We start from the raw sequence: 144,179 nt of genomic DNA, 5'->3' as shown, positions 1-144,179 counted from the left end.
GGCTCCTCATCTGAAGTGGATATGAATCTGGTTGCCACCCAGGCCAAGCAGTGGAAAATCTGCCCAGTTTGCAATGTGTTCTTCCCATCCAGGGTCTACCAGGCTCACATGGAAAGGGCTCACAGACAAAGTGAGTTCAACTCCATTGAGAAACTTGAACAAGTAAATCTGGCCATGTGTACAATGTTTCTGAAGTGGACAAGAGAGAGGCCCATGCATTGCCTCTCCTGCAAATGTCTAGTCTCAGAGGAGGAGCTAATATACCACTTACTCACACATGGCTTGGGGTGCCTGTTTTGCCTATGTACCTTCCACAGCATTCAGGGTCTCTTGGAGCACAGCAAAATTAAAAACCTGGGGAGGAAAAAAGCTGTTTTTGGATTATCTTAACAAGGGCTTCCACTTGAGCCTAGATGCTGATGTCAACCTGTTGTTCCCCCATCTTGATTTCATCATCATTCTGCCAAGAGAGGAGATTGGAGAACAGTAAGTCTGTCTGGCTATCCTCTCAGGCACATATTCCACATCGCTGGTGCCTTGTATGTTAAGATGTGGTCTCACGTTAATGTTGTAACTCAGCTCAGAAAAAGAGAGTTGACCTGCCCCCTATGTATGACAATATTTACGGTAGCCCATGCGTACATGTTACACTTGAAGGACAGACAATATATTATGCCCACGGACTGTACAGTACTCAATTCTCACACATTTAGGTGTGTCCGCTGTGGTGGGATCTACCCTGGAATCTTGACTGTGGAGGCTATCACTCTATATTTGTTGCATTGTGCACATGCACACAAAGACAGCTCAGACCTGCCATTTCAGTCCAGTTTTGTTGAGAAGAGTGAACTGCAGTTTGCCAGTGAGGAAAAGGTTACTGATTCTACCTGTCCCTTCAAAAGAAAATGGCCAGATGGCCATCAGGGTGCAGAAGACCAGAAGAGGAATGGGAAAGGTCCCTTGTGTGTACTGGGTAATGAAGCATCAGATCCAGAAGAAGGGACTAGTGCTGTGAATTTGAAGAGACAAAGGAATGAAAGCACAACTAAAGAACTTGAGGCCAGTAATGATTTACTCCAGGTCCTAGCATTAGATCCTACTGAATGCAAAAACTATTCCTTTGAGGAAAAAAAAAAAAAAAAAAGCAGTTTCTTAGAGATTATTTCCAAAAGAAACCATATCCTAGCAGAAAAGAAGGTGAATTGCTGTCTTTATTTTTGAAGATGGAAAAAGTTATTGTGGCTTTGTTTTTTGGAACAAGAATATATTTGCTTGAAAGCAAGAGAAGATCACAGACCCTCAATACTTCTAGATTTTGATATGTCTGAACTTAAAAATGTTACACACAGACTGACCTTTGAGTATGAACCACAAAAGTCCTAGGCAGTAGTTTGTGCTGATTTTGGTGCCACCTTTGCTCTCTTGTGTTGGTTTCTGCAGCTTGTCTGGATTTTTCAAGGGGTTAGGAATACTTAGGTTAAGAAGTAAATGCTACTCCACTTCACTGATTGATTTAGTTGTGTCTTTTAACAGTTACTTCTAAGCTTTCTGTTTTTTGTTTACTTTTTTTTCCCCAATCATGAGAATGAAGTTTGATATTTCATATATCCCTTATTCTTAGTATTGTCCATGTTAAATGATAAGCAGAGAAGTCTATAAATACCTGTCTTTTCACTTTAGAAAATTTCTGCTTCTTTGTAAATTGTTAGGTGAAAGTAAGATCATCTTTTGTAGTGTTAGAGGCAGCAGCCAAGACAGAGCAGTGCTGAGAGATGGGAGCACTGTCATGTGTTTTGCTTTCTAAGAAGACATTTTTGAAATTAACTTCTGTTAGTATTTTATTACCATATTATGAATTTGATTTAAGTTTTCAGGGTTGTTCTGAAAGCTGTGTCTGAAAACACAACTCTCATGCCTATGGCCTATACAGTACTAAATGTTATTTTTTTATTGTTATTAAAAGATTCCCATCTCAGGAACTGGTATATAACTCATAATATGTTCTTTTATAAGTGAGATATTTGTAAGGACTGGAATGCATTTCTTTGTGAACTTCATAGGACATGCAAGGTGCTGGACCAAGTATGACTTACTTACACATGGCTTGTGCCTGTTTTTCAGAGGAATAGGCAGAGTAACAGCCATGGGGTCCCACATATAAATGGGCTTCCCATTACATGCAGAACTTTAATCTCCATTAAAAGGTAAGATAATTTTTTGAATAGACATTGAGAAGACACAGAACTCTATATTTCTTGAACTACAGATAAGTAGGTTGGAGGAAAGCACCATGGTCACATCTATGGCATTTCTGCCCTTGTGTGTGGACAATATTGAAATGAAGTACAAGTTCCCATCTTAATGGTGGAATGGGTTAGATAGGGAAATCTCTCTTGTAGTTTGAGTATCTTCCTATATGTGTTAGAGTTGAGAAAGTGGGATTAGTTCTAGCCCAGGTATCCATTTGAGGGTTGCTAAGGAACCTGTTTATTACTGGTTTGTGGATGTCAAGCCCTGTGTTTTCCACAGGCTATAAACACCAGCAGATTGCACAGTAATGCAGATCTGACAGCTTAGTTCAGAATAACTTTTTTCCTGCAGAACAAAGTACATCCGATCATAAGGCTGTGCTCATGAAGAAGTAATACACAGAGGAAAGTATACTACTGGTTTTTATTCTGAATAAGTTGGTTATTGTATCTTTTCCTTGTTGGCTGGGGTCTGACCTCCATCTTACACATTTGTCTAATTAGAATGGAATTGGTGCATAGGAAAATGGAGGAAGGAGAATGGAATCACTGCCTCAGGATATTAAGTTTCTAGAACAAGAATAGAATCTTTTGAATAAACAAAAGTTTGACTTGAGATAGGGGAGGGATTATAACATTTGCAAATCTTGTAAGATGATGAAGACAACAAAAATTTTCCTAAGTACCAGTTTTATCGTATTTGATAGAAAACATTAATGTTTTATATATCTCTCTTTTCTTTTAAAATACTCTTCAAACACATTATGTTTGGTTTTTCTTTTTCCATCTTGGAATAAGAATTAGCAATTGGGAATTTTAATGGTTGACTCAACTATCCTGTGTTAGGCTCCTAGTACAAAGAATTAACTGTTACATTTACTTCATTACAATGGTTCAAAATGAGCCACTTCTTCCTGAGGTCCTGAGGGAATTTCTTTTACCAGGAGATTGAATTACCTTCATTGGAATTATTACCTTTTGATGTGTAAAGGAGCAACTTGTTTCCTTCAGGTAAAGCACCTAAAATATGGTGCTCTAGGAAGCAGTACACTGTTGCCAGATTGATTATTCATTTTTTTTCTTTTTTTTTTTTTTTCAGAGAAAGGGCTTTTCTGTATAGCCTTGGCTAGTTCTGGAACACACTTCCTAGACCAGGCTGGCCTTCCACTCATAGATCCAATTCTGACTCCAGAGTGCTGGGATTACAAGCCTGTGCCATGATAGCTCAGCTGCTATATGGATTTTTTTTTTAAGCTGTAACATTAGCATGTAGTTTCTGTAACATGCATTCAGGCACTTTTGAATCTGTTTTGACTCTTGGTAAACTTTGGTCATTTCTGAGAACTTGTCTGGCTTTTTTGTTGTTACTGTTGTTATCTTTCTTCAGAGTGTCTGCTGTGAATTAAAATTGGTTTTACCACTGCCAAAAAATAAAAATAAAGTTTTTTTTGGAACACAGTCTCAGAAATTTATTTTACATGGTGTCTGAGGTCTATTTTGTATTACAAAGGCAGAGTCGAATAGTGATAGAGATCAGTGGACCTGCAAAATTAATATTTGCTTTCTGGTTTCTGTACAGATTTTTTCCCAGCACCAAGATTAGAGGAAGGCAGAAAGATTTCTGAGCTTTTGGAATCTTTCTCCCCTGGATCACTTTCTCACCCTTACTAGCCTCATACTTATATTATTCTCCTATCTTTTAAATATTTTACTTACTGAAATTCAGCCTGTACTCAGATGTTCCATATAATCTCTCCCAATATCTCTTACCTCACAACAGCTCCATTTCTTCCTGATACATCTGCAAGTGACCTTGTAGATGCTGTGAAGAATGTGGCTAAACGAGACCCTTATCCCTTTCACTCCAGGCTGGATATACTTCTTTACAATAGTGCTCTATTTTCTCTTGATCCCTTCTCTTGATGATCTGTAGTCCCCTGCTGCTACTTCTAGTTCATTTTGTTGCAACAACCCTGGCAATGGGACTAGTCATGGTCATCCTAAATGAACTCTTTGCCCACTTTCTCTAACTGACCCAGTATATATATATATATATATATATATATATATATATATATATATATCTCAACCTTCCCAGAAAAACCACATGGATGTATGCTATTACCAAATGATCATGTAACCCTCTATTTTCCAAGTCCCTTCAAGAATGCAGACAGCAGTCATGGGTGGTGGCACATACCTTATTCCAAGTACTCAGGAGACATGGCCATCCTAGTTTACAAAGTGAGATCCAGGACATCCCATGTCTGTTACACAGAAAAACACATTCTTGTGAGGGCTTAGAGGAGGGAAGAATACAGACAGCAATTGCATGATTGAATGCAGCCCATCAATTCAAGACTCTCCCATTGCCCTATGAACTTTTAATTAGACCCAGAATTTCTCCCATTACAAAGACTCTCGTCAGCTAAATAAAGAAAGCTACAGTGTCCTTACCCTACATTTTTATATCCTCTCAGAGTTAGGAAAGATGTTTTCCTGCTAAACGATTACACTTCCCTCTTTCATTGTGGCCAGACCAAGCAGCTGCAGAAGCAAGGGACTATGATGTGCTATTAGTTTCCATCCACATAAAGGTCCTCATTTGCTCCTATGTACCATTTGGGCATCCATAGAAGTGGCTGATAAGGTGGCCCTGTGCCATGAATAAACCTTGTCCTAACAGTGGTAGCTATTTTATCTCAACTCAACAAGCTAAAGTCATGTGAGGAGGTGCCTCCTCTCAATGAAGGAAATGCCTCCATAAGATCAGGTTGTAGTACTGCCTTGGGGGCGTTTTCTAATTTAGTGATGGTTGGGGCAGGGCTCAGTCCATGTGTGTTTGTGCCATCCCTGGCCTGGTAACTCTTGGTTCTATAAGGTAGCAGACTGAGCAAGCCATATGAAGCAAGACAGAAAGCAGCAACCCTCCATGGCCTCTGCATCAGCTCCTGTGTTTGTTCAGGTTCTCACTCTGTTTCAGAGTTCCTGTTATGACTTCCTTTGATAAGATGAACAGGGATAGGGAAGCTTATGCCAATCAAGCCATTTCCTCCCCATGTGGCTCTTTGATTATGGTGTTTCTTCATAGTAATAGAAATTGTAGTTATGATACAACCTAAAAGCCTGACCTACAAGTTCCTTAAGAGTAAAACATAGGTGAAACTGGGTGGGTTGGGAAACTTCAGGTTCCATAGGCACCACAGATAGGAGAGCTGTGAGGAGATGGTTTGCTAGAACTTGAAGGCTTAATATTCATGTCACAACAAAATACACATTTATGTAGGCCTGTAGTTTGAAAAAGCTCCCTCTACTTTTCAAGTTTTTAACTCCTGATGGCTACAAAGCAAGCCAAGTACTGTGGGCTGGACTTCACCTCCACTCACCCTTTGAACAAGTGCCTTTATGCAGCACACAGCCCACATACCACTACATAATGATCCTAACCATGGAGGCATGATCCCTGTTGATAGAAGAGTTCATGAGGGAGCAGTACAGTCCAGGGGCTAAGAAAAGAACAATCATGAACTTAGTCCACTGACTTATTTTTCAGTGTTCCCTCATGTGTGACAAAAGGATGATATAGCACTCACTCACATTTTAGCATTATAAGAAACACAAGGAATAACAGGTGAGGGTGTGATATGTAGTATCTAATGGATGTTCAGAAGTTCCAATTATCATACCTAGGGCAAGGAGTTTGTTCTGAAGCCTCCAGGACAGAGTCACTAAAGGATAGCAGGAAACAGGCATCATGTATAACATGGATAGTGGCCAATGCCAAGTACATTATAAACGGAATTTCCCATGGGATTTCAAAGCAAGAAGGGAATCAAGCCAGCATTTATTGAAGCCATTTACTGGCAAGCCTTGAAGTAGAGGGTGTTATTTAATCTTCACAATGAAAGATAAATGAAGCTTGGAGGGATTAGATGACTTCCACGAGAGATTATTCAGCTGGTGAAGAACTTAGACTCTATCATTTTACCAAATTTGTAGACATGGACTGTGTGGAAAGGACATTGAAGTGTTGGGACTCACTATTCCATGGTGATAACCTCAGAGTAAGAGGTTGGTTGAGGTGCCTTCTTACTAAGGAAGCCCTGTCTATTCAAAAGATGTAAGAAGGGAGAAGATTTGATTGTGTGTATTTTGTGTTCACTGAGCCTGGAGTTCAGTATTTCATCTAGACTGGCTGGCTAAAGATCATTTTGTTTCTTCTCCCCTGTGCTGGGGTTACAGATCCAGGAAACTAACCAACTTTTTATGTGGACACCAACAGTCTGAATTCAATCTGAATTTGGTTTGACAAGCAATTTACCTACTGAGCCATCTCCACAGTCCAATTTTATGGGCTTTTAATCATATTTTATAGGCATTTTAGTACTCTTGAAAGCAAGACTAGAGAGAAAACTGTGGTAAACAGTGTCACTAGGCAGCATATGGAGTCATAATTTCCCATAAAAGCTAAATCTCTTGCTTAACACTGTTGTGTGAAAAGTGTCTGGATAATGCAGGAGTTTTGGAAGGACTTTCAAGATCATGGAGATCTCCAAACATACACTCTTTTGAACAGAAATTGTACAGTTATGGTTTTGAAAAATTGAGGATGTAAATGCCAAATGAAAACAAATTATTGGAAATACAAGGAAATAATTCTCTCTCTAGACTTACACCTCCTGAATGTTTCTTCTGTGCTGGAAATTACTTCTAAAATGTAGATCCTAACATACTAACTGGAACTCATGAGTTAGCTGACAACCCGTTTTCCATGTTTTTCTTCTTTTTCACGCCTAGGAATCCTTTTGAATTGGGAATTAGGTTGAAAAGTGAAAATCTTTGGATGTTTTCCTAGTTTTCTTTCCATTAGATTCTTCTATTCCTATTCTTTCATAGGATACCTTATCACAGGGAGGGGAGTGAATAATGATAACCAATGTCTTTCTCCCTTATTCTTGATTTTAGACTTGTGCCTCTTAAGATGTTTCCATCTACAAGAGACAGAATATGCAGCAGGCAACATGAAACAGAGGCCCTGCTGCCACAAAGGTGGGGTGAATTAGAGATCAGTGTCTGATTGAATGGAGAGAGCATCATGAGATTCTAGCAAAGATAGTAAACACAGTGAGCCTCATTTGATATTAAGGCTAAGCATTTTGTATTTGACCAACACGCACTCTTAAGGAAGACATCACAAAGGGGTAGCAACTCTGTCAGTTGGGAGAGGCATCTTTACCTTGTTGATTATGTGTATCACTCCATTTGTTGCTGCATTGTCACATTCCACAATGGATGCCCCCCAGTTGTGATATTTTGCAAGTGCAAACTCAATGGGAAAGTAAGTGAGCTTGATTTTGTATTACCTCTGGATTTTCTGCCTTTTGAACATCAGTATCCATGTAGTTTGGGGCCATTAAATACTTTAAATTGTGACCCATTAGACATCACAAATCGATAGACAATCATATTCTACATGAGTGGTATTCTCTGACTGTAAGTCTTTTCCACACTTGCAGAGCAATTTTCTTTCAAAACATGATTTCTCTGGCAAGAGATCACATCCAAACACCACCTAGGCTGGGATACAAACAGCATCTTTATTCCAGGATACAGAGGCAAGCAGATCTGTGTTGAAGGCCAAGCAGCTAATAAAGAAAATCTTAGGTGCAGGTGTGGTGATACATTCATTGTTTAATCCCAAACAATGAAAGGAACGGTAGTTTGTAGAAAAAAGCACCCACTTTTGAAAATGATGTCTAATTGAGTGACAGAAACATTGATGATTAGAGAAAGATTCGACAGAAGAGGATATGCCCAACTCTCATGAGAAGAGAGGAAAGGGAAGTTCCTTAGAGAAGAGAGAGAGAGAGAGAGAAATAGAAGAGAGAGGAGAGAGAGAGATGACAGGAGACAGTTTCCCTGCGACAGTGATAGTTAGGTTTCAGAGAGAGAACAATCTAGACTGAAGTGAAGAAGGAATGAGCCAGATAATGAGAAGATTAAGTAGATTGGTGTAGTTAGTTTGAGGTCAAGCAGAGCAATTCAGGGGCCGAGAGAGAAGGCAGATTGAATCAGTCAGCTGGGAGAGGAGTTTGAGCCAGAACAGTTGAGTTGAACCACCCAGCCCAGAGATCAGAAAGAACAAGAAATGGGGAGCTTATTAATCAGTAAGTCTCAGAGGTTGACAGCCTTTCATGTCTAGGTTAGCAGAAGGAAACAATGACCCTTCTCGTCAACAACTGAAACAATTGAATAAATTTTCTGTTTACACAGTCTCTTTGTGTTTATTAAAAAGAAATGTAGAGGGAATTCACACAAAGCACTATTCCGAGGAGATTCCTTTAGATCAGTAACATGGAAATCAATAAGGCAAGGAGGCAGTCTGGAACATCTCAGTCTTTCACTACCCTCCCAGTGAATCAATTCTTGCCAATACCTATCTTGGCCTGCCAGAGGCCTTCAGCACTATGAGAATATCAACTCTTTTTAGAGCCCTTTCATTTGTGGTACATTTTACAGAGATCTTGCAAACTAATAGAGCCGGTGACTTTCTACTGTTCAGGAGAAACAGAGCTCCATTTTTCTTTTTTTGGTTTCCTTTTTTCCCTTACTGGGACCTCGGTTTGCAATTTTTTTTTGTGATCTTACAGAGGAAGGACATTTGCTTAAAGGTGCACGAGTTCCATGTACAAAGGCATGACATGTATCAGATGTCATCTGTCACATCTTCTTTTGTTAAAATGGGATATTTTTATTGTATTAGACACAGGAATGAACTTGAGAAACACTTGTGTTTGATGGTTATCTTCTGTAGGCCAGGATGTTGATGGAATTTTTTGGGATTTGTACAACTCATAGCATGCCAGGGTAGATGTTAATGTTTCAAAGAAAATTGAAGGTTTGAAATGCCAATGAATTTACTAAGCACATTATATGAGTACACAAATTCATGTTGTAAATTAAGAAAATTAATAAGGATAATTGCCTCTTGTGTGCAGTGTGGTGTTTCAGTGTAATTTTATACAGTATTCAGTGGTCTAATTAGGAAACTTAGTCTCTCTGTCAAGCTCATCCTTTATTTCTTCCTGGGATGACAATGTTCAAATCCTCTGTTCCAGCTATTTGTTTGATTTACCTAGGAGCTCTAGAGATTACATGTGGGACTCCACACAAGTGCTCTCAGAGATCCACTTGCCTGGTTTTCTCTGGGGATGAGGTTAAAATTTTTTTTCACAGTGCCAAATTGTACTCCAAATTTGTATTTAAACAATTCAGAAAATAACATGAGTGTCCCTGGAATTTCTAAAGATTTGTAAGATATCCATGAAAGAATATGTAGGCTATCACATGTCCCTGCTGTGTAGGCTCAGCTCACTAGTTTCTTTTCCCAGTACTCATAGGGTGAAGGGGAAGCTGGGATGCTCTGAGATTTTGCTGCCTAAGGAGTCATTGTGACAGTAGTTGCTTGCTAGAACCCTTGCATATTTGTACCTTGTCAACTCATGGAAAGACTTTAACACCCAGCCCCTCATAGGCATCAAGCCAGACTTAACCTTGGAAGTGGCATGGAAGTCCTTGACAGACTATAGGAAACTGGAAAGAGACAACCAGGTTCTCTGGAGCTCTACACTTCTGTGGACATTGCCCTTGCTCTGTCACCAAGATACCTGTGTCTGCAGAGTTGGCCTTCACCATAGGCTTGTAGTTTAGCTAACTTACGTGACATCCTTTTACTGGTGATGGAACCACTGGGAGGTTTGTGTCACTACACACCAGAATGAAGTGTGTGGAATTGAATATGTTGACCCTTTCCAGGTCATGTAAGGAGGAGCTTGCTGGTCTGCATTTTGGATTACTGCTTCAGAGAGCCAATCCTTTTCTTTTTCCTTATTTCTTATTATTTTTCATATAATATATATTTTAAAGATTCCTTTATTTTATACATAGGAGTGATTTGCTTTCAGGCCCACCAGAGAGGGAGTTAGATAGCACTACAGACAGCTGGGAGCCACCATGTGGTTGATGGTAATTGAACTCTGGAAGAGCAGCCCGTTGTCTTAACTACTGATCCTTCTCTACAGCCACATACAATATATTTTGTTCATGTTTTCCTGTTCCCTTAACTACACCCAGATCCTCCCCCCTTTCTTCCCCACATAACATTATGTTCTTTCTCTCTTAAATACACAGACACCCACAAATGAAAATCAAAACAAACAAAAAGGATGTAAGACAAAAAACAATAAAGAGAAGAAAAAAAAAAAAAACACAAAACCTGAAATACAACCATGGGATTCATTTTGTGCTGACCATAAACTCCCAGTCATGAGTCCAGCCCTGGAGTATGGTTAATATACACAGTGACACTCCATTGGATAAAAGTGATTTTCCCTTTTGTAATAGCAAGTGTCAATGAGCTCTGGATTTGCCATGGAACAATCCCCAAGGCACATCCACAAGGAAATAGCAAGAAGTACCTTAAATCTCAGGAATATATATTCCAATGGCAAATACCTGTGCTTTTTGATGGTCTTAGGAGAGTCCCATGAAAGGGTCATTCTACCTCAAAGGGGTTGAGACCCACAGGTTGAGAACTGCTCCTTTACAGGTAGGCATGTGCAACCTATTGCCACTACAAATCCATGTTGTTGTCTACAAAGTTGACACTTGGAAACCATAGAACAAAGAACAATTACAAAGAAAAATGCAAGAGCAGGCTTGATACTGTTTTAAATAAAACAATTTTGGACCATAGTAATCTTGGTGTGTACAGACCTATGGGCTACAGTTAAGATGTGCTTGTCCCATTGAAGTGAGGTCTAGCTTACTAGATACCTAGGCCTTAAGGAGGGTCCTAAAGAAAACAACCCCCAGTCAGGGCCCATGTAGAAGAAGCCCCACACTGGGGCTTCTGGCTAACATGCCTGGACTTATACTGTGGTTTTGCCACAGCCTACAAAAAACATCTTTGAATAGAAATGAGTAAGCATAGGGTGAATTTTCATCAGGGATGGGTAGAGGCTTTGACAGTTGGTTTGTTTACATGGGAAGACAGGAACATGGGACTTTGAGATGCTGGAGGTTTTGGGTTCAAAAACTACTGTTGGAAGAGTCCAAGCTCCAGGGTGTGGTCAGGTACAATTGAGTGCCAATGAGAAGTAAACTATGGGACCTCTAGGCACAGAGCAGGGGTGTGTGTGTTGGGTCTTCTGGTGGTGGCGTCACAGCATCCTGGGGGTAAGCACTGGAGTGGCTTTTGTTTGCCAGGCTTAGGGTCCTAGGCAATTTCTAGAGTTAAAGTTATGTAGGAGAAGAGGCACAAGAATTGGACTGTGTTAAAAAGAAAAAAAAAAAAGGTGAGGAAAGAAATAATCACAGTGTCAGGTCTCAAACCCTGGACAAACTGCTAAGTGTTGTACTTGTTAATACATCAAAGCTGAGGCTGGCTAGCCAAGTGCTCCTAGCATCTCTCCATTTAAGGATGTTGCAGGGTCCTCCTGGCTTGCATATCCTGCCCCTACCCTGAAACCTTCAGCCCAGGGACTAGCCTGCTATTCTGCCAGCTGCTCATCCCTATATAATCCAGTTATTTTGGCTAGGCTGGTTGTTCTGGCCCTTTAAGCTCTTGGTCAGTCTCCTGGCCCAGGCAGTTTCTCTTGGTTTATGACTGTCTCCTTTCTTGCTCTCCATTCTCTTCCCCCCTCAAATGACCCTGTTCAGCTTGGCCATGTTCACTGTGGACTCTCCCAGATGTCTCATCCTCTGGCTCTATTTAACCTTTTATCTACTATAAAACTTCTTCTCTACTATACTTAGAAGCAGTCTTGTCCTTCTTGTTCTACTATACTTAGAAGCAGTCTTGTACTTCTTCTTGTTTCTTTTTTCTTTCCTCTCAGTCATCTGGTGTTGAAACCCAGAATTTCTGTAGGCTTACATGTGACAAAGGAGTAAGGTGAAGATCCTCCCTCTTGAGATTAGAGAACTATTCTGTGAGAGAAAGTGATGGAGAAGTAGTGGCAGTTGGGCATGACCCATACTACACAGATAAAATACTCTATGTTGGTGATTAATTGTTGGGCCTGGCACAAGGACAGGCACCAACTCGGAAGCAAGTAAGTGTTCATAGCCTCTGGTTACTGACTTGTGGAATGGGGATCATAATAGCACTAAATCCAGACAACTGTGGTGAGTTTTGAATGTGATGCTACTTCATAAAGGACCTAGAAAGAACCTGCTATACAGAAGTCATTTGCATGTGCATATGAGCACACATGTACACATGCATGTGAACACACCTCAATCAGGATGAGCACATACACACACACACACACACACACACACACATACACAAACACACACACAAACACCTCATTCAACATGAGTAAATCCAGGATGTTCTGGGTACCCCATAGGAGTCCATGGAACGCGAAGGGAACTCTGACAGCTATCCCATAGAGCCCAGCATAGGGAGATCAGTGGCTCACTTGGGATGTCTGAGGCAACTTGGGAAACAAAAGACTTTCAGGACTGCTCTGTGTGTAAAAATTGCCCAATAAATTCTGCTGCACCTTGGGAAAGGAGGAACCCACCAAACATGTAAGGACCTGCAAATGCCAGCTGTGTTCATATAAAATATGACAAATGGGCTAGTGTTCCAAAGGGGTGGAGTGGGCTTACAATGTTCTGAGAATGATTTTTTTAAGAAATGGGACACTGTGGGCCTTGAGGGAGGGAAAGAGAGCTGGGGAAGGCATTCAAACTGAGGAAAAATATCACAAGAGAAAAACAGAGGTGAAGAAGCATTTCTAGTTGTGAAAAGATGTTTAGGATGGATTCTGGAATCTAACATACCCCAGTTGGGGCTGATAATACACTATTCACATGTGGGAAGAAGTCAGTAAGAAAATCCATTGTATGAATTTTCACGGTAACAGTGTCACCTGCTATCTAAGCTTTATAAGACAAGTGTGTATATTTTATATAAGAGTGTACAATATTTTATAACCATGTGAAACCCAAGCACACCCTGTGCATAGAAGAATACAAGATTATAGGCTAGAGGTAATATATTCTCTTTATTTGCACAACACCTCTCTATCCCCACTCTTAACACTTCTAAGATTTGATCCAAACATGGCTTGTCTCTATATTCACAGAATTTAAAGTCAGTATTCATTTGACTTGCCAACAATTTTCCAATCCAACAGTGGCTGATTGAAGGAAATCTTAGATGGGGCTTATTTGATTTCTTAAATATGTCACAGAGACCCTGTCTTCTGTATCCCTTCAGGTCATTCAAAATTTGTTTGCAGGAGAAAATATAGACTCTGGCTGTACATATTGAACATTTTTTTTTTTTTGTTAAATATTTTAGTTTCTCTCTTTCTTTTTTTTTCCACATGAAATGTTTTATTAGGAAAAGGGGTTATCACAGGGACCGTCTCTGGGCAAGGTGCGAGAGACAGAGACAGAGAGAAGGAGGGGCGAGTCCTCTCACAAGGTGACCCAGAGCATGCACAGGTGGCCCGCAGTTGGCCTCACAGATGTCCCATTTGTCAGGTCCTTTGGGGGCTAGCCCTAGAGATGCCTGCTATGGATCCCAGCACTACCAGCTTGACACATCTATGCCGCCACTTTAAACTGATAATGACAAGAGGAAAGTGGAAGTACTCTTGGCGGAAGCAGAGTGGCCCTTTAAAAGTGAGCCTGGAGGTCTCTTCTCGGGTTCTCTGCAGGAGGATCTAAAATTAATTCTAGAAATACATGGTCCTGTGTTGGTAACAGGCAATCCCTGACATGACAAGTAAGAGCAAGCTGTGCAGTGAGTCAACTTCCCTGAGTACAGCCTTGCAAAGGGTACTGTGAGCTGGGTGTTTTAGCTGGATCATGTGACTGCTTGTGGCCATTAAGGATTATTCTAAACTGAGAGTATGTGGGGACCTCCTTGTTTGGGAGTTGTTTTACTTTAAATTTTTTTTTTCAATGCAGTTTATTCAGAAATCTTGAACAATCCTCGGACCCTGGGGAAAGCCAGCCCACAGCTTAAATAGCCTCTGGGTAGCCAACACAGACGTGCCACGTGGGCAATGCAGATAGGTCCACATACATGGAAGCAAGCCAGATCCTCAGCCTTAGCCAAATGTGGAGTTGTTCGTGACAGAGAGCACTCACCATCGGGAAGGTGGAAGGCGGAAACCAGCTCCATCTTTAAGGCATAGCATTCCGCAGCTCTCTACAGTTCCCCCTTTTTGTTTTAGATGCACCAGGCAAGAGTAGAGGTCTGATCTCTGATATTAGAAATAAATTGGGACTTTATACTGATGCTCATTTAGGTGTCATCCGCCCAAAGAGCATCAGACCCGTCTGATATCTCTGAGAAAAAGATACCTTTTTCTCAGAGGCGGGACCTGGGGCATCAACCCGCATGCAACCAGACATGCTCTTCTCTGGGTCCAAAGCGGCTGACCCTGAGTGCAGTGCTTAGCCTCGCATCCTGAGCGTATCATTTTAGCTTTTTATGGTATCCAACCATGCTTGGGGAGAATGTCCTGCTTCAATGACTGTAAAGGCCTGAATGATCAAGGCTACATCACACTGTTATGAGACTCTAATCTTGCATATATACCACAGGCAAACCAAGGAGACCAATACCAGAAGGCCTGCTAACGCTCCCATGCCCGCCCATTCCTTCAGATGATTCATGGCTGCAGCAATCCATGATGATAATCCTGTGGCTAGTCCTGCGTCCACTCTGGTAGAATTTACCATGACAATGACCACTCTCAGCTGCTCCATCATAGTATCAAATTCTCCAGTCCAATTACCTAAAATATAGCTCTACAATTGTTTAGACAGATTTGCAGCACAGGAAAAATTCTCATGTTATATGCTAGTGACTCAAAGTCCAGCATATTTTCATTGACAGCCAAGTTGAGCAATTTGCCATAGGGTATCAATTTGCTCCTGCACGAGGTCAATCCTCTGATTGAACACCATCAAGCTTCCTTTTAGTTGAGCATTAATTCCTTTATGTACAACTAAAGCATGAGCTACATTGGCTAAATGATTGTTCAGGGTCTGAGCAGTCTGCCCAGTATGACTCATGGCTAATGCACGGGTGGTAGCTCCAACAGCCGCCAATGAGATGGTAGTAACAATGGTGGCTGTAGTTCCAAGATCCCTTTTCTGTCTGAAGAGAGTCATAGCGTGAGGGGCATCATCTCTCTTTCTTTCTTTTTTTTTTCACAGTAGCTGTAACATGGGAAGATTTGTGACATTCTTGGGTCTTTCTATTGAATAGGCAGCGCTGAATTGAACAGGTTTTGATGAAAAAAATTAAATGGCATATGACTGATGAATGGAAATGTAGATGACTCTTGATAGCTGGGTCACTGTTTAAAGATTGGTATTAGAGTGAAGGAGGACCCTATTTCAGTTCCTAATATGAATATTGGAAATCCTGGGAGTCATAACACTTTTGGATTTTATACCTCTGGCTTCTGTGTACTCATTTACGCACAAAAACTCGTGCAGGCATGCACACACACATGCACACCCAAGCACCACTAAAATAAAAATAAAAGGTTATATGCCTAGGAGTGGTATAGCTGGATCTTGAGGAAGGGCTAGTCCTAATGGCCTGAGAAAGCACCAGATTGATTTCCCAAGTAGTTGTACAAGTTTACATTCCCACCAGCAATGGAGGAGGGTTCCTCTTTCTCCATGTCTTCTCCAGCACGTGTTGTCACATGAGATTTTCATTTTTTAGCCATTCTGATGGGGGTAAGGTAAAATCTCAGGTTTTTTTTAATTTGCATCTTCCTCATTAGTAAGGATGTTGAAGATTTCTCTAAGTGTTTCTGTGCCATTTGGTATTCCTTTATTGAGAATTATTTTCTTAGCTCAGAACCCCACTTTTAAATTGGATGACTTGTTTTGTTGGTGATTAACTTCTTAAACTCTTCATATATTCTGGATATAAGCCCTCCCTCTGTCAGATACAGGTTTGGTGAAGATCCTTTCTCTACCTGTGGGCTCTGAGGGCCCATGCATGGAGAGGACCTAAACCCCCTGATCACATGTAGCCCATAGACTCAGTCTCCAAGTGTGTTTACTAGTATGCAATACAGGGACTCTCTATGATGTGAATTCATGGGCAGGCCCTCTGATCACTGACCCTGAGGGGGGTAGGGGTGAGTGTAGCCTTGCCAGGGCACAAAGGAAGACAATGCATCCACTCCTAATGAGAACTGCTAGGCTAGGATCAGATAGAAGAGGAGGATCTCCCCTAACAGTACACTAGGAGAGGGGCATGAGGAGAGAAGAGGAAGAGAGAGAGAGAGATTGGGAGGAGATGATGGAGGGGCCCACAGCTGGGATACAAAGTTAAAAAATGTAATAAATAATTAATAAAAAACAATTAAAAGCAGACAAAAAATAAAAATCTTTTTTGTTTGTCTTTTGAAAGAGATTGTCTCTGGACTCACTTTGGAGACCAGGTTGTCCTGGAACACACAGAGATCCTCATGCCATGTCCTTTATAAGTGCTGGCATTACAGGTGTGCACCATTGCATCTGGCTCTAAAAAGAAATCTTAAAAAAAAATGTTGACTACTGCTGTTGACACTTACTACAGTTGTGGCTTTCTTCTCCCTGACATACTTCTTGATGGCCTCATTGTTTGGAGCAAACACTGGGTAAGCACCTGCATCCTTGTTTGCATTTTCCAGATTGTATTCCTGCAAAGACAGGCTAGACAATGAGGGGAACCTCGTTCCTAGACAGCTTGAAAAATGGTTTTGCAGAGATCATATTACTTACAATGATGTCGCCTTGGAAGATGGAATAGGCAAGCATCTGGTCCAGTCACATGAGTAGATTTCGTAAGGAGCCACTTAGACCTCTTTGTGGATCAGCACCTGGGAAAAGAAGACCCAGATTTCTAGTTAGCAAATTTTGGTACCATATGTGGTTCACTGATGACTATGGAAGTCCTGCTGGCTTCTTTGGCCTGTTAAAAGAATTGACTGAAAACATTATATTTACCAAGGAAGTTATTCCAGGATGCAAACTGACTAGGTTGGAAGAAACTTTGAAATGTTAGTTCAATCTTAATTATTTCTCCTAATTTAGTTTTCCATTTAGAGAAAATTTCATCCAATACAAAAGACTTTATGGATCTAGCTACGAAATCCCTTCTAAATTCCATTAACATTTGTTACTTCTTTGCTTATCCTGAGAACCTTAAGTCTACTATATTCAAGTGACCAGAATTTGGCTGCAAATGCTTTGCTTGATAAAACTACAAAGACCAGCAATTTTACATAAATACTTAGATTTCTCTCTCTCTTTCTCTATGTTTGTGAGAGAGTGTTCAGAGCCTTGTGCAGATGGGGCAAGTAGCTACTGGTGAGACATTTCCCTGACTAGTTGACCACCCGCCCACCTTAATTCTTCCCATTTTTGAAATAGAATCCTGCCATGAAGTCCAGGCTGTTCTCAAGCTTTCTGTGATCCTCCTGTTGTAGCTTCCTGAGGGTGGGAACTACAGGCATGCCTGGATACAAAGCTGTTTACTGAAGCGAAAGCCAATTAGTGAGCCAAAGCCATTTAGTGGAGCCAATGCCAATTAGTGGAAAAGTTACCAAAAACCACACTAGAACCCTAGGTCATGGATGATAGATTTAGGTGAGAACATCAGTCTTGGATCATCCTTGAGACATCTTAAAGAAAATTCTTGAGATATCTTGCAGGAGATATCTCAAACCATAAAAGAGTTTTGCAATCTTCTGCAGCAGTAAATTAGTAAGAGTTAAGTCAGAATGACAAATTATGGGAGTAAGCATGACTTATTTTTACAGGGTCTCAAGGAGTACCTCAAGATGGGAGGAGTAAGGTGAAGGAGTCTGGTAATTGGAATTCTGCCTCCTGGCCTTGGCAGATGCTGGTCTTATCAATAGTTCCATTTCTCAGAGATTGTCCTTGGCAGTCAGTCTCTGCAGGTGGACTTCTCTGAGCATGAGAAATAGATAGCAAGCTCCCTGCACCCTTGGGAACCAGACAGCAAACTTTGTATAACCTTGAGTTAATACTGCATGTGGCATTAATTAACCTTGAGTTAATTCTGCCTTGCCATGTGGCACAAATTGGACTGTGGAGATGGTTTGAAACAGTAACATCTACCCTGGCATGCTACAAGTTGTACAAGTCCCAAAATAAATCCATTAAGATCCTGGCCTACAGAAGATAACCATCAAACACAAGTGTTTCTCAAGTTCATTCCTGTGTCTAATACAATAAAATATCCCATTTTAACAAGATGTTACAGATGACATGTGATACCACAGCCTTTGTACATGGAACTCATGTGCAGGTTTATGCAAATGTCCCTCCTCTGTAAGATCACAAAGAAATTGCAAACAGAGGTCCCAGTAAGGGAAAAAGGAAACCAAAAAAAGAAAAATGGAGCTCAGTTTCTCTTGAACTGTAGATAGTCACTATCTCTATTAGTTTGCAGAGATCTCTGTAAAAGATAGCACAAAAGAGGGGGCTCTAACAAGAGTTGATATCCTCATAGTGCTGAAGGCCTCTGGAAGGCCAAGATAGGTATTGGCAAAAAATGATTCTCTAGGAGGGTAATGAAGGACTGAGATGTTCCAGGCTGTATCCTTGGCTTATTGATTTGCATATTACTGATCTATAGGAATCTCTCCTGAATAATGCTTTGTGTGAATTCCCTCTACATTTTTTTAATACTCAAAGATACTTTGTAAACAGAAACTTAATTCAATTGTTTCAATAGTTAACAAGAAGTCTCACTGCCTCCTTCTGCTAACCTAGACATGGAAGGCTGTCACCCTCTGAGACTTACTGCTTAATAAGCTTCCCCTTTCTTGTACTTTCTGAGATCTGCGCTGGGTGGTTCAACTCAACTGTTCTGGCTCAAACTCCTCTCCCAGCTGACTGATTCAATCTGGCTTCTCTCTCAGTCCCTGAATTGCTCTGCTTGACCTCAGACTAACTCCAGCATTCTGCTTAATCTTCTCATTCTCTGGCTCAATTGTTATTCACCTCAGTCTACCTTGTTCTCTCTCTGAAACCTAACTATCACTGTCCCAGTAAAACTGTCTCCTGTCATCTCTCTCTCCTCTCTCTTCTATTTCTCTCTCTCCTCTCTCTTCTATTTCTCTCTCTCTCTCTCTCTCTTTTCTCTAAGGAAATTCCCTTTGCTCTCTTCTCATGAGAGTTGGGCAGATCCTCTTCTGTCAAATCTTTCTCTAATCATCAAAGTTTCTGTCACTCAATTAGACATCATTTTCAAAAGTGGTTACATTCTTGTACAAACCACCATTCCTTTCATTGTTTGGGATTAAACAATGAATGTATCACCACACATAGACCTAAGCTTTTCTTTATTTGCTACTTGGCCTTGAACACAAATCTGCTTGCCTCTGTCTCCTGGATTAAAGATGCTGTTTGTATTCCAGCCTAGGTGGTGTTTGGATGTGATCTCTTGCCAGAGAAGCCATGTTTTGAATGAAAATTCCTCTGCCAGAGTGGAATAGACTGACAGTCAGAGAATACCCCTTATGTAGAATATGATTGTATATCGGCTTGTGATGTACAATGGGTCACAATTTAAAGTATTTAATGGCCCAAAACTACATGGATACTGATGCTCAAAAGGCAGAAAACCCAGAGGTAATATAAAATCAAGTGCAATCACTTTCCCATTGAGTTTGCACTTGCAAAATATCACAATTGGGGGCATCCATTTTGGATTGTGACAGTGCAGCAAAAAATGAAGTGATACACATGATCAACAAGGTAAAGATGCCCCCTCCTACCTGGAAGAGTTGCTTCCCCTCTGTGATGTCTTCCTTTAGAGTGCATTTTGGTCAAATACATAATGCTTAGCCTTAATATCAAATGAGGCTCACTGTGCTTCACTATCTTTGCTAGAATCTCAAGATGCTCTCTCCATTCAATCAGACACTGCTCTCTAATTCAGCACACCTCTCTGGCAGAAGCGCCTGTATTTCATGTTGTCTCCTGCATATTCTATCTCTTGTACATGGAAACATCTTAAGAGGCACAAGTCTAAAATCAAGAATAAGGGAGAAAGACATTGGTTATCATTATTCACTCTCCTCCTTGTGCTAAGTTATCCTATGAAAGAATAGGAATAGAAGAATCTAATGCAAAGAAAACTAGGAAAACATCCTAAAGATTTTCTTTTCGCCTAAGTCTCAATTCAAAAGTACTCATAGGCATGAAAAAGAAGAAAAGCGTGGAAAATGGGTTGTCAACTAACTCATGAGTTCCAGGTACTATGTTCAGATCTTCCTTTTTAGAAGAAATTTCCAGCACACAGGAAACATTCAGGAGGTTAAGTCTAGAGAGAGAATTGTTTCCTTATATTTTCAATAAATTGTTCTCATTTGGCATTTACATCCTCAATTTTTAAAAACCATAACTGAACAATTTCAATTCAAAATTGTGGATGTTTGGTGGTCTCCATGACATTGACAGTCCTTCCAATCCTCCTGCATTATCCAGACACTTTTCTCACAGCAGTGTTAAGCAAGAGATTTAGCTTTTATGGGAAATTATGATTCCATATGCTGCCAAGTGACACTGCTGACCACAGTTTTACCTCTAGTCTTGCTATCCAGAGTACTAAAATGCCTATAAAATATGATTGAAAGAACATAAAATTGGACTGTGGAGATGGCTCAGTAGGTAAATTGCTTGTCAAACTGAATTCAGACTGAATTCAGAGTTGAATTCAGACTGTTGGTGTTCACATAAAAAGCTGGTTACAGTTTCCTGGATCTGTAACCCCAGCACAGGGGAAAAGAAACAAAATGATCTTTAGCCAGCCAGTCTAGATGAAATACTGAACTCCAGGCTCAGTGAACACAAAATATACACACTCACCTCTTCTCCCTTCTTACATACTTTGAATAGACAGGGCTTCCTTAGTAAGATGGCACCTAAACCCACCTCTTACTCTGAGCTTATCACCATGGAATAGTGGGTCCCAACATGTCAGAGTCCTTCCCACACAGTCCATATCTACAAAGTATGTTAAAATGATAGAGTCTGAGTTCTTCACTAGCTGAATAATCTTGTGGAAATCATCTCATCCCTCCATGCTTCATTTATCTTTCTTGGTGAAGATTAAATAACACCCTCTACTTCAAGGCTTGCTAGTAAAGGGCTTCAATAAATGCTGGCTTGATTCCCTTCTTGCTTTGAAATCCCATGGGAAATTCTGTTTAGAATGTACTTGGCATGACCACTATCCATCTCCTCACTGCTCTCCTATCTGTGATGCCTATTGAATCTGAAGTTTCCCACCCAGCCCCCCTTCACCTATGTTTTACTGTTAAGCAAACTGTAGGTCTAGTTTTTAGGTTGTATCATAACTATGCTTTCTTTTGCTGTGATGAAACACCATAATCAAAGAACCACTTGGGGAGGAAAGGGCTTATTTGGCATAAGCTTCCAAATCCCTGTTCATCTAAATAAGGAAATGCCCTAAAGGCAGGAAAACATGTTTCCTAACTCTGATAGGATATAAAAATGGAGGGTAGGGACACTGTAGCTCTTTTGTAGCTGAAGAGAGTCTTTGTCATGGGTGAAATTCTGAGACCAATGAAAAGGTCATATGGCAAAGGGAGAGTCTTGAATTGATGGGCTGCATCTAATCATGCAATTGCTGTCTGTCTCCCTTCCTCCTCCAAACCTCCCCATGAAAGTTTTTTTTTTTTTTTTTTTTTTTTTTTTTTTTTTTGTGGAACAGCCCTTGGCTGTCCTGAAACTCACTTTGTAAATTAGGCTGGCCATGTCTCCTGAGTAATGGGAATAAGGTATGTGCCACAACCCCTGACTGCAGTCTGCATTTTTGAAGAGACTTGGAAAGTAGAGAGTTAAGAGATCATTTGGTAACAACATAAAGCCATGTGGTTTTTCTGAGAAGGTTGAGATATAGGGAGAAAAAAAAATAGGTCAATGAGAGAAAGTGGGCATGGGGTTTATTTAGGATGACCATGACTAGTTCCATTGCCAGGGTTGTTGCAACAAAATGAACTAGAAGTAGCAGCAGGAAACTACAGAGCATCAAGAAAAGGGAAAAGGAGAAAATAGAGGACTATTGTAAAAAATTATATCCAGCCTGGGGTGAAAGGGATAAAGGTCTCCCTTAGCCACTCTCTTCACAGCAGAAGTATCAGGAACAAATGGAGCTGTTGTGAGGTAAGAGTTATTGGGAGAGATTATATGGAAAATCTAAGTAAAGGGTGAAGTTCAGTAAGTAAAATATTTAAAAGATAGGAGAATAATATAAGTATGAGGTTAGTAAGGGTAAGAAAGTGATCCAGGGGAGAAAGTTTCCAAAAATTGAGAAATGTTTCTGCCTTCCTCTAATCTAGGTGCTGGGAAAAAAATCTGTACAGAAACCAGAAAGGGAATATTAAATTTCCAGGTCAGCTGATCTCTATCATTATTCCATTCTACCTTTGTAATATAAAATTGACCTCAGACACCATGTAAAATAAGTTTCTGAGACTGTGTTCCAAAACAAAGTTTATTTTTATTTTTTGGCAGTGGTAAAACCAATTTTAATTCACAGCAGACACTCTGAAGAGAGATAACCATAGTAACAACAAAAAAGCCAGACAAGGTCTCAGAATTGACAAGAGTTTACCAAGAGTCAAAACAGATACCAAACTGCCTTGATGCATGTTACAGAAACTACACGCTAATATTACAGTTTTAAAAAAAAATCCATATAGCAGCTGAGCTAAGGTGGCACAGGCTTGAAATGCCAGGACTCTGGAGTCAGAAGTGGATCTCTGAGTGGGAGGCCAGCCTGGTCTACAAAATGTGTTCCAGAATGAGCCATGGCTATACAAAGAAGCCCTGTCTCTGAAAAAACAAAAACAAAAACAAAACAAAGAAAAATCCATCGAGCAACACAGTATTGCTTTAAGGAGCCCCCTCTGTGGATGCTTTACCTGAAGGAAACAAGTTCCTCCTTTACACATCAAAGGGCAATACTCCCAATGGTGGTAAATTAATCTGCTGGTCAAAGGAATACCCTTAGGAAGAAGGGGCTCATTTTGAACCATGCTAATGAAATAAATGTAACAATTAATTCTTTGTACTAGGAGCCTAACACAGGATAGTTGAGTCAACCATTAATAGCCACAATTGCTAATTATTATTCCAACATAGAAAAAGAAAGACCAAACATAATGTTTTTGAAGAGTATTTTAAATGAAACTAGAGAAATATAGAACACGAGTCTTTTCTATCAAATATGATAAAACTGGTACTTAGGAATTATATTGTTGTGTTCGTCATCTTATAAGATTTGCAAATGTTATAATCTCTCCCTTATCTAAAGTCAAACTTTCGTTTATTCAAATGGTCCTATTCCTTTTCTAGAAACTTAATATTAATAAACTTAATAAAAGTGATTCCTTTCTCCTTCCTCCATTTTCCTGTGCATCAATTCCATTCAAATTTGCCAAATGTGTAAGATGGAGGTCAGAACCCAGCCAACAGGGAAAAGACACAATCACCACCTTATTCAGAATAAAAACCAGTAGTATACCTTCCTCTGTGTATTCCTTCTTCATGAGCATAGTCTCATGATCAGATGTTGTTTGTTCTGCTGGAAAAAAAAGTTATTCCAGACCTACATTGTTTAATCTGCATTACTGTGCAATCTGCTGTTGCTTATAGCCTGTGGAAAACACAGGGCTTGGAATTCACAGACCAGTAATAAACAGGTTCCTTAGCAACCCTCAAATGGATACCTGGGCCAGAGGTAATCCCAACTTCTCGACTCTGACACATACAGTAAGATACTCAAACTAGGAGATAGATTTCCCTGTCTAACCCATTCAACCATTAAGATTGAAACTTGTACTCCATTTCAATAGGGTCCACACACAAGGGCAGAAATGCCATAGATGTGACCATGGTGCTTTCCTCCAACCTGCTTGTTGGTAGTTCAAGAAAGATAGAGTTCTGTGTCTTCTCAATTTCTATTCTAAAAATTGTCTTATCTTTTCCTGGAGATTAAAGATCTGCATGTAATGAGAAGCCCATTTATATGTGGGACCCCAAGGATGTTACTCTGCTTATTCCTCTCCAAAACAGGCACAAGCTATGTGTAAGTAACTCATACTAGAGTCCAGTGCCTTACATGTCCTATGAAGTTCACAAAGGAATGCATTCCAGTCCTTACAAATACTTCACTTATAAAAGAACTTATTATGAGTTATATACTAGTTCCTGAGATGGGAATCTTTTAATAACAATAAAAAAAAAAAACATTTAGTACTGTATAGGCCACAAGCATGAGAGTTGTGTTTTCAAACACAGCTTTCAAAACAACCCTGAAAACATAAATCAAATACATAATATGGTAATCAAATACTAACAGACTCCAGAAGATGCTATTAATTTCACCTAACTATTTAAAAAAAGCAGAAATTTCCTAAAGTGAAAAGACAAATATTTATAGACTTCTCTTCTTATCATTTAACATGGACAATACTAAGAATAAGGGATATATGAAATACCAAAATTCATTCGCATAATAGGGAAAAAAAACAAAAACAAAAACAAACAAACAAAAAAGCTTAGAAGTAACTGCTAAAAGACACAACTAAATCAATCAGTGCATCTGGGGTAGCATTTACTTCTTAACCTAAGTATTCCTAAGCCCTTGCAAAATCCACATAAGCTGCAGAAACCAACAAAAGAGAGCAAAGGTGGCACCAAAATCAGCACAAACTACTTCCTAGGACTTTTGTGGTTCATTCTCAAAGTTGAGTCTGTGTTGAACATTTTTAAGTTCGGAAATATCAAAACCTAGAAGTATTGAGGGTCTGTGGTCTTCTATTGCCTTCAAGCAAATATATCTTCTTGTTCCAAAAAACAAAGCCACAATAACTTTTTCCATCTTCAAGAATAAAGATAACAATTCAACTTCTTTTCTGCTAGGATATGGTTTCTGTTGGAAATAATCTCTAAGAAAATGGTTTTTTTCCTCAGAGGAGTAGTCTTTGCATTCGGTAGGATCTAATGCTAGGACCTGGAGTAAATCATTACTGGCCTCAAGTTCCTTAGATGCTCTTTCATTCCTTTGTCTCTTCAAAGTCACAGCACTAGTCCCTTCTTCTGGGTCTGATGCTTCATTACCCAGTACACACAAGGACCCTTTCCCATCCCTTTTCTGGTCTTCTGGACCCTGATGGCCATCTGGCCATTTTCTTTTGAAGGGACAGGTAGAATCATTAACCTTTTCCTCACTGGAAAACTGCAGTTCACTGTTCTCCACAAAACTGGATGAACTTGCAGGTCTGAGCTGTCTTTGGGAGCATGTGCACAATGTAACAAATGAAGAGAGATAGCCTCCACAGTCAAGATTCCATGGTAGATCCCACCACAGTGGAAACACCTAAAGGTGGGCGAACTGAGGACTGTACAGGCCTTGGGAATAATATGATGTGCATCCTTCAAGTGTAACATGTAGGCATTGGCTAACATAAATGTTGTCATACAGAGGGGGCAGGTCAGCTCTCCTTTTCTGAGCTGAGTTACTACCTTCACATGAAACCACATCTTAACATACAAGGGCACCAGAGATGTGGAATATGTGCCTGAGAGGATAGCCAGATAGTCAGGTGGACCTCCTTTTCTCCAATCTCCTCTCTTGGCAGAGTAATGATGAAACCAAGGTGAGGGAATAACAGGTTGCCATCAGCATCTAGGCTCAACTGGAAGCCCCTGTTAAGATAATCCAACAACAGCTTCTTCCTCCCCAGGTGTTTAATTTTGCTGTGCTCCAAGAGACCCTGAATGCTGTGGAAAGTACATGGGCAAAACAGGCACCCCAAGCCATGTGTGAGTAAGTGGTATATTATTTCCTCCTCTGAGACTAGGCATGTGCAGGAGAGGCAAGGCATGGGCCTCTCTCTTGTCCACTTCAGAAACGGTGCACACATGGCCAGCTTTACTGGTTCAACTTTCTCACTGGAGTTGAAATCACTTTGTTTGTGAGCCCCTTCCATGTGAGCCTGGTAGACACTGGATGGGAAGTACACATTGCAAACTGGGCAGATTTTCCACTGCATGGCCTGGGTGGCAACCAGATTCATATCCACCTCCAGTGAGGAGACTTGAACAAATATGTTCTGGTCTGCATTGCTTACCAGCCCCGGGGAGGAAGACAAGCTGGCTGGAGCACTGGAAATCGGCATACCCACACTGGGGGGTAGGAATTGGGTGGACACCTAGGATGAAACAGTCATGATGGTAGAGCCTTGAGGAATAGGCAGAGTAACAGGCATGGGGTCCAGCATGTAAAGGGGCTTCCCATTGACCTGTGAGCCTGTTGGAAGCAGCTTCCTGGAAACAGAGCCTGACTGGAGGAACAGGGTGTTCTGTGAAGTGTCAGCTCTTACTAACTGGCTCTCCAGCAGGATAATAGAGCCAACAGACTGACTGAGCTGAAGCATACCGGGCCCAACAGATGGACCTGAGTTAATAGACTGACCAAGAAGAGGAATAGCAGTGCTCACACCATGGTTCACAAGGACATCTGAGACCACCACAGTTTGGGAGGGTAGCAACCCAGATGATACCACTTGACTCGTAGGGAAAACCCTATGAGACATTGTCTGACAAGAGGTAAGAACCTGTGAGGAGACTTTCTGACCTATATGGGGAACTGTGGCCTGGACTGCTTGACCAGTGGGGAGAACTCCAGAAGCTGCACTCTGCAGGAATCACAGAAGCAGAGTTCATCTGACCCTCAGGAAGGCCTGCCAATGAGACCAGCTCACCCACAGAAATTGTTCCTTTTGGCATGGTCTGGAGAACCCCAGGGTTGTTTAAATAGCCAGAAGTCAGAGTACCAGGCCTGACCAGTCCATTTGTGGGCTCCACTGGCCTACTTGTAAGCCCCAATGATCTGACTGCAGGCCCCGCTGGTCGACTTGTAGACCCCATGGGCTGTGTGGGTGGTAAAATCTTAGGCTGGATGGCTTGAATCACTGAGTGATTGCTCATTCCAACAGACTTATTCACAGGCCCAAGTGGCTGGCTCACAGATAGTGCAGGAGGATCTAACAGGCTTATTAGGTGTAGCCTTGCCTGAGAAAAAGTCATTTGATGGAGATGAAAGCCTCAGTGTGTGGTTGGTCTGCCCTACAGGCAGAGGGCTAAAAGCCACATGTGACTGGGCTACACATTTCTGACCTTGTCCAGATTTTCCACAGGCACTAGAATCATTCTTAAAATGTTCTGCCCTGCAATAAGAGAACATTTCCTTAAGACACAACTCTTGGGCATGAGAACCCAGCCTTTCTGCCTCCTTCAACCTCAGCTGGCCATGTCTTTAGCCCTCCATTCCACTCCCCTCCCCCACCTCAGTCACACAATGCCACCCCTGTTTCATTCCTTCCCGGGCTTTTAGTCACATACAGGCCTTGCATCACAGTCTTCCCCTGTGGCTTCACTTCACACCAGAGCCTCCAGCCACAGTCCTTCCCAGGCCTCAGGTCATAACTGGGTCTAGAGACACAGTCCTCCCCTGTCCTCCATCACACACAGGCCTGCCATCACAGGCTTCCACAGTTGTTCCCTATCCTCCCTAGAGCCACCATAGCCCTTTGCAGTCCTCCCCTGGTGCCCTGCCCCTGATCCCACACAGACCTCCTCGTTCCTTCCTGTCCTTCAGTCACACATTGGACGCCACAGTTCTCCACAGTCCTCCCCCTGCCTCAGGTTGCACACAGCCCTGCTCAGGCCTCCCCAAGCCTCCAGTCACAAACAGTGCTCCACAGTCCTCCCCCCTCCTCCATCACACACAGGCCTGCAGTCACAGACCTCCACAGTCCTCCCCAGGCCCTGCTGTCACACACAGCCACTATTGTCCTCTGGTCACACAGTGGCCTGCCATCTCAGCCTTCCCCTGTGGCCTCCAGTCACAGTAGGTCCTCGTCCTTCCCCACCTTCTCCAGTCTCACACCACCCTTCCAGTGCCCGAAACCTCAAGAAATCCCTTACACTGGGAGGCCCTCAGGCCTCTCCTCAGCCTGCTACTTGGCAGGGCTCACCACGCACACCACTTCCTTCAGTGGCTCTAGAAGACAGACCATGAAGATGCCTTCCAAACAGCATATATAGGAAGTGAATTTTCTTCATTTGCATATTCGCACCAGGCTGCCAATGGGATTATTAGTGCTTGAGCGTCCTCCCCGGCCTCACCTTTTCCTGTCCTGCCCACCCTTCTTCCAGGCACTGATGTCATGCTGCCTGTCAGTATTACCTGTCTCCTGTCATATCTCTTCAAGGGTGAAATACAGACCTCATCCACATTCGTGGCTCCACATCCTGAGCCATACTAAGCACCCACTAAATGTCAGTTCAAGACTGAAGGAAGAAGGAAACAAAAGGCTACAACGTTGAGGATTTCTGTTTGACATGGTTCTAGAAGGAGAAGATTGCACCAGTTACTTTGCCCAAGGATTTTCCTTGCTAGTGTAGGAAATGATAGTGTCCCTGAGGACCCAATAGGGCCTGGTTGAGATGGGGGAGGAGCAGCAACATATAACTACTGCTGCTACCCCTTACATAAGAATGTCCTTTATGACAAAGGAGACTCAAAGAGCTCAGACTGAGTGTAGTAATACATGCCTGTGTCCGGACCCACGGGAATTCACTGGGTTTCTAAAATGGGGTCCAGGTATGTTTCCAGGAAAGAATGGGTAGGACAAAGAGAAACAAGGAGGGAGCCTAAGTCTGTTTGTCTGATCAAAACCTCCTTTATTTGAAATTTTTACACAACTATATAAGAGAGGACTGTAAAAGGGGGAAGGCAAATTACTGCTACAGAAGATAGCAAAGGTGTTTTATGGTTTGAGGAACCTCCTGCAAGTTACTTCAAGAATGTTTCCTTAAGATATCTCAAGGATGTTCCAAGACTGATGAGTAGATGTTCTCACATAAATCTATCACCCATGACCTAGGGTCCTAGTGCAGCTGTTGGTAATTTTCCACTAATGGGCATTGGCTCCACTAAATGGCTTTGGCCCAATAATTGACTTTAGCTTTAGTAAATAGCTTTGGATCCCAGCATCTCCTCCCTTTTAAACAATTTAAGAGTCTAGCTTTGACCTCATAAGGTCTTTTGCAGATTGTTGTCCCTGACCAGTGGGGACTCTGTACCCCTTACAGGTACCCAAGATACATAAGGCAAGCATTTATCTGGGTATTATAATGTTCTCATGAGAGCCAAGTACAGGCAGTCAAGACCCTTGAGACTGACACTCAGCAGTTGCCCTGGGCAGCTCATTTAAGCCTCTGTCGGCCAAACCAAGTCTGTGATAAGGAACTTGTAAGGGTTTAGATGCCAGGGAATCAATTTGCTGTTTACACAGCTATGTAAGTCTTTTAATGTCCCATGGGCCAATAGATATGAAGAGAAGGAAACCCCCAATGGGTCCCACAATTGAATGAAGGAGATTGGTGATTAGGGAGACATTGAAAACCAATTATGAAACCAACATTCCTCTTGTTCTCTCTATCTCTTTCTCTCTTCTAAGCATTCCCTAACCTTAGCCATGCTGTGCCTTACAATCCCAGTATAAAGCAGCACTCTTCCCTTCTGGGCAGCACAGCATCCCCCTTGCTGGAAGACAAGCAAGTCTAGTCCTCTTCTATTTGTAGGACAACTTCTATTTGTAGGACAGTGAGAGGAGGGATTTCTCCAATTGGTAATGCCAATCTCCATTCTCTCAACATCCTTCTTAATTTTCAGGTGAAGGTGAGAGTAATGCTTATTGGAGAGAATGAAAGAGGTCATACCTGTCCCAGCTCCAGCAGCTCAGAGTCGAAGGAGCACAGTTAGTGTAACAGCAATTATGGCCTCTATTTTTGTTCTGAGCAATACATGGTCATTAATGGGTTCCTCAAACTGGCAAAAATTTCCCAAGACTAATAAGTTATGTGGGGAATTAATGGGTTAATGCCACAGAATGTCCTAGTATTACTTTTGAGGTGAGGGGTGTTTATATACATGGAGTAAGGCCATCACTGCAATTCCATCAGCTATTGTTGCCTGGGAGGATATAATTGGGAAAGTGGCTTGACTGTGTAATGTTTCCATTACAATGATGTCTGTATCTGAGGAATACAAATTCCTATGCATAACTGAAGGCCAGAAACAGAAGGCAGTGTCAATCTAGACTCAGCTTATTGTGACCATCTGCATTTAGAATGGTCAGAGGAGTAGATTTCCTCAGTGACAGCAATGTCTTCATAAAAGGGAGGGGCTGCTTCATAAAAGCCAACAGGAATCAGTAAGCTTATGAATGTATGAATCAGGGCTAAAAAGTTATGATTAACAAGGTCTAAAATAATACAGCACCTATCAATCCCATCTTCAAATAAGGAGGAGATAGGCTTATCAGCAAAGGAAGGAGTCAGGGAGGCAGGGACAGTTTCTTTAGGCTGGATCTGTGTGGGAAAATCATAGTTCCTGGGTTCTATCTATGTGGGTTGGGAGAGGACAGGATTGGGTCCAATAGCTACAGGTAGAATACCTGATTCTTTCCTTAGGGTGAGGTAAATGATAACTCCTGGACCATTCTTGGCACAGCAGTAGTATAGGTGTAGGACCCAAGTGAGGCCCAAAAGCCAGAGAAGTGATTTTTTTTTTTCCTTTAGAAGTGAAAGATAGATCTAAGATGGGGACCTGGACCTGTTGCCAGCTCCAGCACCATCTTAGCCTGTCACAGGAATTTGTCAAATAATAATGTGATTTTCAGGAGGTAATATCAATCTTAGATGTATTAGTTATCACAATGTAATCATCACTATTAAGGTGTCCCCAGCTTCCTGTGGCAATTACAGCTTAGGATTCATATCCCCAGGAGGTACAGTAAAAGGCTCCAGCACCTCCACTTCCCGTAATCCTCTTATAATATGGGCAGGCATAAATCCCATTTGTATGAACCCATTGCTAACAGGTGAAGAGGGACTCAGGGGCAAGAAAGGACATGTCAGGATACTACTCAGTATCCAAAGTAACTTGTGATTTTGCATAATATACCTCACCAGTTCTTCCAGAAACTTTCTAAGTATAATTATAGGGTTGGTGGACATTGTTCTTTTGCTCCATAATCACCTTCTGGCCTTGCATTATCACTCCCAGGAATATTATCCAAAGTGGTTTCATCTGTACAAAAAAAAACAAGAAAAAAACAAATAGGATATCAGGAGGGCTCGCCTTCCTGGATGTATGGAGTCAATGGTTGTTCTCAGGCTAGTTTATTTTTTCTGCTGTTTAGAGGAGGGCCTTCTATTTGTTTTATTAGCCCTTCTGGCAGCCATCTGGATGCTCCTTCCTTGGTGTCAAACAGGCACACAGATCCTTAACCCCAGATGTGTCTGTACCATTCAGTTTATATGTGAGGGGGCCTTTCCACATGACTGTGACATAATTTTTGTTTCAGGACTCCAAAGGTGATAAGCAGCAGACTTGCCATAGTCATGCAAGCTTATGAAATTAAGAACAAACAGTTCATGATAAAGAATATTTCTTGGGGATGTGTTTAATTTGTAATTGATGGCAAAATTACTGAAAGGTTTTTCCAGAGTAAGCAGGACCATTATCCGTTTTTAAAACCTTAGTTTTGCCCATTACTGAGAGGCATGTTAAAACATGAGCTATAACATTTTTTGAGGCTTCTCCTGTATGTAAACTAGCATAAATGAATCCACTAAAGATAGCTATTGTTACATGAAGATATTTAAGATTGCCAAATTCAGGTAAGTGACTAACATCCATCTGCCACATGTCATTTGGAAAGAGGCCTCTGGGGTTAACTCCCAAATGGGGGTGGGCAAAAGAGTGACACTGGGGGACATTGTTTGACAATTTGGCATGCCTGCTCCATGGTGATTTTAAAAAGCAGTCGAAAAGTATGGGTATTTAAATAATGCAGGGTACAATTTTTTTTATCTGGCCTGCTCAACAGGGTATACTGAAATGGGGAATGCCAAACGTGTGGCAGCATAGGCACATGAATTTCCCAAAGACAGAAGACCTGGAAGGTCTTAATGCTCGAGGAGTTGACCAAGATAAAAGGGTTGACTTCTAGAGTTCATTAACTCCTGGAACTTGACAAAAAGATGAACAACATTTGTAGAAGGTCTAATATAGGGAACCCTTTCAAGAAGTGGAACAGAGTGGCCAATATAGGCAGGCACTGTCAGTATATAGATGAAAAGGGAAATTTACTAAAATATGAAATTTTTTTTGATTTGCATTGTATTTTTCTTTTCTTTTCTTTTCTTTTTTTATCAGTTACATTTTATTAACTCTGTATCCCAGCCCTGTCCCTTTCCCTAAATTCCCTCCCAGTCCCTCCCTACCTCCCTCCCTCCCTCATCTCCAAATTGTCCCTTTCCAAGTCCACTGATGGGGGGACCTCCTCCCTATTCATCTGATCCTGTTTTATCAGGTATCTTCAGGACTGGCTGCAAAGCCCTCCTCTGTGGTTTAACAGGACTGCTCCTCCTTTGTGGGGTGGGGAGGCCAAAGAGCCAGTCATTGAGTTCCTGTTAGAAATAGTCCTTGTTCCTTTCACTTTGGGAAACCAATTGGTTACTGAGCTACCACAGGCTACATCTGAGTGGAGGTTGTAGGTTATATCCATACATGGTCCTTGGTTGAATGTCAGTCTCAGAAAATACCCTGTGCCCAGATATATTTGGTCTATGTGGAGCTTCTATCCTTTCCCCATCAGACTAAATCCCCTTCTTTCTTATAATTCCCTGTACTCTGCCAAAGGTTTGGTCATGAGTCTTTGCTTTGAAAACACTGCTACTTAGAGTCTTTCAGATGCACTCAGTAGACTCCTGTCATTCGTTCAATGCACATCCCATCTGTCTTTCTAAATGAGGATTGATCATCTTACCCCATGTCCACTCAATTGATTAACTTTTTTAGGTGTATAAATTTCATTATATTTACCATATCTTATAGGTCTATATAAGTGAGTATATCCCATGTTTGTCTTTCTCCTTCTGTGATATTTCACTCAGAATGATCTTTTCTAGATCCCACCATTTGCCTGCAAATTTCATGATTTCCTCCTTTTTTTGATTGTTGAGTAGTATTCCACTGTGTAAAAATACCACAATTTCTGTACCCATTCCTCCGTTGATGGACATCTGAGTTGTTTCCAGGTTCTGGCTATTACAAATAAAGCTGCTATGAACATGGTTGAGCAAGTATCCCTTTTGTGTACTTGAACAAACTTTGGGTATATACCTAGCACTGGTATAGCTGGGTCTTGAGGAAGCACTATTCCTAATTGTCTGAGAAAGTGCCAGATTGCTTTGCAGAGTGGTTGTACCAGTTTACATTCCCACCAGCATTGGAGGAGCGTTCCCCTTTCTCTACAACCTCTCCAGCATGTGTTGGCGCTTGAGTTTTTCATCTTGGCCATTCTGATGGGTATAAGGTGATATCTCAGGGTTGTTTTGATTTGTATTTCCCTGATTGCTAATGACGATGAGCATTTCTTTAAGTGTTTCTCTGCCATTTGATATTCCTCTGTCAAGAATTCTCTGTTTAGCTATGTCCCCCATTTTTTAATTGGATTATTTGGTTTGCTGCTTTTCAGCTTCCTTTGTTCTTTGTATATACTAGATATTAGTCCTCTGTCAGATAAAGGGTTAGTGAAGCTTCTTTCTCAATCTGTAGGCAGTCGTTTTGTTTTGATGACTGTATCCTTTGCTTTACAGAAACTTTTCAGTTTCATGAAGTCCCATTTATTGATTGTTGCTCTTAGAGCCTGTGCTGTTGGGGTTCTGTTCAGGAAGTTGTCTCCTGTGCCAATGAGTTCTAGGCTGTTATCCACTTTTTTTTTTTTTCCAATTGATTTAGGGTATCTGGTTTTATGTTGAGGTCCTTGATCCACTTTGACTTTAGTTTTGTGCAGGGTGATAAATATGGATCTATTTTCATTTTTCTACATGTAGACATCCAGTTGGTCCAGCACCATTTGTTGAAGATGCTGTCTTTTTTCCATTGAATGGATTTGGCTTCTTTGTCAAATATCCAGTATTCATAGGTGTGTGGGTTTATTTCTGGGTCTTCTATGCAGTTCCATTGATCCTCCTTTCTGTTTCTATGCCAATACCATGCAGTTTTTATTACTGTTGCCCTGTAGTACAGCTTGAGATCAGGAATGGAGATACCTCCAGATGATCTGTTGTCCTACAGAATCGTTTTGGAGAGTCTGGGTTTTGTGTTTCTCCATATGAAGCTGAGAATCTTTTTTTCAATGTCTGTAAAGAATTGAGTTGGTATTTTGATGGGAATTGCATTGAATCTGTAGATTGCTTTTGGCAGTTTTCACAATGTTAATCCTACCAATCCATGAGCATGGGAGATCTTTCCATCTTCTGAGATCTTCTTTGATTTCTTTCTTTAGAGACTTGAAGTTTTTCTCAAACAGGTCTTTCACTTGCTTGGTAAGAGTCACACCAATGTACTTTATGTTATTAGTGGCTGCTGTGAAGGGTGTTGTTTCCCTAATTTCTTTTTCAGCCTTTTATAGGAGGGATTCTGATTTTTTTGAGTTGATTTTGTATTCTGCCACTTTGCTGAAGGTGTTTATCAGCTGAAGGAGTTCTCTGAATTTTTGGGGTCGCTCATGTATACTATCATATCATCTGCAAATAGTGACACTTTGACCTCTTCCTTTACGATTTGTATCCCCTTGCTTTCCTTTAGTTTTCTTATTGCTCTGGCTAGGACTTCAAGTACTATTTTGAAGAGATATGGGGACAATGGGCAGCCTTCTCTTGTCCCTTATTTCAGTGGGATTGATTTAATTTTCACTCCATTGAGTTTGATGTTAGCTATAGGCTTGCTATATATTGCCTTTACTATCTTTAGATATATGCCTTGTATCCCTGATCTCTCCAAGACTTTAAACATGAATGGGTGTTTCACTTTATGAAATGCTTTTTCGGCATCTAAGGAGATGATCATGTGGTTTTCCTCCTTCAGTTTGTTTATGTAGTGGATTACTTTCATGGATTTCTGTATGTTGAACCACCCTTGCATGCCTGGGATGAAGCCTAGTTGGTCATGGTCGATGATATCTTTGATATGTTCTTGGATTCGGTTTGCAAGTATTTTATTGAGTATTTTTGCATCAATGTTCATAAGAGAGATAGGGCTGAAGTTCTTTTTTTTGTTGGGTCTTTGTGTGGTTTAGGTATCAAGGTGACTGTGGCTTCATAGAATGAGTTTGGGTAGTGTTCCTTCTGTTTCTATTTTGTGGAATATTTTGCTTGAGGAGAATTGGAGTTAGCACTTCTTTGAAGGTCTTGTAGAATTCTGTCCAGGGCTTTTTTTGAAGGGGAGACTGTTAATGACTGCTTCGATTTCCTTGGGAGATATAGGGCTATTCAGTCTTTCTATCTTATCTTGACTTAATTTTGGTAGATGGAATCTTTCAAGAAAATTATCCATTTCATTTAGATTTTCAAATTTTCTGGCATATAGTCTTTTGTAGTATGATCTAATAATTGTTTGGATTTCCTCAGTGTCTGTGGTTATGTCCCCATTTTCATTTCTGATTTTGCTGTTCTGAATAGTTTATCTCTGCTTTTTAGTTAGTTTGGCTAAGGGTTTGTCTCTCTTGTTGATTTTCTCAAAGAACCAGCTTTTTGTTTCATTGATTCTTGGGATAGTTTTATTTGTTTCTAATTGATTGTTTTCAGCCCTTAGTTGGATTATTTCCAGCCATCTGCTCCTCTTGGTTGTATCTACTTCTTTTTTTTCTAGGTTTTTCAGTTGGGCCATTAAGTTGTTTGTATGTGATGTTATGAATTTCTTCTTGCAGGCACTTAGTGCTATAAATTTTCCTCTGAGCACTGCTTTCAATGTGTCCCATAAATTTGGTTATGTTGTGACTTCCTTTTCATTGAATTCAAGGAAGTCTTTAATTTCTTTCTTTATTTCTTCCTTAACCCAGCTGTCATTGAGTAGTAAGTTGTTCAGTGTCCATGTGTGTGTCGGCTTTTTGTTGTTTCTGTTGTTGTTGATGTCTAGCTTTAGTCCATGATGGTCAGATAGTATAAAAGGGATTGTTTCAATCCTTTTGTATCTGTTGAGGCTTTCTTTGTGACCCACTTTATGGTCTATTTTGGAAAAGGTTCCATGTGGTGCTGAAAAGAAGGTGTACTCTTTTGAGTTTGGGTGAAATGATCTGTAGACGTCTATTAGGTCCATTTGATTTAGGGATTCTGTGAGTGCTTTTATTTCCCTATTTGGTGTCTGTCTAGTGGATCTGTCCCTTGGTGAGAGTGGAGTGTTGAAGTCTCCCACTCTTAAGGTATTAGGATCAATGTATGATTTAAGCTTTAATAATGTTTCATTTACAAATGTCAGTGCTCTTGTATTTGGGGCATAGATATTCAAGATTGTGATGTCCTCTTGGTGGATGTTTCCTTTGATGAGAACATAGTGGCCCTCCTTATGTTTTTTGATTAACTTCGGTTGAAAGCCTGTTTTATTAGATATTATGATGGCTACTCCAGCTTGTTTTCTGGAACCATTTGCTTGCAAAACTTTTTTCCAGCCCTTTACTCTGAGGTAGTGTTTATCTTTGTTGCATAGGTGTATTTCTTGGATGCAACCAAATGTTGGATCCTGTTTCCTTAACCATTCTTTTAGCCTGTGTCTTTTTATTGGTGAGTTGAGTCCATTGGTATTGATAGATGATAGTGACCAATACATGTTAGTTCCTTTTGTAATGGAGTCGGTGATCTAACCCTGTTTCATTGCTTGTTTTCTTTTCATTTTTGTTGGCATATTATCTGTATGCCCTGTTTTCTTGGGTGAATTTGTTTTCATTGGATTGGAGTTTTCCTTCTAGTATCTACTGTAGGGTTGGTTTGCTGTGTAGATATTGTGTAAATTTAGTTTTGTCATGGAATATTTTGTTTTCTCCATCTATGTTGATTGAAAGCTTTGCAGGGTATAATAGTCTGGGTTGACATTTGTGATCTTTTAGATTCTCCATTATACTTGCCCAGGCCCTTCTGGTTTTCATAGTTTCTAATGAGAAGTCCGGTGTGATTCTTATAGGTCTACCTTTATTTGTTACTTGGCCTTTTTCCCTTGCTGCTTTTAATATCTTTTCTTTGTTCTGTAGATTTAGTGTTTTGACTATGATGTGACGTGATGTGTTTCTTTTTTGGTCTAGTCTGTTTGGAGTTCTGTAGGCCTCTTGTATATTTATGGACATCTCTTTCTTTAAGTTGGGAAAATTTTCTTCTATGATTTTCTTGAAAATATTTTCTGGACCTTGGAGCCTGGAGACTTCTTTTTCATGAATTCCTATTATTCTTAGATTTTGTCATTTCATAGCATCCTTGATTTCTTAGATATTTTGTGATTGGAACTTTTCTGATTTTACTTTTTCTTTGAGAGAAGTATCCATTTGTGCAAGTCTGTGTTCAGCTCCAGAGATTCTCTCTTCCATCTCTTGTATTCTGTTGGTGATGCTTACTTTTGTGGTTCCTGATCTTTTCTCCAAGTTCTCCAGCTCAAGGGTTTTCTCATTTTGTGTTTTCTTTATTGATTCTACTTCTGTTTTCATGCCTTGCACCATTTCTTTCATGTGTTTGAATTTGGATTCCTGTCTCTCTACGATAGCCTCTATTTCTTTTTCATTTCCTTTTTATATGCCACTAATTTTTATTCTACTTGTGTATCTATTTGTTTATCTATAATTGATAATAAGGATATTGTCTATTTCTTCTTTCTTTGCCTCCAATTGACTGGCCATCTCTTGGAAAGACTTGTTTATTTCCGACTTATGAGCCTCAAATAATTGGGCAAGCATGCCTTTAAAATCATTTTCCTGTGCTTCTGCTGAATTGGAGTATCCATTGATTTTGGGGTTTGCTGGTGAAGTCATGATGTCCTGATTTATTTTGGAAGTGTTCTTTCGCCTACCCCTGACCATTGGCTTATCTGAAACCTTCCCTGTTTGTTTTTGGATTCTGCAGATCAGACTGGTGCTGTCTCTCTCTGGTTGTTGGACATTCTTCAGGAAGCTGAGAATTCTCAGCATGTGCTGAGGACTAGCTGTACCTGGGGGAGGAAAGTATGCAGGCACAAACGGGGCAAATGAAAGCCTCTGTGTGCACGTGCTTGTGGGTGTCTGTTTGTATGTGTGTGTGTGTGCATGTGTGTGTGTGTGTGTGTGTGTGTGTGTGTGTGTGTGTAACTACATCTTGAGGAACAGTGTGGCCAATATAGGCATGCACTGTCTGTATATAGATGAAAAGGGAAATTTACTAAAATCTGAAAAAATTTAACTCCTGCAAAATGCTCTATAAGTGGTGCTGATTTAAAAGGAGATTGAAGAGAATTAATTTTTTCATTAATAGTATAGGCAGGGACCCCATTATAGGAGCCATCTGTAAACACTAAATGTGCCTCTGATAATATTTGAGGGGAAGTAATTTTGGAAAAGATGGGAGTGTGGGTTTTAATAATTGAAGTAACTCATTAGTAGGATAATGGTTATCAATTATCCCAGAAAAGGAAGAACAGACAATGGGCCAAATATTGGTAGTTTGCATCAGCCATTCTCACTGACCTTTAGAATAGGGCAGTATTATTTTATCATGAACTTTGCCAAAAAATTGACAGCTTTGTCTGTGTCTCACAAGGATGAGTTCTGCAACCAAAGGAGTATTAGGGGCAAGAACCTTAGTGGGAGAGGTGGAGAGATGAGTCCACAACAGGGGATTATGTTGCCAAAACACTCAGTGTGCTTATGGGATGAGGTACACATGACAAAGAGAAGGGGTTCTTCAGCTGAAATAATTTATTTTTATTTTTTTTATTAGTTACATTTTATTAACTCTGTATCCCAGCCCTGTCCCAATCCCTCATTCCCTCCCAGTCCCTTCCTCCCTCCCTCATCTCCACCGTGCCCCTTTCCAAGACCACTGATAGGGGGACCTCCTCCCCATTCATCTGATCCTGTTTTATCAGGTATCTTCAGGACTGGCTGCAAAGCCCTCCTCTGTGGCCTAACAGGACTGCTCCTCCCTTCGGGGGTGGGGAGACCAAAGAGCCAGTCATTGAGTTCCTGTTAGAAATAGTCCCTGTTTCCCTCACTTTGGGAAACCAATTGGTTACTGAGCTACCACAGGCTACATCTGAGTGGAGGTTGTAGGTTATATCCATACATGGTCCTTGGTTGAATGTCAGTCTCAGAAAAGACCCTGTGCCCATATATATTTGGTCCTTGTGGAGCTCCTATCCTTTCCCCATCAGACTAACTCCCCTTCTTTCTTATGATTCCCTGTACTCTGCCAAAGGTTTGGTCATGAGTCTTTGCTTTGAAAACACTGCTAGTTAGAGTCTTTCAGATGCACTCAGTAGACTCCTGTCATAAGTTCAATGCACATCCCATCTGTCTTTCTAAATGAGGATTGACCATCTTACCCTATGTCTGCTCAATTGATTATCTTTTTTAGGTATATAGATTTCATTATGTTTATCATATCTTATAGGTCTATATAAGTGAGTATATCCCATGTTTGTCTTTCTCCTTCTGGGATATTTCACTCAGAATGATCTTTTCTAGATCCCACCATTTGCCTGCAAATTTCATGATTTCCTCCTTTTTGATTGCTGAGTAGTATTCCATTGTATAAAAATACCACAATTTCTGTACCCATTCCACCATTGATGGACATCTGGGTTGTTTCCAGGTTCTGGCTATTACAAATAGAGCTGCTATAAACATGGTTGAACAAGTGTCCTTTTTGTGTACTTGAACAAACTTTGGGTATATACCTAGCAGTGGTATAGCTGGGTCTGGAGGAAGCACTATTCCTATTTGTCTTAGAAAGCGCCAGATAGCTTTCCAGAGTGGTTGTACCAGTTTACATTCCCACGAGCAGTGGAGGAGGGTTCCCCTTTCTCCACAACCTCTCCAGCATGTGTTATCGCTTGAGTTTTTTATCTTGGCCATTCTGATGGGTGTAAGGTGATATCTCAGGGTCGTTTTGATTTGCATTACCCTGATGGCTAATGAGGATGAGCATTTCTTTAAGTGTTTTTCTGCCATTCGATATTCCTCTGTTGAGAATTCTCTGTTTAGCTCTGTTCCCCATTTTTTAATTGGATTACTTGGATTGCTGCTTTTCAGCTTCTTTAGTTCTTTGTATATACTGGATATTAGTCCTCTGTCAGATAAAGGGTTAGTGAAGATTCTTTCCCAATCAGTAGGCAGTCATTTTGTTTTGATGACGGTATCCTTTGCTTTACAGAAACTTTTCAGTTTCATGAAGTCCCATTTATTGATTGTTGCTCTTAGAGCCTGTGCTGTTGGTGTTCTGTTCAGGAAGTTGTCTCCTGTGCCAATGAGTTCTAGGCTGTTATTCACTTTTTTTTTTCCAATTGATTTAGGGTATCTGGTTTTATGTTGAGGTCCTTGATCCACTTTGACTTTAGTTTTGTGCAGGGTGATAAATATGGATCTATTTTCATTTTTCTGCATGTAGACATCCAGTTGGTCCAGCACCATTTGTTGAAGATGCTGTCTTTTTTCCATTGAATGGAATTGGCTTCTTTGTCGAATATCGAGTATTCATAGGTGTGTGGATTTATGTCTGGGTCTTCTATGCGGTTCCCTTGATCCTCCTTTCTGTTTCTATGCCAATACCATGCAGTTTTTATTACTGTTGCCCTGTAGTACAGCTTGAGATCAGGAATGGAGATACCTCCAGATGATCTGTTGTCCTACAGAATCGTTTTGGAGAGTCTGGGTTTTTTGTTTCTCCATATGAAGCTGAGAATCTTTTTTTCAAGGTCTGTAAAGAATTGAGTTGGTATTTTGATGGGAATTGCATTGAATCTGTAGATTGCTTTTGGCAGGATGGCCATTTTCACAATGTTAATCCTACCAATCCATGAGCACGGGAGATCTTTCCATCTTCTGATATCTTCTTCGATTTCTTTCTTCAGAGACTTGAAGTTTTTCTCAAACAGGTCTTTCACTTGCTTGGTTAGAGTCACACCAAGGTACTTTATGTTATTAGTGGCTATTGTGAAGGGTGTTGTTTCCCTAATTTCTTTCTCATCCTTTTTGTCTTTGGTATATAGGAGGGCTTCTGATTTTTTTGAGTTGATTTTGTATCCTGCCACTTTGCTGAGGGTGTTTATCAGTTGAAGGTGTTCTCTGGTTGAACTTTTGGGGTCGCTCATCTATACTATCATATCATCTGCAAATAGTGACACTTTGACCTCTTCCTTTCCGATTTGTATCCCCTTGATTTCCTTTAGTTGTCTTATTGCTCTGGGTAGGACTTCAAGTACTATGTTGAAGAGATATGGGGACAATGGACAGCCTTGTCTTGTCCCTGATTTCAGTGGGATTGATTTAAGTTTCTCTCCATTGAGTTTGATGTTGGCTATAGGCTTGCTATATATTGCCTTTACTATGTTTAGGTATGTGCCTTGTATCCCTGATCTCTCCAAGACTTTAAACATGAATGGGTGTTGGACTTTGTCAAATGCTTTTTCGGCGTCTAAGGAGATGATCATGTGGTTTTCCTCCTTCAGTTTGTTTATGTAGTGGATTACATTGATGGATTTCTGTATGTTGAACCACCCTTGCATGCCTGGTATGAAGCCTACTTGGTCATGGTGGATGATATCTTTGATGTGTTCTTGGATTCGGTTTGCAAGTATTTTATTGAGTATTTTTGCGTCAATGTTCATAAGAGAGATAGGCCTAAAGTTCTCTTTTTTTGTTGGGTCTTTGTGTGCTTTAGGTATTAAGGTGACTGTGGCTTCATAGAATGAGTTTGGTAGTGTTCCTTCTGTTTCTATTTTGTGGAATAGCTTGAGGAGAATTGGAGTTAGCACTTCTTTGAAGGTCTTGTAGAATTCTGCGCTGAAGCCATCTTGTCCAAGGCTTTTTTTGGAGGGGAGACTGTTAATGACTGCTTCGATTTCCTTGGGAGATATAGGGCCATTCAGTCTTTCTTCCTGATCTTGACTTAGTTTTGGTAGATGGAATCTTTCAAGAAAATTATGCATTTCATTTAGATTCTCAAATTTTGTGGCATATAGGCTTTTGTAGTATGACCTAATAATTGTTTTGATTTCCTCAATGTCTGTGGTTATGTCCCCATTTTCATTTCTGATTTTGCTGATCTGGATAGTTTCTCTCTGCTTTTTAGTTAGTTTGGCTAAGGGTTTGTCTATCTTGTTGATTTTCTCAAAGAACCAGCTTTTTGTTTCATTGATTCTTTGGATAGTTTTATTTCTTTCTAGTTGATTGATTTCAGCCCTTAGTTGGATTATTTCCAGCCATCTGCTCCTCTTGGGTGTATCCGCTTCTTTTTTTTCTAGGGTTTTCAGTTGGGCCATTAAGTTGTTTGTATGTGATGTTACGAATTTCTTCTTGCAGGCACTTAGTCCTATAAATTTTCCTCTGAGCACTGCTTTCAATGTGTCCCATAAATTTGGGTATGTTGTGCCTTCCTTTGCATTGAATTCTAGGAAGTCTTTAATTTCTTTCTTTATTTCATCCTTAACCCAGCTGTCATTGAGTAGTAAGTTGTTCAGTTTCCATGTGTGTGTCGGCTTTTTGTTGTTTCTGTTGTTGTTGAGGTCGAGCTTTAGTCCATGGTGGTCAGATAGTATACAAGGGATTATTTCAATCCTTTTGTATCTGTTGAGGCTTTCTTTGTGGCCCACTATATGGTCTATTTTGGAAAAGGTTCCATGCGGTGCTGAAAAGAAGGTGTACTCTTTTGAGTTTGGGTGAAATGATCTGTAGACGTCTATTAGGTCCATTTGATTTAGGGATTCTGTGAGTGCTTTTATTTCCCTATTTGGTGTCTGTCTAGTGGATCTGTCCCTTGGTGAGAGTGGAGTGTTGAGTCTCCCACTCTTAAGGTATTAGGATCAATGTATGATTTAAGCTTTAATAATGTTTCATTTACGAATGTCAGTGCTCTTGTATTTGGGGCATAGATATTCAAGATTGTGATGTCCTCTTGGTGGATTTTTCCTTTGATGAGAACATAGTGGCCCTCCTTATCTTTTTTTTATTAACTTGGGTTGAAAGTCTATTTTATTAGATATTAGGATGGCTACTCCAGCTTGTTTTCTGGAACCGTTTGCTTGAAAAACATTTTTCCAACCCTTTACTCTGAGGTAGTGTTTGTCTTTGTTGCATAGGTGTGTTTCTTGGATGCAACAGAATGTTGGATCCTGTTTCCTTAACCATTCTGTTAGCCTGTGTCTTTTTATTGGTGAGTTGAGTCCATTGATATTGATAGATAATAGTGACCAATACATGTTAGTTCCTTTTGTAATGGAGTCGATGATCTAACCCTGTTTCATTGCTTGTTTTCTTTTTATTTTTGTTGGGACATTATCTGTATGCCCTGTTTTCTTGGGTGAATTTGTTTTCATTGGATTGGAGTTTTTCTTCTAGTATCTTCTGTAGGGATGGTTTGCTGTGTAGATATTGTGTAAATTTAGTTTTGTCATGGAATATTTTGTTTTCTCCATCTATGTTGATTGAGAGCTTTGCAGGGTATAGTAGTCTGGGTTGACATTTGTGATCTCTTAGAGTCTCCATGATACTTGCCCAGGCCCTTCTGGCTTTCATAGTTTCTGATGAGAAGTCCGGTGTGATTCTGATAGGTCTACCTTCTTATGTTACTTGGCCTTTTTCCCTTGCTGCTTTTAATATCTTTTCTTTGTTCTGTAGATTTAGTGTTTTGACTATGATGTGACGTGATGTGTTTCTTTTCTGGTCTAGTCTATTTGGAGTTCTGTAGGCCTCTTGTATATTTATGGACATCTCTTTCTTTAAGTTGGGAAAATTTTCTTCTATGATTTTCTTGAAAATATTTTCTGGACCTTGGAGTATAGAGTCTTCCTTTTCGTGAATTCCTATTATTCTTAGATTTTGTCTTTTCATAGCATCCTTGATTTCTTGGATATTTTGTGATTGGAACTTTTCTGATTTTACTTTTTCTTTGAGAGAAGTATCCATTTCTGCAACTGTGTCTTCAGTGAAACTTTTTGATAAGAATGAAGCCACAGTGAGCCATCAGGTACAACTAAAAGGATATACTCCATATAACATACTTGAAAAATAGAAGGGTAAAATTTTCTAAAAGGATGAATAATTTGGGCTACACACTTTTGATAGAGAGTGGGACTATTAGCCATGCCTTGGGGCAAAACTTTCCATTGCAAGCAAGGCCTAGGCCCTTTGAAGTTTGTTACTGGCAGGCTTAAAGAAAAGCACTTTTACCCTGGGGATGCAGGGGGATGGTAAAAAAGCAGTCTTTAAGATCCATAACTGTCTTATAAAAGTCAGCACGGATGTCTACAGGGATAGGCAGTCCTGGTTTTAAAGCACCCATGATAAGCATAGTTTCATTAATTTCTCTTAGGTTTTGAACTAACCTCCATTTGTCAGACTTTTTCTTAAAAACAAAAAATAGGTTTGTTCCAAGGAGAAGTGGTAGGTTCAATGTGACCAGTGGCAACCTGTTCCTATACTAATGCCATACATGCTGATAACTTTTCTGAGGCTAAAGGCCATTGGTCAACGCAAACAGCTTCATCAGATTTCAAAGTGATATTGTGTGCATGGAGCTGAGGGATGCCAAGAATCATTAGGCTAAATTTGTCATACCTAATCCTGCATGGTTTTGTTTTGAGTTACCTGGATAAGTTGTTTTATTCCCTGTGAATGTTTTCATAAGCCTTGTCTGGGAAGAAAGGTCTGTTTTATTTTTAGCATTTGTTCGGTAAAATTTCATTTGGACTACACATAATGACATTTAACTAGGAAAGAATATCCAAACACCAGAGATTAACTTTTCAGCTATGCACACACTTTATTATCTTCCTCATCTGTCCATGTGAGGAGTTTAGAACTTTGCTGGGGATTGGACTTTCATCTCTAGACCCTGAGGTGGGTTAAGGAAGCTGAAAGGGGCCAGGAGGGAGGCCTTTTGTGTGTGTGTGTGTGTGTGTGTGTGTGTGTGTAATTATGGTGGCATCAAACCTTTTTGCATCCAATTTTAAATTGAGGAAGGGTAGATCATTCGTAATACTCTGAATCCAGTAAGCATGGAAAGAACCAAAATTATTGCTGCCTCTGGATTTGGCCTTGCATTCCTTGGCAAAAGGTCATGGTTGTTTGCCATTAAAGCAAGCTTTAGGGAGGGTACCCTGAGTTAGTCCATGGAATGCAGCTCCAACATCTATGCCAATAGAATGAGCTGAGCTGATGCCTGTACAATATTTGATCTAAACAGAAATGTCGTTGGCTTCACGGCATGGTCATAAGGCAGCTTCGCAGGGAGCGTTAGTATTTTGGAAAGCCAGAGGTTTTATGAATTCACTCTTATTTTCATGTAAGCCCAGAATCCATTCTGAAATGTCAGTAAGATGGCTGATGAAATTACTATAGGGCTCCAATGGTCCTTGCTGGATTTTAGCTAGGGCGTTTGTTAGGGCTTCCTTAGGGGAAAGCAGTTCCCAAGCCTTGAGTCCTGCAGTTTGTATTTGATAAAGAAGACCAGGAGGATACTTGACTTGTTGCTTATTGGTGTCATAGGGGTTATTAGCTCATAATTTTTGCAAGGTCCAGTGTTTGAATCTCTCCCAAGCCTCTGCGTTACACGATTTGGTTTCTTTGCAAAATTCATTAAAATCTGACTTGTAGAGGACAAAATCACCCCCTGATAATACAGCAGGAAGCAAAAATTACCCATCATTGGGTGTCAGCCACTTTTCACTCAGAGTTTCATTCATGGACAGTGTGAAGAGAACAATTGGGCCATATTGTAAAACTGCATTTTTTTTTATTTCTTTTATATATCTCAGCCCAATGTGGCAATACTGTTGTTCATATATTCCATCCCACTACACAGCTGAGGTGGCCGAAAATCTGCAGGGGCCCCTTCACTGGAGGTAAGATTCTTCTCCTCATCCTCTCCTTCAACTACAGGGCCTGAGGTGGACTGGACCTCTTTGGCAGGGGGTAGGGCAGGAGCCTGTGCTCTGATAGTAGTTACAGAAAAATTCTGCAGGGTAGTAGGAACCTTGTTCTTTGTCTTGGCAGAGAGAAAGGCAGCTTCAGTTAGGGGTTGGGTCAATTCAAGATCCAATTCCCTCAGTTCTTCTTTTTTTTATTTTTGTATTTCTTTTAATTAATTACACTTTATTCACTTTATATCCACTCATAAGCCCCTCTCTTCACCCCTCCCTATCTTACCCTCTCACCGCCTTCTTCGCATATGACCCTCCCCAAGTCAACAGAGAGGGAATTCACTCCTCTCTATCCTTCTGATCTTAGTGTATCAGAAGACCTCATCAGGAGTGACTGCATTGTCATCTTTTGAGGCCTCGTAAGACTTCTCTCCTCTCAGTGGGAAGTGTTCTAAGAGTAGGCCAATCAGATTATGTAAAAGGCAGTCCCTCTTCCCATGACTATGTAACCCACTTGGACACAAACCTGCCAGGAGCTACATCTATGCAGGAGTTCTATGGTATCTCCATGCAGGTACTTGATTGGAGTATGAGTCTCTGGGAAGACCCCTGTGTTCAAATATCTGGTTCTGTTACTCTCCCCTTGGAGTTATTGTCCTCCCACATCTTACTATTTACCACTTCGTACATAAGATTCCATGAACACTGCCAAAAGTTTGGCCATAAATCTCAGCATCAGCTCTGATAGTCTGTAGAGGAGAGCCTTTCAGAGGTCCTTTGTGACTGCTTTCTAGTTTGTTTCCTGTTTTCTTCTTCTTCTGATGTTTTTCCTCTTTGCTTTTTGGGGTGGGGAGTTAGCATTTTAGTCGGGGTTTTCTCTTGTGTAGTTTCATTAGATGTACAGATTTTAAAAGGTTCTTCCTATATTACATGTCTGAATGCATGAGTATAGATTGTGTGTGTCTTTCTGCTTCTGGAACAGCTCACTAGGGATGATTCCAGATCCCACCATTTACCTGCAAGTTTCATGATTTCCTTATTTTTCATTGCTCAGTAATACTCCATTGTGGAGTTGTAGCACACATTCTGCATCCATTCCTCATTTGAGGGGCAACTGGTCTGTTTCCAGCTTCTGGCTATTACAATGAAAGCTGTTAAAAACATAGTTGAGCAAAAGTCCTTATGTGTAATTGAGCCTCTTTTGGATATATGCCTAGGAGTAGTATGGCTGGATCTTGAGGAAGTGCTATTCCTAGTTGTCTGAGAAAAAGACAGATTCATTACCATAGTGGTTGATCAAGTTTATATTCCAATCAGCAGTGGAGGATGGTTCCCCTTTCTCCACAACCTCTCCAGCATGTGTTGTCACTTGAGTTTTTTATCCTGGCAATTCTGATAAGTGTAATGTGAAATCTCAGGGTCTTCTTGATTTGCATTTCCCTTATGGCTAATGACATTGACCATTTCTCTAAGTGTTTCTCTGACATTCTATATTCCTCTCCAGAGAATTCTCTGTTGAGCTCTGTTCCCCAGTTTTCAATTGGATTATATGGTTTGCTTCTTTTCAGCTTCTTTATTTCTTCATATATACTGTATATTAGCGCTCTGTCAGAAAAAAAGGTTTATGAAGATTCTCTTCAAATCTGTAGGCAGTCATTTTGTTTTGATGACAGTGCCCTTTGATTTACAAAAGCTTTGCAGTTTCATGACATCCACTTTATTGATTGTTGTTCTTAGAGCCTATGCTGTTTATGTTCTGTTCAGGAAGTTCAAATCTCTATATGCCGCAAAATTTGAAAATCTAAATGAAATGGATAATTTTCTTGATTGATTTCACTTACCCAAAACTGAAGCAAGACCAGGTAAATCAATTAAATAGTTTTATATCCCCCAAGGAAATAGAAGTTCTCATTGAAATTCTCCCATCCCAAAGAAGGCCAGGGCCAAATGTTATCTGCACAGAATTCTACTAGAATTTCAAAGAAGACCTAACTCCAGTTCTCTACAAGATATTCTACAAAACAGAAACAGAAGGAGCACTACCAAACTCATTCTATGAAGCCACAGTCACTTCAGAACTTAAACCTGTCAAAGACCCAACAAAGAAAGAGAATTTCAGGCCAATCTCCCTTATGAACATTGATGTGAAAATACTCAACAAAATACTTGCAAACTGAATAAAAGATCACACCAAATATATCATCCACTATGACACTCAAATATAAGTCAGTGGACTAAGTTCATGATTGTTCTTTTCTTAGCCCCTGGACTGTACTGCTCCCTCATGAACTCTTCTATCAACAGGGATCATGCCTCCATGGTTAGGATCATTATGTAGTGGTATGCGGGCTGTGTGCTGCATAAAGGCACTTGGTCAAAGGGTGAGTGGAGGTGAAGTCCACCCTCAGTACTTGGCTTGCTTTGTACCCATCAGGAGTTAAAAACTTGAAAAGTAGAGGGAGCTTTTTCAAACTACAGGCCTACATAAATGTGTATTTTGTTGTGACATGAATATTAAGCCTTCAAGTTCTAGCAGACCATCTCTTCACAGCTCTCCTATCTGTGATGCTTATGGAACCTGAAGTTTCCCAACCCACCCAGCTTCACCTATGTTTTACTGTTAAGGAACTTGTAGGTCAGGCTTTTAGGTTGTATCATAACTACAATTTCTATTACTATGATGAAACACCATAATCAAAGAGCCACTTGGGGAGGAAAAGGCTTATTTGTCATAAGCTTCAATATCCCTGTTCATCTAATCAAAGGAAGTGATAACAGGAACTCTGAAAGAGAGTGAGAACCTGAACAAACACAGGAGCTGTTGCAGAGGCCATGGAGGGTTACTGCTTTCTGTCTTGCTTCATGTGGCTTGCTCAGTCTGCTACCTTATAGAACCAAGAGCCACCAGCCCAGGGATGGCACAAACACACATGGACTGAGCCCTGCCCCATCCATTACTAAATTAGAAAATGCCCCAAAGGCAGTACTACAACCTGATCTTATGGAGGCATTTCCTTCATTGAGAGGAGGCACCTCCTCACATGACTTTAGCTTGTAGAGTTGAGATAAAATAGCTACCCCTGTTAGGAAAAGGTTTATTCATGGCACAGGACCACTTTATCAGCCACTTCTATGGATGCCCAAATGGTACATATGAGCAAATGAGGACCTGTATGTGGATGGAAACTAATAGCACATCATAGTCCCATGCTTCTGCAGCTGCATGGTCTGCCCACAAGGAAAGAGGGAAGTTTCTTCCTTTAGCAGAAAAACATCTTTCCTCACTCTGAGAGGATATAATAATGTAGGGTAGGGATACTGAAGCTGTTTTTTTAGCTGACGAGAGTCTTTGTAATGGGAGAAATTCTGGGTCCAATTAAAAGTTCATAGGGCAATGGAAGAGTCTTGAATTGATGGGCTGCATTCATTCATGCAATTGCTGTCTGTCTGCTTCCCTCCTCTAAGCCCTCACAAGAATGTGTTTTTCTGTGTAACAGCCATGGGATGTCCTGGAACTCACTTTGTAAACTAGGCTGACCATGTCTCCTGAGTATGGGAATAAGGTATGTGCCACCACTGATGACTGCTGTCTGCATTCTTGAAGGGACTTGGAAAATAGAGAGTTACAAGATCATTTGGTAATAGCATAAATCCATGTGGTTTTTCTGGGAAGGTTGATATATATATAAACTGCGTCAATTAGAGAAAGTGGGCAAAGAGTTCATTTAGGATGACCATGACTAGTCCCATTGCCAGGGTTGTTGCAACAAAATGAACTAGAAGTAGCAGCAGTGGACTACAGATCATCAAGAGAAGGGATCAAGAGAAAATAGAGCACTATTGTAAAGAAGTATATCCAGCCTGGAGTGAAAGGGATAAGGGTCTCCTTTAGCCACATTCTTCACAGCATCTACAAGGTCACTTGCAGATGTATCAGGAACAAATGGAGCTGTTGTGAGGTAAGAGATATTGGGAGAGATTATATGGAACATCTGAGTACAGGCTGAATTTCAGTAAGTAAAATATTTAAAAGATAGAAGAATAATATTAGTATGAGTCTAGTAAGGATGAGAAAGTGATCCAGGGGAGAAAGTTTCCAAAAGCTCAGAAATGTTTCTGCCTTCCTCTAATCTAGGTGCTGGGAAAAAATCTGTACAGAAACCAGAAAGCAAATATTAAATTTCCAGGTCCACCGATCTCTATCACTATTCGACTCTGCCTTTGTAATACAAAATTGACCTCCGACACCATGTAAAATAAATTTCTAAGACTGTGTTCCAAAAACACTTTATTTTTATTTTTTGGCAGTGGTGAAACCAATTTTAATTCACAGCAGACACTCTGAAGAAAGATAAAAAACAGTAACAACAAAAAAGCCAGACAAGGTCTCAGAACAGACCAGAGTTTACCAAGAGTCAGAACAGATTCAAAACTGCCTAAATGCATATTACAGAAACTACATGCTAATGTTACAGTTTAAAAAAAAAATCCATATAGCAGCTGAGCTTTGGTGGCACAGGCTTGTAATGCCAGGACTCTCGAGTCTGAAGTGGATCTCTGAGTGGAAGGCCAGCCTGGTCTACAAAGTGTGTTCCAGAACTAGCCAAGGCTATACTGAAAAGCCCAGTCTCTGAAAAAAAAAAGAATGAAAGAAAGAAAAGAAAAATCTATCTAGCAACACTGTACTGCTTCCTAGAGCACCATATTTTAGGTGCTTTACATGAAGGAAACAAGTTGCTCCTTTACACATCAAAAGGTCATCATTCCAATGGAGGTAATTCAATCTCCTGGTAAAAGAAATTCCCTCAGGAAGAAGTGGCTCATTCTGAACCATTGTAATGAAATAAATGTAACAGTTAATTCTTTGTACTAGGAGCCTAACACAGGATAGTTGAGTCAACCATTAAAATTCCCAACTGCTAATTCTTATTCCAAGATGGAAAAAGAAAAACCAAACATAATTTGTTTGAAGAGTATTTTAAAAGAAAAGAGAGATATATAAAACATTAATGTTTTCTATCATCTACGATAAAACAGGTACTTAGGAATATTATTGTTGTCTTCATCATTTTACAATATTTGCAAATGTTATAATCCCTCCCTTATCTCAAGTCAAACTTTTGTTTATTCAAAAGATGTTATTCCTGTTCTAGAAACTTAATATCCTGAGGCAATAATTCTTTTCTCCTTCCTCCATTTTCCTATGCACCAATTCAATTCAAATTCGCCAAATGTGTAAGACAGAGGTCAGATCCCAGCCAACAGGGAAAAGACACAATCACCCACTTACTCAGAACAAAAACCAGTAGTATACTTTCCTCTGTGTATTACTTCTTCATGACAACAGCTTTATGATCAGATGTAGTTTGTTCTGCAGGAAAAAAATTATTCTGAACTAAGCTGTCAGATCTGCATTACTGTGCAATCTGCTGTTGCTTATAGCCTGTGGAAAACACAGGGCTTGACATCCACAAACCAGTAATAAACAGGTTCCTTAGCAACCCTCAAATGGATACCTGAGCAAGAAGTAATACCACTTTCTCAACTCTAACACATATAGGAAGATACTCAAAGTAGGAGAGAGATTTCCCTATCTAACCCATTCCACCATTAAGATAGAAACTTGTACTCCATTTCAATATTGTCCACACACAAGGGCAGAAATGCCATAGATGTGACCATGGTGCTTTCCTCCAACCTGCTTATCTGTAGTTCAAGAAAGATAGAGTTCTGTGTCTTCTCAATATCTTTTAAAAAATTATCTTATCTTTTACTGGAGATTAAAGGTCTGCATGTAATGGGAAGCCCATTTATATGGGGGACCCCATGGCTGTTACTCTGCCTATTCCTCTGCAAAACAGGCACAAGCCATGTGTAAGTAAGTCATACTAGGTCCAGCACCTTGGATGTCCTATGAAGTTCACAAAGGAATGCATTCCAGTCCTTACAAATACCTCAGTTATAAAAGAACTTATTATGAGTTATATACCAGTTCCTGAGATGGGAATCTTTTAATAACAATAAAAAAATAACATTTAGTACTGTATAGGCCATAGGCATGAGAGTTGTGTTTTCAGACACAGCTTTCAAAACAACCTTGAAAACATAAATCAAATTCATAATATGGTAAGCAAATACTAACAGAAGTTAATTTCAAAAATGTCTTCTTAGAAAGCAAAACACATGACAGTGCTCCCATCTCTCAGCACTGCTCTGTCTTGGCTGCTGCCTCTAACACTACAAAAGATGATCTTACTTTCACCTAACCATTTACAAAGAAGCAGAAATTTCCTAAAGTGAAAAGACAGGTATTTATAGACTTCTCTTCTTATCATTTAACATGGACAATACTAAGAATAAGGGATATATGAAATACCAAACTTCATTCTCATGATTGGGGGGGAAAAAAGAAAACAAAAAACAGAAAGCTTAGAAGTAACTGCTAAAAGACACCACTAGATCAATCAGTGCACTGGAGTAGCATTTACTTCTTAACCTAAATATTCCTAACCCCTTGAAAAATCCAGACAAGCTGCAGAAACCAACACAAGAGAGTAAAGGTGGCACCAAAATCAACACAAACTACTGCCTAGGACTTTTGTGGTTCATACTCAAAGGTCAGTCTGTGTTTAACATTTTTAAGTTCAGACATATCAAAACCTAAAAGTATTGAGGGTCTGTGATCTTCTCTTGCCTTCAAGCAAATATATCTTCTTGTTCCAAAAAACAAAGCCGCAATAACTTTTTCCATCTTCAAAAATAAAGACAGCAATTCACCTTCTTTTTTGCTAGGATATGGTTTCTTTTGAAAATAATCTCTAAGAAACTGCTTTTTTTTTTTTTTCCTCAAAGGAGTAGTTTTTGCATTCATTAGGATCTAATGCTGGGATCTGGAGTGAATCATTACTGGCCACAAGTTCCTTAGTTGTGCTTTCATTCCTTTGTCTCTTCAAAGTCAAAGCACTTGTCCCTTCTTCTGGATCTGATGCTTCATAACCCAGTACACAAAAGGGCCCTTTCCCATCCCTCTTCAAGTCTTCTGCACCCTGATGGCACTCTGGCCATTTTCTTTTGAAGGGACAGGTAGAATCAGTAACCTTTTCCTCACTGGCAAGCTACAGTTCACTCTTCTCTACAAAACTGGACTGAAATGGCAGGTCTGAGCTGTCTTTGGGTGCATGTGCACAATGCAACAAATATAGAGTGATAGCCTCCACAGTCAAGATTCCAGGGTAGATCCCACCACAGTGGACACACCTAAATGTGGGAGAATTGAGTACTGTACAGTCCGTGGGCATAATATATTGTCTGTCCTTCAAGTGTAACATGTAGGCATTGGCTACCATAAATATTGTCAAACAGAGGGGGCAGGTCAGCTCTTCTTTTCTGAGCTGAGTTACAACATTAACCTGAGACCACATCTTAACATACAAGGGCACCAGTGATGTGGAATATGTGCCTGAGAGGATAGCCAGGTGGACCTCCTGTTCTCCAATCTCCTCTCTTGGCAGAATGATGATGAAACCAAGTTGGGGGAACAACAGGTTGCCATCAGCATCTAGGCTCAACTGGAAGCCCCTGTTAAGATAATCCAACAACAGCTTTTTCCTCCCCAGGTGTTTAATTTTGCTGTGCTCCAAGAGACCCTGAATGCTATGGTAAGTACATAGGCAAAACAGACTCCCCAAGCCATGTGTGAGTAAGTGGTACATTAGCTCCTCCTCTGAGACTAGGCATTTGCAGGAGAGGCAATGCATGGCTCTCTCTCTTGTCCACTTCACAAATGGTGCACACATGGCCAGCTTTACTGGTTCAAGTTTCTCACTGGAGTTGAACTCACTTTGTCTGTGAGTCCCTTCCTTGTGAGCCTGGTAGACACTGGATGGGAAGAACACATTGCAAACTGGGCAGATTTTCCACTGCTTGGCCTGGGTGGCAACCAGTTTCATATCCAGTTCAGGTGAGGAGTCCTGAACAAATATGTTCTCGTCTGCATTGCTTACCAGCCCAGGGGAGGAAGACAAGCTGGCTGGAGCACTGGAAATCGGCATACCCACACTGGGGGGTAGGAATTGGGTTGACAACTGGGATGAAACAGTCAAGACAATAGCTCCATGAGGAATAGGCAGAGTGACAGGCATGGGGTCCAGAATGTAAAGGGGCTTCCCCTTGACCTGTGAGCCTGTTCGAAGCAGCTTCCTGGAAACAGAGCCTGACTGGAGGAACAGGGTGTTCTGTGAAGTGTCAGCTCTTACTAACTGGCTGTCCGGCAGGATAATGGTGCCAAAAGACTGACTGAGCTGAAGCATACAGGGCCCAACAGATGGACCTGAGTTAATAGGCTGACCAAGCAGAGGAATACCAGTGCTCACACCCTGGTTCACAAGGACATCTGAGACAACCACAGTTTGGGGGGGGGGTAGTAACCCATCTGATACCACTTGACCTGTAAGTAAAACCCTATCAGACATTGTCTGACAAGAGGTAAGAACCTGTGAGGAGACAGTCTGACCTATATGGGGAACTGTGGACTGGACTGCTTGATCAGTGGGGAGAACCCCAGAAGCTGTACTCTGTGCAGGAATCACAGAAGCAGAGGTCATCCAACCCTCAGGAAGGCCTGCCAATGAGATCAGCTCACCCACAGAAATTGTTCCTAGTGGCATGGTCTGGAGAACCCCTGGGTTGTTTGAATAGCCAGAATCCGAGTACCAGGCCTGAGCAGTCCACTTGTGGGCTCCACTGGCCTACTTATAAGATACACTGATCTGACTTCAAGTCCCACTGGTCCACTTGTAGACCCCATAGGCTGTGTGGGTGGTAAAATCCCAGGATGAATGGCTTGACTCACTAAGTGATTGCTCACTCCAACAGACTTATTCACAGGCCCAAGTGGCTGGCTCACAGGTAGTACAGGAGGGTGTACACGCTTCTTAGATGAAGCCTTGCCTGAGAAAGCGTCAGTTGAGGGAGATGAAGGCCTCAGTGTGAGGTTCACCTGGCCCACAGGTAGAGGGTTAAAAGCCACATGGAACTGGGCCACATACTTCTGACCTTGTCCATATTTTCCACAGGCACTTGAATCATTCTTAAAATGTTCTGCCCTGCAATAACAGAGCATTTGCATAATACACACCTCTCAGGCATGAGAACCCAGCCCTTACCTGCCTCCTTCAACCTCAGCTGGCCTTGTCTTCAGCCCTCCATTCCACTCCCCACCCCCAGCTCAGCCACACCCTGCCACCCCTGCTGCAGTCCTTCCCGTGATTTTAGTCACACACAAGCGTTGCATCACTGTCTTCCCCTGTGGCTTCACTTCACATCAGAGCCTCCAGCCACAGTCCTTCCCAGTCCTAGGGTCACACCTGGGCCTAGAGACACAGTCCTCCCCTGTCCTCCATCACACACAGGCCTGCCATCACAGCCCTCCACAGTTGTTCCCTGTCCTCCTGTCACCCTAGAGCCACCATAGCCCTCTACAGTCCTCCCCCAGCCCCCGACAGCACACAGACCTCCTCATTCCTCCCAGGTCCTTCAGTCACACATTGGATGCCACAGTCCTCCATAGTCCTCCTTTGGCCTCATTTTGCACATAGCCCTGCACAGGCCTCCCCCAGCTTCCATTCACACACAGCCCTCCACAGCCCTCCATAGTTGTCCCGTGGCTTCACATCACACACAACCCTCCACAGTCCTCTCCTGTCATCTGGTCACACATTGGCCTGACATCTCAGCCTTCCCCTGTGGCCTCTAGTCACATTAGGTCCTCTTCCTTCCCCACCTCCTCCAGGCTCACACCAGCCTTCTAGTGCCCGAGACCCCAAGAAATCACTTACACTGGGAGGCCCTCAGGCCTCTGCTCTGCCTGTTACATGGCACAGCTCACCACCCTCAAGCCTTCCTGCAGGGGCTCTAGAAGACAGAGCGTGAAGACTCCTTCCAAACAGCATATATAAGAAGTGATGTTTCCTCATTTGCATATTCGCATCAAGCATGAAGAGTGCTTGAGGGTCACCCCTGGCCTCGCCTTTTCCTGTTTCTCCCACTCTTCCTCCAGGCACTGATCTCATGCTGCCTGTCAGTGTTGTCCTGTCTCCTGTCATATCTCTTCAAGGGTGAGATACAGACCTCATCCACATTCGTGGCTCCACATCCTGAGCTATACTAGGCACCCACTAAATGTCAATTCAAGACTGAAGGAAGAAGGAAACAAAAGGCTACAGCTTAAATGGTTTTTGTTTGATAAGATTCTAGAAGGAGAAGATTGCATTAGTTACTTTGCTTAAGGATGTTTCATGCTAGGGTAGGAAATGGTATTGTCCCTGAGGACCCAATAGGGCCTGGTTGAGATGGGGGAGGAGCAGCAACATATAACTGCTGCTGCTACACCTTACAGAAGAATGACCTTTATGACAAAGGAGACTCAAAGAGCCCAGACTGAGTGTGGTAATACATGCCTGTGTCCAGACCCGCGGGAATTCACTGGGTTTCTAAAATGGGGTTGGGGTATGTGTGTCGGGAAAGAATGGATAGGACACAGAGACACAAGGAGGGAGCCTAAGTTTGTTTTCTGATCAAAGCCTCGTTTATTTGAAATTTTTACACAACTACATAAGGAAGGTGGGAATAATGGAAGGATAATTACTGCTGCAAAAGATAGCAAAAGTGTTTTATGGTTTGAGGAACCTCCTGCAAGTTACCTCAAGAAGGTTTCCGTAAGGTATCTCAAGGATGTTCCAAGACTGATGAGCAGATGTTCTCACTATCACCAATGACCTAGGGTCCTAGTGCAGCTGTTGGTAACTTTCCAATAAATGGGCATTGGCTCCACTAAATGGCTTTGCTCAATAATTGGCTTTGGCTTCAGTAAATAGCTTTGGATGCCAGCATCTCCTCCCTTCTTAAAAAATTTAAGAGTCTAGTAGGTAGGCTTTGACCTCATAAGGTCTTTTGCAAATGGTTACCCCTGACCATTGGGGACTCTGTGGTGGAGGGATCCAGGAGAACACCTATCGGTAAAATAAGAATGGCCAGGAGAAGAAAAGGAGACCAGGCAGTAATGATTCTTTTCAAGGTCTCAAACTTATTGAAACAGTTTAGGCTTTTTGTAGGTTTGGAGGATTGGGGATAGCAGGGGTGGAGAGACCACCACAACTGGTGGGAAAATACCAGATGCTTCAGAGGGGAGGGGAAGTAGATCAGATAAGCCTGTTGGCAGTTGCAATAAGCCTGTAGCAGGAACACATTGTGACTCTTCTCAGGACCTTGTCCTGGGGGTCGTAATTCTGTGGGAAAGTCCCTTGTGCACTTTCCCAGAGAAGACTCTCTTTGGGGCCTTCATATGTCCCCCAACAGAGGAGGGCATTAAACAGAGGGGGAAGTATTGACCTGATCCTCCAAAGGCATTTTATAGCCTTTTTGGTTATCTTTTTGGGGAGGAGAAGTAGACCCCATCAACACCTGAGGGCATCCACAGCAGATTGTGTTTAGGGGTAATCAGACACCAACCTCAATGCAATCAGGTTTGATTCTCTGGGGACTCAGAAACTGGCAATTAGGCCCTCCCCCTGCGCTACACCATCTTGTACCACTGACAGATTCCCAAGCTACATCAGGCAAGCATTTATCTATGTTTTATGATTTTCTCATGAGAGCCAAATGCAGGCAGTCAAGAACCTTGAGATAGACTCTCAGCAGTTGCCCTAGGGCTCATCTAAGACTCTATCAGCCAAACCAAGTCTGTGATAAGAATAGGGTTTAAATGCCAGAGAATTAATTTGCTGTTTTATAAAACTAGTTAAGTCTTTTAATGTCCCATGGGCCAATAGATATGAGAAGAAGGAAACCCCCAATGGGTCCCACAATTGAAGGAAGGAGATTGGTGATCCAGGGAGACATTGAAAACCAATTATGAAACCAACTTTCCTCTTGTTCTCTCTATCTCTTTCTCTCTTCTAAGCCTTCCCTAACCTTAGCCATGCTGTGCCTTACAATCCCAGTATAAAGCAGCACTCTTCCCTTCAGGGCAGCAAAGCTTCTCCCTTGCTGGAAGACAAGCAAGTCTAGTCCTCTTCAATTTGTAGGACAACTTCAGACTATGAGAGGAGAGATTTCTCCAATTGGTAATGCCAATCTCCAATCTCTCATCATCCTTCTCACTTTTCAGGTGAAGGTGAGAGTAATGCTTATTGGAGAGAATGAAAGAGGTCATACCTGTCCCAGCACCAGCAGTTCCTCTCAGATTCCAAGGAACACAGTTAGTGTAACAGCAATTATGGCCTCTATTTTTGTTCTGAGCAATGCATGGTCATTAATGGGTTCCCCAAAATTGGCAAAATCTTCCCAAGAATAATTAATAAGTTATGTGGGGAACTAAGGGACAATGCCACAGAATGTCCTAGTATTGCTTTTGAGGTGAGGGGTGTGTATATACAGGAAGTAAGGCCATCACTGCAATTCCATCAGCTATAGTCTCCTGGGAGTATATAATTGGGATGGTGGCTTTACTGTGTAATGGTTCCATTACAAAGATGTCAGTATTTTTGAGGAATACTATTGCCTATGCATAACCCAAGGCCAGAAACAGAAGGCAGTGTCAATCTAGCCTCAGCTTGTTGTGACCATCTGCATTTAGAATGGTCAGAGGAGTAGATTTCCTCAGTGACAGCAATGACTTTATAAAAGGGAGGGGCAGCATCATAACAAAACCTAGAGGACTAGGTAAGCTTAGGAATGTATGAATGAGGGCTAAAAAGTTATGATTAACAATGTCTAAAATAATATAGCATGTATCCATCCCATCTTCAAATAAGGAGGGGATAGGCTTACCAGCAAAGGAAGGAGTCGGGGAGGCAGGGACAGTTTCTTTAGGCTGGGTCTGTGTGGGAAAATCATTTTTCCTGGGTTCTATCTATGTGGGTGGGGAGAGGACAGGATTGGGTCCAATAGCTACAGGTGGAATACCTGATTCTTTTCTTAGGGTGAGGTAAATGATAACTCCTGGAGCATTCTTGGCACACCAGTACTATAGGTGTAGGCCCCAAGTCAGGCCCCTATGCCAGAGAAGTGATTTTTGTTTTCCTTTAGAAGTGAAAGATAGTTCTAAGATGGGGACCTGGAACTGCTTCCCGCTCCAGCACCATCTTAGCCTGTCAAAGGTATTTTCCAAATAATAATGTGATTTCCAGGAGTTAATATCAATCTTAGATATATTAGTTATCACAATGTAATCGTCCCTATTACAGTGTCCCCACCTTCCTGTGGCAATTACAACTGAGGGTTCACATCCCCAGGAGGCACAGTAAAAGGCTCCAGCACCTCCACATCCTTTAATCCTTTTATAAATTCTGGGCAGGTATAAAGCCCATTTGCCTGTTCCCATTGCTAACAGGTGAAGAGTGACTCAGAGGCAAGAAAAGACATGTCAGGGTACCACTCAATATCCAAAGTGACTTGTGATTGTGCATAATATACCTCACCATTTTCTCCAGAAACTTTCCATGTATATTTATAGGGTTGTTGGACATTGTTCTTCTGCTCCATAATCACCTTCTGGCCTTGCATTATCACTCCCAGGAATATTATTCAAAGTAGTTTCATCTGTACAAAAAAAAGAAAAAGAAAAGAAGTAGGATTGCAGAATTGCAGAGGGCTGGCTACCCTGGATGTCTGGAGTCCATCTCAGGCTAGTTTTATTTTTTTCTGGTGTTTAGATGAGTGCCGTCTATTTGTAATATTAGCCTTTCTGGCAGCCATCTGGCTGCTCCCTCCTTGGTGTCAATCAGGCAAACTGATCCTCAACACCAGATGTGTCTGGACCATTCCATTTGGATGTGAAGGGATCTTTCCACATGACTGTGGCATAATTTTTGTTTCAGGACTCCAAACGTGATAAGCAGGTTACTTGCCATAGGCATGCAAGCTTATGAAATTAAGAACAAACAGTGCATGATAAAGAATATTTCTTGGGGATGTGTTTAATTTGGAATTGATGGCAAAATTACTGAAAGGTTTTTCCAGAGTAAGCAGGACCATTATGTGTTCTTAAAACCTTAGTTTTGCCCATAAATGAGATGCATTTTAAAACATGAGCTATAACATTTTTTGAGGCTTCTCCTGTATGTAAACTGGCAAAAATGAATCCACTGAAGATATCTACTGTTTCACTAAGATATTTAACATTGCCAAATTCAGATAAGTGAGTAGCATCCATCTGCCACATGTCATTTGGGAAGAAGCTTCTGGGATTAACTCCCAAATAGGGAGTGGGCAAGAGAGTGACACTGGGGACACATTGACAATTTGGCATGCCTGCTCTCAGGTGATTTTAAAAAGCAGTCAAAACTTATGGGAATTTAAATGATGCAGGGCACATTTTTTGTTTCTGGCCTTCTCAACAGGGTTTACTGAAATAGGGAATGCCAAACATGTGGAAGCATAGACACATGAATTTCCCAAAGAGAGAAGAACTGGAAGGTCAGAGTGCTCTAGGAGATGACCAAGATAAAAGGGTTGACTTCTAGAGTTCATTAACTCCTGGAAATTGAAAAGAAGAGGAGCAACATTTGTAGATGGTCTAATATAGGGAACCCTTTCAAGAAGTGGAACAGAGTGGCCAATATAGGCAGGCACTGTCTGTATATAGATGAAAAGGGAAATTTACTAAAATCAGAACAATTTTAACTACTACAAAATGCTCTATAAGTGGTGCTGATTTAAAAGGAGATTGGATAGAATTAGTTTTTTCATTAATAATATAGGCAGGTACCCCATTATAGCAGCCATCTGTAAACACTAAATGTGCCTCTGATATTGGTTGAGGGGAAGTAATTTTGGATAAGATGAGAGTGTTGGTTTTTTATAATTGAAGTAACTCATTAGCAGGATAATGGTTTTCAATTATCCCAGAAAAGGAAGAACAGACAATGGGCCAAATATAGGTAGTTTGCATCAGCCATTCTCACTGACCTTTAGAATAGGGCAGTATTATTTTATTACAAACTTTCCTAAAAAATTGACAGCTTTGTCTGTTTCCCACAAAGATGATTTCTGCAACCAAATGAGTATTAGGGGCAAGAACTTTAGTGGGAGATGTGGAGAGATGAGTCCACAACAGGGGATTATGTTTTCCAAAACACCCCAGTGTTCTTATGGGATGAGGTACAAAGGAAAAAGAGAAGGAGTTCCTTAGAAGTAATAAAATGTACCTCCCAGATTTTGGATAGTTGTTTCCAAAACCTGAAGGGCCTCTGTACCTGCTGGTGTTAATGAGCAAAGGGAAGAAGGTATAGAGTCTCCCTTGAGAATATAAAAAAAAAAAGTTTAAGCTCCCTGTAGTGAGTTTAAGAAAAGGTCTTATCTGATTGATATTTCCTAGGAGATTGAGAAAATCATTGAAAGTCTTAAATGTGGGTTGATGCCCCAGGTCCCACCTCTGAGAAAAAGGTATGGGAAGGGTCTGATGCTCTTTGGGTGGATGACACCTAAATGAACATCACTACAAAGTCTCAATTTATTTCTAATATCAGAGATCAGACTTCTACTCTTGCCTGATTCATCTAAAACAAAAAGGGGGAACTGTAGAGAGCTGTGTAATGCCTCGCCTTAAAGATGGAGCTGGTTTCCCCCTTCAACCTTCCTGATGGTGAGTGCTCTCTGTCACAAACAACTCCACATTTGACTAAGGTTGAGGACCTGGCTTGCTTCCATGTATGTGGACCTATCTGCATTGCCCACATGGCATGCTGGGGTTGGCTACCCAGAAGCTATTTAAAGTGGGCTGGCTTTACCCAGGGTGAGATGATTGTTCAAAGTTCCTGAATAAACGGCATTGGAAAAAAAAAAAAAAAAGAAAGTCTTAAATGGCTAGTTTTTAACTGGATATTTTGTGTAGTACTTTTTGACAATGGAGCTCAACTCCTAAATAAAAATATGGGTCTTTTATTTGAATTTTATCTAGTGCAAGTTGTAAACCATAATCTATTAATTTTTTTGAAAGTTTTGACAAGAATGAAGCAACAGTGAGCCATCAGGTACAACTAAAAGCATATAATCCACATAACATACTTTAAAAATAGAAGGGCAAATATTTCTAAAAGGATGAATAATTTGGGCTACACACTTTTGACACAGAATGGGACTTTTACCCATGCCTTGGGGCAAAACTTTCCATTGGAAGCAAGGCATAGGCCCTTTGAAGTTTGTAGTAGGCAGGCTTAAAGAAAAGCACTTTTACCCTGGGGATGCAGGGGGATGGTAAAAAAGCAGTCTTTAAGATCCATACCTGTCTTATAAAAGTCAGCAGGGATGTCTACAGGGATAGGCAGTCCTGGTTGTAAAGCACTCATGGTAAGCATATTTTCATTAACTTATCTAAGGTCTTGCACTAACCTCCATTTGCCAGATTTTTTCTTAACAACAAAAATAGGTTTGTTCCAAGGAGGAGGAGTAGGTTCAATGTGATCAGTGGCAACCTGTTCCTGTACTAATGCCATACTTGCTGCTAACATTTCTGAAGCTAAATGCCATTGGTCAACCCAAACAGCTTCAACACATTTCCAAGAGATATTGTCTGCATGAAGCTGAGGGATGCCAAGAACCATAAGCTAAATTTGTCATGCCTAATCCTGCATGGTCTTGTTTTCAATTACCTGGACAGGTTATTTTATTTCCTGAGAATTTTTTCATAAGCCTTATCTGTGAAGGAAAGTCTGTTTTATTTTTAGCATTTGGTGGGTAAAAATTGCATTTGGACTACACATAATGACATTTAACTAGGAAAGAATATCCAAACACCAGAGATTAACTGTTAGGCCATGCATACATGGCCTAACACTCCTCATCTGTCCATGTGAGGAGTTTAGAACTTTGCTGGGGATTGGACTTTCAACTCATGAACCTGAGGTGGGTTAAGGAAGCTGAAAGGGGCCAGGAGGGAGGCCATTTGTGTGTTTGTGTGTGTGTGTGTGTGTGTGTGTGTGTGTAATGATGGTGGCATCAGAGCTTTTGCATCCAATTTTAAATTGAGAAAGGGTAAATCCTGAGTAATAGCCTGAATCCAGTAAGCATGGATGGAAACAAATTATCGCTGCCTCTGGATTTGGCCTTGCATTCATTGGCAAAAGGTCCTGGTTCTTTTCCCTTAAAGCAAGCTTTAGGGAGGGTGCCCTGAGTTAGTCTGTGGAATGCAGCTCCAACAGCTATGCCAATAGAATGAGCTGAGCTGATGCCTGCACAGTACTTGATCTAAACAGAAATGTCTTTGGCTTCAGGGCATGGCCATAAGGCAGCTTGGCAGGGAGGGTTAGTATTTTGGAAAGAAGAGGTTTTATGATTCGTTTGATTGCCTGATTCGTCTAAAACAAAAAGGGGGAACTGTAGAGAGCTCCCAACCCAACTGGTAGCCAACCCCAGCATGCCACTCTCATTTTCATGTGAGCCCAGAATCCGTTCTGAAATGTCAGTAAGATGGCTGATGAAATTATTGTAGGACTCCTCTGGTCTTTGCTGGATTTTAGGTAGGGAGTTTGTTAGGGCTTCCTTAGAGGGAACAGCTTTTTCCTTAAAGCTGTTCCCAAGCCTTGAGTCCTGCCGTTTCTATTTGATAAAGAAGACCAGGAGGATACTTGACTTGTTGCTTATTGATGTCATAGGGGTTATTAGCTCATAAATTTTGCAAGGTCCATTGTTTGAATCTCTGCCAAGCCACTGCATTACACCATTTGGTTTCCTTGCAAAATTCTTTAAAATCTGACTTCTAGAGGACAAAAATCACCCCCTGATAATACAGCAGGAATCAAAAATTACCCATCATTGGGTGTCAGCCACTTTCATTGGGAGTTTCATTTATGAACAGTGTAAAGGGAACAACTGGCCCATATTGTGAAACTGCTTTTTTTAGTTCTTTTATATATCTAAGCCCATTGCAGCAATACTGTTGTTCATATGTTCCATCCCTCTACCCAGCTGAGGTGGCAGAAATTTCATTTTCATCTGCAGGGGCCCCTTCACTGGAGGTAAGATTCTCCTCCTCATCCTCTCCCTCAACTACAGGGCCTGAGGTGGACTGGACCTCTTTGGGAGGGGTTAGGGCAGGAACCTGTGCTCTGATAGGAGTTACAGGAAAATCCTGCAGTGTATTAGCAACCTTGTTCTTGTCTTGGTAGGGAGAAAGGCAGCTTCAGTTTTGGGTTGGGTCAATTCAATGTCCAATTCCATCAGTTCTTCTTTTTTCTATTTTTATATTTCTTTTAATTATTTACACTTTATTCACTTTGTATCCCCTCATAAGCCCCTCTCTCTTCCCCTCCCTATCCTACCCTCTCACCCACTTCTTCACACATGCCCTTCCCCAAGTCCACTGGCAGGGAAGTTCCTCCTCTCTATCCTTCTGTCTTTAGTCTAACAGAGCTCATCAGGAGTGACTGCATTGTCATCTTTTGAGGCCTGGTAAGACTTCTCTCCCCTCAGGGGGAAGTGATCAAAGATCAGGGAAATCAGATTATGTAAAATCAGTCCCTCTTCCCATGACTATGTACTCCACTTGGACACAAAACTGCCAGGAGCTACATCTATGCAGGGGTTCTTGGGTATCTCCATGCAGGTACTTGATTGGAGTATTAGTCTCTGGAGACCCCTGTGTTCAAATTTCTGGTTCTGTTGCTCTCCTTGTGGAGTTATTGTCCTCTCCAGATCTTACTATATCCCATTTCTTATATAAGATTCTATAAACACTGCCCAAAGTTTGGCCATAAGTCTCAGCATCTGCTTTGATAGTCTGTAGAGAGGAGCCTTTCAGAGGCCCTCTGTGGCTGCTTTCTTGTTTATTTCCAGTTTTCTTCTACTTCTGATGTCCTTCCTCTTTGCTTTTTGGGATAGGGAGTTAGCATTTTAGTCAGGGTCCTCTCTCTTGTGTAGGTTCTTTAGATGTACAGATTTTAAAAGGTTCTTCCTATATTACATATCTGAATGCATGGGTATAGACTGTGTGTGTCTTTCTGCTTCTGGAAAAACTCACTCAGGATGATTCCAGATCCCACCATTTACCTGCAAGTTTCATGATTTCCTTATTTTTCATTGCTGAGTAATACTCTATTGTTTAGTTGTACCACACATTCTGCATCCATTCCTCAGTTGAGGTGCAACTGGCCTGTTTCCAGCTTCTGTCTATTACAATGAAAGCTGATAAATACATGGTTGAGCAAAAGTCTTTATGTGTAATTGAGCCTCTTTTGGATATATGTCTATTAGTAGTATGGCTGGATCTTGAGGAAGCACTATTTCTAGTTTTCTGAGAAAAAGACAGATTCATTACCAGAGTGGTTGATCAAGTTTACATTCCAATCAGCAGTGCAGGATGGTTCCCCTTTCTCAACAACCTCTCCAATATGTGTTGTCTATTATTTCAATTTTTCATCTTGGCCATTCTGATAAGTGTAAGGTGAAATCTCAGAGTCTTTTTAATTTGCATTTCCCTGATGGCTAATGACATTGAGCATTTCTTTAAGTGTTTCTCTGACATTCTATATTCCTCTGCAGAGAATTCTCTGTTGAGCTCTCTTCCCCAGTTTTCAATTGTATTACATGGTTTGCTTCTTTTCAGCTTCTTTATTTCTTTATATATATACTGTATATTAATGCTCTGTCAGAAAACAGGTTAGTGAAGATTCTTTTCAAATCTGGAGGCAGTCATTTTATTTTGATGACAGTGTCCTTTGATTTACAAAAGTTTTGCAGTTTCATGACATCCACTTTATTGATTGTTGTTCTTAGAGCCTATGCTGTTGGTGTTCTTTTCAGGAAGTTCAAATCTCTATATGCCACAAAATTTGAAAATCTAAATGAAATGGACAATTTTCTTGATCGATTTCACTTAACCAAAACTGAAGCAAGACCAGGTAAATCAATTAAATAATGCTATATCCCCCAGGGAAATAGAATTTCTCATTGAAAGTCTCCCATCCCAAAGAAGGCCAGGGCCAAATGTTATCAGCACAGAATTCTACCAGAATTTCAAAGAAGACCTAACACCAGATCTCTACAAAAGATTCTACAAAACAGAAACAGAAGGAGCACTACCAAACTCATTCTATGAAGCCACAGTCCCTTCAGAAAGTAAACTTCTTAAAGACCCAACAAAGAAAGAGTATTTCAGGCCAATCTCCCTTATGAACATTGATGCGAAAATACTCAACAAAATACTTGCAAACTGAATTACAAGATCACACCAAAGATATCATCCACTATGACCAAATAGGCCTCATGCCAGGAATGCAAGGGTGGTTCAATATAAGGAAATCCATCAATGTCATCCACCATAATAACAAACTGAATGAAAAAATAATAATAATACACATGATAATCTCCTTAGATATTTAAATTGTATTTGACAAAATCAAACATCCATTCATGTTTAATGTCTTGGAGAGATCAGGGATAAAAAGCACATAACTCAACATCAAACTGACCAGAGAGAGAAACTTAAAGCAATCCCACTGAAATCAGAGACAAGGTACTACTGCCCACTCTCTCTTCAACATAGTTGTAGAATTCCTTGCTAGAGCAATAACAGAGTTGAAGGAGTTCAAGGCGATGCAAATTAAAAAGGAAGAACTCAAATTATCACTCTGTGCAGATGATATGATAGTTTACATGAGTGACCCCAAAAATCCTCTCAGGGAACTCCTCCAGCTGAGAAACACCTGTACCAAAGTGGCCTGATAACAAATATATCAAAAAATTCAGTAGCCCTGTATACAAAAGATAAAATGGCTGAGAAAGAAATTAGGAAAACAACACCCTTCACAATAGCCACAAATGACATAACCAAGCCAGTCAAAGACTTGTTTGAAAAAAAATTCAAGTTTCTGAAGAAAGAATTAGAAGAAGAGATCAGAAGATGGAAAGATCTCTCATACTCATGGCTTGGCAGGATTAACATAGTAAAAATGGCCATCTTACCAAAAGCAATGTACAGGTTCAATGCAATTCCCATCAAATTACCAACAGAAGTTTTTGCAGACCTGGAAAGATAAATTCTCAATGTCCTATGGAATAACAAAAAATCCAGAAAAGCTAGAACAATCCTCTACAATAACAGCACCTCTGGAGCTATCTCCTTCCCTGATCTCAAGGTATACTATAGAGCAACAGTAATAACAACTGCATGGTACTGGCATAGAAACAAAATGGTGGCTCAAATGAACTGAACAGAAGAAGCAGAAATAAACCCCCACACAAAAACACTTATGGACACCTGATCTTTGACAAAGATGCCAAAACCATACAATGGAAAAATATAGCATCTTCTACATGTAGAAAAATGCAAATAGATCCATACTTATCAGACTGCACAAAACTAAACTTCCAGTGGATCAAAGACCTCAACATAAAACCAGACACATTAAATCAATTTGAAAAAAGAGTTTGGGAGGCCATAGAACTCATTGGTACAGGAGACAACTTCCTGCAGTTCTTTATGACATGTTAAATGCTCTCTTTTCTTTTGAAGCAGTTCCCCTGAGGGATTTGAACTCCTGACTGAGTTTAGTTTTAGTGTACTGAGCTGCATCCTCTATGTCAGAATCAAAAGGTAAGGCTGGTGCACAGAAAGGAGGAACTTTAATATATGGAGTCCATAAAAAGGGGGCAGCTGCCAGAGCCAGGAAAGACGGGAGGGGTTGCCAGTCTAGAGTAAAGTATCTGGCAATTTTTTCCTCAAGGGAAGTGGCCTTTTCAGGGAAAGTTAGGTCATTAGGACTGTCCTGTGTCTACAAGTAAAGAGTTGTAAGAGAGGGGTAAAGGAAATGGGCTGCAGGCTGAACTAGGACTGGAGCCTCTGGTTCTGGCATAGGTATGGAGATAGGGAGGGAACTTGGGAATGTTGGGGTAGTGCAGCCTTGTCCCTACTTCAAGGGATTTGGGACTGTCTCTAGAATCTTTTGAGGAACGTTTCAGTTTGAATAACTTATTCATCCAAGTCAGGTTGGGAATGTCTGACCTGAAGAATATCATTAATCAAATTCCAGTAATAAAATGTCTGGACAGGCACCTTTTGTGGACCAGAATAATCATAAAATTTTTAAGACAATTTCCAGCTTTCTGCCAGAGTCTTATAACAATAGTGCCTTCTTGTGGAAACCAGGAGCAAATATTAGTAATTGAAACAAAGAAGCAAACTAAATCCTTTTCCTTAAGCCTTACTGAAGTAGTCTGATAATTGGAATTCTGCCTCTTGTCCTTGGCAGAGGCGGGTCTTATCCATCATTCTATTTCTCAGAGACAGTTCTTGGTGATCAGTCTCTGCAGGCGGGGTTCTCTGAGCCTGAGAAGTAGATAGCAAGCTCCATTCAACCTTGAGAAACAGACTGCAAACTTTGTGCAACCTCGAGTGAGACCTCTCATGTTTTGGCTAAGTAAAATTGCCTGCCTGAGAAACTGCCTGCACACTTTTGCCTATGTTAAGTGTTAACCTGACACCCAATAAATCAGCATGTAGACTAGGTGTCCTTCTTTGGGTCACCCTGTCTCTCTTTGTGTCCCAATGTCTCTCTCTGTGTCCAGCTTTATCTCAGGTTATATCTAGCTGACACTGCTGGCAGGTGACATCCAGGCTTTTTAAATGAAGAATGTATTTCATAGTTTTTTTCTTTTTTTTTTTTTACATGATGTATTGTAATAACTGAGGTTCTGAGGTTTTTGTTTAGTTGGCTCAAAGAGCAAGGCTTTATTTTTACTTCTAAAAATTAATAAAATAAATACCAAGGCCTTTTGAACTCACCCAAAGGTTTGAGAAACTGATTTAAGTTTCTTGTTAGACTGACCAAGGCTTATTGTTTTAAAATACCTGATTAATTTTAAAATGTATTGTAAAATGTATTGTAAAATGGTGGATGACACCTAAATGAACATCGGTACAAAGTCCCAATTTATTTCTAATATCAGAGATCAGACCTCTACTCTTGCCTGATGCATCTAAAACAAAAAGGGGGAACTGTAGAGAGCTGCGGAATGCTATGCCTTAAAGATCGAGCTGGTTTCCGCCTTCCACCTTCCCGATGGTGAGTGCTCTCTGTCATGAACAATTCCACATTTGGCTAAGGCTGAGGATCTGGCTTGCTTCCATGTATGTGGACCTATCTGCATTGCCCACGTGGCACGCCTGGGTTGGCTACCCAGAGGCTATTTAAGCGGTGGGCTGGCTTTCCCCAGGGTCCGAGGATTGTTCAAGGTTCCTGAATAAACTGCATTGAAAAAAAAAATGTATTGTAAAATTCTGATGGTCCAGGACCAAACTTAGAGGTGTTGAGTAAAACTGCCTCATGTCTAAAAATATTAATATATGTCTAACAATATTAATATCATCAGCCAGACTTGAAAATATCATGTTTGTCCACAAATAAATATATACACACATAGAGGCATAGCAAAGGAACATAAAAATCCTCCATTGTCACTTTGGAGTAAACAGAATACTCAAATACCAGGGCTTGACCAGCCTCTACCGGACACAAGTACCATAAATTCCAGAAGGACTGGACTCCCTCATGGGTTCCTTCTAAACACATAGATACCAGAAGGAGTAGAGCACCCATCACCTTCTCCACAGCTTCCAAATGGAGAGCTGGCTCCAGCAGCCCTATTATCACACAAAATATGGTCTCAGTGAACCTTTGTCCTAGTGCCAAAAAAAAGTAGAGCTTTTATAAGCCCCTTCCCAGGGAATTGGAGGGTCCTTCATATTAACTTGACCAGATTGCAAACTCTCCATGTTTCTACAGACTTCAAGAGCAAACCAATACCAGAAACCAAAGTAGACAGTCAGCACACAAAAACAAAAAACAGAGACAAAGAGAAAGAACAATGGCGGTACCTGCTTTTTAAACATTTACATATTTTTAAAACCTGTTTTTGTAATATTAAAACACAGCATGCTCTTTAGGAGTGAAATCATAAAGCACATTTATAATTTTAAAAGTAAACCAACTTTAAAATTTACCAGTGCAAACAATACAATTTTATTATTGTTATTATTATTGACTATTATTATTATTATTTATTACTATAGTTTTTCTTTTAATTTTTGTAATTCTCCTAATAACTAAATTTGTTTCCTTTCCAATTGGACTTTCTTTTGAAGAACAGTAATATCTTCCTGCAGAGGTCCTTTATCTCCTGCACATTTTGCAGTGAAACCCATGTGGGTGAAGGGGCTGACAGAGGGCACAGGCTGCCAGTCTGAATTATGAGACTTGGCAGTTTCTTAGTCTGACTCCCTTTCATCCTCACTATCTAGCTCTTAAATTATTTTCTGCTCTCAAATAACACAAATCTCTTTGAGCTCCTTTATGAACATTTGAAAGAACATTAGAAGTACTATTTTTTTTTTCCTCCCTGTTTGGCTGCTCCAATTTCTTTAAGCCATTCTTTAGCTTGTGAGATCAAAATTTTTCATTATATCATTTTCATGCCTAGGATCCAACACATCTCTAATTAGATTCCACAGAGGAACATATATAACAGGTACCATATCAGGACCATTATTAGTGTAATACTCTTGAAATCGTTTCCCTACACTCTCTGTTTTTCCATATTTATATACCTTACACTGAGAAGGAGGGACATACTTCAATTACAATCTAAAGGGTATAAGGGCATTTCTCCCAATTTCAACTGTTTATTTTAACATTGATTTTAAAGTCCCATAAATAATTCCCTGCTACTGCTCTGCCCAATGATTGAGCTGCCTGCCTACCTTATCTTCCTCTGTGTGATGGGCGATATCATGAAGCACTGTTTTTATTTAGGCATCTGGAGCTCCAAAAACCAATATTTCTCACTTTTGTCCCTCTTTTTCAAGGTCCCTTTTTGGGCACCAACTGACCCATCCCACAGGCTAGATGAACAGGATCCACCTGAAAGGGGGAAATTGCGAGAGAGAGATGTGAAGAATGGAGGCAAGACAGATTCCTGATCAAGTCTCAATTTACTGAACATGCAAACAACACTTATAAAGCAAAGGTTACAAGCATTTTTTTTTTTGACAGTAGCAACACATCTGTGCCACCTTGCGAGGCATGCAGAATTAACTCAAGGTTATACAAAGTTTGCTGTTTGGATCCCAAGGGTACAGAGAGCTTGTTATCTACTTCTCAGTCTCAGAGAACCCCACCTGCAGAGACTGAGTGCCAAGGACAATCTCTGAGCAATGGATGTATTGATAAGATAATGATATATTGTATTCTGCCAAGGCCACGAGGAAGAATTCCAATTACCAGACTCCTTCACCTTACTCCTCCCATCTTGAGGGACTCCTTGAGACCCTGTAAAAATAAGTCATGCTTACTCCCATAATTCATCATTCTGACTTACCTCTTACTAATTTACTGCTGCAGAAGATTGCAAAACTTTTTTATGTTTTGAGATACCTCCTGCAAGATATCTCAAGAATATTTCCTTAAGATGTCTCAAAGATGCTCCAAGACTGACAAGCAGATGTTCTCACCTAAATCTATCACCTATGACCTATGGTCCTAGTGCTGCTTTTGGTAACTTTTCCACTAATTGGCATTGGCTCCACTAAATGGCTTTGGCTCACTAATTGGCTTTAGCTTCAGTAAATTACTTTGAATCCAGGCATGCCTGTAGGTCCCACCCTCAGAAAGCTACAACAGGAGCATCATAGAAAGCTTGAGAACAGCCTGGACTTCATGGCAGGATTCTGTTTCAAAAATGGGAAGAATTAAGGTGGGAGGGTGGTCAACTAGTCAGGGAAATGTCTCACTAATAGCTTCTTGCCCCATCTGCACATGATTCTTAACCCCCTCTCACACACACACAGAAAGAGAGAGAGAAATATAACTATTTATGTGAAATTGCCTGTTGTTGAAGTTTTATCAAGCAAAACAATTTGCAGGCAAATTCAGGTCACTGGAGTATAGTAGAATTAAGGTTCTCAGGATACGCAAAGAAGTAACAAAATTTAATGGAAGTTAGAAGGGATTTCGTAGTTGGATCCATAAAGCCTTTTGTATGTGATGAAATTTTCTCTAAATGGAAAACAAAATTAAGAGAAAGAAATAAAAATGAATGAACATTTCAAACTTCCTTCCAGCCTAGTCAGTTTGCATCCTGGAATAACTTCCTCTGCCCAACCCTGTTGAGACTTCACCCAGGCTTACTCATTTATATCAAAACTTGTTTTCTGTAGGCTGTGGCAAAACTACAGTATAAGTCCAGGCATGTTAGTCCCATGGACCAGTGTGGGGTTTCCTCCACTTGGACCCTGACTGGGGGCTGTTTGCTTTAGGACCCTCCTTAAGACCTAGGTGTCTAGTAAGCTAGACCTCACCTCAATGGGACAGGCATGTCTTAACTGTGGCCCATAGGTCTGTACACACTCAGATTACTATGGTCCAAAATTGTTTTATTTAAAACATTATCAAGCCCGCTCTTGCATTTTTCTTTGTAATTCTTCTTTGTTCTATGGTTTCCAAGTGTCAACTTTGTAGACAACAACATGGTTTTGTAGTGGCAATAGGTTGCACATGCTTACCTGTAAAGGAGCAGTTCTTAACCTGTACATCGCAACCCCTTTGATGTAGAATGACCCTTTCGTGGGATTCTCCTGAGACCATCAAAAAGCACAGGTATATACAATAGGAAAATTATGGTTATGAAGTAACAAAGAAAATATTTTTTTGTAGTGGGGAGGACACCACAACTTGAGGATCTGTATGAAAATGTCATGGCACTAGGAAGGTTGAGGACCTCTGCTCTAGAGGAGATTCAGGCCCCTGACTATGGAGGCTACCTGCAGTTTTGCTTATAGGCTCACATAGGTAAGGCGCTGGTTCACATCTGTCTGGGAAGGCAGGCTCTGTAGACAACACAGGCCTAGGGTGCAGGTGTTGGCTATCCAGAAAGAGATTGAGATAACGTTTCTATGTTTTCTTTCTGCTCTTTATTACCCTCCTTTGAATAAATGAATAAGGACTTGTCATTTCTTTCAGAAGCAGCTGTATTTTACCAGTGGATAAATGTGAGTCCCAGCCTTCGCATGCTAGCCCTGACAACATAAATTAGTTTACAGTTAAGGAGTTTGTGCAATAGAAAACTGACAATGTATCTTGAGGGTGTAGCTGGGAGGAATGTGAGGAGCTGCTCCTCCTTTTTTTCTGCTCTTTACAATCTATCCCACCACCAGAGACCCTGATTTAAAAGTCAGTGGGGCTTGGTCGGGTCACCAGTGTTAATATGGATAGCCAATCTGGAAACTGCAGGTAAAGGCCAGGTAGCTGATTTCCAAGCAATTCAAATACATTAGAATAGCACTAGCCACCACATGGATTTTAAAGAAATCACATAGCTTTCTCAGAGAGCTTAATGTGACTTACCTCATAATTCACTACAATTTGGACTTACAGTTGTGACCTGGCAATTGCATATATGTTTAGCTCTCTGCCTAAAATATTTGTAGAGCTTACTTTCCAAACCCATGGAGGATCAAATAAAAAATTTCTTCTCAAGCAGGTTTTGGTGGCATGCCTTTGATCCTAGCCATCTGTAGGGAGAAGCATGTGGTTCTCTATGAGTTCAAGCCAGCCTGTTCTATAGAGAGAGTCCAGGATAGTCAGGGCTGTCACACCCAGAAACACTGTATCAAAAGCAAAGCTAAAAGAATCCAGTCTCACCCTGCCCAATTGTCTAGATCTCTGCCCTCTTGGGCTGAATGGATTGGGATGTCTGTCCTAGCCAGACATCATAACAGATTGTCCTTCTATGTAAGTATGGGCCAAAATAGGTCTTCCTCAGGCAGCAGTCACTCAAAGAACAGCTCCCTGTATCCTGAAAAACCACTTGTTTCTACAGTGGAGGCTCAGTACAACCCTCTCCATAAAGCAAGGTAGGGAACTCCTTCCTCTCTGGGCATGCTGGCTTCCCTGTGGCTATGCTCAGTCTCACTTTTGCAATGCCATCCCAGTAGCAGGTTAGATAGGGCACATTTCCCCACAACCTGCTTTAAATGGTTTTGTGTTCAAACTTGAAAATCTTTCCAAGGAGAATATTCACCAGAAATCAGTAAGTTCTTTGTTGGGTTTTGTTGTTGTTGTTTTGTTTTGTTTTGTTTTGTTTTGAGGCAGGGATTTTCTGTGTGGCCTTGGCTGTTCTGATCTCAATTTGTAGACCACTCTGGTCCCTAATTCAAAGAGATTCACCTGTGTCTGACTCCCTGAGTGATGGGAATACAGGTACAGGCCAATATATCTGGCTTCAGTAAGTTCTATAAACCAAGATTTAGGGGATATGGGTTGTTTTTTATTTATTTTTGGTTGAATATTTTTCTATCCAATTGTTGGACATAGCAATAACTTTCCTGGGCATGAATGAGACATTGTTAAGGTTGAGACAGGCTTCATTCTCTGAAACCTTCTTACTCTAAAGACATAGTAGAAGTCACATAGTCCTTTGTACACATTTGCACACACAAACACATATGCACACACACAAGACTCTTTATCTGCCTTTTCATTCCAATTTACAAGTATGACCCAACCAGGAAAATCTTCACTGTTATAAATATCCACACATTAAAGAGGAAAAACAGATTGAGTCTCAAAAGTGAAAGTGAGTCATCAAGCCAAGTTCTCTTTGGAGTGTGGAATGAAAGCCTAGGATCTTCCCATTGTGCCTGGAGTTACATTGCATGGGATGCCATCATCTCTGATATCACATCAGTCTACACAGATAGTAGCTAACAGTACTCATGCCACTTTCTCTCCTCCTGTGACTCAGAATGTTTTCTTGCAGTCCATGCTGACTACCAACTCAAATCTCACTGTCCTACTGCCACCCCAGCAAGCCATTGAGGACATGGACCAGAAAGAAAAACCCTTCTGGTTGTCACAGAACAATAATCCAGCCCTGATAAGGTGGGTGTCATTTATCTTATCTTCAATGCTATATGACTGTAGTCTGGGTGAACATTCCTTAATCCGATGCAGAAAAGGGACAAGATCCTTCACCAGGATGGCACAAGTAACCCTTCCCTGAGTCAGGATAATTTATCTGTTAACAGCTGACTCTCAACCAGTGGTTCTCAACCTTCCAAATGTAGCACCCCTTTAATATAGTTCCTCATGTTGTGGTGACCTGAACCATAAAATTATTTTCATAGCCATGTCATAACGGTAAATTTTCCAGTGTTATGAATTGTCATGTAAGTCTGATAGGCAAGGTATCTCATATGGGACCCCCAAAGGGTTTGCAACCCACATTTGAAGAATCACTGGTAAACCAAATATTGTGCTTTCAATAAAGCTCAGTTATCTTTTCATTTTGTCTTGGGTTTCTTGGATAGTGTATGGTAGGAATTTTTCGGATTTAACATTTTCTTTGACAGATACATCGATTACTTCCATTGTATCTTCTACACCTGAGATTCTTTCTTCCATCTCTTGTAGTCTGTTGGTTATGCTTCCCTCTGTAGTTCCTGTTTTCTTCCCTAGATTCTTCCTTTCCATTATTTCTTCCATTTGTGTTTTCTTTAATTTTTCCAATTATATCTTCAGGTCTTGTGTTGTTTTGTTTACTTCCTTCACCTGTCTGATTGTGCTTTCCTGTTTTTCTTTTAGTTCCTTCAACTCTGTTTCTTTTATTTCATTCAGTGCTTTAAGCATTTCCTTTCTAAAGGCCATAAACTGTTTCCCTGCAGCTTCCTCTATTTCTTTATGGATGGCAATATTCTGTTTGAGTTTATCTTCCTCTATGTCTTTACGAATCTCATTTGTTTCCTCTGTTATCATCTTCATGACCATAGTTGTTAGGTCATCTACTTGGATTTCAGTGATGCTGGGGTGTCCAGGGCTACTTGCCCCTGGGTAACTGGGTTCTGGAGATGCCATATCGCTCTGTCTTTTGTTGCTTGAGCTTTTACGCTGGCCTCCGCCCATTTTGCTATCTTAGGTGTTTGGGGTTATTTTCTGGTGGTTCCTGGGGATCCTGTGGTGGAGAGAATCCCCTTTGCAGAAAGCTGTTTTTTCCTGAAGGATGTCTTCTCAGTTTTTTGGGTATAGTCCCTGGATGGCTGGTGTTTTTTCAGGAGATGCTCACCTCAGGGATATAGACCTGAGTGGTAACTGTGGTCTTTGTTAGTCGAGAGGGTTCTACTTTCACCCAGGGAAGTCCTTAGGGAAGCTACCCTGTTTCTGGGTTTCTTGTGGTAAATTTATTGATCAGCTGCTGTGACCCAGTTGGACATCAGGCACGCAGCAACTGTTTGTGCCTGTGTCTGGAGCACAGCTGAGTATTGGCGCTTCGGCCTCACTGATCTGCTAGACTTTTTCTAGGGAAGGATTGAGTGATTTAAGTCAGTATAGTTTCCTTCCTTCCCTGTGGATTCTCTGGAGACAAGGACTCCCAGTGTCTTTTTTTTTTTTTTTTTTTTTTTGCCCTGGTGCACACTGCTCAGTGTCCACCAGCTGGCTGGCCCCAGAAACTGCCTGTGCCTGGAGCACAGCTGAGTGATGGCGGCTCAGTTTCTGCCAGCTCTCTGGTGCACAGAATCTGCCTGTGTCTGCCTTTGTGGCCTTTGGGAGCCTGGGTGCCTCCCTAAGCTGGGGAATTTTCCAGGGACCTTTTCAGCCTGGGGATGTCAGTGAGTGCTCTGAGATCAGAGTAGCCATTTCCGTCCCTGTGTGTTTGCACTGGACAATGAAACTCATTCGCTGGTGCCCTGGTGTCCACAGTTCTTTCTGAGGCCTCAGGCAGTGAATCTGGCGTGCAGGCAGGCAGGGCTATGTGCTGGAGCCTGGGTCCCAGGCTCTGGCTCCAGGCTGGCTCCAGGGATGCCCGTGGAACCCAAGTCTTTTTCAGGGGATGTCTGGGTGACCTAAGGCTGGTCCCAATCATTTCTTGTACGCTGGGGTTATATCTCGACTGAAAATTTCAGTCTCTGATAGTGTGGAGCACACGGTTCAGTCTGGGACCGTGACCAGGGACACTGGCTTGTGGCTCTGGGCTGGGGCTGGGGCTGGGGCTGGTTGCCGGCAGCCAAGAACCTCTCAGTACCCACACACTTATGGACACTTGATCTTTGACAAAGATGCCAAAACCATACAATGGAAAAAAGATAGCATCTTCAACAAATGGTGCTGGTCCAACTGGATGTCTAAATGTAGAAAAATAAAAATAGATCCATACTTATCACCCTGCACAAAACTGAAGTCCAAGTGGATCAAAGACGAACATAAAACCAGACACATTAAATCGGCTTGAAAAAAAAAAAGTGGGAAATACCCTAGAACTCATTGGTACAGGAGAAAACTTCCTGAACAGAACACCAACAGCACACTCTCTAAGAGCAACAATCAATAAATGGGACCTCATGAAACTGAAAAGCTTCTGCAAAGCAAAGGACACAGTCATCAAAACGAAGTGACCACCTACAGATTGGGAAAGAATATTCACCAACCCTTTATCTGACAGAGGATTCATATCCAGTATATATAAAGAACTAAAGAAGCTGAAAAGCAGCAAACCAAGTAATCCACTTAAAAATGGGGAACAGAGTTAAACAGAGAATTCTCTGTAGAGGAATACCGAATGGCAGAGAAGCACTTAAAGAAATCCTCAACCTCACTAGCCATTAGTGAAATGCAAATCAAAACAACCCTGAGATTTCACCTTACAGCCATGAGAATGGCCAAGATCAAAAACTCGAGTGACAACTCATGCTGGAGAGGTTGTGGAGAAAGGGGAACCCTTCTCCACTGCTGGTGGGAATGTAAACTTGTACAACCACTCTGGAAATCAATCTGGCGCTTTCTCAGACAACTAGAAATAGTGCTTCCTCAATATCCAGCCAAACCCTTCCTGGGCATATATCCAAAAGAGGCTCAAGTACACAAAAAGGACAATTGCTCAACCATGTTTGTAGCAGCTTTATTTGTAATAGCCAGAAGCTGGAAACAACCCAGATGGCCCTCAACCGAAGAATGGATGCAGAAACTGTGGTACATCTACACAATGGAATATTACTCAGCAATGAAAAATAAGGAAATCATGAAATTTGCAGGTACATGGTGGGATCTGGAAAGGATCATCCTGAGTGAGTTGTCCCAGAAGCAAAAAGACACACATGGTATATACTCACTCATATAGACATACAACATAGGACAAACCCACTATAACCTGTGCATCTAAAGTACCTAAGCAAGAGAGAGGACCCTAACTAAAATGTCCAATCCCCATCCGGAAAGGCAAAGAGGATGGACATAAGAAGAAGAAGAAAACAGGAAACAACCTAGGAACCTACCACAGAGGGCCTCTGAAAGCCTCTGCCCTAAAGACTATCAAAGCAGATGCTGAGCCTAATGGGCGACTGTTGGGCAGAGTGAATGGAATTTTATGTAAGAACTGGGAAATAGTAAGAGCTGGAGAGGACAGGGTCTCCACCCACAATCAGAGCAACAGAACAAGAAAATTTGAACACAGGGAACTTCCTAGAGACTCAAACTCCAACCAAGGACTATTCACAGAGATAACCCAGAACCCCTGCACAGATGTAGCCCAGGGCAGTTCAGAGACAATTGGGTTACATAGTAATGTGAAGAGGGTCTGCCTCTGACATGAACTGAGTGGCCTGCTCTTTAGTCACCTCCTCCTGAGGGGGAGCAGCCTTACCAGGCCATAGTAGAGGATAATGCAGCCACTTTTGATGTGAACTGATGGACTAAGATCAGAAAGGAGAAGAGAACCTCCCCTATCAGTGGAATTGGGGAGTGGCATGCATGCAGAGGGAGGAGGGAGGGTGGAATGGGGAGGGGAGAAGGGAGGGGCTTATAGGGGGATACAGAATGAATAAAGTGTAATTGAGGAAAAATTTAAAAAAAGGGGGAAAATAATTTAAGAACATTAAATGACTTTCAAAACTGGAGCAAAACATGGAGTTAGTCAATTTACATGGAGCATGTCTCGCCCCTGGGGGCAATGGTCTCCTGAACCTATTCAGACCTTGGACACTATCACTGCTAGTTGTAGAACTGATGCAGGATGTTCCAATGAGGGGGTTAAGGCTAAGGCTTCACATAATATTTCCTATAAGCCCACACCTGTTTGTTTATATCCCCCATTTCTATTCATTATTAGCCAGATAGAGCCAAGTATCTGTGGTAATAATACTTGCTTTTTTGCCCAATGCTGCAATGCTAGTAAATTTACTAGCTGGTTACTTGCATGTCTCGCTGGGTGCCTGTGCCCGTTGATGCCCCTTACGCTATGACTCTCTTCAGACAGAAAAGGGATTTTGGAATTACAGCTGCCATTGTTACTGCCATCTCATTGGCGGCTGTTCGGAGCTACCACCATGGCATTAGCCAGGAGTCATACTGTGCAGACTGCTCAGAACCTGAATAACCTTTTAGCCAATGTAGCTCATGCCTTAGATGTACAAAAAGGAATTAATGCTCAACTAAAAGGAGGCTTGATGGTGTTCAATCAGAGGATTGACCTCGTGTAGGAGCAAATTGATACCCTAAGGCAAATCGCTCAACTTGGCTGTCAATGAAAGTATGCTGGACTTTGAGTCACTAGCATACAACATGAGAATTTTCCCTGTGCTGCAAAACTGTCTAAACAATTGTCTAGCTATATTTTAGGTAATTGGACTGGAGAATTCTATATTATGATGGAGCAGCTGAGAGTGGCCATTGTCACTGTAAATTCTACCAGAGTGGATGCAGGACTAGCCACAGGATTATCATCATGGATTGCTGCAGCCATGAATCATCTGAAGGAATGGATGGGCTTGGGAGCATTAGCAGGTCTTCTGGTGTTGTTCTCCTTGGATTGCCTGTGGTATATATGCAAGATTAGAGTCTCACAACAGCGTAATGCAGCCATGACCATTCAGGCCTTTACAGCCATTGTAGCAGGACAGTCTCCCCAAGCATGGTTGGCTACCATAAAAAGCTAAAATGTTACGCTCAGGATGCAAAGCTAAACACTGCACTCAGGGTCAGCTGCTTTGGACCCAGAGAAGAGCATGTCTGAGTGCATGCGGGTTGATGCCCCAGGTCCCGCCTCTGAGAAAAAGGTATCTGACCGGTCTGATGCTCTTTGGGTGGATGACACCTAAATGAACATCGGTACAAAGTCCCAATTTATTTCTAATATCAGAAATCAGACCTCTACTCTTGCCTGATGTGTCTAAAACAAAAAGGGGGAACTGTAGAGAGCTGCGGAATGCTGTGCCTTAAAGATGGAGCTGGTTTCTGCCTTTCACCTTCCCGATGGGGAGTGCTCTCTGTCAGGAACAACTCCGAATTTGGCTAAGGCTGAGGATCTGGCTTGCTTCCGTGTATGTGGACCTATCTGCATTGCCCACATGGCATGCTGGAGTTGGCTACCCAGAGGCTATTTAAGCTGTGGGCTGACTTTCCCCAGGGTCAGATGATTGTTCAAGGTTCCTGAATAAACTGCATTGAAAAAAAAAAAAAAAAAAGAAAAGAAAGAAAATGGAAAGATCTCCCATGCTCATGGCTTGGCAGGGTTAACATAGTAAAAATGGCCATCTTACCAAAAGCAATGTACAGATTCAATGCAATTTTCATCAAATTACCAACACAATTCTTTACAGACCTGGAAAGATAAATTCTCAATGTCCTATGGAATAACAAAAAACCCAGAATTGCTAAAACAATTCTCTACAATAACAGCTCTTCTGGAGGTATCCCCTTCCCAGATCTTAAGCTGTATTATAGATCAAATGTAATAAAACCTGCATGGTACTGGCATAGAAACAGGATGGTGGATCAAATCGACTGAACAGAAGAAGCAGAAATAAACCCCCCCACACACACTTATGGACACCTCATCTTTGACAAAGATGCCAAAATCATACAATGGAATATGATAGCATCTTCAAGAAATGGTGCTGGTCTAAAATGTTGGTCTAAATGCATGATCTATTTGCAATAAGAAAGATGCAAATAGATCCATACTTATCAGACTGCACAAAACTAAACTTCCAGTGGATCAAAGACCTCAACATAAAACCAGACACATTAAATCAATTTGAAAAAAAGAGTTTGGGAGGCCATAGTACTCATTGGTACAGGAGACATCTTCCTGCAGTTCTTTATGACATGTTAAATGCTCTCTTTTCTTTTGAAGCACTTCCCCTGAGGGATTTGAACACCTGACTGAGTTTAGCTTTAGTGTACTGAGCTGCATCCTCTATGTCAGAATCAAAAGGTAAGGCAAGGCTGGTGCACAGAAAGGAGGAACTTTAATATATGGAGTCAATAAAAAGGGGGCAGCTGCCAGAGCCAGGAAAGACAGGACGGGTTGCCAGTCTAGAGTAAGGTATCTGGCAACTTTTTCCTCAAGGGAAGTGGCCTTTTCAGGGAAAGTTAGGTCATTAGGACCATCCAGTGTCTGCAAGTAAACAGTTGTAAGAGAGGGGTAAAGGAAATGGGCTGCAGGCTGAACTAGAACTGGAGCCTGTGATTCTTGCATAGGTATAGAGATGAAGTCGAGGGAGGGAGCTTGGGAATGTTGGGGTAGTGCAGCCTTGTCCCTACCTACTTCAAGGGATTTAGGACTGCCTCTAGAATCCTTTTTGAGGAACTTTTCAGTTGAGAAACTACCTCAGCCAAGTCAGGTTGGGAATGTCTGACCTGAAGAATATCATTAATCAAATTCAGTAATAAAATATCTGGACAGGCACCTTTTGTGGATCAGAAGAATCATAAATATGTTTAAGACAATTTCCAACTTTCTGCCAGGGTATTACATCAATAGTGCCTTCTTGTGGAAACCAGGGGCAAATATTAGTAATTGAAGCAAAGAAGTTAACTAAATCCTTAACCCTTACTGAAGTAGTCTGGTAATTGAAATTCTGCCTCTTGTCCTTGGCAGGTGTGGGTCTTATCCATCATTCCATTTCTCAGAGACTGTCCTTGGCAGTCAGTCTTTGCAGGCGGGGTGCTGTGAGCCTGAAAAGTAGATAGCAAGCTCCCTGCAACCTTGGGAAACAGACTGCAAACTTTGTGCAACCTGGAGTGAGAACTCTCATGTTTTGGCTAAGTAAAATTGCCTGCCTAAGAAACTGCTTGCACAGTTTTGCCTATGTAAGTGTTAACCTGACACCCATTAAATCAGCATGTAGACTTGGTGTCCTTCCCTGTGTCACCCTGTCTCTCTCTCTGTCCAGCTGTATCTCAGGTGGTATTTTGCTGTCACTGCTAGCAGGTGATATCCAGTCTCTTTAAGTGAAGAATGTATTCAAAAAAAAATTTTTTTGTACATGATATATTTTAATAACTGCCATATTTTTTTTAATTGGCTCAAACATCATGGCTTGATTTTACTTTTCAAAATTAATGAAATGAATACCAAGGTCTTTTGACCTCACCCAAAGGTTTGAGCAACTAATATAAATTTGTTGTTAGACTGACCAAGGGGTATTTTTTTCAAATACCTGAAAAATTTAAAATGTATTATAAAATTTAACTCTGATGGTCCAGGACCAATCTCAGAGGTGTTGGGTCAAACTGCCTCATGTCTAAAAATATTAATATTGGTCTAAAAATATTAATATAATCAGCCAGATTTGAAAATATTATGTTTGTCCACAAATAAACATATACACACATAGAGACATAGCTAAGGAACATAGAAATCTGACATAGTCACCTTGGAGTAAACAGAATACTCAAATACCAGGGCTTGACCAGCCTCTACCGGACACTAGTACCACAAGTTCCAGAAGGAGTGGACCCCTTAATGGGTCCCCTCCACACACACAGATACCAGAAGAGCAGAGCACCCATGGCCTTCTCCTCTGCTTCGACATGGAGAGAAGTCTCCAGCATCCCTATTATCACACAAAATAAGGTCTCCTGGACCCTTTCTCCTGGTGCCAAAAAAAGTAGAGCTTCTATAAGCCCCTTCCCAGGGAATAGGAGCATCCTTCATATTCCCGTGAACAGACTGCAAACTCTCCAAGGTTCCCCAGATTTCGAGAGCAAACCAAAACCAGAAATGAAAGCAGAAAGCCAGCACACACACACACACACACACACACAAAAAAAAAAAAAAAAAAACGGAGACAAAGAAAAGAACAATAGTAGTACCTGCTTTTTAAACATTTACATATTTTTTTAAAACCTGTTTTTGTAATATTAAAACAAAGCATGCTCTTTAGGAGTGAAATTATAAAGCACATTTATAAGTTTAAAATTAAAACCAACTTTAAAATTTACCAGTGCAAACAATCCAATTTTATTTTGGTTATTATTATTTTGTATTACTGTTATTATTATTATTATTATTACTATTGATTTTATTTTAATTTTCCTAATTCTCTTAATAACTGAACTTGTTTCCTTTCTAATTGCACTTTCTCTTGAAGAACAGTAATGTCTTCCTGCAAAGATCATGTATCTCCTGCACATGTGGCAGGGAAAGCCATGGGGGACAGGGGGTGGGCAGAGGGCATAGGTTGCCAATCTGAATTATGAGACTTGGCAGTTTCATTCTCTGACACGCTTTCATCCTCACTATCTAGCTCTTAAATTATTTTTGGCTCTCAAATTACACAAATCTGTTTGGGCTCCTTTATGAACATTTGAAATAACTTTAGAAGTACTTTTTCTTTTTACTTACATACCTTCCACTGAGTAGAAGGGACATACTTCATTTACAAACTAAAGTGTATAAGGGCATTTCTCCCAATTCATCCTGTTTATTTTAACACTGACATTAAAGTTCCATAAATAACTCCCTGCTACTGTTTAGCCCAATGATTGAGCTGCCTGCCTAACTTGTCTTCCTCTGTGCAATGGACAGTATCATGAAGCACTGTTTTTACTTAGGCATCTGGAGCTCCAAAAACCAGTGTTTCTCACTTTTGACCCTCTTTTTCAAGGTCCCTTTTTTGGGCACCAACTGACCCATCCCACAGGCTAGTTGAACAGGATCCACCTGAAAGGGGGAAATTGGGAGACAAGATGTGAATAAAGGAGGCAAGACAGATTCCTGATCAAGTCTCAATTTATTGAATGTGCAAACAACACTTATAAAGCAAAGGGTACAAGCCATTTTTTTTTCACAGTAGCAACACATCTGTGCAACATGGTAAGGCAGAATTAACTCAAGGTTAATTAATGTCACAGGCAGAATTAACTCAAGGTTATACAAAGTTTGCTGTCTGGTTCCCAAGGGTGCAGGGAGCATGCTATCTACTTCTCATGCTCAGAGAAGTCCACCTGCAGAGACTGACTGCCAAGGACAATCTTTGAGAAATGGAACTATTAATAAGACCAGCATCTGCCAAGGCCAGGAGGCAGAATTCCAATTACCAGACTCCTTCACCTTACTCCTCCCATCTTGAGGGAGTCCTTGAGACCCTGTAAAAATAAGTCATGCTTACTCCCATAATTCATCATTCTGTCTTAACTCTTACTAATTTACTGCTGCAGAAGATTGCAAAACTTGTTTATGGTTTGAGATATCTCCTGCAAGATATCTCAAGATTGTTTCCTTAAGATGTCTCAAGGATGATCCAAGACTGATGAGAAGATGTTCTCACCTAAATCTATCATCCATGACCTATGGTCCTAGTGTGGTTTTTGGTACTTTTCCACTCATTGGCATTGGCTCCCCTAAATGGCTTTGGCTCACTAATTGGCTTTGGCTTCCGTAAATAGCTTTGAATCTAGGCATGCCTGTAGTTCCCAAGCTCAGGAAGCTAAAACAGGAGGATCACAGAAAGCTTGAGAACAGACTGGACTTCATGACAGGATTCTGTTTCAAAAATGGGAAGAATTAAAGGAGACAGGTGGTCAATGAGTCAAAGAAATGTCTCAGAAATAGCTACTTGCCCCATCTGCACAAGGCTCTGAACTCCAACACCCCCTCTTCTTTCTACTTTCCTCTCTTTCTCCTTCTCCCTCTATACCCCCTCTCTCACACACACAGAAAGAGAGAGAGAAATCTAACTATTTATGTAAAATTGCCTGTGGTTGTAGTTTTATCAAGCAAAGCATTTTGCAGGCAAATTCAGGTCACTGGAGTATAGTAGAATTAAGTTTCTTAGGATAAGCAAAGAAGTAACAAAAGTTAAAGGAATTTAGAAGGGATTTCGTAGCTGGATCCATGAAGTATTTTTTATAAGATGAAATTTTCTCTAAATGGAAAATAAAATTAAGAGTAAGAATTAAGATTGAACTAACATTTCAAAGTTCCTTCCAGCCTAGTCAGTTTGCACCCAGAAATAACATCCTTGGTAACTAAAATGTTTTCAGTCAATTCTTTTAACTGGCCAAAGAAACCAGGAGGACTTCCATAGTCATCAGTGAACAGCATATGGTACCAAAATTGGCTAACTAGAAATCTGGGGCTTCTTTTCCCAGGTGCTGATCCTCAAAGAGGTCTAAGTGGCTCCTCCCCAACCCTACTCCTGTGACTGGACCAGATGCTTGCCTATTCCTTCTTCCAAGGCAACATCCTTGTAAGAAACATGTTCATGGCAAAACCATTTTTCAAACTGTCTAGGAACGAGGGTCCCCTCATTGTCTAGCCTGTCTTTGCAGGAATACAATTAGGCAAATGCAAACAAGGCTGCAGGTGCTTACCCAGTGTTTTCTCCAAACAATGTGGCCATCAAGAAGTATGTCAGGGAGAAGAAAGCCACAAGTCTAGTAAGTGTCAACCACAGTAGTCAACATTTTGTCTTTAAGAATTCTTATTAGAGCCAGATGCAATGGTGCACACCTGTAATGCCAGCACTTATGAAGGTCATGGCATGAGGATCTCTGTGTTTTCAAGGAGAGCCTGGTCTACAAAGTTAGTCCAGGAAAACCAGAGACACTCTGTTTCAAAAGACAAACAATATAGATTTTTTGTGTTTTTTATATATATATTTTTATTAATTATTTGTTACATTTTCTTTCACTTTGTATCCCAGCTGAGGGCCCCTCTGTCATCCCCTCCGTCATCTCCTCTCAATCTCTCTCTCCTTTCCTCTACTCACCCTATGCCCCTCTCCTAGTCTACTGTTAGGGGAGATCTTCCCCTGCTTCTATCTGATCCTAGCCTAGCAGTCCTAATTAGGAGTGCATGCATTGTCTTCCTCTGTGGCCTGGCAAGGCTGCACTAGTCCCTTCTTCTGGATCTGATGCTTCATTACCCAGTACACACAAGGGACCTTTCCCATTCCTCTTCTGGTCTTCTGGACCCCGATGGCCATCTGGCCATTTTCTTTTGAAGGGACAGGTAGAATCAGTAACCTGTTCCTCACTGGAAAACTGCAGTTCACTGTTCTCCACAAAACTGGACAGAACTGGCAGGTCTGAGCTGTCTTTGGGTGCATGTGCACAATGCAACAAATGAAGAGTGATAGCCTCCACAGTCAAGCTTCCAGGGTAGATCCCACCACAGTGGACACACCTAAAGATGTGCGCACTGAGGACTGTACAGGCCATGGGAATAAAATGGTGTCCTTCCTTCAAGTGTAACATATAGGCATTGGCTAATATAAATGTTGTCAAACAGAGGGGGCAGGTCAGCTCTCCTTTTCTGAGCTGAGTTATGACATTAACATGAGACCACATCTTAACATACAAGGGCACCAGCGACGTGGAATATGTGTCTGAGAGGATAGCCAGGTGGACCTCCTGTTCTCCAATCTCCTCTCTTGGCAGAGTGATGATGAAATCAAGATGGGGGAACAACAGGTTGCTAACAGCATCTAGGCTCAACTGGAAGCCCCTGTTAAGATAATCCAACAACAGCTTCTTCCTCCTCAGGTGTTTAATTTTGCTGTGCTCCAAGAGACACTGAATGCTATGGAAAGTTCATGGGCAAAACAGGCACCCCAAGCCGTGTGTGAGTAAGTGGTACATTAGCTCCTCCTCTGAGACTAGGCATTTTCAGGAGAGGCAATGCATGGGCCTCTCTCTTGTCCACTTCAGAAACAGTATACACATGGCCAGCTTTACTGGTTCAAGTTTCTCACTGGAGTTGAACTCACTTTGTCTGTGATCCCCTTCTGTGTGAGCCTGGTAGACACTGGATGGGAAGAGTACATTGCAAACTGGGCAGATTTTCCACTGCTTGGCCTGGGTGGCAACCAGATTCATATCCACCTCAGGTGAGGAGACCTGAACAAATATGTTCTGGTCTGCATTGCTTACCAGCCCCAGGGAGGAAGACAAGCTGGCTGGAGCGCTGGAAATCGGCATACCCACACTGGGGGATAAGAATTGGGTGGACACCTGGGATGAAACAGTCATGATGGTAGAGCCCTGAGGAATAGGCAGAGTGACAGGCATGGGGTCCAGCCTGTAAAGGGGCTTCCCATTGATCTGTGAGCCTGTTGGAAGCAGCTTCCTGAAAACAGAGCCTTACTTGAGGAACAGGGTATTCTGTGAAGTGTCAGCTCTTACTAACTGGCCCTCCGGCAGGATGCTGGTGCCAACAGACTGACTGAGCTGAAGCATACCAGGGCCAACAGATGGTCCTGAGTAAACAGGCTGACCAAGCAGAGGAATACCAGTGCTCACACCCTGGTTCACAAGGACATCTGAGACAACCACAATTTGGGGAGATAGCAACCCAGATGATACCACTTGACCTGTAGGGAAAACCCTATCAGACATTGTCTGACAATAGGTAAGAACCTGTGAGGAGACTGTCTGACCTATATGGGGAACTGTGGACTGCACTGCTTGACCAGTGGGGAGAACCCCAGAAGCTGCACTCTATGCAGGAATCACAGAAGCAGAGGTCATCTGACCTCAGGAAGGCCTGCCAATGAGACCAGCTCACCCACAGAAATTGTTCCTGGTGGTGTGTTCTGGAGAACCCCTGGGTTGTTTGAATAGCCAGAAGTCAGAGTACCAGGCCTGACCACTGGCCTACTTGTAAGCCCCACTGATCTGATTGCAGGTCCTGCTGTTCGACTTGTAGACTCCATGGGCTGTGTGGGTGGTAAAATCCCAGGCTGGATGGCTTGACTCACTGAGTGATTGCTCATTCCAACAGACTTATTCACAGGCCCAAATGGCTGGCTCACAAATAGTGAGGGTCTACAAGCTTATTAGGTGAAGCCTTGCCTGAGAAAAGGTCAGTAGAGGGAGATGAAGGCCTCAGTGTGAGGTTGGTCTGACCCACAGGTAGAGGGCTAAAAGCCACATGGAACTGGGCCACATACTTCTGACCTTGTCCAGATTACCAACAGGCACTTGAAACATTCTTAAAATGTTCTGCCCTGCAATAAGAGAGCATTTGCTTAAGACACACCTCTTGGACATGAGAACCCAGCCTTACCTGCCTCCTTCAACCTCAGCTGGCCATGTCTTCAGCCCTCCAATCTACTCCCCTCCCCCAGCTCAGTCACACACTGCCACCCCTGCTGCAGTCCTTCCAGGGATTTTAGTCACACACAGGCCTTGCATCATGTTCTTACTCTGTGGCTTTACTTCATACCAGAGCCTCCAGCCACAGTCCTTCCCAGTCCTCAGGTCACACCTGGGCCTAGAGACACAGTCCTCCCCTGTCCTCCATTGCTCAGGGGCCTGCCATCACAGCCCTCCACAGTCCTTCCCTGTCCTCCAGTCACCCTAGAGCGACTGCAGCACTCTGCAGTCCTCCCCCAGCCCCCAAATCCAAACAGACCTCCTCATTCCTTCTCTGTCCTTCAGTCACACACTGGAAGCCACAGCCCTCCAGAGTCCTCCCCAGGACTGAGTTTGCACACAGCCCTGCACAGGCCTCCCCCAGCCTCTAGTCACAAACAGCCCTCCACAGTCCTCAGTCCTCCATCACACACAGGTCTGCTGTCACAGTCCACCACAGTCCTCGCTTGGCCTCAGGTCACCCACAGTTCTCCAAAGTCCTCCCCCGGCCTCCAGTCACACACAGAGGTCCATAGTCCTCCCCCGGCATCCATTCACACACATTCCTTCACAGCCCTCTACTGCCCTCCACAGTCCTTCCCCCGCCTGTGGTCACACACAGCATTCCACAGCCCTCCATAGTCCTCCCTGGCCTCACATCACACACAGCCCTCCACAGTCCTCCCTGGCCTCACATCACACACAGCCCTCCGCAGTCCTCCCCCAGCCTCCGGTCACATACAGCACTCCATAGCCCTCCACAGCCCTCCATAGTCCTCCCCCGGCATCTGGTCACATACAGAACTCCACAGCCATCTACAGCCCTCCACAGCTTTCCCCAGCCCTCCACAGCCCTCCACAGCCCTCCACAGCCCTCCACAGCCCTCCACAGCCCTCCACAGCCCTCCACAGTCCTCCCCCGGCCTCCATTAACACACAGCCCTCTACAGTCCTCTCCTGTCCTCTGGTCACACAGTGGCCTGACATCTCAGCCTTCCCCTGTGGCCTCCAGTCACAGTAGGTCCTCCTCCTTCCCTGCGTCCTCCAGTCTCACACCAAACTTCTAGTGCCCGAGACCCCAAGAAATCACTTATTCTGGGAGGTCCTCAGGCCTCTCCTCTGCCTGCTATTTGGTGTGGCTCACCACACACAAGCCTTCCGGCAGGGGCTTTAGAAGACAGCGCCTGAAGACTCCTTCCAAACAGCCTATATAGGAAGTAACGTTTCCTCATTTGCATATTCGCACCAGGCAGCCAGTGACAGCAAGCTTTCTTGAGGGTCCTCCCTGGCCTAGCCTTTTCCCATTCCGCCCACCTTTCATCCAGGCACTGATGTCATGCTGCCTGACAGTGTTGTCTGGTCTCCTGTCATATCTCTTCAAAGGTGAGATACAGACCTCATCCACATTCGTGGCTCCACATCCTGAGCCACACTAGGCACCCACTAAATGTCATTTCAAGACTGAATGAAGAAGGAAACAAAAGGCTACAGCGTTGAGGGTTTCTGTTTGACAAGGTTCTAGAAGTAGAAGATTGCCCTAGATACTTTGCCCAAGGATTTTCCGTGCTAGGGAAGGAAATGGTAGAGTCCCTGAGGACCCAATAGGGCCTGGTTGAGATGGGGGAGGAGCAGCAACATATAACTGCTGCTGCTACCCCTTACAGAAGAATGACCTTTAGGACAAAGGAGATTCAAAGAACTCAGACTGAGTATGGTAATACATGCCTGTGTGCAGACCCGCTGTAATTCACTGGGCTTCTAAAATGGGGTCCGGTTATGTGTGTGGGGAAAGAATGGGTAGGACATAGAGAAACAAGGAGGGAGCCTAAGTCTCTTTGTCCGATCAAAGCCTTGTTTATTTGAAATTTTTACATAACTATATAAGAGAAGGCAGGAAAAGGGGGAAGACTAATTTCTGCTGCAGAAGATAGCGAAGGTGTTTTATGGTTTGAGGAACCTCCTGCAAGTTACCTCAAGAATGTTTCCTTAAGATGTCTCAAGGATGTTCCAAGACTGACGAGCAGATGTTCTCACATAAATCTATCACCCATGACCTGGGGTCCTAGTGCAGCTCTTGGTAACTTTCCACTAATGGGCATTGGCTCCACTAAATGGCTTTGGCTCACTAATTGCCTTTCGCTTTAGTAAATAGCTTTGGATCCCAGCATCTCCTCCCTTTTAAACAGTTTAAGAGTCTAGTAGGTAGGCTTTGACCTCATAAGGTCTTTTGCAGGTGGTTGCCCCTGACCAGCTGGGACTCTGAGGTGGAGTGATCGAGGAGGATACCTACCCGTAAAATGAGAATGGGTGGGAGAAGAAACAGAGACCAGGCTGTAATGACTCTTGTCGAGGTCTCAACTTTATTGAAACAGTTTAGGCTTTTCATTCTTTGGAGTACAGGGGGTAGGAGGGGTGTGTTTGACAATTTGGCATGCCTGCTCCCTGGTGATTTTAAAAAGCAGACAAAACATGTGGGAATTTAAATAATGCAGGGCACATTTTTTTTATGGCCTGCTCAACAGGGTTTACTGAAATGGGGAATGCCAAACATGTGACAGCATATGCACATGAATTTCACTGGAAGGTCTGAGGGCTCTAGGAGGTGACCAAGATAAAAGGGTTGACTTCTAGAGTTCATTAACTCCTGGAACTTGAAAAAAAGAGGAGCAACATATGTAGAAGGTGTTATATAGGGAACCCTTTCATGAAGTGGAACAGAGTGGCCAATATAGGCAGGCACTGTCAGTATATAGATGAAAAGGGAAATTTACTAAAATATGAAAAGTTTTAACTACTGCAAAATGCTCTATAAGTGGTGCTGATTTAAAAGGAGATTGGATAGAATTAGTTTTTCCATTAATAATATAGGCAGGTACTCCATTATAGCAGCCATCTGTAAACTCTAAATGTGCCTCTGATAATGGTTGAGGGGAAGTTATTTTGGAGAAAATGAGAGTGTGGGTTTCAATAATTGAAGTAACTCATTAGTAGGACAATTGTTATCAATTATCCCAGAAAAGGAAGAACAGACAATGGGCCAAATATCTGTAGTTTGCATCAGCCATTCTAACTGACCTTTAGAATAGGGCAGTATTATTTTATCATGAACTTTGCCAAAAAATTGACAGCTTTGTCTGTGTCCCACAAAGATGAGTTCTGCAACCAAAGGAGTATTAGGGGCAAGAACCTTAGTGGGAGAAGTGGAGAGATGAGTCCACAACAGGGGATTATGTTGCCAAAACACCCAGTGTGCTTATGGGATGAGGTACATACAAGAAAGTGAAGGGGTTACTTAGAGGAAATAAAATGTACCTCCCAGATTTTGGATTGTTGTTTCCAAAACCTGAAGGGCCCCTGTCCCTGCTGAGGTTAAAGAACGAAGGGAAGAAAGGTTACAGTCTTTCTTGAGAATATAAAAGAGAAGTTTAAGCTCGCTGTAGTGAGTTTAAGAAAAGGTCTTATCTGATTGATATTTCCTAGGAGCTTTTGAAAATCATTAAAAGTCTTAAATGGCTAGTTTTTAACTGGATATCATGTGTAGTAATTTTTTTGACTATGGAGCTCAACTCCTAAATTAAAAAAAATGTGTCTTTTAATTGAATTTTATCTAGTGTAAGTTGTAAACCATAATCTATTAATTTTTGTGAAAGGTTTGACAAGAATGAAGCAGCAGTGTGCCATCAGGTATAACTAAAAGGATATCATCCATATAACATACTATATAAATAAAAGGCCAAAATGTTCTAAAAGGATGAATAATCTGGGATACACACTTTTGACACAGAGTGGGACTATTACCGATGCCTTGGGGCAAAACTTTCCATTGCAAGCAAGGCATAGGTCCTTTGAAGTTTGTTAGTGGCAGGCTTAAAAAACAAAGCACTTTTACCCTGTGGATGCAGGGGGATGGTAAAAAAGCAGTCTTTAAGATCCATACCTGTCTTATAAAAGTCAGAAGGGATGTCTACAGGGGTAGGCAGCCCTGGTTGTAAAGCACCGACGGTAAGCATAGTTTCATTAACTTCTCTTAGGTCTTGCACTAACCTCCATTTGACAGACTTTTTCTTAACAGCAAAATATAGGTTTGTTCCAAGGAGGAGTAGTAGGTTCAATGTGACCAGTGGCAACCTGTTCCTGTACTAATGACACATTTGCTGCTAACTATTCTGAGGCTAAAGGCTATTGGTCAACCCAAACAGCTTCATCAGATTTCCAAGTGATTTTGTCTGCATGGAGTTGAGGGATGCCAACCACCATTAGGCTAATTTTGTCTTGCCTAATCCTGCATGGTCATGTTTTCAATTACCTGGATAGTTTCTTTTATTCCCTGTGAATGTTTTCATAAGCCTTGTCTGGGAAGGAAGGTCTGTTTTATTTTTAGCATTTGGTGGGTAAAAATTTCATTTGGACTACACATAATGAGATTGAACTGGGAAAGAATATCCCAACACAAGAGATTAGCTGGTAGGCCAGACCCACACTGTATTTCTTTCCTCATCTGTCCATGTGAGGAGTTTAGAACTTTGCTGGGGATTGGACTTTCATCCCATGATCCTGATGTTGGTTAAGGAAGCTGAAAGGGGCCTGGAGGGAAACCATTTATGTGTGTGTGTGTGTGTGTGTGTGTGTGTGTGTGTGTGTGTGTGTAATTATGGTGGCATCAAAGCTTTTTCCATCCAATTTTAAATTGAGGAAGGGTAGATCCTGAGTAATAGTCTGAATCCAGTAAGCATGGAAAGAACCAAAATTATTGCTGCCTCTGGATTTTCAAAAGATTTTCTGGTTAAAATGGGTGAGGGGAAGCAGTAAAAGCTGAGCAATTCTTTGTCCCTAGTTACTAGTTAAGAGACCAGAAGTGGAATTAGCTAGAATCTTTATCTCTCCTGTATAATCATTGTCAATAACTCTGGCAGAAATATGTAGTCCCTGGAAAATTGAACTAGAGAGACCAAGAAGTAGTACAAAGGTGCCAGGAGGCAAGAGGCCAAAAATCTCCCCTATGCAAGACCTGAATTCCCAGGTGTTAGGATTGTGCTGGTTGAGACACACAAGTCCAACCCTGTTCATCCTGCCTGTTGCTATGGGTAGGGATGGATGGCCTGATTGTTTGGGAATGGGGGAAATGTTTGAGATGCCTGAACTTGAAGGGTTGATGTTTGGAGGACAAACCCTGTAGCTCCAGAGATTTGTTTCATGCTCGGGGCCAGAGACAGGCCCCTTAACAAGTTTCCCTGCTTTGGTAGGGGATTGCCTTGAGTATCCTTTTTAGAGTGACAATCTGAGGCCCAGTGTTGTGGGGACCTCAAGTAGAAGCCCAGTGTTGCTCAGTTTTATTGCCCTTGCTTCCTTGGCAAAATGTCATGGTTGTTTGCAAATAAAGCAAACTTTAGGGAGGGTGCCCTGAGTTAGGCCCTAGAATGCAGCTCAAACAGCTATGCCAATAGAATGAGCTGAGCTGATGCCTGCATAGTACTTGATAAAAACAGAAGTGTCTTTGGCTTCAGGGTATGGCCATAAGGCAGCTTGGCAGGGAGGGTTAGTATTTTGGAAAGCCAGAGGTTTTATGAATTCACTCTCATTTTCATGTGAGCCCAGAATCCATTTTGAAATGTCAGTAAGATGGCTGATGAAATTACAGTAGGTCTCCAATGGTCCTTGCTGGATTTAGCTAGGGAGTTCCTTAAGGCTTCCTTAGGGGGAAGCAGTTCCCAAGCCTTGAGTCCTGCAGTTTGTATTTGATAAAGAAGGCCAGGAAGATACTTGACGTGTTGCTTTTTGGTGTCATAGGGGCTATTAGCTCATAATTTATGCAAGGTCCAGTGTTTGGAATCGATGCCAAGCCACCGCATTACACCATGTGGTTTCCTTGCAAAATTCATTAAAATCTGACTACTAGAGGACAAAATCACCCCCTGATATTACAGCAGGAATACAATTTACCCATCATTGGGTATCAGCCACTTTTCACTCAGAGTTTCATTTATGGACAGTGTGAAGGGAACAACTGGTCCATATTGTGAAACTGCATTTTTTAGTTCTTTTATATATCTAAGCCCAATGTGGAAATACTGTTGTTCATATGTTCAGTCCATCTACCCAGCTGAGGTGGCAGAAATTTCATTTTCATCTGCATGGGCCCCATCACTGGAGGTAAGATTCTCCTTCTCATCCTTACCTTCAACTACAGGGCCTGAGATGGACTGGACCACTTTGGCAGGGGGTAGGGCAGGAGCCTATGCTCTGCTAGGAGTTATAGGAAAAACCTGCAGGGTATTAGGAACCTTGTTCTTTGGCTTGGGAGGGCGGGAGGCATCTTCAGTTAGGAGTTGGGTCAATTCAAGATACAATTTCCTCAGTTCTTCTTTTATTTTCATATTTCTTTTAATTAATTACAATTTATTCTCTTTGTATCCCCTCATAAGCCCCTCTCTCCTCCCCTCTCTTTCCTACCCTCTCACCCCCTTCTTCACACATGCCCTTCCCCAAGTCCACTGAGAGGGAAGTTCCTCCTCTCTATCCTTCTGATCTTAGTCTATCAGAGCTCATCATGAGTGAATGGATTGTCATCTTTTGAGGCCCTGTAAGACTTCTCTCCACTCAGGGGGTAGTGATCAAAGAGCACGCCAATCAGATTATGTAAAAGCAGTCCCACTTTCCATTACTATGTAACCCAATTGGAAAAGAAACTTCCATGGGCTACAAGTGTGCAGTCTTTCTAGGTTATCTCCATGCATGGTACTTGATTGGAGTATGAGTCTCTGGGAAGACCCCTGTGTTCAAATTACTGATTCTGTTGCTCTCCTTGTGGAGATTTTGTCCTCTCCAAATCTTACTATTTCCCACTTCTTGCATAAGATTCCATGAACACTCCCCAAAGTTTGGCCATAAGTCTCAGCATCTGCTCTGATAGTCTGTAGAGAAGAGTCTTTCAGAGACCCTCTGTGGCTGCTTTCTAGTTTGTTTCCTGTTTTATTCTTCTTCTGATGTCCTTCCTCTTTGCTCCTCTGGATGAAGAGTTAGCATTTTAGTCAGGGTCCTCTGTCTTGTGTAGTTTCTTTAGATGTACAGATTTTAAAAGGTTCTTCCTATATGACATGACTGAATGCATAGACTGTGTGTGTCTTTCTGCTTCTGGGACAGTTCAATCAGTACGATTGCAGTTCCCAACATTTACCTGCAAATTTCATGATTTCCTTAATTTCATTGATGAGTAATACACCATTGTGTAGTTGTTCCAAAAATTCTGCATCCATTCTTCAGTTGAGGGGCAACTGGCCTGTTTCCAGCTTCTGGCTATTACAAAGAAAGCTGATAAAAACATGGTTGAGCAAATATACTTCTGTGTAATTAATCCTCCTTTGGATATATGCCTAGGTGTGGTATGGCTGCATCTTGAGGAAGCACTATTCCTCTTTGTCTGAGAAAAAGACAGATTCATTACCAGAGTGGTTTTGCAAGTTTACATTCCAATTAGCAGTGGAGGATGGTTCCCCTTTCTCCACAACCTCCCAAGCATGTGTTGTCTATTGTTTCAATTTTTCATCTTGGCCATTCTGAAAAGTGTAAGGTGGACTTTTTGATTTGCATTTCTCTGATGGCTAATGACATTGAGCATTTCTTGAAGTGTTTATCTGCCATTCTATATTCCTCTGCAGAGAATTCTCTGTTGAGCTCTGTTCCCTAGTTTTCAATTGGATTCCATGGTTTGCTTCTTTTCAACTTCTTTATTTCTTTCTATATACTGTATATTAGCGCTCTGTCAGAAAAATGTTTGGTGAAGATTCTTTTTGAATATGTAGGCAGTCATTTTGTTTTGATGACAGTGTCCTTTGATTTTCAAAAGCTTTGTAGTTTCATTTCGTCCACTTTATTGATTGTTGATCTTAGAGACTATGCTGTTGGTGTTCTGTTCAGGAAGTTCAAATCTCTATATCCACAAAATTTGAAAATCTAAATGAAATGGACAATTTTCTTGATCAAATCCAGTTAACCAAAACTCAATGAAGACCAGGTACATGAATTAAATAGTGTCATAAGCACCAAGGAAATAGAAGTTCTCATCAAAAGTCTCCCATCCAAAAGAAGGTAAGGGCCAAATATTTTCAGCAATGTATTCTACCAGAATTTCAAAGAAGAACTAACTTCAATTCTATACAAAATATTCTACAAAACAGAAACAGAAGGAGCACTACAAAACTCATTCTATGTAGCCACAGTCACTTCAGTACTTAAACCTCTCAAAGACTCAACAAAGAAAGAGAATTTCAGGCCAATCTCCCTTATGAACATTGATGTGAAAATACACAACAAAACACTTGCCAACTGAATACAAGATCACACCAAAGATATCATCCACTATGACCAAGTAGGCTTCATCCCAGATATGTAAGGATGGTTCACCATAAGGAAATACATCAATGTGGTCCACCATAATAACAAACTGAATGAAAAAAAAAAAAAACACATGATAATCTCCTTAGATGCTTGAAAAGCATTTGACAAAATCAAACTTCCATGCATATTTAAAGTCTTGGAGATATCAGGGATAAAACATACATATCTAAACATAGTAAAGGCAATATACATCAAACTGAACAGAGAGAAACTTAAAACAATCCCACTGAAATCAGAGACAAGGCAAGGCTGCCCACTCTCTTCATATCTCTTCAACATAGTTCTGGAATACCTTGCTCTAGCAATAACAGAGTTGAAGTAGTTCAAAGGGATGCAAATTAGAAAGGAAGAACTCAAATTATCACTATGTGCAGATGATATGATAGTTTACATGAGTGACCCTAAAAATCCTCCCAGGGAACTCCTACAGCTGATAAACACCTTTACAAAAGTGGCTGGATAACAAATATATCAAAATTTCAGTAGCCATCCTGTATACAAAAGATAAAATGGCTGAGAAAGATATTAGGAAAACAACACCCTTCACAATAGCCACAAATGACATAACAAAGCAAGTCAAAGACGTGTTTGAAAAAAAAAAAATTCAAGTCTCTAAAGAAAGAATTAGAAGAAGAGATCAGAAGATGGAATGATCTCCCATGTTCATGGCTTGGCAGGATTTAACATTGTAAAAATAGCCATCTTAGCAAAAGCAATGTGCAGATTCAATGCAATTCCCATCAAATTACCAACTCAGTTCTTTACAGACCTGGAAAGATAAATTCTCAATGTCATATGGAATAACAAAAAAACCCAGAATTGCTAAAACAATCCTCTACAATAACAGCTCTTCTGGAGGTATCTCCTTCCCTGATCTTAAGCTGTATTATAGAACAAAAGTAATAAAAACTGCATGGTACTGGCATAGAAATAGGATGGTGGATCAAATGAACTGAAGAGAAGAAGCAGAAATAAACCCATACACCTGTGGGTTATGGACACCTGATCTTTGACAAAGATGCCAAAACCATACAATGGAAATAGATAGCATCTTTAAGAAATGGTGCTGGTCTAAATGGATGTCTACATGTAGAAAAAGGCAAATAGATCCATACATATCAGACTGCACAAAACTAAACTTCCAGTGGATCAAAGACCTCAACATAAAACCAGACACATTAAATCAAATTGAAAAAAGTGTGGGGGAGGCCATAGAACTCCTTGGTACAGGAGATAACTTGCTGCAGTTCTTTATGACATGTTAAATGCTCTCTTTTCTTTTGAAGCTGTTTCCCTGAGGGATTTGACCTCCTGAGTGAGTTTTATTGTACTGAGCTGCATCCTCTATGTCAGAATCAAAAGGTAAGGCTGGTGCACAGAAAGGAGGGACTTTAATATATGGAGTCCATAAAAAGGGGGCAGCTGCCAGAGCAAGGAAAGACATGAGGGGTTGCCAGTCTAGATTAAGGTATCTGGCAGCTTTTTCCTAAAGTGAAGTGGCCTTTTCAGGGAAAGTTAGGTCATTAGGACCATCCTGTGTCTGCAAGTGAACAGTTGTAAGGAAGGGGTAAAGGAAATAGGCTGCAGGCTGAAGTAGGACTGGAGCCTCTGGTTCTGGCATAGGTATGGAGATAGGGAGGGAACTCAGAAATGTTGGGGTAGTGCAGCCTTGTCCCTACCTACTTCAAGGGATTTGGGACTGCCTCTAGAATCCTTTTTGAGGAACTTTTCAGTTTGAGAAACTACCTCAGCCAAGTCAGGTTGGGAATATCTGAACTGAAGAATATCATTAATCAAATTCCAGTAATAAAATATCTGGACAGGCACCTTTTGTGGACCAGAAGATTCATACATTTTTTAAGACAATTTCCATCTTTCTGCCAGAGTCTTACATCAATAGTGACTTCTTGTGGAAACCAGTGGCAAATACTAGTAATTGAAACGAAGAAGCTAACTAAATCCTTTTTCTTAACCCTTACTGAAGGAGTCTGGTAATTGGAATTCTGCCTCTTGGCCTTGGCAGATGTGGGTCTTATCCATCATTCTATTTCTCAGAGACTGTCCTTGGTGGTTAGTCTCTGTAGCTGGGGTGCTCTGACCCTGAGAAGTAGATAGCAAGCTCCCTGCAACCTTGGGAAACAGACTGCAAACTTTGTGCAACCTCGAGTGAGACCTCTCATGTTTTGGCTAAGTAAAATTGCCTGGGTAAGAAACTGCTTGCACACTTTTGCCTATGTTAAGTGTTAACCTGACACCCATTAAATCAGCATGTAGACTAGGTGTCCTTCCCTGTGTTGCCCTGTCTCTCTCTCTCTGTCCAGCTGTATCTCGGGTGGTATTTAGCTGTCCCTGCTGGTAGTTGACATCCAGCCTCTTTAAATGAAGAATGTATTTTATACATGATATATTCATAGTTTTGTTTTAAATGATGTATTGTAATAACTGCGGTTTTTGTTTAGTTGACTCAAACAGTATGGCTTGATTTTTACTTCTCAAAATTAATGAAATAAATACCAAGGTCTTTTGACCTCAACCAAAGGTTCTGAAACTGATTTAAGTTTCTTGTTAGACTGACTAAAGGTTATTTTTTTCAAATACCTAAAAAAATTAAAATGTATTATAAAATTTATCTTTGATATTCCAGCAGCAAACTCAGAGGTGTTGAGTCAAACTGCCTCATGTCTAAAAATATTAATATATGTCTAAAATATTAATATCATCAGGCAGATTTGAAAATATCATCTGTTTGTCCACAAATAAACATGTACACACATAGAGACATAGCTAAGGAACATAGAAATCCTCCATTGTCACCTTGGACTAAACAGAATACTCAAATACGAGGGCTTGACCAGCCTCTAAAGGGACACAATTACCACAAATTCCAGAAGGAGTGGACCCTCTCATGGGTCCCTTCCACACTCATAGATACCAGAAGGAGCAGAGCAACCATGGCCTTCTCCACAGCTTCCAAATGGAGAGCGGGCTCCAGGAGCCCTTTTATCACACAAAATATGGTCTGCTTGACCCATTCTCCTGGTGCCAAAAAAAAGTAGGGGTTTATAAGCCCCCTCCCAGGGAATTGGAGCTTCCTTCATATTCCCTTGACCAGATTGAAAACTCTACTAGTTTTCCCAGACAAAAAGAGCAATTCAAAACCAGAAACCAAAGCAGAAAGCCAACACACACGCACACACACAGACACACACACACACACAAAAAAAAAAAAAAAACAGAGACAAAGAGAAAGAACAATGGCAGTACCTGCTTTTTAAACATTTATATATTTTTTTAAAACCTGTTTTTGTAATATTAAAACAAAGCTTGCTCTTTAGGAGTTAAATCATACAGCACATTTATAATTTTAAAAGTAAATCAGACTTTAAAATTTACCACTGCAAACAATCCAATTTTAGTTATTATTATTTAGTATTACTGTTATTATTATTATTATTATCATTATTACTGTTGATTTTACTTAATTTTTGTAATTCTCTTAATAACTGAATTTGTTTCCTTTCTAATTGGACTTTGTCTTAAAGAACAGTAATATCTTCCTGCAGTGGTGCTGTATCTCCTGCACATGTGGTAGGGAAATCCATGGGGGAGAGGACGTGGACAGAGGGCAAGGCAGCCAATCTGAATTATGAGACTTGGCAGTTTCTTCCTCTGACTCCCTTTCATCCTCACTATCTAGCTCTTAAATTATTTTTGGCTCTCAAATTACACAAATCTGTTTGGGCTCCTTTATAAACATTTGAAATAATCTTAGAAGTACTTTTTTTTTCCTGCCTTTTTGGGTGCTCCATTTTCTTCAAGCAATTCTTTAGCTTGTGAGATCAAAATTTTTCATTTAATCAGTCTCATGCCTAGGATCCAGCACATCTGTAATTAGATTCCACAAAGGAACAGATATAAGAGTTACCTTTTCAGGACCATTAATATTGTAATATTCTTGCAATATTTTCCCTACACTCTCCCACTTTTCCATATTTACATACCTTCAACTGGGAAGGAGGGACATAATTCATTTACAAACTAAAGGGTATAAGGGCATTTCTCCCTATTAGTCCTGTTTATTTTAACATTGACTTTAAAGTCCCATAAATAACTCCCTGCTACTGCTCTGCCCAATGATTGAGCTGCCTGCCTACTCCTCTGTGCGATGGGCGGTATCATGAAGCACTGTTTTTACTTAGGCATCTGGAGCTCCAAAAACCAGTGTTTCTCACTTTTGCCCCTCATTTTCAAGGTCCCTTTTTGGGGCACCAACTGACCCATCCCACAGGCTAGTTGAACAGGATCCACCTGAAAGAGAGAAATTGGGAGATAGAGATGTGAATAATGGAGGCAAGACAGATTCCTGATCAAGTCTCAATTTACTGAATGTGCACACAACACTTATAAAGCAAAGGGTACAAGCAAATATTTTTCACAGTAGCAACACATCTGAGCCACCTGGCAAGGCTTGCAGGAATTAACTCAAGGTTACACAAAGTTTGCTGTCTGGTTCCCAAGGGTGCAGGGAGCTTGCTATCTACATCTCAGTCTCAGAGAAGCCCACCTGCACAGACTGATTGCCAAGGACAATCTCTGAAAAAATGGAACTACTGATAAGACCAGCATCTGCCAAGGCCAGGAGGCAGAATTCCAGTTACCAGACTCCTTCACCTTACTTCTCACATCTTAAGGGACTCTTTGAGACCCTGTAAAAATAAGTCATGCTTACTCCCATAATTCATCATTCTGACTTACCTCTTACTAATTTACTGCTGCAGAAGATTGCAAAACTGTTTTATGGCTTGAGATACCTCCTGCAAGATATCTCAAAGATGTTTCCTTAAGATATCTCAAGGATGCTCCAAGAATGACAAGCAGATGTTCTCACATAAATCTATCATCCATGACCTAAGTTCCCAGTGTGGTTTTTGGAAACTTTTCCAGTAATTGGCATTGGCTGCACTAAATGGCTTTGGCTCACTAGTTGGCTTTCGCTTCAGTAAATAGCTTTGTATCCAGGCATGCCTGTAGTTTCCACCCTCAGGAAGCTACAACAGGAGGATCACAGAAAGATTGAGAACAGCCTGGACTTCATGGCAGGATTCTGTTTCAAAAATGGGAAGAATTAAGGGGTGCAGGTAGTCAACTATCTAGGGAAATGTCTCAGCAATAGCTACTTGCCCCATCGGCACAAGGCACTGAAAACTCTCTCACAAACACAGAGAAAGAGAGAGAAAAATCTAACTATTTATGTAAAGTTGCCTGTCTTTGTAGTTTTATCAAGCAAAGCATTTGCAGCCAAATTCAGATCACTGGAATATAGTAGATTTAAGGTTCTCAGGATAAGCAAAGAAGTAACAAATGTTAATGGAATTTAGAAGGGATTTCGTAGCTGGATCCATAAAGTCTTTTGTATAGGATGAAATTTTCTCTAAATGGAAAACTAAACTAAGAGAAAGAATTAAGATTGAACTAACATTTCAAAGATCCTTCCAGCCTAGTCAGTTTGCATCCTGGAATAACTTCCTTGGTAAATAAAATGTTTTCAGTCAATTCTTTTAACAGGCCAAAGAAGCCAGGAGGACTTCCATAGTCATCAGTGAACCGCATATGGTACCAAAATTGGCTAACTAGAAATCTGGGGCTTCTTTTCCCAGGTGCTGATCCTCAAAGAGGTCTAAGTGGCTCCTTACCAAACCTACTCATGTGACTGGACCAGATGCTTGCCTATTCCATCTTCCAAGGCTACATCATTGTAAGAAACATGTTCTCTGCAAAACCATTTTTCAAACTGTGTAGGAACTAGGGTCCCCTCATTGTCTAGTCTGTTCTTGCAGGAATACAATCTGGCAAATGCAATCAAGGATGCAGGTGCTTACCCAGTGTTTGCTCCAAGCAAGGAAGCCATCAGGAAGTATGTCAGGGAGAAGAAAGCCACAACTGTAGTAAGTGTCAACAGCAGTAGTCAACATTTTGTTTTAAGATTTTATTTTAGAGCCAGATGCAATTGTGTACACCTGTAATGCCAGCACTTATAAAGGAAGGGGCATGAGGATCTCTGTATGTTCCAGGACAGCCTGGTCTACAAAGTGAGTCCAGGACAACCAGAGACAATCTCTTTCAAAAGACAAACAAAAAAGATTTTTATTTTATGTGTGCTTTTAATTTTTTTTATTAATTATTTATTACATTTTTTAACTTTGTATCCCAGCTGTGGGCCCCTCCATCATCTCCTCCCAATCTCTCTCTCTCTCTCTCTTCCTCTTCTCTCCTCATGCCCCTCTCCTAGTCTACTGTTAGGGGAGATCCTCCTCTTCTATCTAATCCTAGCCTAGCAGTTCTCATTAGGAGTGGATGCCTTGTCTTCCTCTGTGGCCTGGCAAGGCTACACTCACCCCTACCCCCCTCAGGGTCAGTGATCAGAGGGCCTGCCACTGAGTTAACATAATAGAGAGTCCCTGTATTGCATACTAGTGAACACACTTGGAGACTGAGTCTATGGGCTACATCTGAGCCGGGGGTTTAGGTCCTCTCCGTGCATGGGCCCTCAGAGCCCACAGGTAGAGAAAGGATTTTCACCAAACCTGTATCTGACAGAGGGAGGGCTTATATCCAGAATATATGAAGAGTTTAAGAAGTTATTCACCAACAAACCAAGTCATCCAATTTAAAAGGGGGGTTCTGAGCTAAACAAATAATTCTCAATAAAGGAATCTCAAATGGCACAGAAAATCTTAGAGAAATCTTTAACATCCTTACTAATGAGGGAGATGCAAATTAAAAAACCCTGAGATTTTACCTTACCCCCATCAGAATGGCTAAAAAATGAAAATCTCATGTGACAACTCATGCTTGGAGAAGACATGGAGAAAGAGGAACCCTCCTCCATTGCTGGTGGGAATGTAAACTTGTACAACTACTTGGGAAATCAATTTGGTGCTTTCTCAGGAAATTAGGACTAATATTTCCTCAAGATCCAGCTATACCACTCCTAGGCATATAACCTTTTATTTTTATTTTTAGTGGTGCTTGGGTGTGCATGTGTGTGTGCATGCCTGCATGAGTTTGTGTGTGTATATGAGTACAGATGGTCACAGAAGCCAGAAGTATAAAATCCAAAAGTGTTATGACTCCCAGGATTTCCAATATTCATATTAGAAACTGAAATAGTGTCCTCCTTCACTCTAATACCAATCTTTAACCAGTGACCCAGCAGTCAAGAGTCATCTACATTTCCATTCATCAGTCATATGCCATTTAAATTTTTTATCAAAACCTGTTTATTTCAGCACTGCCTATTGAATAGAAAGACCCAAGGATGTCACAAACCATCCCATGTCACAGCTACTGTGAAAACAAAGAAAGAGAGAAACTAAAATATTTAACAAAAAAAAAATGTTCAATATGTACAGCCAGAGTCTATATTTTCTCCTGCAAACAAATGTTGAATGACCTGAAAGGATACAGAAGACAAGGTCTCTATGACATATTTAAGAAATCAAATGAGCCCCATCTAAGATTGCCTTAAATCAGCCACAGTTGGTTTGGAAGATTGTTGGCAAGTCAAATGAATACTGACTTTAAATTCTGTGAATATAGAGAAAAGCCATGTTTGGAAAAATCTTAGAAGTGTTAAGAGTGAGGACAGAGAGGTGCTGTGCCAATAAACAGAAGATATTACCTCTAACCTATAAGCTTGTATTCTGCTATGCACAGGGTGTGCTTGGGTTTCACATGGTTATAAAATATTGTACACTGTTATATAAAATATACACACTTGCCTTATAAAGCTCACATAGCAGGTGGCACTGTTACAGTGAAAATTCATACAATGGATGGTCTTACTCACTTCTTCCCTCACCTGTATCGTGTTATATCAGCCCCAACTGGGGTGTGTTAGACTTTCAGAATCCATCCTAAACATCTTTTCTCTAACTAGAAATGCTTCTTCACCTCTGTTTTTCTCTTGTGATATTTTTCCTCAGTTTGAATGCCTTCCCCAGCTCTCTTGCCCTCCCTCAAGGCCCACAGTATCCCATTTCTTAAAAAAAAAAAAAAAAAAAAAAAAAAAACATTCTCACAACATTCTAAACCCACTCCAACCCTTTGGAACAGTAGCCCATTTGTCATATTTTATATGAACACAGCTGGCACTTGCAGGTCCTTACATGTTTGGTGGGTTCCTTCTTTCCCAAGGTGCAACAAAATTTGTTGGGCAATTTCTACACACAGAGTAGTCCTGAAAAGCATTTGTTTGGCAAATTGTCTTAGACTTCCCAAGTGAGCAACTGGTCTCCCTATGCTGGGCTCTATGGGATAGCTGTCAGAGCTCCCCTTCAGGTTCCATAGACTCCTATGTGGTACCCAGAACATCCTGGATTTACTCATGGTGAATGAGGTGTTTGTGTGTGTGTGTGTGTGTGTGTGTGTATGTGTGTGTGTGCTTGTGTGTGTGTGTATGTGCTCATCCTAATTGAGGTGTGTTCACATGCATGTGAACATGTGTGCTCATATGCACATGCAAATGCCTTCTGTATAGCAGGTTCTTTCTAGGTCCTTTATGAAGTAGCATCTCATTCAAAACTCACCACAGTTGTCTGGATTTAGTGCTATTATCATCCCCATTCCACAAGTCAGTATCCAGAGGCTATGAACACTTACTAGCTTCTGAGTTGGTGTCTGTCCATGTGCCAGGCACAACACTTAATCACCAACATAGAGTATTTTATCTGTGTAGTAGGGGTCATGCCCAACTGTCACTACCTCTCCATCTCTTTCTCCCACAGAATAGTTCTCTAATCTCAAGAGGGAGCATCTTCACCTTATTCCTTTGTCACATATAAGCCTACAGAAATTCTGGGTTTCAACACCAGATGACTGAGAGGAAAGAAAAAAGAAACAAGAAGAAGGACAAGACTACTTCTAAGTATAGTAGAACAAGAAGAAGGACAAGACTGCTTCTAAGTATAGTAGAGAAGAAATTTTATAGTAGATAAAAGGTTAAATAGAGCCAGAGGATGAGACATCTGGGAGAGTCCACAGTGAACATGGCCAAGATGAGCAGGGTCATTTGAGGGGGGAAGAGAATGGAGAGCAAGAAAGGAGACAGTCATAAACCAAGAGAAACTGCCTGGGCCAGGAGACTGACCAAGAGCTTAAAGGGCCAGAACAACCAGCCTAGCCAAAATAACTGGATTATATAGGGATGAGCAGCTGGCAGAATAGCAGGCTAGTCCCTGGGCTGAAGGTTTCAGGGTAGGGGCAGTATATGCAAGCCAGGAGGACCCTGCAACATCCTTAAATGGAGAGATGCTAGGAGCACTTGGCTAGCCAGCCTCAGCTTTGATATATTAACAAGTACAACACTTAGCAGTTTGTCCAGGGTTTGAGACCTGACACTGTGATGATTTCTTTCCTCACCTTTTTTTTTTTAACACAGTCCATTTCTTTTGCCTCTTCTCCTACATAACTTTAACTCTAGAAATTGCCTAGGACCCTAAGCCTGGCCACCAAAAGCCCCTCCAAAGCTTGTCCCCAGGATGCTGTGACACCCCACCAGAAGACCCAACACACACACCCCTGCTGTGTGCCTTGAGGTCCCATAGTTTGCTTCTCAATGGCATTCATTGATCTGACCACACCCTGGAGCTTGGACTCTTCCAACGGTAGTTTATGACCCCAAAACCTCTAGCAACTCCAACTCCCATGTTCCTGTCTTCCCATGTAAACATAATAACTTTCAATGCCTCTGCCCATCCCTGATGAGAATTCACCCTATGCTTACTCATTTCTATCCAAATATGTTTTCTGTAGGCTGTGGAAAAACCACAGTATAAGTCCAGGCATGTTAGCCAAAAGCCCCAGTGTGGGGCTTCTTCTACATGGGCCCTGACTGAGGGCTGTTTTCTTTAGGACCCTCATTAAGGCCTATGAGTCTAGTAAGCTAGACCACACTTCAATGGGACAGGCATGTCTTAACTGTAGCCCCTAGGTCTGTATATCCCAAGATTACTATGGTCCAAAATTTAAATTTATTTAAAACATTATCAAGCCTGCTTTTGCATTTTTCTTTGTAATTGTTTTTTGTTCTATGGTTTCCAAGTGTCAACTTTGTAGACAACAACATGGTTTTGTAGTGGCAATATGTTGCACATGCCTACCTGTAAAAGAGCAGTTCAACCTGTGGTCGAAACCCCTTTGAGGTAGAAAGACCCTTTCATGGGACTCTCCTAAGACAATCAAAAAGCACACGTATTTGCCATTGGAAAATTACAGTTAGGAAGTAGCAAAGAAAATAATTTTTGTTGTGGGGCGTACAGCACAACTTGAGGATCTGTATTAAAGTGTCATGGCACTAGGAAGGTTGAGGACCACTGCTCTAGAGGAGAGTCAGGCCCCTGACTGTGGAGGCCACCTCCAGTTTTTGATTATAGGCTCACATAGGTGGGGCACTGGTTAACATCAGCCTGGTTAGGCCAGTTCTATAGACAGCACAGGCCAAGGGGGCAGGTGTGGGCTATCCAGAGAGAGACTGAGATAATGTTTCTATGTTCTCTTTATGCTCTCCCACCCTCCTTCGAATAAATGAATAAGGAATTGTCATTTCTCTCAGAAGCAGTTGTATTTTACCAGTGGATGAATGTGAGTCCCAGTCTTAGCAAGCTAACCCTGACAACATAAATTATTTTATAGAGAAGGAGTTTGTTCAATAGAAAACTCGCAATGTATCTTGGGGGTGGAGTTGGGAGGAATCTGCAGAGATGCTTCTCCTCTTTTTCTGCTCTTTATAATCTTTCTCACTCCTGAAGACCCTGATTTAAAAGTCAGTGGGGCTTGGTCTTGTCACCAGTGTTAACATGGATAGTCAAGCTGTAAATTTCAGGTAAAGGCCAGGTAGCTGATTTCCAAGAAATTTAAATACATAAGAATAGCATTTGAACACAGGGAACTTCCCAGAGACTAATACTCCAACCAAGGACTATTCATAGAGATAACCCAGAACCCCTGCACAGATGTAGCCCAGGGCAGTTCAGAGTCCAATTGGATTACATAGTAATGTGAAGAGGGACTGCCTCTGACATAATCTGATTGGCCTGCTCTTTGATCACTTCATCCTGGGGGCGAGTAGCCTTACCAGGCCACAGGAGAGGACAATGCAGCCACATTTGATGTGAACTGATAGACTAAGATCACAAAGGAGAGGAGAACCTCCCATATAAGTGGACTTGGGGAGCAGCATGCATGCAGAGGGAGGAGGGAGGGTAGGATTGGGAGGGGAGCAGGGAGGGGTTTATGGGGGGGATGCAGAATGAATAAAGTGTAACTGATGAAAAATAAAATAAAATAAATTAAACAACAACAACAAAAAAAAAAGAATAGCACTAGCCACCACATGGATTTTAAATAAATCACATAGCTTTCTCAGAAAGTTTAATGTGACTTACCTCCAATTCACCTGGGAACTGCATATATGTTTAACTCTCTGCCTAAAATATTTGTAGAGCTTACTTTGCAACCCCTTGGAGGATCACATAAAAAAATTTCATCTCAAGCAGGTTTTGGTTGCATGCCTTTGATCCTAGCACTCTAGAGGCTGAGGCAAGTGGTTCTCTATGAGTTCAAGGCCAGCCTGTTCTACAGAGAGAGTCCAGGATAGCCAGGGCTGTTACACCCAGAAACACTGTACCAAAAGCAAAGCTAAAAGAATCCAGTCTCACCCTGCCCAATTGTCTAGATCTCTGTCCTCTTGGGCTGAATGGATTGGGATGTCTGACCTAGCCAGACATCATAACAGATTGTCCTTCTATGTAAGTATGGGCCAAAATAGGTCTTCCTCAGGCAGCAGTCACTCAGAGAACAGCTCCCTGTATCCTGAAGAACCACTTGTTTCTACAGTGGAGGCTCAGTACAACCCTCTCCATAAAGCAAGGCAGGGAACTCCTTCCTCTCTGGGCATGCTGGCTTCCCTGTGACTATGCCAAGTCTCACCCCTTGCAATGCCAGCCCAGTAGCAGGTTTGATAAGGCACATTTCCCCACAACCTGCTTTAAATGGTTTTGTGTTCAAAGTTGAAAATCATTCCAAGGAGAATAATGACCAGAAATCTGTAAGTTCTTTGTTGGGTTTTGTCGTTGTTGTTTTGTTTTGTTGTGAGGCAGAGAATTTTGCGTGGCCTAGGCTGTCCTGAATTCAATTTGTAGATCAGTCTGGTTCCTAATTAACAGAGATACACCTGCCTCTGACTCCCTGAGTGATGGGAATACAGGTACACGCCAACATATCTGGCTTCAGTAAGTTCTATAAACCAAGATTTAGGGGATTTGGGTTGTTTTTTATTTATTTTGGTTGAATATTTTTCTATCCAATTGTTGAACATAACAATAAACTTTCTGGGCATGAATGAGACATTGTTGAGTTTCAGACAGGCTTCATTCTATGCAACCTTCTTACTCTAAAGACATAGTAGAAGTCACCTAGTCCTTTGTACACATTTGCACTCACAAACACGTATGCACACACACAAGACTCTTTATCTGCCTTTTTACAGATAATTTACAACTATGACCCAATCAGGAAAATCTTCACTGTCATAAAGATAAACACATTAAAGAGAAAATAAAGATTGAGTCTCAAAAGAGAAAGTGATTCATCAAGCCAAGGTCTGGGAAGAGTGGGGAAGGAAAGCCTAGGATCTTCCCAGTGTGCCTGGAGTTACATCACATGGGATGCCATCATCTCTGATATCATATATGTCTGTCCAGCAAGTAGCTAACAGTAATCAGGCCACTTCTCTCCTCCTGTGACTCAGAATATTTCCCTGCTGTCCATGCTGACTACCACCTCAAATCTCACTGTCCTTGTGCCAACCCACAAGCCATTGAGGACATGGACCAGAAAGAGAAACCCTTCTGTTTGTCACAGAACAATAATCCAGCACTGATAAGGTGGGTGTCATTTATCTTATCTTCCATGCTAAATGACTATTGTCGTGGTGAACATTCCTTAATCTGATGCAGAAAAGGGACAAGATTTTTCACCAGGATGGCACAAGCAACCCTTCCTTGAGTCAGGACAATTTATCTGTTAAGAGCTGACTCTCAACCAGTGGTTCTCAACCTTCCAAATGTAACACCCCTTTAATATAGTTTCTCATGTTGTGGTGACCTGAACCATAAAATTATTTTCATAGCCATGTCATAACTGTAAATTTCCGAGTGTTATGAAATGTCATGTTAATCTGATAGGCATGGTATCTGAGATGGGACCCCCAAAGGGTTTACAACCCACATTTGAAGAACCACTAGTAAACCAAGCAATGTGCTTTATATAAAGCTAAGTTAACCCATGGAACACCTTTGAGATGGTTGTTACACTTTTTTTTTTTTGTTCTTCTCAATGCAGTTTTTTCAGGAACGTTGAACAATCTTCTGACCCTGGGGAAAGCCAGCCCATATCTTAAAATAGCCTCTGGGTAGCCAACCCCAGTGTGCCTCGTGGGCAATGCAGATAGGTCCAAATACATGGAAGCAAGCCAGATCCTCAGCCTTAGCCAAATATGGAGTTGTTTGTGACAGAGAGCACTCACCATCAGGAAGGTTGAAGGCGGAAACCAGCTCCATCTTTAAGGCGGGGCATTCTGCAGCTCTCTACAGTTCCCCCTTTTGTTTTAGATGCATCAGGCAAGAGTAGAGGTCTGATCTCTGATATTAGAAATAAATTGGGACTTTGGACCAATGTTCATTTAGGTGTCATCCACACAAAGAGCATCAGACCCCTCTGATACCTTTTTTCTTAAGAGGCGGGACCTGGGGCATCAACCTGTATGCAATCAGACATGCTCTTCTCTGGGTCGAAAGCAGCTGACCCTGAGTGCAGTGCTTAGCCTCACATCCTGAGCATAGGTTGTTACACTTTTGACAGATGTGAAAAGTGAGGCACAAGTGGTTAAAGAATAATTCCAGCTAAGGCTCATCACTGCAAAAGTGAGTGTGAAGTTTGCATATGGGACAACATGAAATTTGAATGTCATAATTTGACTTCAGAGTTGATTTTTCTGTTGCATTTATCCCTGGTGCATGGATTTATTTTTTATTGTGACCCCTATGACTAGGTGCTTTAGATACCACACACTCCCAGGCACTTACAGAGTGGTCGAAATGCAGACCCTGTAGTCCTTGCATATGCTAGCAATATCAATGCTGGGAAACTTCCTTCACCTGGACAAGGCAGATGGGGTAAGAGCATCTGGCTCTTTGGGGAGTGGTACCTTTCTGAAGTGTTGTGATGCAAATTTCCTTTTATGTACACAGAGAGAATAGATGACTGTGTGAACATCACCCAGTTACAACAATGCTCACACATATACACATTTTAAAGAGGAGAAATAGAGAGGAAAACAATGACAACAACAACAAAAAACAACTAGGCTACAGCAATATATATATATATTAATTTTCTGCCCAGGAAATTAACCAAGTGTCTGACAAAAGCAACTTAAGGGTTTATTCTGGCTCAGAGTTTGAGGAAACAGTCTCAAATCAAGGTAAAGTTACCATGGCAAGAGCAGAAAGTAGATACTCACATTGCCCACAGTTAGAGGGCTTAAAAGTGAGGGTGCTTGGGTAGCTTTCTACCTTCTGTGAAGTTCAGGTCTCCAGCCCAGGAACTGATATTCCTGAGATTTAAGGTACTTCTTCTTATTTCTTTGTGCATGTGCCTTGGGGCTTGATCCATGGCGAGTATAGAACTCATTGTGACTTGCTTTTACAAAAGGGAAAATCACTTTTATCCAATGGAGTGTCACTGTGAATATTAACCATACTCCAGGGCTGGCCTCATGACTGGGAGTTTATGGTCAGCACAAAACAAATCCCATGGTTGTATTTCAGGATTTGTGGGTTTTGGGTTTTTTGTTTTTGTTTTTGTTTTTTTTTTTTTTTTGTTTTTTGTTTTTTGCTCTTTATTTTTTTTTTGTCTTACTGCCTTTTTGTTTGTTTTGATTTTCATTTGTGTGTGTCTGTGTATTTAAGAGAGAAAGAACATAATGTTATGTGGGGATGAAAGGGGGGAGTATCTGGGTGTAGTTAAGGGTACAGTAAAACGTGAACAAAATATATTGTATGTGGCTGTAGAGAAGGCTCAGTAGTTAAGAGAACTAGCTGCTCTTCCAGAGTTCAATTACCATCAACCACATGGTGGCTCCCAGTTGTCTGTTGTGCTATCTAACTCCCTCTCTGGTGGGCCTGAAAGCAAGTCACTCCTATGCATAAAATAAAGGAACCTTTAAAATGTATATTATATGAAAAAGAATAAGAAAAAAGGAAAAAGAGAAGATGGTGACTAGCACACACCGTTTCTGAGCAATGGGATACCTGATCTTCTGAGTTGGAGAATCGAAGGAGCCCCAACCCAGGAAAAACACAGCGAGGCTTTCTGAACAACAGGGAACATCGCAGGAGGTGAAAACTTTGGCCTCTGGTCACCCGAAGACTTGCTTGGGGAAGGAGAGAAACCATCCTTTGTTCTTGGGCACTCCCTTCCCCCAGACCTCCTTCCTCCTTGGCACAGTGGCACAGTGGACTCATCTTTATCAGTGCAGACCTAACTGCCTGGGGTATACAGCAGCTGAGACGGAGCCACAAGCACTTTAGTGGCAAACAAAAGCCAGCAGTCCTGGAGTCCCAGATTCACACAGTGGCTGCACCATCCTCCCAGGGCTTGAATCTCCTAGACACCATACTAGCTCCGCAGGATCGCCATCACTGAAGGTACGGCCCGCCCAATCCCACAGTGACAGAGAATACGCTATATATTCACCAAAACCAGGCAGAAATGTCATACAACCTGGACACACCAGGCGCTGGGCCTCCCAAGCTTGGAGAGCATAACGAAGCGATCCCTGGACTTCCCAGAAATCATTGTGACTAGCAACCCAGTCTCCAGTTACAGCGGGACGTGGCGGCAGAGCAGCACTGAACTGGCGGGACACCACAGCCCTCCAGTTTAAGACGAACCAGGGCCAAACCAGAGAACAGAGAGCCTGGTTACCCCATCCCTGCTGAAGTGACCACCCTAAAATTTCCAGCTGCAGCAAGACCTCAGAACCTGGCAGTGACAGCAGCACAGAACTGGCAGAACACATCAAAGAAGCAGGGCCAAACCAGAGAGCAGAAAGCCCTGGATACCAAGATCTCTGCCAAGTGACCTGCCTGTAAGTGAGTGCACCCTTGAGAATCTGCAGATCCCCAGATCCTGGGTCCTTCTAAAACAAAAGCCAGGCATTGAATCCCCTCCAACCCACATACCCACTTTGGGAAACAGAGGGGCACTAGGGACATTGAAGTTCCTGCCCTGTGGGCCTGATTGAGGAGTTAAGACAGTTAATAACAGAAATTGTGCTGCTATCATCATTAGCACCTGCGACATATACAGTGCAATGCCACTCTCACACACTCAAGGGTTCAACATTAGCCATCACTCTGTCCCTCGAGAAACTCATCCACGCACACTTACACACACAGACATACACACACGCGCGCGCGCAAACACACTTGCATTTGCCCCGTTTGTGCCTGCGTACTTTCCTCCCACAGGTACAGCTAGTCCTCAGCACACGCTGAGAGTGCTCAGCTTCCTGAAGAACTCTCCAGACACTAGAGAGAGACAGCACCAGTCTGATCTGCAGAATCCAAAAACAAACAGGGAAGGTTTCAGATAAGCCAATGGCCAGGGCTAGGTGAAAGAACACTTCCAACATAAATCAGGACATCATGACTTCACCAGCAAACCCCAAAATCGATGGATACTCCAATTTAGCAGAAGCACAGGAAAATGATTTTAAAGCCATGCTTGCCCAATTATTTGAGGCTCATAAGGAGGAAATGAACAAGTCTTTCAAAGAGATGGCTAGTCAATTAGAGGCAAAGAAAGAAGAAATAGACAATATCCTTAAACAAAAACAGGCAAACATAGCCAAACAAATAGATACACAAGTAGAGGAAAAATTAGTGGCATATAAGAAGGAAATGAAAAAAGAAATAGAGGCCATCGTAGAGAGACAGGAATCCAAATTCAAACACATGAAAGAAATGGTGCAAGGCATGAAAACAGAAGTAGAATCAATAAAGAAAACACAAAATGAGAAAACCCTTGAGCTGGAGAACTTGGAGAAAAGATCAGGAACCACAAAATTAAGCATCACCAACAGAATACAAGAGATGGAAGAGAGAATCTCTGGAGCTGAAGACACACTTGCAGAAATAGATACTTCTCTCAAAGAAAAAGTAAAATCAGAAAAGTTCCAATCACAAAATATCCAAGAAATCAAGGATGCTATGAAAAGAAAAAAATCTAAGAATAATAGGAATTCACGAAAAAGAAGACTCCAGACTCCAAGGTCCAGAAAATATTTTCAAGAAAATCATAGAAGAAAATTTTCCCAACTTAAAGAAAGAGATGTCCATAAATATACAAGAGGCCTACAGAACTCCAAATAGACTAGACCAGAAAAGAAACACATCATGTCACATTATAGTCAAAACAATAAATCTACAGAACAAAGAAAAGATATTAAAAGCAGCAAGGGAAAAAGGCCAAGTAACATATGAAGGTAGACCTATCAGAATCACACCGGACTTCTCATCAGAAACTATGAAAGCCAGAAGGGCCTGGGCAAGTATCATGGAGACTCTAAGAGATCACAAATGTCAACCCAGACTACTATACCCTGCAAAGCTTTCAATCAACATAGATGGAGAAAACAAAATATTCCATGACAAAACTAAATTTACAAAATATCTACACAGCAAACCATCCCTACAGAAGATACTAGAATGAAAACTCCAATCCAATGAAAACAAATTCACCCAAGAAAACAGGGCATACAGATAATATCCCCAAAAAAATGAAAAGAAAACAAGCAATGAAACAGGGTTAAATCACCGACTCCATTACAAAAGGAACTAACATGTATTGGTCACTATTATCTATCAATATCAATGGACTCAATTCACCAATAAAAAGAAACAGGCTAACAGAATGGTTAAGGAAACAGGATCCAACATTCTGTTGCATCCAAGAAATACACCTATGCAACAAAGATAAACACTACCTCAGAGTAAAGGGCTGGAAAAAAGTTTTGCAAGCAAATGGTTCCAGAAAACAAGCTGGAGTAGCCATCCTAATATCTAATAAAATAGACTTTCAACCCAAGCTAATCAAAAAACATAAGGAGGGACACTATATTCTCATCAAAGGAAAAATCCACCAAGAGGACATCACAATCTTGAATATCTATGCCCCAAATACAAGAGCACCGACATTCGTAAATGAAACATTATTAAAGCTTAAATCATACATTGATCCTAATACCTTAATAGTGGGAGACTTCAACACTCCACTCTCACCAAGGGACAGATCAACTACACAGACACCAAATAGGGAAATAAAAGCACTCACAGAATCCCTAAATCAAATGGACCTAATAGACGTCTACAGATCATTTCACCCAAACTCAAAAGAGTACACCTTCTTTTCAGCACCGCATGGAACCATATAGTGGGTCACAAAGCAAGCCTCAACAGATAAAAAAGGATTGAAATAATCCCTTGTATACTATCTGACCACCATGGACTACATCAACAATAACAGAAACAACAAAAAGCCGACACACACATGGAAACTGAACAACTTACTACTCAATGACAGCTGGGTTAAGGAAGAAATAAGGAAAGAAATTAAAGACTTCCTAGAATTCAATGAAAAGGAAGGCACAACATAACCAAATTTATGGGACACATTGAAAGCAGTGCTCAGAGGAAAACTTATAGCACTAAGTGCCTGCAAGAAGAAATTCGTAACATCACATACAAACAACTAAATGGCCCAAATGAAAACCCTAGAAAAAAAAAAAAAAAAAAAAAAAAAAAAAAAAAAAAAAAAAAAGAAGCAGATACACCCAAGAGGAGCAGACGGCTGGAAATAATCCAACTAAGGGCTGAAATCAATCAATTAGAAACAAATAAAACTATCCAAAGAATCAAGGAAACAAAAAGCTGGTTTTTTGAGAAAAATCAACAAGATAGACAAACCCTTAGCCAAAGTAACTAAAAACAGAGAGAAACTATCCCGCCCCTGAGAAAAAAGTATCAGACGGGTCTGATGCTCTTTGGGTGGATGACACCTAAATGAACATCGGTACAAATTCCCAATTTATTTCTAATATCAGAGATCAGACCTCTACTCTTGCCTGATGCATCTAAAACAAAAAGGGGGAACTGTAGAGAGCTGCGGAATGCTATGCCTTACAGATGGAGCTGGTTTCTGCCTTCCACCTTCCCAATGTTGAGTGCTCTCTGTCATGAACAATTCCACATTTGGCTAAGGCTTAGAATCTGGCTTGCTTCCATGTATGTGAACCTATCTGCATTGCCCACTTGGCACACCTGGATTGGCTACCCAGAGGCTATTTAAGCTGTGGGCTGGCTTTCCCCAGGGTCAGAAGATTGTTCAAGGTTCCTGAATAAACTGCATTGAGAAAAAAAAAAAAAAAAAAAAAAAAAAAACAAAACTTTTGAAATAAAAATAAACACACAAAAAATAAATAAATAAAATAAATAAATAAATAAATAAAATAAAAATAAAAATAAAAAAAAGAAGGAAAAAGAAAAGGATTAGCTCTCTGAAGCAGTCATACAAAATGCAGACCAGCAACTCCTCCTGACATGACCTGGAAAGGGTGAACATATTCAATTCCACACACTTCATTCTGGTGTGTAGTGACACAAACCTACCAGTGGTTCCAACATCAGTAACAGGATGTCATGTAAGTTAGCTAAACTACAAGCCTATGGTGAGTGCCAACTCTGCAGACACAGGTTTCTTGGTGATAGAGCAAGGGCAATGTCCACAGAAGTGTAGAGCTCTAGAGAACCTGGTTGTCACTTTCCAGTTTCCTATAGTCTGTCAAGGACTCCAATGCCACTTCAAACAGTAAGTCTGGCTTCATGCCTATGAGGGGCTGGGTGTTAAAGTCTTTCCATGAGTTGACAAGGTACAAATATGCTAGGGTTCTAGCAAGCAACTACTGTCACAATGACTCCTTAGGCAGCAATGGTTTAGAGCATCCCAGCTTCCCCGTCAGCCTATAAGCATTGGGAAAAGAATCTAGTGAGCTGAGCCTACCCAGCAGGGACATGTGATAGCCTACATGTGCTTTCCCTATAAGCATTGGGAAAAGAATCTAGTGAGCTGAGCCTACCCAGCAGGGACATGTGATAGCCTACATGTGCTTTCATGGATATCTTACAAATCTTTGGAAATTCCAGGGATGCTCATGTTATTTTCTCAATTGTTTAAATAGAAATTTGGAGTACATTATGGCACTGTGAAAAAAGATTTTAACCTCAGCCCCAGAGAAAACCAGGCAAGTGGATCTCTGAGAGCACTTGTGTGGAGTCCCACATGTAATCTCTAGAGCTCCTATGTAAATCAAACAAATAGCTGGAACAGAGGATTTGAACATTTTCATCCCAGGAAGAAATAAAGGATGAGCTTGACAGAGAGCCTAAGTTTCCTAATTAGAACACTGCATAGTGTATAAAATTACACTGAAACTCTACACTGCACACAAGAGGTAATTATCCTTATTAATTTTCTTAATTTATAACTTGACTTTGTGTCCTCATATAATGTGCTTAGTAAATTCATTGGCATTGCAAACCTTCAATTTTCTTTGAAACATTAACATCTACCCTGGCATGCTATGAGTTGTACAAATCCCAAAATAAATCCATCAAGATCCTGGCCTACAGAAGATAACCATCAAACAGAAGTGTTTCTCAAGTTCATTCCTGTGTCTAATACAATAAAAATGTCCCATTTTAACAAAAGAAGATGTGACAGATGACATCTGATACCACAGCATTTGTACATGGAACTCATGTGCATGTTTAAATAAATGTCCCTCCTCAGTAAGTTCACAAAGAAATTGCAAACAGAGGTCCCAGTAAGGGAAAAAAGGAAACCAAAAAAAAAAAAGAAAAATGGAGCTCATTTTCTCTTGAACAGTAGATAGTCACCATGTCTATTAGTTTCCAAGATCTCTATAAAAGGTACCACAAATGAAAGGGCTCTAAAAAGAGTTGATATTCTCATAGTGCTGAAGGCCTCTGGCAGGGCAAGATAGGTATTGGCAAGAATGGATTCCAAGGGAGGGTAGTGAAAGACCAAGATGTTCCAGGCTGCCTCATTGGCTTATTGATTTCCATGGTACCGATCTAAAGGAATCTCCTCGGAATAGTGCTTTGTGTGAATTCCCTCTACATTTATTTTTAATAAACACAAAGAGACTGTGTAAACAGAAAATTTATTCAATTGTTTCAGTTGTTGATGAGAAGGCTCATTGCCTCCTTCTGCTAAACTAGACATGAAAGGCTGTCAACCTCTGAGACTTACTGATTAATAAGCTCCCCCTTTCTTGTTCTTTCTGATCTCTGGGCTTGGTGGTTCAACTCAAATGTTCTGGCTCAAACTCCTCTCCCAGCTGACTGATTCAATCTGCCTTCTCTCACAGCCCCTGAATTGCTCTGCTTGACCTCAAACTAACTACAGCAATCTTCTCATTATCTGGCTCACTCCTTCTTTACTTCAGTCTAGCTTGTTTTCTCTCTGAAACCTAACTATCATCACTGTCCCAGGAAAACTGTCTCCTGTCATCTCTCTCTCTCCTCTCTCTTCTATTTCTCTCTCTCTCTCTCTCTCTCTCTCTCTCTCTCTCTCTTCTCTAAGGAACTTCCCTTTCCTCTCTTCTCATGAGAGTTGGGCGTATCATCTTCTGTCAAATCTTTCTCTAATCATCAATGTTTCTGTCACTCAATTAGTCATCATTTTCAAAAGTGGGTGCTTTTTTTCCACAAAATAACATTCCTTTCATTGTTTGGGATTAAACAATGAATGTATCACCACACCTGGACCTAAGCTTTTCTTTATTTGCTACTTGGCCATCAACACAGATCTGCTTGCCTGAGTCTCCTGGAATAAAGATGCTGTTTGTATTCCAGCCTAGGTGGTGTTTGGATGTGATCTCTTGCCAGAGAAGCCATGTTTTGAATGAAAATTTCTCTGTAAGTGTGGAAAACACTGACAGTCAGAGAATACCACTCATGTAGAATATGATTGTCTATCGGTTTGTGATGTATAATGGGTCACAATTTAAAGTATTTAATGGCCCAAAACTATATGGATACTGATGCTAAAAAGGCAGAAAATCCAGAGGTAATACAAAATCAAGCTCGCTCACTTTCCCATTGAATTTGCACTTGCAAAATATCACAATTGGGGGGCATCCATTGTGGACTGTGACAATGCAGCAACAAATGCAGAGATACACATCATCAACAAGGTAAAGATGCCCCCTCCCACCTGGAAGAGTTGCTTCCCCTCTGTGATGTCATCCTTTAGAGTGCATTTTGATCAAATACAAAATGCTTAGCTCTAATATCAAATGAGGCTCACTGTGCTTCACTCTCTTTCCTAGAATCACATCATGTTCTCTCCGTTCAATCAGACACTGATCTCTAAGTCACCCACCTCTCTGGCAGCAGAGCCTCTGTTTCATGTTGTCTCCTGCATATTCTCTCTCTTCTACATGGAAACATCTTAAGAGGCACTAGTCTAAAATCAAGAATAAGGGAGAAATACATTGGTTATCATTATTCACTCCCCTCCCTGTGCTAAGTTATCCTAAGAAAGAAGCAGAATAGAAAAATCTAATGGAAAGAAAACTAGGAAAACATCCAAAAGATTTTCACTTTTCAACCTAAGTCTCAATTCAAAAGGACTCATAGGCATGAAAAAGAAGAAAAATGTAGAAAATGGGTTGTCAGCTAACTCATGAGTTCGAGTTACTATGTTAAGATCTTCGTTTTAGAAGAAATTTCCAGCACACAGGAAACATTCAGGAGGTGTAAGTCTAGGGAGAGAATTATTTCCTTATATTTTCAATACATTGTTCTCATTTGGCATTTATATCCTCAATTTTTAAAAACCGTAACTGGACAATTTCTGTTCAAAAGAGTGGATGTTTGGAGGTCTCCATGATCTTGAAAGTCCTTCCAAAACTCCTGCATTATTCAGACAATTTTCTCACAGCAGTGTTAAGCAAGAGATTTAGATTTTATGGGAAATTATGATTCCATATGATGCCAAGTGACACTGCTTACCACAGTTTTCTCTCTAGTCTTGCTTTCAAGAGTACTAAAATGCCTATAAACTATGATTAAAAGAACATAAAATTGGACTGTGGAGATGGCTCAGTAGGTAAAGTGCTTCTCACACTGAATTCAGATTGAATTCAGAGCTGAATTCAGACTGTAGGTGTCCACATAAAAAGCTGGTTACAGTTTTCTGGATCTGTAACCCCAGCACAGGGGAGAAGAAACAAAATGATCTTTAGCCAGCCAGTCTAGATGAAATACTGAACTCCAGGCTCAGTGAACACAAAATACACAAACTCACTTCTTCTCCCTTCTTACATCTTTTGAATAGACAGGGCTTCCTTAGTAAGATGGCACCTCAAACCACCTCTTACTCTGAGCTTATCACCATGGAATATTGAGTCCCAACACTTCAGTGTCCTTCCCACACAGTCCATGTCTACAAAGTTTGTTAAAATGATAGAGTCTGAGTTCTTCACTAACTGAATAATCTTCTGGAAGTCATCTAATCCCTCCAAGCTTCATTCATCTTTCTTTGTGAAGATTAAATAACACCCTCTACTTCAAGGCTTGCCAGTAAAGGGCCTGAAATAAATGCTGGCTTGATTCCCTTCTTGCTTTGAAATCCCATGGGAAATTCTGTTTAGTATGTACTTGGCATTGGCCACTATCCATTATATACATGATGCCTGTTTCCTGCTATCCTTTAGTGACTCTGTCCTGGAGGCTTCAGAACAAACTCCTTGCCCTAGGTATGATAATTGGAACTTCTGCACATCCATTAGATTCCACATATCACACACTCACCTGTTATTCCTTGTGTTTCTTATAATGCTAAAATGTGAGTGAGTGCTATATCATCCTCCTGTCACACATGAGGGAACACTCAAAAATAAGTCAGTGGACTAAGTTCATGATTGTTCTTTTCTTAGCCCCTGGAATGTACTGCTCCCTCATGAACTCTTCTATCAACAGGGATCATCCCTTCATGGTTAGGATCATTATGTAGTGGTATGTGGGCTGTGTGCTTTATAAAGGCACTTGGTGAAAGGGTGAGTGGAGGTAAAGTCCAGCCCCCAGTACTTGGCTTGCTTTGTACCCATCAGGAGTTAAAAACTAGAAAAGTAGAGGTAGCTTTTTCAAACTACAGGCCTACATAAATGTGTATTTGTTGTAACATGAATATTAAGCCTTCAATTTCTAGCAGACCATCTCCTCACAGCTCTCCTATCTGTGATGCCTATGAAACCTGAAGTTTCCCAACCCACCCACTTTCTTTTTTTTTTTTTCCACAGGATATATTTTATATGACCCCATTTCTATGGAGTACACAGAAGAGATACTTCATAAAGGCAAAAGTATGGAAAGGGAGGGTGGGGCTGGGAGGAGAAGAGGGAGGGACCTATGATCAAGATGTAAATTAATTAATAAAAAATAAGACAGGCAAAAAATCACAAAGTACAATAAAAGTTATAAAGGATTATGGCTGAAGTTTTACAAAATGCTTGTTTGGAATGATGGTGGTTACACTATGTTGATAATGAACTTAATCTTTAAACTTATTCTTAAAATGATTTGAGTAATAAATTTCATTTTTCAGTACATTTAATCACAAGAAATAAATATTTAAAAGTACAATTCAGGAAACCTAAAGAAAAATTTCAAGCAAAAACATCTATGTGCTATACTTTTCTTTTTTTTTTCTCTTTAAAAAAGTCTGTCTTTATTTTTTTTTAACTTTTATTTTATTTTATTTTATTTTATTTATCACTTACATTTTATTAACTCTGTATCCCAGTCGTGTCCCGATCTCATTCCCTCCCAGTCCCTCCCTCCCTCCCTCCCTCATCACCTATGTTTTACTGTTAAGGAACTTGTAGGTCTAGATTTTAGGTTGTATCATAACTACAATTTCTATTACTATGATGAAACACCATAATCAAATAGCCACTTGGGGAGGAAAAGGCTTATTTGGCATAAGCTTCAATATCCCTGTTCATCTAATCAAAGGAACCGATAACAGGAACTCTGAAAGAGAGTGAGAACCTGAACAAACACAGAAGCTGTTGCAGAGGCCATGGAGGGTTGCTGCTTTCTGTCTTGCTTCATATGGCTTGCTCAGTCTGCTACCTTATAGAACGAAGAGCCACCAGCCCAGGAATGGCACAAACACACATGGACTGTTCTCTGCCCCATCCATCACTAAATTAGAAAATGCCCCAAAGGCAGTACTACAACCTGATCTTATGGAGACATTTCTTTCATTGAGAGGAGGCACCTCCTCACATGACTTTAGCTTGTCAAGTTGAGATAAAATAGCTACTAAAGTTAGGACAAGGTTTATTCACGGCACAGGACCACCTTATCAGCCACTTCTAAGGATGCCCAAATGGTACATATGAGCAAATGAGCACCTTTATGTGGATGGAAACTATTAGCACATCATAGTCCCTTGCTTCTGCAGCTGCTTGGTCTGGCCACAAGGAAAGAGGGAAGTGTAATCGTTTAGCAGGAAACCATCTTTCCTCACTCTGAGAGAATATAAGAATGTAGTGTAGGGACACTGTAGCTGTTTTTTAGCTGATGAGAGTTTTTGTAATGGGAGAAATTCTGGGTCCAATTAAAAGGTCATAAGGCAATGGAAGAGTCTTGAATTGATGGGCTGCATTCAATAATGCAATTGCTGTCTGTCTTCTTCCCTCCCCTAAGCCTTCACAAGAATGTGTTTTTCTGTGTAACAGCCATTGGATGTCCTGGAACTCACTTTGTAAACTAGGCTGGCCATGTCTCCTGAGTACTGGGAATAAGGTATGTGCCGCCACCCATGACTGCTGTCTGCATTCTTGAAGGGACTTGGAAAATAGAGAGTTACAAGATCATTTGGTAATAGCATAAATCCATGTTGTTTTTCTGGGAAGGTTGAGATATATATAGAAAAAAAAAAAAAAAAAACCTGGGTCAGTTAGACAGTTAGAGAAAGTGGGCATAGAGTTCATTTAGGATGACCATAACTAGTCCCATCACCAGGGTTGTTGCAACAAAATGAACTAGAAGTAGCAGCAGGGGACTACAGAGCATCAAGAGAAGGGATCAAGAGAAAATAGAGGACTATTGTAAAGAAGTATATCCAGCCTGGATTGAAAGGGATAAAGGTCTCCTTTAGCCACTTTCTTCACAGCATCAACAAGGTCACTTGCAGAAGTATCAGGAATAAATGGAGCTGTTGTGAGGTAAGAGATATTGGGAGAGATTATATGGAACATCTGAGTACAGGGTGAAGTTCAGTAAGAAAAATATTTAAAAGAGAGAGAAATAATATAAGTACAAGTCTAGTAAGGATGAGAATGTGATCCACGGGAGAAAGTTTCCATAAGCTCAAAAATGTATCTGCCTTCCTCTAATCTACATGGTGGGAAAAAAATCTGTACAGAAACCAGAAAGCAAATATTAAATTTCCAGGTCCACTGATCTCTATCACTATTCGACTCTGCTTTGTAATACAAAATTGACCTCAGACACCATGTAAAATAAATTTCTAAGACTGTGTTCCATAACACGCTTTATTTTTATTTTTTGGCAGTGGTAAAACCAATTTTAACTCACAGCAGACACTCTGAAGAAAGATAACAACAGTAACAACAAAAAAACCAGACAAGGTCTCAGACCTGACCAGAGTTTACCAACAGTCAAAACAGATTCCAAACTGCCTGAATGCATGTTACAGAAACTACATGCTAATGTTACAGTTTAAAAAAAAAATCCATATAGCAGCTGAGCTATGGTGGCACAGGCTTGTAATGCCAGGACTCTGGAGTCAGAAGTGGATCTCTAAGTGGAAGGCCAGCCTGGTCTCGAAGTGTGTTCCAGAACTAACCAAGGCTATACAGAAAAGCCCTGTCTCTGAAAAAAAAAAAAAAAGAAGAAGAAGAAAAAGAAAAGAAAAATCGATCTAACAACACTGTACTGCTTCCTAAAGCACCATATTTTAGGTGCTTTACCTGAAGGAAGCAAGGTGCTCCTTTACACATCAAAAGGTAATAATTCCAATGGAGGTAATTCAATCTCCTGGTAAAAGAAATTCCCTCAGAAAGAAGGGGCTCATTTTGAACCATTGTAATGAAATAAATTTAACAGTTAATTCTTTGTACTAGGAGCCTAACACAGGATAGTTGAGTCAACCATTAAAATTCCCAATTGCTAATTCTTATTCCAAGATGGAAAAAGAAATACCAAACATAATGTGTTTGAAGAGTATTTTAAAAGAAAAGATATATATATATGTTTTCATTCAAATACTATAAAACTGGTATTTAGGAATATTTTTGTTGTCTTCATCATCTTACAAGATTTGCAAATGTTATAATCCCTCCCCTATCTCAAGTCAAACTTTTGTTTATTCAAAAGATCCTATTCCTGTTCTAGAAACTTAATATCCTGAGGCAGTGATTCCATTCTCCTTCCTCCATTTTCCTATGCACCAATTCAATTCAAATTCGCCAAATGTGTAAGATGGAGGTCAGACCCCAGCCAACAGGGAAAAGACACAATCACCACCTTATTCAGAATAAAAACCGGTAGTATACTTTCCTCTGTGTATTACTTCTTCATGAGCACAGCCTTATGATCGGATGTAGTTTGTTCTGCAGGAAAAAAATTATTCTGAACTAAGCTGTCAGATCTGCATTACTGTGCAATCTGCTGGTGCTTATAGCCTGTGGAAAACACAGGGCTTGACAGCCACAAACCAGTAATAAACATGTTCCTTAGCAACCCTCAAATGGGTATCTAGGCAAGAAGTAATCCCACTTTCTCAACTCTAACACATATAGGAAGATACTCAAAGTAGGAGAGAGATTTCACTATCTAACCCATTCCACCATTAAGATTGAAACTTGTACTCCATTTCAATATTGTCCACACACAAGGGCAGAAATGCCATAGATGTGACCATGGTGCTTTCCTCCATCCTGCTTATCTGTAGTTAAAGAAAGACAGAGTTCTGTGACTTCTCAATGTCTATTCAAAAAATTATCTTATCTTTTACTGGAGATTAAAGGTCTGCATGTAATGGGAAGCCCATTTATATGGGGGACCCCATGGCTGTTACTCTGCCTATTCCTCTGCAAAACAGGCACAAGCCATGTGTAAATAAGTCATACTAGGTCCAGCACCTTACATGTCTTATGAAGTTCACAAAGGAATGCATTCCAGTCCTTACAAATACCTCACTTATAAGAGAACTCATTATGAGTTATATACCAGTTCCTGAGATGGGAATGTTTTAATAACAATAAAAAAAAAACATTTAGTTCTGTATAGGCCATAGGCATGAGAGTTGTGTTTTCAGACACAGCTTTCAAAACAACCTTGAAAACATAAATCAAATTCATAATATGGTAAGCAAATACTAACAGAAGTTAATTTCAAAAATGTCTTCTTAGAAAACAAAACACATGACAGTGCTCCCATCTCTCAGCACTGCTCTGTCTTGGCTGCTGCCTCTAACACTACAAAAGATGATCTTACTTTCACCTAACCATTTACAAAGAAGCAGAAATTTCCTAAAGTGAAAAGACAGGTATTTATAGACTTCTCTTCTTATCATTTAACATGGACAATACTAAGAATAAGGGATATATGAAATACCAAACTTCATTTTCATGATTGGGGAAAAAAAAAAGAAAACAAAAAACAGAAAGCTTAGAAGTAACTGCTAAAAGAGACAACTACATCAATCAGTGCACTGAAGTAGCATTTACTTCTTAAACTAAGTATTCCTAACCCCTTGAAAAATCCAGACAAGCTGCAGAAACCAACACAAGAGAGCAAAGGTGGCACCAAAATCAGCACAAACTACTGCCTAGGACTTTTGTGGTTCATACTCAAAGGTCAGTCTGTGTTTTCCATTTTTAAGTTCAGACATATCAAAACCTAGAAATATTGAGGGTCTGTGATCTTCTCGTGCCTTTTAGTAAATATATCTTCTTGTTCCAAAAAAAAAAAAAAAAAAGCCGCAATAACTTTTTCCATCTACAAAAATAAAGACAGCAGTTCACCTTCTTTTCTGCTAGGATATGGTTTCTTTTGGAAATAATCTCTAAGAAACTGCTTTTTTTTTTTCCTCAAAGGAGAAGTTTTTGCATTCAGTAGGATCTAATGCTAGGATCTGGAGTGAATCATTACTGGCCTCAAGTTCCTTAGTTGCACTGTCATTCCTTTGTCTCTTCAAAATCACAGCACTTGTCCCTTCTTCTGGATCTGATGCTTCATTACCCAGTACACAAAAGGGCCCTTTCCCATCCCTCTTCTGGTCTTCTGTACCCTGATGGCCATCTGGCAATTAGGCCCTCCCCCTGCCCTACACCATCTTGTACCCCTTACAGATTCCCAAGTTACATCAGGCAAGCATTTATTTATGTTTTATGATGTTCTCATGAGAGCCAAATGCAGGCAGTCAAGACCCTTGAGATAGACTCTCAGCAGTTGCACTGGGGCTCATCTAAGACTCTATCAGTCAAACCAAGTGTGTGATAAGGAACTTGTAAGGGTTTAGATGCCAGAGAATTAATTTGCTGTTTTATAAAACTAGTTAAGTCTTGTAATATCCCATGGGCCAATAGATATGAGAAGAAGGAAACCCCCAATGGGTCCCACAATTGAAGGAAGGAGATTGGTGATCCAGGGAGACATTGAAAACCAATTATGAAACCAACTTTCCTCTTGTTCTCTCTATCTCTTTCTCTCTTCTAAGCCTTCCCTAACCTTAGCCATGCTGTGCCTTACAATCCCAGTATAAAGCAGCACTCTTCCCTTCAGGGCAGCACAGAGTCCCCCTTGCTGAAAGACAAGCAAGTCTAGTCCTCTTCAATTTGTAGGACAACTTCAGACAGTGAGAGGAGGGATTTCTCCAATTGGTAATGCCAATCTCCAATCTCTCAACATCCTTCTCACTTTTCAGCTGAAGGTCAGACTAATGCTTATTGGAGAGAATAAAAGAGGTCATACCTGTCCCAGCACCCAGAGCTCAGCTCTGATTCCAAGGTGGACAGTTAGTGTAACAGCAATTATGGCCTCTAGTTTTGTTCTGAGCAAGGCATGGTCATTAATGGGTTCCCCAAAACTGGAAAAATCTTCCCAAGAATAATTAATAAGTTATATGGGTTACTAAAAAGACAATGCCACAGAATATCCTAGTATTGATTTTGAGGTGAGGGGTGTGTATATACAGGAAGTAAGGCCATCACTGCAATTCCATCAGCTATCGTCTCCTAGGAGTATATAATTGGGGTTGTGGCTTGAGTGTAATGGTTTAATTACAAAGATGACAGTATTTCTGAGGAATACTATTGCCTATGCATAACCAAAGGCCAGAAACAGAAGGCAGCATCAATCTAGCCTCAGCTTGTTGTGACCATCTACATTTAGAATGGTCAGAGGAGTAGATTTCCTCAGTGACAGCAATGACTTTAAAAAAGGGAGGGGCAGCATCATAACAAAACCTAGAGGAATAGGTAAGTTTAGGAATGTATGAGTCAGGGCTAAAAATTTATGATTAACAATGTCTAAAATAATATAGCATGTATCCATCCCATCTTCAAATAAGGAGGGGATAGGCTTACCAGCAAAGGAAGGAGTCAGGGAGGCAGGGACAGTTTCTTTAGGCTCTGTCTATATGGGAAAATCATTTTTCCTGGGTTCTAACTATGTTGGTGGGGAGAGGACAGGATTGGGTCCAATAGGTACAGGTGGAATACCTGATTCTTTCCTTAGGGTGAGGTAAATGATAACTCCTGGACCATTCTTGGCACACCAGTAGTATAGGTGTAGGCCCCAAGTCAGGCCCCTATGCCAGAGAAGTGATTTTTGTTTCTCTTTAGAAGTGTCTTTAGAAAGACAGCTCTAAGATGGGGACCTGGAGCTGTTACCAGCTCCAGCACCATCTTAGCCTGTCACAGGTATTTGTCAAATCATAATGTGATTTCCAGGAGTTAATATCAATCTTCGATATATTAGTTATCACAATGTAATCATCACTATTAAGGTGTCCCCAGCTTCCTGTGGCAATTACAACTGAGGGTTCACATCCCCAGGAGGCACAGCAAGGGGCTCCAGCAACTCCACATCCTTTAATCCTTTCATACAGTCTGGTCAGGCATAAAGCCCATTTCTCCGTTCCCATTGCTAACAGGTGAAGAGTGACTCAGGGGCAAGAAAAGACATGTCAGAGTACCACTTGGTATCCACAGTGACTTGTGATTGTGTATAATATAACTCACCATTTTCTCCAGAAACTTTCCAAGTATATTTATATGGTTGGTGGACATTGTTCTTCTGTTCAGTGATCACCTTCTGGCCTTGCATTATCACTCCCAGGAATATTATCCAAAGTGGTTTCATCTGTACAAAAAGAAGAAGAAGAAGAAGAAGAAGAAGAAGAAGAAGAAGAAGAAGAAGAAGAAGAAGAAGAAGAAGAAGAAGAAGAAGGAGAAGAAAGATTGCAGAGGGCTCGCTACCCTGGATGTCTGGAGTCCATGGTTTATCTCAGGCTAGTTTTATTTTATTCTGATGTTTAGAGGAGTACCATCTATTTGTAATATTAGCCTTTCTGGCAGCCATCTGGCTGCTCCCTCCTTGGTGTCAATCAGGCAAACTGATCCTCAACACCGGATGTGTCTGGACCATTCCATTTGGATGTGAAGGGATCTTTCCACATGACTGTGGCATAATTTTTGTTTCAGGACTCCAAAGGTGATAAGCAGGTTACTTGCCATAGGCATGCAAGCTTATGAAATTAAGAATAAACAGTGCATGATAAAGAATATTTCTTGGGGATGTGTTTAATTTGGAATTGATGGCAAAATTACTGAAAGGTTTTTCCAGAGTAAGCAGGACCATTATGTGTTCTTAAAACTTTAGTTTTGCCCATAAATGAGATGCATTTTAAAACATGAGCTATAACATTTTTTGACGCCTCTCCTGTATGTAAACTGGCAAAAATGAATCCACTGAAGATATCTACTGTTTCACTAAGATATTTAACATTGCCAAATTCAGATAAGTGAGTAAAATCCATATGCCACATGTCATTTGGGAAGAGGACTCTGGGATTAACTCCCAAATAGGGAGTGGGCAAGAGAGTGACACTGGGGACACATTCACAATTTGGCATGCCTGCTCTCAGGTGATTTTAAAAAGCAGTCAAAACTTATGGGAATTTAAATGATGCAGGGCACATTTTTTTGTTTCTGGCCTTCTCAACAGGGTTTACTGAAATAGGGAATGCCAAACATGTGGAAGCATAGACACATGAATTTCCCAAAGAGAGAAGAACTGGAAGGTCTGAGTGCTCTAGGAGGTGACCAAGATAAAAGGGTTGACTTCTAGAGTTCATTAACTCCTGGAAATTGAAAAGAAGAGGAGCAACATTTGTAGAAGGTCTAATATAGGGAACCCTTTCAAGAAGTGGAACAGAGTGGCCAATATAGGCAGGCACTGTCTGTATATAGATGAAGAGGAAAATTTACTAAAATCAGAAAAATTTTTACTACTACAAAATGCTCTATAAGTGGTGCTGATTTAAAAGGAGATTGGATAGAATTAGTTTTTTCATTAATAATATAGGCAGGTACCCCATTATAGCAGCCATCTGTAAACACTAAATGTGCCTCTGATATTGGTTGAGGGGAAGTAATTTTGGATAAGGTGAGAGTGTTGGTTTTTTATAATTGAAATAACTCATTAGCAGGATAATGGTTATCAATTATCCCAGAAAAGGAACAACAGACAATGGGCCAAATATCAGTAGTTTGCATCAGCCATTCTCACTGACCTTTAGAATAGGGCAGTATTATTTTATTACAAACTTTGCTAAAAAAATTGACAGCTTTGTCTGTTTCCCACAAAGATGATTTCTGCAACCAAATGAGTATTAGGGGCAAGAACTTTACTGGGAGATGTGGAGAGATGAGTCCATAACAGGGGATTATGTTGCCAAAACACCCCAGTGTTCTTATGGGATGGGGTACAAAGGACAAAGAGAAGGGGTTCCTTAGAAGTAATAAAATGTACCTCCCAGATTTTGGATAGTTGTTTCCAAAACCTGAAGGGCCTCTGTCCCTGATGGTGTTAATGAGCAAAGGGAAGAAGGGATAGAGTCTCCCTTGAGAATATAAAAAAAAGTTTAAGCTCCATGTAGTGAGTTTAAGAAAAGGTCTTATCTGATTGATATTTCCTAGAAGATTGAGAAAATCTTTGAAAGTCTTAAATGCAGGTTGATGCCCCAGGTCCCACCTCTGAGAAAAAGGTATGGGACGGGTCTGATGCTCTTTGGGTGGATGACACCTAAATGAACATCACTACAAAGTCCCAATTTATTTCTAATATCAGAGATCAGACCTCTACTCTTGCCTGATTCATCTAAAACAAAAAGGGGGAACTGTAGAGAGCTGCGTAATGCCTCGCCTTAAAGATGGAGCTGGTTTCCCCCTTCAACCTTCCTGATGGTGAGTGCTCTCTGTCACAAACAACTCCACATTTGACTGAGGTTGAGGATCTGTCTTGCTTCTATGTATGTGGACCTATCTGCATTGCCCACGTGGCATGCTGGGGTTGGCTACCAAGAGGCTATTTAAAGTGGGCTGTCTTTACCCAGGGTCAGATGATTGTTCAGGGTTCCTGAATAAACTGCATTAAAAAAAAAGGAAAGTCTTAAATGGCTAGTTTTTAACTGGATCTTTTGTGTAGTACTTTTTGACAATGGAGCTCAACTCCTAAATAAAAATATGGGTCTTTTATTTGAATTTTATCTAGTGCAAGTTGTAAACCATAATCTATTAATTTTTTTGAAAGTTTTTGACAAGAATGAAGCAACAGTGAGCCATCAGGTACAACTAAAAGCATAATCCACATAACATACTTTAAAAATAGAAGGGCAAATATTTCTAAAAGGATGAATAATTTGGGCTACACACTTTTGACACAGAATGGGACTTTTACCCATGCCTTGGGGCAAAACTTTCCACTGGAAACAAGGCATAAGCCCTTTGAGGTTTGTAGTAGGCAGGCTTAAAGAAAAGCACTTTTACCCTGGGGATGCAGGGGGATGGTAAAAAAGCAGTCTTTAAGATCCATAACTGTCTTATAAAAGTCAGCAGGGATGTCTACAGGGGTAGGCACTTCTAGTTGTAAAGCACCATGGTAAGCATATTTTCATTAACTTATCTAAGGTCTTGCACTAACCTCCATTTGCCAGATTTTTTCTTAACAACAAAAATAGGTTTGTTCGCTAGTGACACAAAGTCCAGCATACTTTCATTGACAGCCAGGTTGAGCGATTTGCCATAGGGTATCAATTTGCTCCTACAAGAGGTCAATCCTCTGATTGAACACCATCAAGCTTCCTTTTAGTTGAGCATTAATTCCTTTATGTACAACTAAGGCATGAGCTACATTGGCTAAATGATTATTCAGGGTCTGAGCAGTCTGCCCAGTATGACTCATGGCTAATGCCCTGGTGGTAGCTCCAACAGCCGTCAATGAGATGGTAGTAACAATGGTGGCTGCAGTTCCAAGATCCCTTTTCTGTCTGAAGAGAGTCATAGTGTGAGGGGCATCAATGGGCACAGGCACCCAGTGAGGCATGCGAATAACCAGGGCATACCTAATTTTACTAGCATTCCAGCATTGGGCAAAAAAGCAAGTATCATTACCACAATTACTTGGCTCTATCTGGCTAATGATGAATAAAAATGGGGGATATAGACAAACAGGTGTGGGCTTATAGGAAATATTATGAGAAGCCTTAACCCCTCGTTGGAACATCCTGTGTCAGTTCTAGAACTAGCAGTGGTGGTGTCTGAGGTCTGAGTAGGTTCAGGAGACCATTGCCCCCAGGGTGAGATGTGCTCCATGCCAATTGACTAACTCCATGTTTTCCTCCAATTTTGAAAGTCATTTAAGGTTCTTAAATTATTTTTTCCCTTTTTTCTTAAATTTTTCATCAATTACACTTTATTCATTCTACATCCTCCCATAAGCCCCTACCTCCTCTCCTCCCAATCCCACCCTCCCTCCTCCCTCTGCTTGCATGCCACTCCCCAAGTCCAGTAATAGGGGAGGTTCTCCTCTTCTTTCTGATCTTAGTCTGTCAGTTCACATCAAAAGTGGCTGTATTGTCCTCTACTGTGGCCTGGTAAGGCTGCTCCCCCCCCCCCCAGAGGGAGGTGATCAAAGAGCAGGCCAATCAGATTATGTCAGAGGCAGTCCCTCTTCACATTACTATGTAACCCAATTCGACTCTGAACTGCCCTGGGCTACATCTGTGCAGGGGTTCTAGTTTATCTCCATGAATAGTCCTTGGTTGGAGTATGAGTCTCTGGGAAGTTCCCTATGTTCAAATTTTCTTGTTCTGTTGCTCTCCTTGTGGAGACCCTGTCCTCTCCATCTCTTACTATTTCCCAGTTCTTACCTAAACTTCCATTCACCTGCCCAACAGTTGCCCATCCGGCTCAGCATCTGCTTTGATAGTCTGAAGGGCAGAGGCTTTCAGAGGCCCTCTGTGCCAGGTTCCTAGGTTGTTTCCTGTTTTCTTCTTCTTCTGATGTCCATCCTCTTTGCCTTTCTGGATGGGGATTGGACGTTTTAGTTAGGGTCCTCTCTCTTGCTTAGTTTCTTTAGATGCACAGGTTTTAGTGGGTTTGTCCTATGTTGTATGTCTATATGAGTGAGTATATACCATGTGTGTCTTTTTGCTTCTGGGACAACTCACTCAGGATGATCCTTTCCAGATCCCACCATTTACCTGCAAATTTCATGATTTCCTTATTTTTCATTGCTGAGTAATATTCCATTGTGTAGATGTACCACAATTTCTGCATCCATTCTTCAGTTGAGGGGCATCTGGGTTGTTTCCAGCTTCTGGCTATTACAAATAAAGCTGCTACAAACATGGTTGAACAAATGTCCTTTTTGTGTACTTGAGCCTCTTTTGGATATATGCCCAGTAGTGGTATGGCTGGATCTTGAGGAAACGCTATTCTTAGTTGTCTGAGAAAGCTCCAGATTGATTTCCAGAGTGGTTGTACAAGTTTACATTCCCACCAGCAGTGGAGAAGGGTTCCCCTTTCTCCACAACCTCTCCAGCATGTGTTGTCACTTGAGTTTTTGATCTTGGCCATTCTGATGGGTGTAAGGTGAAATCTCAGGGTTGTTTTGATTTGCATTTCCCTAATGGTTGGTGAGGTTGAGCATTTCTTTAAGTGCTTCTCTGCCATTTGGTATTCCTCTACAGAGAATTCTCTGTTTAACTCTGTTCCCCATTTTTTAAGTGGATTACTTGGTTTGTTGCTTTTCAGCTTCTTTAGTTCTTTATATATACTTGATATGAGTACTCTGTCAGATAAAGGGTTGGTGAAGATTCTTTCCAATATGTAGGTGGTCACTTTGTTTTGATGACCGTGTCCTTTGTTTTGCAGAAGCTTTTCAGTTTCATGAGGTCCCATTTATTGATTGTTGCTCTTAGAGCCTGTTTTGCTGGTGTTCTGTTCAGGAAGTTTTCTCCTGTACCAATGAATTCTAGGGTATTTCCCACTGTTTTTTTTTCAAGCCAATTTAATGTGTCTGGTTTTATGTTGAGGTCTTTGATCCACTTGGACTTCAGTTTTGTGCAGGGTGATAAGTATGGATCTATTTTCATTTTTCTACAAGTAGACATCCAGTTGGACCAGCACCATTTGTTGAAGATGCTATCTTTTTTCCATTGTATGGTTTTGGCATCTTTGTCAAAGATCAGGTGTCCATAAGTGTGTGGGTATCGCCAGGTGCTTGGCTGCAGGCCACCAACCCCAGCCCCAGCCCAGAGCCACAAGCCAATGTCTCTGGTCACGGTCCCAGACTGAACTATGTGCTCCACACTATCAGACACTGAAATTTTCAGTCGTGAGATAATCCCAGCATACAAGAAATGATTGGGACCGGCCTTAGGTCACCCAAAAATCCCCTGAAAAATATTTGGGTTCTACGGGCACCCCAGGAGCCAGCCAGGAGCCAGGGCCGGGGACCCAGGCTCCAGCACAGAGCCCTGCCTGCCTGTGCGCCTGATTCACCACCTGAGATAGAACTGTGGGGACCAGGGCACCAGCAAATGAGTTTCACTGTCTGGTGCAAACACACAGGGAAGGAAATGGCTGGTCTGATCTCAGAGCACTCAGCCGACACCCCCAGGCTGAAATGGTCCCCAGAAAATTACCCAGCTTAGGGAGGCACCCAGGCTCCCAAAGCCCACAAAGGCAGACACAGGCAGTTTCTCCGCACCAGACAGCTGGCAGAAACTGAGCAGCCATCACTCAGCTGTGCTCCAGTCACAGGCAGATTCTGTGGCCAGCCAGCTGGTGGACACTGAGCAGTGTGCACCAGGGCAAAAAAAAAAAAAAAGACACTGGGAGTCCTTGTCTCCAGAGAATCCACAGGGAAGGAAGGAAACTATACTGACTTAAATCACTCAATCCTTCCCTAGAAAAAGTCTAGCAGATCAGTGAGGCCGAAGCGCCAATACTCAGCTGTGCTCCAGACACAGGCACAAACAGTTGCTGCGTGCCTGATGTCCAACTGGGTCACAGCAGCTGATCATTAAATTTACCACAAGAAACCCAGAAACAGGGTAGCTGCCCTAAGGACTTCCCTGGGTGAAAGTAGAACCCTCTCGACTAACAAAGACCACAGTTACCACTCAGGTCTATATCCCTGAGGTGAGCAACTCCTGAAAAAACACCAGCCATCCAGGGAGTATACCCAAAAAACTGAGAAGACATCCTTCCGGAAAAACCAGCTTTCTGCAAAGGGGATTCTCTCCACCACAGGATCCCCAGGAACCACCAGAAAATAACCCCAAACACCTAAGATAGCACAATTGGTAGAGACCAGAGTAAAAGCTCAAGCAACAAAAGGCAGAGCAATATGGCATCTCCAGAACCCAGTTACCCAGGGGCAAGTAGCCCTGGACACCCCAGCATCATGGAAATCCAAGTAGATGACCTAACAACTATGGTCATGAATATGATAACAGAGGAAACAAATAAGATCCGTAAAGACATAGAGGAAGACAAACTCAAACAGATTATTGCTATCCGTAAATAAATAGAGGAAGCTGCAGCCAAACAGTTAATGGCCTTTAGAAAGGAAATGCTTAAAGCACTGAATGAAATAAAAGAAATAGAGTTGAAGACACTAAAAGAAAAACAGGAAAGTACAATCAGACAGGTGAAGGAAGTAAACAAAACAACTCAAGACCTGAAGATAGAATTGGAAAAATTAAAGAAAACACAAATGGAAGAAATAATGGAAAGGAAGAATAAAGGGAAGAAAAGAGGAACTACATAGGCAAGAATAACCAACAGACTATAAGAGATTGAAGAAAGAATCTCAGGTGTAGAAGATACAATGGAAGAAATCGATGTATCTGTCAAAGAAAATGTTAAATCCGAAAAATTCCTGACACAGACCGTCCAAGAAAACCAAGACAATATGAAAAGATAAATGAGCTTTATTGAAAGCACATTGCTTGGTTTACCAGTGGTTCTTCAAATGTGGGTTGCAAACACTTTGGGGGTCCCATATGAGATACCTTGCCTATCAGACTTACATGAAAATTCATAACACTAGGAAATTTACCGTTATGACATGGCTATGAAAATAATTTTATGCTTCAGGTCACCACAACATGAGGAACTATATTAAAGGGGTGCTACATTTGGAAGGTTGAGAACCACTGGTTGAGAGTCAGCTGTTAACAGATAAATTGTCCTGACTCAGGGAAGGGTTACTTGTGCCATCCTGTTGAAGGATCTTGTCCCTTTTCTGCATCAGATTAAGGAATGTTCACCCAGACTACAGTCATATAGCATGGAAGATAAGATAAACGACACCCACCTTATCAGGGCTGGATTATTGTTCTGTGACAACCAGAAGGGTTTCTCTTTCTGGTCCATGTCCTCAATGGCTTGCTGGGGTGGCACAAGGACAGTGAGATTTGAGGTGGTAGTCAGCATGGACTGAAAGGAAAAATTATGAGTCACAGGAGGAGAGAAAGTGGCCTGAGTACTGTTAGCTTCTATCTGGGCAGACTGAAATGATATCAGAGATGATGGCATCCCATGAATTGTAACTCCAGGCACACTGTAAAGATCCTAGGCTTTCATTCCACACTCCAAACAGAACTTGGCTTGATGACTCACTTTCTCTTTTGAGACTCAATCTGTTTTTCCTCTTTAATGTGTGGATCTTTATAACAGTGAAGATTTTCCTGATTGGGTCATACTTGTAAATTGGAATGAAAAGGCAGATAAAGAGTCTTGTGTGTGTGCATATGTGTTTGTGTGTGCAAATGTGTACAAAGGACTATGTGACTTCTACTATGTCTTTAGAGTAAGAAAGTTGCAGAGAATGAAGCCTGTCTCAAACTCAACAATGTCTCATCCATGCCCAGAAAAGTTATTGCTATGTTCAACAATTGGACAGAAAAATATTCAACCAAAAATAAATAAAAAACAACCCAAAACCCCTAAATCTTGGTTTATAGAACTTACTGAAGCCATTGGCCTGTACCTGTATTCCCATCACTCAGGGAGTCAGACACAAGTGAATTTCTTTGAATTAGGGACCAGACTGGTCTACAAATTGAGTTCACGACAGCCAAGGCCACACAGAAAATCCCTGCCTCAAAACAAAACAACAACAACAACAACAAAACCCAACAAAGATCTTACTGATTTTTGGTGAATATTCTCCTTGGAAAGATTTTCAAGTTTGAACATAAAACCATTTAAAGCAGATTGAGGGGAAATGTGCTCTATCTAACCTGCTACTGGGATGGCATTACAAAAGTGAGACTGAGCATAGCCACAGGGAAGCCAGCATGCCCAGAGAGGAAGGAGTTCCCTACCTTGCTTTATGGAGAGGGTTGTATTGAGCCTCCACTGTAGAAACAAGTGGTTCTTCAGGATACAGGGAGCTGTTCTCTGAGTGACTGCCTGAGGAAGACCTTTTTTGGCCCATACTTACATAGAAAGACAATCTGTTATGATGTCTGGCTAGGACAGACATCCCAATCCATTCAGCCTAAGAGGGCAGAGATCTAGACAATTGGGCAGGGTGAGACTGGATTCTTTTAGCTTTGCTTTTGATACAGTGTTTCTGGGTGTGACAGCCCTGACTATCCTGGACTCTCTCTGTAGAACAGGCTGGCTTGAACTCATAGAAAACCACCTGCTTCTGCCTACAGAGGGCTAGGATCAAAGGCATGCCACCAAATCCTGCTTGAGATGAAATTTTTTATTTGATCCTCCACGGGTTTGGAAAGTAAGCTCTACAAATATGTTAGGCAGAGAGCTAAACATATATGCAATTCCCAGGTCACAACTGTAAGTCCAAATTGTAGTGAATTATGAGGTAAGTCATATTAAGCTCTCTGAGAAAGCTATATGATTTCTTTAAAATCCATGTGGTGGCTAGGGCTATTCTTATGTATTTGAATTGCTTGGAAATCAGCTACCTGGCCTTTACCTGCAGTTTCCAGATTGGCTATCCATATTAACACTGGTGACCAGACCAAGCCCCACTGACTTTTAAATCAGGGTCTCTGGTGGTGGGATAGATTGTAAAGAGCAGAAAAAGAGGAGGAGCAGCTCCTCACATTCCTCCCAACTCCACCCCCAAGATACATTGCCAGTTTTCTATTGCAGAAACTCCTTATCTGTAAACTAATTTATGTTGTCAGGGCTAGCATGCGAAGGCTGGGACTCACATTTATCCACTGGTAAAATACAGCTGCTTCTGAAAGAAATAACAATTCCTTATTCATTTATTCAAAGGAGGGTAATAAAGAGCAGAAAGAGAACATAGAAACGTTATCTCAATCTCTTTCTGGATAGCCAACACCTGCACCCTAGGCCTGTGTTGTCTACAGAGCCTGCCTTCCCAGACTGATGTGAACCAGCGCCTTACCTATGTGAGCCTATAAGCAAAACTGCAGGTAGCCTCCATAGTCAGGGGCCTGAATCTCCTTTAGAGCAGAGGTCCTCAACCTTCCTAGTGCCATGACATTTTCATACAGATCCTCAAGTTGTGGTGTCCTCCCCACTACCAAAAATTATTTTCTTTGCTACTTCATAACCATAATATTCCTATTGTAAATACCTGTGCTTTTTGATGGTCTCAGGAGAGTCCCACGAAAGGGTCATTCTACATCAAAGGGGTTGTGATGCACAGGTTAAGAACTGCTCCTTTACAGGTAGGCATGTGCAACCTATTGCCACTACAAAACCATGTTGTTGTCTACAAAGTTGACACTTGGAAACCATAGAACAAAGAAGAAGTACAAAGAAAAATGCAAGACCAAGCTTGATAATGTTTTAAATAAAACAATTTTGGACCATAGTAATCTTGGGGTGTACAGACCTATGGGCTACAGTTAAGACATGCCTGTCCCATTGATGTGAGGTCTAGCTTACTAGACACCTAGGCCTTAAGGAGGGTCCTAAAGCAAACAGCCCCCAGTCAGGGTCCATGTGGAGGAAACACCACACTGGAGCATGGGGCTAACATGCCTGGACTTATACTGTAGTTTTGCCACAGCCTACAGAAAACAAGTTTGGAGAGAAATGAGTAAGCCTGGGTGAAGTCTCAACAGGGATAGGCGAAGGAAGTTATTCCAGGATACAAACTGACTAGGCTGGAAGGAATTTTGAAATGTTAGTTCATTTTTAATTCTTTCTCTTAATTTTGAGAAGTAAAAATCAAGCCATACTGTTTGAGCCAACTGAACAAAAACCACAGTTATTACAATAAATCATTTAAAACAAAACTATGAATATATCATGTATAAAATACATTCTTCACTTAAAGAGGCTGGATGTCACCTACCAGCAGGGACAGCTAAATACCACCTGAGATACAGCTGGACACAGAGAGAGACAGGGCAACACAGAGAAGGATACCTAGTCTACATGCTGATTTAATGGGTGTCAGGTTAACACTTAACATAGGCAAAAGTGTGCAGGCAGTTTCTCACGCAGGCAATTTTACTTAGCCAAAACATGAGAGGTCTCACTCGAGGTTACACAAAGTTTGCAGTCTGTTTCTCAAGGTTGTAGGGAGCTTACTATCTACTTCTCAGACTCAGAGCACCCCACCTGCAGAGACTGACCACAAAGGACAGTCTCTGAGAAATAGAATGATGGATAAGACCCACATCTGCCAAGGCCAAGAGGCAGAATTCCAATTACTAGACTCGTTCAGTAAGGGTTAAGGAAAAGGATTTAGTTAGCTTCTTTGTTTCAATTACTAGTCTTTGCCACTGTTTTCCACAAGAAGTCACTATTGATGTAAGACTCTGGCAGAAAGATGGAAATTGTCTTAAAAAATGCATGAATCTTCTGTTCCACAAAAGGTGCCTGTCCAGACATTTTATTACTGGAATTTGATTAATGATATTCTTCAGGTCAGACATTCCCAACCTGACTTGGCTGAGGTAGTTTCTCAAACTGAGAAGTTCCTCAAAAAGGATTCTAGAGGCAGTCCCAAATCCCTTGAAGTAGGTAGGGACAAGGCTGCACTACCCCAACATTTCTGAGTTCCCTCCCTATCTCCATACCTATGCCAGAACCAGAGGCTCCAGTCCTAGTTCAGCCTGCAGCCTATTTCCTTTACCCCTCCCTTACAACTGTTCACTTGCAGACACAGGACGGACCTAATGACCTAACTTTCCCTGAAAAGGCCACTTGACTTTAGGAAAAAGCTGCCAGATACCTTAATCTAGACTGGTAACCCCTCCTGTCTTTCCTGGCTCTGGCAGCTGCCCCATTTTTATGGACTTCATATATTTAAGTTCCTCTTTTCTGTGCACCAGCCTTACCTTTTGATTCTGACATAGAGGATGCAGCTCAGTACACTAAAACTAAACTCAGTCAGGAGTTCAAATCCCTCAGGGAAACTGCTTCAAAAGAAAAGAGAGCATTTAACACATCTTAAAAAACTGCAAGAAGTTGTCTCCTGTACCAATGAGTTCTATGTCCTCCCCTACTCTTTTTTCTAATTGATTTAATGTGTTTGGTTTTATGTTGAGGTCTTTGATCCACTGGAAGTTTAGTTTTGTGCAGTCTGATAAGTATGGATCTATTTGCCTTTTTCTACATGTAGATATCCATTTAGACAAGCACCATTTCTTGAAGATGCTATATTTTCCCATTGTATGGTTTTAGCCTCTTTGTCAAAGATCAGATGTCCATAACCCACAGGTGTGTGGGTTTATTTCTGCTTCTTCTCTTCAGTTCATTTGATCCACCTTCCTATTTCTATGCCAGTAGAGGAATATAGAATGGCAGAGAACATTTAAAGAAATGCTCAATGTCAATAGCCATCAGGGAAAAGAAAATTATAAAGGCCCTGAGATTTCAGGTTACACTTATCAGAATGGCCAAGATGGAAAACTCAAGCAACAGCATATGCTGGAGAGGTTGTGGAGAAAGGGAAACCACCCTCCACTGCTGTTTCGAATGTAAACTTGTATAACCACTCTGGTAATGAAACTATCTTTTTCTCAGACAACAAGGAATAGCACTTCCTGAAGATCCAGCCATACCACTCCTATGCAAATATCCAAAAGAGGCTCAATTACACATAAGGGCATTTGATCAACCATGTTCTTAGCAGCTTTCTTTGTAATAGCCAGAAGCTGGAAACAGGCCAGTTGCCCCTCAACTGAAGAATGTCTGCAGAATTTGTGGTACATCTACACAATGGAGTATTAATAAGTGATGAAAAATAAGAAAATCATGAATTTTAGAGGTAAATGGTGGGATATGGAATCATTCTGAGTGAGCTGTTCCAGAAACAGAAAGATACACACAGTCTATACTCTTGCATGCAGACATGTAAAATAGGAAGAATCTTTGAAATCTGTACATCTAAAGAACCTACATAAGAGACAGGCCCCTGACTAAAATGCTAACTCCCCATCCCAAAAAGTAAAAAGGAAGGACATCAGAAGAAGAAGAAAACCGGAAACAAACTAGAAACCAGCCACAGAGGTCCTCTGAAAGTCTCTTCTCTACAGACTATCAGAGCAGATGGTGAGACATATGGCCAAACTTTGGGCAGAGTTCACGGGATCTTATATAAGAAGTGGGAAATAGTAAGATCTGGAAAGGACAAAAACTCCACAAGGAGAGCAACAGAACCAGAAATTTGAACACAGAGTTCTTCCCAGAGAGTCATACTCCAATCAAGTACCATGCATGGAGAGAAACTAGAACCACTGCACAGGTGTAGACCATGGCAGTTTCCTGTCCAATTGGGTTACATAGTCACGGGAAGAGGGACTGCCTTTTTCATAATCTGATTGGCCTGCTCTTGGATCACCTCCCCCTGAGCAGAGAGAAGTCTTACCAGGCCTCGAAAGATGAAAATCCATTCACTCCTGATGAGCTCTGATAGACTAAGATCAGAAGGATAGAGAGGAGGAACTTCCCACTCAGTGGACTTGGGGAGGGTCATGTGTGAAGAAGGAGGTGAAAGGGTAGGATAGGGAGGGGAGGAGAGAAGGGCTTATGGGGGGATACAAAGTGATTGAAGTGTAATTAATTAAAAGAAATATAAAAATAAAAAAAGAAGAACTAAGGGAATTGGATCTTGAATTGACCCAATTCCTAACTGAAGCTGTCTCCCTCCCTCCCAAGACAAAGAACAAGGTTCCTAATACCCTGAAGGATTTTCCTGTAACTCCTATGAGAGCACAGGCTCCTGCCCTACCCCCTGCCAAAGAGGTCCAGTCCACCTCAGGCCCTGTAGTTGAAGGAGAGGATGAGGAGGAGAATCTTACCTCTAGTGAAGAGGCCCCTGCAGATGAAAATGAAATTTCTGCCACTTCAGCTGGGTAGAGGGATGGAACATATGAACAACAGTATTACCGTTATGGGCTTAGATATATGAAAGAACTAAAAAATGCATTTTCATAATATGACCCAGTTGTTCCCTTCACAGTGTCCATAAATGAAACTCTGAGTGAAAAGTGGCTGACACCCAATGATGGGTAATGTTTGATTCCTACTGTATTACAAGGGGGCGATTTTGTCCTCTAGAAGTCAGATTTTAAAGAATTTTGTAAGGAAACCACATGGTGTAACTTGGTGGCTTGGCAGAGATTCAAACACTGGACCTTGCAAAAATTATGAGCTAATAGCCCCTATGACACCAAAAAGCAACAAGTCAAGTATCTTCCTGGTCTTCTTTATCAAATACAAACTGCAGGACTGAAGGCTTGGGAACAGCTTCCCCCTAAGGAAGCCCTAACAAACTCCCTAGCTAAAATACAGCAAGGAACATTGGAACCCTATAGTAATTTCATCAGCCATCTTACTGACATTTCAGAATGGATTCTGGGCTCACATGAAAATGAGAGTGAATTCATAAACCCTCTGGCTTTCCAAAATACTAACCCTCCCTGCCAAGCTGCCTTATGGCCATACCCTGAAGGCAAAGACATTTCTGTTTATATCAAGTACTGTGCAGGCATCACCTCAGTTCATTCTCTTGGCATAGCTGTTGGAGCTGTGTTCCAGGGCCTAACTCAGGGCACCATCCCTAGAGCTTGCTTTATTTGCAAACAACCAGGACATTTTGCCAAGGAATGCAAGGGCAATAAAACTGAGCAACACTGGGCTTCTACTTGAGGTCCCCACAACACTGGGCCTCAGATTGTCACTCTAAAAAGGATACTCAAGGCAATCCCCTACCAAAGCAGGGAAACTTGTTAAGGGGCCTGTCTCTGGCCCCGAACATGAAAAAAAATTCTGTGGCTCCAGGGTTTGTCCCTCAAACTTCAACCCCTCAAGTTCAGGCATCTCAAACTTTTCCCCCATTCCCAAACAATCAGGCCATCCTTCCCTACCCATAGCAACAGGCAGGATGAACAGGGTTGGACTTGTGTGTCTCAACCAGCACAATCCTAACACCTTGGAATTCAGCTCTTGCATAGGGGAGATTTTTGGCCCCTTGCCTCCTGGCACATTTGTACTACTTCTTGGTCTCTCTAGTTCAATTCTCCAGGGACTACATATCTCTGCCAGAGTTATTGACAATGATTATACAGGAGAGATAAATATTCTAGCTACTTCCACTTCTGGTCTCTTAACTAGTAACTAGGGACAAAGAATTGCTCAGCTTTTACTGCTTCCCCTCACCCATTTTAACCAGAAAACATTTTGAAAATCCACAGGCTGCAATAATTTTGGTTCCTTCCATGTTTACTGGATTCAGACTATTACTCAGGATCTACCCTTCCTCAATTTAAAATTGGATCGAAAAAGCTTTGATGCCATCATAATTACACAAGCACACACACACACACATACACACACACATACACACATAAATGGCCTCCCTCGTGGCCCCTTTCAGGTTATTTAACCAAAATCAGGATCATGGGATGAAAGTCCAATCCCCAGCAAAGTTCTAAACTCCTCAAATGGACAGATGAGGAAGGAAATAAAGTGTGTGCATAGCCTAACAGTTAATCTCTGGTGTTTGGATATTCTTTCCAAGTTAAATGTCATTATTTGTAGTCCAAATGAAATTTTTACCCACTAAATGCTAAAAATAAAACAGACCTTCCTTCCCAGACAAGGCTTATGAAAACATTTGCAGGGAATAAAAGAACCTATCCAGGTAATTGAAAATATGACCATGCAGGATTAGGCATGACAAATTTAGCCTAATGGTGGTTGGCATCCCTCAACTCCATGCAGACAAAATCACTTGGAAA

At 41.2% G+C, this 144,179-nt stretch overlaps 2 pseudogenes; both read right to left on the bottom strand.

The window, feature by feature from the left end:
• Positions 1–25,068: 25,068 nt before the first annotated feature.
• On the bottom strand, positions 25,069–28,584 carry LOC110544513 (activity-dependent neuroprotector homeobox protein 2-like; annotated as a pseudogene).
• A 24,403-nt stretch (positions 28,585–52,987) lies between these two features.
• Positions 52,988–138,600, bottom strand: LOC132651903 (activity-dependent neuroprotector homeobox protein 2-like; annotated as a pseudogene).
• Positions 138,601–144,179: the final 5,579 nt, after the last annotated feature.

Source organism: Meriones unguiculatus, assembly GCF_030254825.1.
Source record: "Meriones unguiculatus strain TT.TT164.6M chromosome Y unlocalized genomic scaffold, Bangor_MerUng_6.1 ChrY_unordered_Scaffold_35, whole genome shotgun sequence".
Lineage (NCBI taxonomy): Eukaryota > Metazoa > Chordata > Mammalia > Rodentia > Muridae > Meriones > Meriones unguiculatus.
Note: the sequence above shows the minus strand (reverse complement) of the source record. Positions and strands in the feature narration are given on the sequence as shown.